A 144,179-nucleotide genomic window follows, 5' to 3' on the forward strand; every position below is an offset into this window, starting at 1 on the left:
TGCGTTGCTGTTAGCTCAGTGTTTCAGACACGTCTCGGTGTCCTCCATTGGAGAAGAGCCCATCAGATCAGCAGGAGAATGCTATTTGTGCAAGAGCTTGTCAGTGGGCAGAAAAAGGCTTGGTGGGGAGTTGTGGAGGGGGGTTAGACATTCTCACTCTTGCCTAGGTTACTGCACATCTCTGAATAGAGCTTTCCAGTTTGCAAGCTGATGGCAGGCTGGATTTAATGAGCCTCAGAACAGAGGGAGGCTAACTCTAATGACATGCCGAGGGCTCGGAATTCCTTTTCCGGAGTGCTGTGACTGGAACTCTAAGCGCTTTATTTGCCTTTGCAGGCTGGAGGCATCAGGGAGATGTATAGGGAAACTTTTAAACAGCTTTCAGGGCTTGTAGCTTACTGGAAATGTCTAGTTTCTTTGCTCTTCTGGGAAATCATTTTATTGTTACACATGCAAATAAAAGACCTTGGTCATGTTAGCCGGGGATCTCCTCACACCCCACACCAAGACTAAATAAAATGATGGGTCTCTTTTACCCTTTGTAACAATCCAGGGCTACAGATGTACCAAGGCCCCAATTTTCTCTATAGACCTTGCACAGAATTCATATCCATGTGCTCCCAAGTCAGATGTGTCTACTGCTTTAGCTAGCAGAGTGGGGGGCCATCGCGACCATATATGAAGTGTGATCCTATCAGGCCTCACAAGCTCAGTATGATTGGATCTGATCAACACTTGCTTAGGAGACCTGCAAGGATGAATGAAGCAGGAAGGGGTGTTGGTGGTTCAGTACCGGCGGGGATAAGCTCTTCTTTGGAGTCCATGCAGACCAATGCCCTATGATGAAGGGGTGGACGGAGGGAGCTGTGAAACAGAGGTTGTGGACATTGAAAACACAGTGGTACTTTTTGGGAGTGCCAGGGGGTCGGTGGGTGGGGAAGCATAATGGGACTGTGGTCTCTTGCCATCAGCTGAATGAACAAAACAATTCACGGAGCAGGGACTTTAATTACCACATTTGACAAAACATTGTGGAATAAAATTTATAAGGACATAAATAAATCAACTATGGACCTGAGGTTAAAATTAATCCAGCCGAAGAGAATCTGCTGGGCTTTGATTCATGTGCTGAGGATTGTATAAGCACACATGCTAGCTGAGGGAATCAATAAGCAGAGCTGAGACCTAGGTTATACCCATATCTGCTGTGACATGCGAACATTCTCTGCCAGCGTAATTAGGAGAGTGCAGCCTTATCTACACAGATCTGGGGGCTGTGTTTAGAGACTGCGTTTAGACACCATTGTGTCTAAGCCAATTTCTAAAGTACCTTTGGAGACAGAAGGCGTCCTCTATGCTCACTGACCAAAGCATGTTAGGACCTGGATGAGCTGAGGCTAAACATGGGACTCTCGCCACTAGCTACATTTTTTTCAGTGTGCAAACCCCAGGGATGCGGAGTCTAAATTCACTTCCTAAACGCTGTAGAAATGCCAAGCTTTCCAAAGGCCACATAGGATACTGAACTTAATTTTCCTCCAGCATCCCAGTATATTTGGATTCTGTTGTGAATATTAACAAGGATCAAGGAAAACTTATTTTAAGGGCAAAGAAATTAATTCTTCAAACTCGGCCATTAGCCAAAGAAATCAGCGCGGTTCTTTGTGTTGCAGGCCTTTCGGATACGTCTACGCTGCAGTCAGAGGTGTGACTACACTGCAGTCAGATGTGCGACTGCAGCAGATGGAGACACCCCCGAGCTGGCTTTAATCTAGCTAGCTCAGGTACCCATAGCAATGATGCCATGACAGCACGAACTACCCTCTTGGGTAATTACCCAGCATCCCAAGCGGGCTTGTATAGCCTGCAATGAAGCCTATAGTGCTGTGGTATCTGAGCTAGGTAGATCAAAACTATGATCTGTATGTGTCTATATGTGCTGCAATCACCTCCCTCCCCGGACTGCAGTGCAGACATACCCTTAGGGATATCGTCTACAGTGCAATTAAATACCTGCATCTGGCCCATGTTGACCTCTAGGGCCTGTATAATTGTGGTGTAGATGTTCTGGCTGGGGCTGCAGCCCGAGCTCTGGGACCCTCCCACCTTGCAGAGCCCGGATATCTACACTGCAGTTAAACAGCCTCATAACCCGACCCTGAGTCAGCTGGAATGGGCCAGCCACGGGTTTTTAATTGCAGTGTATACATACCCTCAGGCCTGGTCTACACTAGGAGTTTATGTCGAATTTAGCAGCGTTACATCGAATTAACTCTGCACCCGTCCACACAACGAAGCTATTTAGTTCGACATAGAGGTCTCATAAATTCGACTTCTCTACTCCTCCCCAACGAGGGGAGTAGCGCTAAATTCAACATGGCCATGTCGAATTAGGCTAGGTGTGGATGGAAATCGACGGTAATAGCTCCGGGAGCTATCCCACAGTGCACCACTCTGTTGACGCTCTGGACAGCAGTCCGAGCTCGGATGCTCTGACCAGCCACACAGGAAAAGCCCCGGGAAAATTTGAATTCCTTTTCCTGTCTGGCCAGTTTGAATCTCATTTCCTGTTTGGACATCGTGGCTAGCTCAGCAGCACTGGCAACGATGCAGAGCTCTCCAGCAGAGATGGCCGTGCAATCTCAGAATAGAAAGAGGGCCCCAGCATGGACTGATCGGGAAGTCTTGGATCTGATCGCTGTGTGGGGCGATGAGTCCGTGCTTTCCGAGCTGCGATCGAAAAGACGGAATGCAAAGATCTACGAGAAGATCTCTAAAGCCATGGCAGAGAGAGGATACAGCCGGGATGCAACGCAGTGCCGCGTGAAAATCAAGGAGCTGAGACAAGGCTACCAGAAGACCAAAGAGGCAAACGGACGCTCCGGATCCCAGCCCCAGACATCCCGTTTCTACGAGGCACTGTATTCCATCCTAGGTGCGGCCGCCACCACTACCCCACCACTGACCGTGGACTCTGAGGATGGGATATTGTCGACGGCCGGTTCCTCGGAGATGTTAGCGGACAGGGAAGATGAGGAAGGAGATGAGGAGGACGAGGCAGTCGACAGCGCTTACAACGCTGATTTCCCCGACAGCCAGGATCTCTTCATCACCCTTACAGAGATCCCCTACCAACCGTCCCCAGGCGTTAACCCGGACCCAGAATCAGGGGAAGGATCAGTCGGAAAGTGTTTTAAACATGTAAACATTTATTTTGAACAGAACAGGAATATTAACAATATTAACAATGGGTTTTGCATGATTAGTTTGCCCTAGGTGCTTAACGTTTCAGTCCTTGGCAGTGCAACTACTGCAAAAAAATCTAACAATGTCCGGATTATCATGATTGGTTTGCCCTAGGCGCTCTACTGTTTAGTCCTTGCCAGTGCAGCTACAGTAAAATCCGGTCTATATGTCCGGGGATAGAGCTGAAATCCTCATGGGACATCTCCATGAAGCTCTCCTGGAGGTAATTGGAAAGCCTTTGCATGAGGTTCCTTGGGAGAGCGGCCTTATTGTGTCCTCCGTAGTACGAAATGTTTCCGCGCCAGGAGATAAGCAAGTACTCGGGGATCATTGCCTTGCAGAGCATGGCAGCATACAGCCCTGGTCTTTGCAGGCTTTCCCGAAGCATCCTTTCTTTCTCGGTCTCTGAAATCCTCATCAGAGTGATGTCGCTCATGGTGACCTGCTTTGAATTAGGTAGGGGAATGTTAGTATTGGGACTGCTTGCCTGTTCCTTTACAGAACTGTAACCGGCAGTTTACAGCCACGCGGTGGAGGCGGGAGAGGGGCGGCATACAGGGATCTTTCCCTGGGACAGCCGCGAGGGGGTGGGACAGGGGCAGAGTTCATGCTTGCCGGATTGCTGGCAGCAGGAACTGGCCAACGCTAGGAGCATTACTTTGAACGTGAAAGGAGGCCAGTGCTATTATTAAAGTTTTAAGCAGCCACAAGTCTACGGCTTACCATGTCAGCCTGCTATCAAAATTCCGCTGTCCTGCCCCGCTTGTGTGATCTGCACTGCAAGACCCCAGGCACTGAAAGCGAAGGCCGAAAATTCGACCTTGTCCTGAGTGCGCATGTGATAGGTGCTGTGCATGGTCTTGTTCAAAGAGAAAGACTATGTTCTTTGTTCCCAACAAAATTTATCTTTCTGAGGAATTCACTCCCTTTTCCCCATCCCACAGCTGCGACTGTCTCCCGACCTACCCTGGCATCACACTCCCAGAGGCTAGCGCAGATTAGGCGTAGAAAGAAGAGGACACGGGACGACATGTTCTCGGAACTTATGGGCTGCTCCCGAGCCCAGGCAGCCCAGCAGACCCAGTGGAGGGAGAACTTGTCCCAAATCCATCGATCACACATTGAACGGGAGGAGAGGTGGCGGCAGGAAGACCAGCAGGCGACTCAAATGCTGCTTGGACTAATGAGGGAGCAAACGGACACGCTCCGGCGCCTTGTGGATGTTCTGCAGGACCGGAGGCAGGAGGACAGAGCCCCGCCGCAGTCTATCTGTAATCGCCCTCCCCCGCCACAAAGTCCCATACCCCCCTCACCCAAAGTCACAAGAAGGAGGGGCGGCAGAGTCCGTAAAAACTCTCACTCCACCCCTGCAGACTGCTCAAGTAGCAGAAGGCTGTCATTCCCCAAAATTTGGTAAGTCCTTTCCTTCCCACCTCACCCAAGCCCCCGTCCCAGTTTCATCCCCCAGTTTCATGTGTAGTTGCTAATAAAAAATACGTTTCTGTTAATTACTGTTTCCATCATGTTCTTTTAGAGGAGAGTCTGTTTGAAGGGGGGGAAGAGGGTTGGTAATTGGACAGGACAGTCACCTTTACCAGGGTACAGACGCGGGGGCAGGTTCAGCAGCAGGGCACACACACATTGCAGTCACTAGTTACCCTGGTCAGTCTTGGAGGTGATTTTCATGTTCTCTGTGGGGGGGGGGGGGGCTATGTGACTTTGTGACGGGGGAGGGCGGTTAGAGATCTTATGCAGCGGTCCTTATCCTGGATCACAGAGCCACGAAGCAGGGGATCTGTAACCGTCCTCCCCCTGGCACAAAGTCACATAGCCCCCACACACAGAGTCCCGAACAGGAGGGGTGGCAGGCTCCGTTGAAACAACCAGTCCACCAGTGCGGACCACTCTAGGAGCAGGAGTTTAGAAGCGTCCTTTGCATCACTACACTACACCCGCTCCCCACCACAGTCTGCATCCCAGTTTCAACACCGCGAAAACAGTAATAAAGAAAATTGTGTTCATTAACAAATTTCCAGTGATTTTATTTTTAAACGTGTGTTGGAAGGGGGGGAACAGGGTGAACGGGGTATGTGACTGGAGAGGATAGTGAACATTCACTGGGTAAAGAAACGGGGGCAGGTTCAGCTTCTCTGTAAACAAACTTCATAGTCACAGGTTACCCTGCTCACTCAGGAACCTAGCTTTCAAAGCCTCCCGGATGCACAGCGCGTCCTGCTGTGCTCTTCTAATCGCACGGCTGTCTGGCTGGGCGTAATCAGCAGCCAGGCTATTTGCCTCAACCTCCTACCCCGCCATAAAAGTCTCCTCCTTGCTCTCACAGAGATTGTGGAGCACACAGCAAGCTGCAATAACAATGGGGATATTGGTTTCGCTGAGATCAGAGCGAGTCAGTAAGCTTCTCCATCTCCCCTTGAGACGTCCAAAAGCACACTCCACCACCATTCTGCACTTGCTCAGCCGGTAGTTGAAGAGTTCTTTTTCCACTGTCCAGGGCGCCTGTATAGGGCTTCATGAGCCAGGGCAGTAGCGGGTAGGCTGGGTCCCCGAGGATCACTATAGGCATCTCCACATCCCCAACAGTTATTTTGTGGTCCGGGAAGTAAATACCTTCCTGCAGCCGTCTAAACAGACCAGAGTTCCTGAAAACACGAGCGTCATGAACCTTGCCCGGCCATCCGACGTTGATGTTTGTAAAACGTCCCCTATGGTCCACCAGTGCTTGCAGCACCATTGAAAAGTAGCCCTTTCAGTTAACGTACTGGCTGGCCTGGTGGTCCGGTCCCAGGATAGGGATGTGAGTTCCATCTATAGCCCCACCGCAGTTTGGGAATCCCATCGCGGTGAAGCCATCTATGATGACCTCCACGTTTCCCAGGGTCACTACCTTTGACAGCAGTACCTCAACGATTGCGTTGGCTACTTGCATCACAACAACCCCACTGGTAGATTTGCCCACGCCAAAGTGGTTCGTGACTGACCGGTGGCTGTCTGGCGCTGCAAGCTTCCAGAGGGCTATGGCTACTCGCTTCTGGACACTCAGGGCTGCTCGCATCTGGGTGTCCTTGCGCTTCAGGGCAGGGGACAGCAACTCACAAAGTTCCAGGAAAGTCCCCTTCCTCATGCGAAAGTTTCGCAGCCACTGTGATTCATCCCAGACCTGCAGCACTATGCAGTCCCACCAGTCCGTGCTTGTTTCCCGGGCCCAGAATCGCCGTTCCATAGCATCAACATGACCCATTGCCACCATGATGTCCTCAGCGCGGGGTCCCGTGCTTTGTGACAAGTCTGTGCCACTCTCAGACTTCAGGTCCTCACCGCGCTGCCGTAGCCTCCTCGCCCGATTTCTCAGCATCTGCCTCTGGCAAAGGTGGATGATAAGGTGCGAGGTGTTGACAACGGCCATAACTGCAGCGATGGTCGCAGCGGGCTCCATGCTCGCAGTGCTGTCACTGTCCGCGCTGTCACTCACCAGAAAAGCGCGCGAAATGAAATGATTGCCCGCCGGCGCTTTCAGGGAGGGAGGGCGGGAGTGACGGTTGGATGACGACAGTTACCCAAAACCACCCTCGACACATTTTTCCCCCCAGCAGGCATTGGGGGCTCGACCCAGAATTCCAATGGGCAGCGGGGACTGCGGGAACTGTGGGATAGCTGCCCACAGTGCACCGCTTCCAATGTCGACGCTTGCCCCGTTAGTGTGGACTCACAAAGTCGAATTACTGTCCTTAGTGTGGATACACACGTTCGACTTTGTAATATCGATTCCACATATTCGATTTAAGTAAAATCGAACTACTCTCGTAGTGTAGACATACCCTCAGTGACCATGTCCAGCTAGTAAAGATAAAAGGCCCGATTCTCCTCTCAGGCTGCCGGAAGTGCAAGATTTCACCTACGTGGTAGAGTAGAAAGAAATCAATAATAATGTCCTTGTTATTTGGGAGTATGAGGCTTTGGCAAAGTAATTGATATTGTGTTCTCTGCTGTGCACCCCTCATGCTGTTTTCCTTTTAGTTGAATGTATGTGTACTTAGCTGTGCCAATATTACGCTAATCATAACAGTCTGACTGTTTCCTTGTGCTCCCCCATCTCTTTGCTGCATCCACTTGTTTTCTCTCGGACATTCTTAGACTGTAAATATTTTGGGGCAAGAATTGTTGTTTCATTAGAGGTTCCTAGCACAAAGGAGCACCGATCTTGGAGCTGATAGATACTACAGTTATAATAAATTGGTGATGCAACTGCTGCTCTCCTCCCTTGTTAAAATAAGGAAACATTTACATTTTATTTTAGAAAATGCTTAGCATTTCTTTTCTTTTTCTTTTTCAGGAGTAGGACTGTTAGATCTAGCATCTGAACCTGTTCCAATCGGGATAGTTACTTTCTGGCTCTGTAAATTCTTCCTGCAGCTTCTTGTGGAGACTGTTTCCTTCTCTTTCTGTCTCAGACTGCTGAGCAGTGTTTGGCTGCTGCTTTCCACCCCAGAACTGGCTGCATTTCTGTGAGGGAAAGGTCTGCGTACAGTTTGTTGGTTGGTCTGATCTAAGACCCTAAGTCAGGAAAGCAGTTAACCAAGTCTCCAACTTTATTAGGACTTCAAGTTAAGGAAATGCTTACGTGCTTTCTTGAACAGGGATGTTTTTCCTGGATGGGGTTATTATTATTATTAGTGTAATTAACACAAATTAATAATATCACAGAGTCTGCATCTTGTTTCAGGCCATTGGCCACTAGATGATGAGGCAATTTTAAGTGGATTAAACCAGCCCTAAATCAGAACCTATTTGAAATCGGAACCTGGATCCAGTTTTGGATAGTGTAAAGGCCTCCATTCTTTATGTTGGGCAGAACCGAAATCCTAGGCTCTACCAGCCCTGAACTTCATGGGTTTGAAATCTGGATTGGGATCTGGATCCTAGCTGTGTGGCTGTGGATCAGGTCTGACATATTTCTCCCAGCAGAGGAGAGCAGCACATACACAAAGGAGCCAGTACATTGCACGCAGTCAGAGTAGATACACTGCATCCCTCCCTCTGTGTGCCTAGTTGGCTCTGACTTAGAGTCAGCTGCTTACCCCACGGTGACAAAAACACTGAGAAAAGCACAATAATTGGAGGGGAATCACTGAGTTTCATCTCATGCGTTTGGAAGAGCTGGTGGCAGAAAACATTGCTGGGACCCATAACAGATGAGCCAGAAATCAGCTGGGTGATGGACTGGAGATGGCCCACTATCTCTGCACATGCTGTCATCCCTCTCTGGCCTCCCTGCACAGCCAGAGGTTGTAGCTAAGCCTGGATTGCCGTGTTACTGATACAGCACGGGACGCTATCTTCCACCTCAGGCTTCTGATGAGTGGGAACAAGACTAGGAGTAGTGAGATCATGGCAATAGGAGAAGGGTTATTATTCCAACTGCTCTGTGCCTTGTATTACACAGTGTTCAGAATCTGCTGTCAACCAGCCAGGCACAGTAACACCAATTCTCCAATATAGATTGGAATCCCAGCTCCATCTGCTCAGTTGCAGGTCTCCTATCTCCTGGCTGGAGCTGGCCAATGCTTTGTGGTTCTATCATTTTTCATCGACATATTTTAGTTTTAGATGAGCATTTAGAAACAAAAAATGTTGAAAATTTCCCCCAAATGTTGAACTGTTTCATTTTGTTTTAGTGGGGAAATCTCACTGTTTCTCCTGGTTTTACGCCTGCCTCTGTTCATTCCTAGTGAGGAAAAGTGGAAAAAAAGAGATTTTCTATTGGGGAAAAAAAGGGAGGTGAAGGGGAGAATAAAAAACTGCAAAAAATGTGTGTGGGCTTACACTTAGTTGTGTGGGATTTTGTTCGTTTTACTAGCTCTTCTTCTGACTGCTCACCTGACCAAGTCTCTTCTCATCCCAAGGTGAGGACCTTTGCCCTTCAGCTGCATGGACAGTATTTGGGGCCAGATTTTCTAAAGAACTCAGTTCCCCTTTAAGCAGTAAAATGAGTGTCCAGAATTTGGCCCAAAGTCTCTATTCCATGCTTACTGCTGTGCTGAGAGCCTGTTTGTGGTATCTCCGACGTTTGATGATATCCCACACCTGGTGTGGTGACTTCACGTGTGGAAGAAAAGAAAGGGAGACCCCACTTCCTTCCCAGGGTCACTAAGAGAGAAAGACATGGGGGTTAGAGAAATCCGTGAGCTCTGTGATATGTGAGCAGGATGATTTCTGAACCAGAAGGGGTATGAAAATTTCTTTAGACCTCTTGGCTGGGCATTTGAATGGCAACTTGGAGAAGTCCCACACTCTGGAAGTTTGCATCTATCTGAGATTCCCTACTCGTCAACGCTGCCTTGGCTAGGACTGTGACTTCAGGAGATGTGCTGACACCTGAGGGACTTGCTCAGTACTGGGCAATGGAGCCTAGGTGCTGGTATTTCAGCCAGGGTACCCTTCTCTGAGTCAGAAAAGAAAAAATGTCTCAGCCTGGTGCTGCGGTGAGCTGTGCTGCTGGAGTTACTGGGCCTGATTTTCAGTTTTTCCAAGACTTATCATGCTGCTTTGGCACCACAAAGGAACCTTAAAGTGAGTAGAAACACAGAGAATACAGAGAGGTGTAGAGTTGTTGCCAGGGCTCTATGCCCATCCTTCTCCCAGCCCATGGTGTAGGGGTTGAATCACTAGCATATCACCGGTATATTGAGGCATGGCTGGAGTGCAATGCGCTGAGATGGTTCTCTGCTTCTCGGAGGTCACGGGGCCATAAGCACCAATTAGAGCAGCCCTGGGGCTTCTCTGCCTAGTAAGTGAGAATTGGGCCCATTGTCTTTTGAATAACACCGGAAACTGAGGTCCTGACCACCCATAGTCATTAAACTTCCCATGTCAATAGAGGTGTTATTCCTGGTGTCCTCACCAAGTTTCAGCTTGGACCATTCTGTCCTATCCATGTTTACTCCCCTGACTATTCCAGACGCATATGACATTTTCTGCGTCCTGACCTGAAGTGCCAGGAAGTGGTGCACAGTTTAACAATTGATGCAGTTCATTCCAGAGGTACTCTGTTTCTGGGGCCAATTGATTATATCCTCTCTACATCCAATTAATTTATCACTTATCTCTCTGTTGATGGAGAGACCGAGAAAGAGAGCTGATGGGCTGGTATCACAGAAATGTTTTACTGGCACAAGTCTGGAATGGCTGCCTGACTTATGAGTGGGTAAGTCTGTATACTATGTGTTTTACAGAATGTTTTAGAGAGTGTTACAAAAAATAGTACCAATAAAATGTTGTATCCATTTCTTTGCAAAGCCAGACTCCCTTAGGGTGGTAAATCCAGCTGTGCAAGGCTCAGAAGGAGAGAGAGAGATCGTAATGAATACATTTTAGAAACTTGTAAAAATGACTCCACATAGCTTTTTCCATTCATAGTGCCATGATTTTAACATCTGATATCTTGGGATCTCTCAGGGCTAGAAGCAAGTACTGTGTGCCATTGGGAGCTCTTCTCTTTCCAGCAGTATAAAGTCCCTGTGCCAAACTCTCTGCTGGTATAAATGAAAGCTAGTAGAAAATTTCTCCTCCTGGTTTGAGATCTCTGGGGTTGTTAGATGTTGAACTTTACACCTGTCACAGATTGATGATTGAGTGTTGTCCACTCTAGATTTCAAGCCATTGAAGTCTAGAGGGAGAAATTGCTTATTTAGGCAGCAAGAAGAAAACATTTATTTGGATTGATTGTATAAAGGGCATCTCTCTGAAGTTATTCAGGGTCTGAAATGTTTGAATAAGTCCTTTAGAGATGGATTAGTGGGCTGAGGTGGTAATAGGCTGGGACAAATGCAATGCTTTGGAAGCAGGGAATATTCAAAGACTATTATAGTGAGATGTGACAGATGCTGTGGACACATGGAATATTCAAATACTATTGCATCAACATATCTTTTTGGGCATTAGTCTGTATTCTTGGCTCAAAGGGTGAGCTAAAAATGTTTCCTCTAGGAACCAAAGTTGCTGGGGGGTAATTAATGCAAATACCTAATGCAGGTAAGTGGTCTGGAAATTTCACCGTGCCTCCCCCAGGGAACGAGGATACAGTGGTTCGACCTGGTTTCAGAGGCCTGACAAAGAAAGAACAGAAAATGGCATGAAGAGACAGCTCTGATCTGGGAGAAGGGTTATTCACCCTCAATCCAAGCATGGGCATGAGACTGGGACCAAGAGAGACAGGTTCTGAGGAGCAGGACCGGCTCCAGGGTTTTTGCCGCCCCAAGCGGCGGGGAAAAAAAAGAAGCCGCGATCGCAATTGCGATCGGCGGCACTTCGGCAGCAGCTCCACCGCGCCACTTTCTTCTTCGGCGGGAATTCGGCGGCAGGTGCTTCCCTCCGAGAGGGACCCGCCGCCGAATTGCCGCCGAACAGCTCGATGTGCCGCCCCTTCCCCTTGGCCGCCCCAAGCACCTGCTTGCTGGGCTGGTGCCTGGAGCCGGCCCTGCTGAGGAGGGCCTGAAGTACACATCTACCCTGATATAACGCAACCCGATATAACACAAATTCGGTGGCTCCCGAGGACAGTGTTATATCGAGGTAGAGTTGTACTTAAAATCCTACCAGGGTCTCCACGTGGAAGATGGGTAGCACCTGGCAAGCCAGTCTGGTGTATAAGCTGTTCATTGTTTTATGATATGTGTTCTCTGTAATGCTTTTGTTCTGAATATACAGTACTTTGCTTTGTGCAGGCTGGCTGGTAGGGTGACCAGACAGCAAATGTGAAAAATTGGGATGGGGGTGGGGGTAATAGGAGCCTATATAAGAAAAAGACCCAAAAATCGGGACTGTCCCTATAAAATCGGGACATCTGGTCACCCTGCTGGCTGGTCACTGGTTAACCCTCTCATTGCCCCTAAGAGAACAGGGCTAGAGGTGCTGAACTGATGTCAGACCACCTGAGATAATCACAGTGGATTGCAGGGCTTTGCAGCCCAAGTCCCCGGACTGCAGGGAGTGGATTGCAGGATCCCACCCTGAGGAAGGGGATGGCTGGATGCCTCAGACCTGAGTGAGTTGCCCTTAAGAGGGCCATAGGTGACATAGGCATGGTATAAAAACCTAAATAGAGTAGAAATAACATGGTAGTGAGGACCTCGTGTTTTGCTATGATTTGTGAGATGCAGAGGCATTCTCCAGGGTGAAAGGTGTCCACCAAACAAATGCAGAACTGAGGAGCAAGCCTCCCTGAACAGAGACCATGAGCATCTGATTTTATATCACATCACGATCCCAGCCCAGTCACTTCAAGGTCACCTGCAGTAGTTCATCTGATGCTTGGGTAAGAAATATCCTTGAAGTGTGGTTCTACTCTGAAAAGTGACTGTAAAAACGTCCCCTTCTTACTCAGCAGGCCTGCCCTCTGTGTGTTTCCAGAGTTATGTGAGCTGGCATTTATTGACTAGGAGTATGTTCCATCCTGTTAGCCTGGCAGAGCCAGCAAAGCGAAGGGAGAATGAGCCGGAGTCTCTTTCAGCTTCTGCATCGTCAACAGACCTGTTAAAACTTATTAGAGCATAAGCTTTCGTGGGCTACAGCCCACTTCTTCATATGCATCCGAAGAAGTGGGCTGTAGCCCACGAAAGCTTATGCTCTAATAAATTTGTTAGTCTCTAAGGTGCCACAAGTACTCCAGACCTGTTAAATAAATTCTGACTGTGGAATCTTCCTTGTTGTTGATGCAGAGAGAACCCAGCTTGACTCTAAGGTCCCAGGCCTGATTTTGCATGGAGTGTATTTAGGAAAGTTGTATTTTCACTGAGCAAATTTGATTGGGAATCATTGTGCGTCAGTCTGGAATCCCACAATGTCATTATTATTAGAGTCACTTGCTTCACTGGAACTGCACTTCAGATGAAAAATAATAACTCCGCCCCCAGCTCTTGAAAGGTTAAAAAAAAAAAAAAAATCCCATTAAAATCCCAACGCCTTTATAGCTCAAACCCTGCTGGCTGCTTTGAAGGCCTACTGGTTTCCATGGTGACGATGAGGGTCCCAGTGCCGTGCTGTTCCAGATCTTGACCATTTGGAAGCAGGCATTTCCTATGGTTGTCCCAGAGGAGACTGAAATCCATGGTGACATTTCAGAAAACCCCCAGCAGCCCGAACACGGGGGAGGGAGAAAGCCAGGGGAAAAAATGACTAAAGAGGGGAAAAAATGAAAGACCGGACAAGCCCTAGTTGATTGCAGCACGTGATCAGAGCAATGCCCCACTTTCTCTTTCCTTGGTCATCCCCTTGACATGCCTTTGTGATGTTTAATAAACAACATCTGGAATGGCAAACCTCAAGCAGCATCACTAATTACAGCAGCATATTTCCCCTCTCTCTACTCCTTTCTCTCCTGCAGTCCGGTGTGAGCAACTGACTTTGGTGCCCCTTGGGTCACTGCCTGGCAGTCTTCTCGCTGGGAACTTTGCCAGCTTTTCCCTAGTCGACCACCAGGCTATCAGCTTCATCCAGGCTGAGCAAGGCCTGTGAGAAAACCCATGCGTGAATATAATGAAAGAGACATGGAGGAAGAGGTTTTCTTTCCACATTCATAGGAGTCTGTTCTGTTTTGGAACACAGGCTGCTATATTATTGAGGCCTAGGATCACACAGCAAAAGCTGCATGTCCACATCTCGTTGGAGACACAGCAGGTCATTTTACACACTGTGACGGCATGAGAACAGTCAACGCAAAGCTGGGTAATGGTGCCACTCTCTGGCTGGTCAGCTGACACTCCCAAGGCTGTGGGCAAAAACATACCCACTAGTCTTACATCAGAGTTTTATCCCTTAGGTTTGGGGTCGACTTAAAATTGGGGCGTTTTTTTCAAACTTTATTTTAACCTTGCCTTTTTTTCTTCTGTGAATCGAAGATCCCCTAGGTAAGAAACACGAAAGATTCTCCTGTATGACAACGATGTGGACTAACTGGCCAATGTGGCCATTTCTAGTGATGCTGTAGTGAAGGTAGGAGACTGGGGTGTTATTTGCAGAGGTGGGAAGTTGGTGCAGAAAGAAAAGTGTGTAAAGGAATGAGGGGCTGATAGTGGATGGGAAAAAGTGTCATACAAGGTACAGGACTGGGAGTCTGGGACGGATGATGAGTGGCTGGGAGACCAAGTGGGAGATTGGAGAATTCCTCTCTTATGAAGTGATGAATTATAAGTACAATTAGTGTTCTGTGCTGTATTCAGTATGCTCAACAGTGGTCAATCTAAATGTAGTGAACAGTGTTTTTTGGGAACGTTCCCGTAGGCTCCTGTTGTTCTAGAAGTTACCAAGCACAGCCCCTGATATGACACTTTTCATACAGCTGTTTGAGAAATGGAATTTTCCTTGTAGGGAAAATTTCAACACGTCAAAGTTGCTTTGCATACTAGATCGGAACAAAACATCAAATGTTCACGAAATGAAAAAATTCTGAGAAGTTGTGACTCGGAATTGTCCACATGGAAGATTTTCATTATTTTTGGTTCAATTTTGAAACAAAAAATGTTGATTTGAAACAATTTTCGCTTTGCTTGGAAAATCAAACAATTTGGTCAAAACTAACATTTTCCCATGGGAAAATTTCAATTCTGAAGACACCACCTTTTTCATGCAAAAATTTCATATGCAAAATGTTGTTCTACTCTAGTGATAAAATTTGGCTTATCCATGTGGTATAAATAGGACAAGATAGCACTCGGATGAAGGGGTTTCATTTGTGCTGTATTCAGATCCCGTTGTTGGCTGAACATTCCCTTCCATCCACAGTAGCAGGACAGAGAACAGCTTTCATGGATGCAGACTGCTATTAATACTGTTTATTATTTACATTTACAGTTAACACCCAAGAGCCCCAACCAAGATCACAGCCCCAGTGTGCTTAGGGTGACCAGATGTCCTGATTTTATAGGGACAGTCCAAATTTTTGGGTCTCTTTCTTATATAGGCTCCTATTACCCTCCACCCCCATCCCGATTTTTCACATTTGCTGTCTGGTCACCCTAAGTGTGCCAGGGGCTGTACAAACACATATAAGAGTCAGTCCCTGCCCTGAAGAGCTTACAGTCTCAAACTGTTCCATTATACAGCATATTTGTGGGGGGAGGTGACAGGAATGGGAGTCAGTGAAGTGACAAATGAGCCTTTTTCAAAGAAAATGTATAGAACATGAATGCTGGTGTCATGGCTTCAGTACAGTCATTAGTCTGGTGTGTTGTTTGGTCAGCATCTCAGCTCACCTTGTATGGACAACATACAAGGACATAAAAAGTCAGCAGCCATCCCATTTTAAAACAAAAACCAGACCACCGTACATTGTTGGTTGTAATATAAACCAAGGAATTCATAATTAAGGCTGCCATTTTTACTTTAATCTGGGAAAGAAAGGGAACTATAGGTAGAGGAGGGTTCTACCCCTAGCTCTGCCACGGACTTGCTTTGTGGCCCAAGGGAAGTCAGTTTTTTAAAAAAAACTCTGTGCCTCAGTTTTCCTGATCTTAAAATGGTAGACTGATCCTTACCCATCCTTGCAAAGTACTTTGAAATTTATGGATAAAAAGTGCTATAGAAATGTAAAATGTTAATTAATGAATACATTTGTTTATTTATTGTAATAATTGGGATGGACACATTTTATCAAAGCCAGAGGAAACTCCTTCTCCTACCCTTAGGAATCTGCTTGATTTTGATCTCTTGTGTTCCAGTCCTTGTAATTCCATTTCCCCCTCTAAACGCTCCATCTTTCCAGGCCAGATTACCCTTTTTTTGCAGTATCTCATCAAATCCAAGTCCTACCCAGCCCAAGTGCTAACCATCTTTTCCCTTCCCTAGACCTCTCCCCTCCTCCTGTGTAATATAATAATCCTCAAGTTGAGTTGGCCCCAAATTGAACGTAGTTCTCCAAGGGCTGGATCCTACCAAGTGCTGAGTGAGCAGCTCTTTTGAGATGTGGAGTAACTCCCATTCTCATTGATCTGAATGGGAATTGAGGGTTCTGGGCACATTGTAGGATCGGCCCCCAGATCAGTATATACCATCATGGACCCAAGTGTAAACAGATAAAATTCCCATGACACCTCTGCCTACTCACTCAGCACTGATTTTGCCCATTGTTATATTAGCAGAGGGGGAGGTGTGTGTGTGTGTGTGTGTGGTGGTGGTGGTCGTGGGCGGGGGAATTCTATCCTCTTTTATAATATACCCAACCATCTATCTTGCTAAGTGCTGCTGCTTACTGGATAATCATGTTTTCCATGACAACCTCCTAAGTCAGTTTCCTTAGAAAAGTGTTCCAAACCCAGGGCTGTATCTGAGGAGTTTTCACTGTCTTTGCTGATGTGCATTACCTTTGTCTTCCATCATGTTTAAACCTGCCTGGAGTTTCTACTGGTGCTAGTGTCACTGGCATATTTCACTATCTGCTGCCCACTTACTCCACTTGATGAATATATTAAGTAATACTTCTTCCAGTACAGACCAGTGGTGCCCCCACACTCACTTCATTCTCCTCTGAGAACAGGCCTTTCCTATGTTTCTGTCACTTAAGCAATTTTTAATCCATGGCAATCTTTATTTTCTGGAATAGCCTCAAAGAGACCCTATTGGGGGATCATAGAAATTAGTGATGGCAGAACACCTATCTAGTTCAGCCATCTGTCAGGACAGAGTTGATTCATACAGTATATTATGTTGCCATGTCCAATCTCGCTTTATTCAGCGGTGTAGTGGTAAAAAAGAGAAGTGAGTGAACTAATCTAACCTAAACTCCATATTCCCCAAATGAAAAGTGGGCAAATGCGGGTTACCCAAGTTTGCCCTTGACTACACTGCTGGTTTTACTATGTCAAGTGAGATTTCACCCCCCTTCGCTCAGGAGACAGTTCCACAGCCCAACAGACTTTGTTGTCAGGAAACTATTTTTATCCTTCTCTTAGACTAGCTTTTTCTACATTAATTTCTTCTAATTAGAACCCCCCTTGTACCACCCTCAATAATTCTGCTCTATCTTGTCAAAAGCCATTGGAAAAATCCGAGTAAATTATGTCTGCTGGGAAACCTTTATCTCCTGATTTATTCAGCATTTCAAAGAACCCTAACTGGTTAGACAGGCATAATTTTCCCTTCCAGAAGCTGTGCAGGTTTGACCCTATTAGGTTATACTTAGCCAAGTGTTGTACTATTGTAGCCTTAATTAGGCTCTCGTTGAGTCCCCCTGGAAGCAAGGTAAGGGTATATTTATGAATTAATTAAACATGACACATCATTATTCAGATCACATTCAACAGTGTCAAAATCCATCTTTAAACCAGATCAAATTTGCTCTCTAAGAATACATATCCCTCGTGGCCCTATTAGGTGTCCGGTAAACCAGCCATTCCCAGCTACACTCCCTGCAGGTGTTGTCTCTTTACTTGGGACAAGCCTTTAAAGTGACAGTTATTTCTAAAACATGCTCTTTATAAAAGATTTCTTTTTAATTTACACAGTAAGTAAATATGAATGGGAAGTCACTTTCAGCAAACAGCATTGTGGGACAGTTGCTCAGCTGGTATAAATGGGGCAGCAACAATTTACTTCAGTGGAGAATCCGTCTCTGTGTTTTTCTGCTACAGATGCAGACTCTTCCTGCTTAGCACTGAATGGCATATTTCCCCAATCCTCACCGAGGAAAGATTGCTTCCCTCCCCAAGTTACATGGCCACACAAGTTCTGTGACAGTATGTGAGCAAGGAAACACCTACCTCCCCATGCTTGACCTGGCTAAGGGCTAGTCAACATAGCAGACCTGGCACTTGCGGATGTTATTGAGTTGCTCCGCCCCGTCCTGGGAGCCACTCACCAGAAAAGGGGTGGGGAGTGTCAGAAAGTAGGCGGAGCCATGGCTTTCTCCTAAATCTTCCAGTTTAAATTTTCTTTCTGAATCCTAAAGATTTAAAAATAGATGTGTTTGAGCTTCCAGGGCCCCCAAAAGGACCTTGCATGTTTGTTATTTTAAATTCTGCAGGGCCTGATTCTGCCACCCTTACTCAGGTTGAGTAATACCTCAGTCCATGAGAAGCCCCATTGGTTTCAATAGGATGATTTGTGGAGTCAGATACTACCCACTGATGGAGGGCAGTAGAACTGGGATCACACTTTGTCCCCTGAAGCAGAACTAAAAGAAGTCAGACCCTGTCTACACTACAAATAAAACAATATTAGGGGTAGGGCTGTCAACTAATCACAGTTAATGCAAGCAATTAACACAAAACAAATTAATTATATTAAAAAAACAGTTGCAATTAATCACAATTTTAATCTCACTGCTGAACAATAACATAATATCAATTTAAATTTATTATAAATATTTTGGATGTTTTTCTACATTTTCAAATATATTGATTTCAGTTACAACACTGAATTCTGTGTTGTAACTGAAAGCAATATACATCTACATGACACAATACAACCAGGATGTAACTGGGCCCTTTATAGGGTTGTATTTGTAGATAGATGGATCCTCACAGACTTATTTAAAACTTTCCAAATGCATAGCTTCATAGACTGACCAGTGTCAGGGAAAGTCCCTACTGCTGTGTCTTGGTACCATCTGCTACAGCAGGGGGCAGCTGTAGGCTACAGTGAGAGTCCCATAGCAACCCTGCAGGTAGAGGCTGCTGGGGGATGCACTGGTCCATCCCAGGTCTATGGCCATTCACCCTTTCTAGAAAGTACCATACACATTTTGAACAACACTGGCTCCTGATAGAGGGGAGGATGTAGCCATTTTCTCCTTCCCCACCTCCAGTCCTTGTGGACTTTTCCATGGCCCTTCACCAGGCTTTATGTCAACAGAAGCTGACTCAGGAGTAGAGTTGGTCGAGAAATTTATTTGATTTCCTGTAAAAATGAAAAAAAATTCACTTTCATCAGCACTTTCCGTGAAATTATTGGGGTTTCACTGGAAATGGAAAAAACATTCAGGTTTGTATTTTTGCAGAAAACCAGAAATTTTCACAAGAAAATTTCCCATGTGTTGACAACCTGGTTTTCATCAAAGAGTTTGGCCATGAATTTTTTCCCCAACTGGTTCTACTCAGAAGGGGAGGAAGGGGTTAAGGTTGGGCAAGTGTCAAAAAAAAATGAATGACTAAAATGAGAAGCGACACTGTTTCCCTTTTTCCTTTTTTGCAAATCTTGTTGGCCTCTGGTTTATTTCAGCACAGATTGGGGAACAGCTAGAGATAGAGATAGGCGATCCAGTACACGATGTTGAAGAGCAGGAAGGCGGTGGGGAAGAAAACCCGGGAGTAGGAGTCCAGGCGGGAGATGTGAATGCGGATGCGGCCCTCCCGCCACGTCCCTGTCTGACAGTCCTCGATGCAGCAAAAAAACCTCTCACATTCCTTCCCTTCTAGGCAAGGGGCACCCGACTCCTCCTCCTCCTCTACCTCAGGAGGCCAGTGCATGAGGTTGTTGATGTTGATGGTGGTGAAGGAGGGCATCACATGGGCATTGGCAGGTGGCTAGAACAAGGAGGAGAATGGGTTAGAGATAAAGTAAAGATGAACCCTCATTCGCCCAGACAATAGACCCTGCAACTGGCAGTCAATCAGTCTCCTGGTATCTCCTGGATGTACTCAGTGTACAGGGATACTAGAGAGCTCTACTTTCCCATCTTCCTGTCTGACTGTAATTCAGTTCCCTGGCATATCCTGGGCACAGGTCTGGGCCGAGAAGACCTGAGAGCGCTAATCCCCCAGTGCTCTCTGACATTCCATGCTCCACACAGCAGATGGTTTTCTCAGCCTGTCACATCCCTACTGAGCCTGGATGCGGTCTAGGAGCGCAGGATGCTGCCCAGACATGTTCTCTGATTGCCATCGCGTTTTCACATTTGCCACGGGAGGAAAGGGTGGGCAGTGCAGTGATTATAACAGCTCACTCTTGGAGAGGAAGTATGTCTTCAGCTCAGCAGCATAGCTCCTCCCCATCAGAGCAGGGCGGGGGCTTGCAGGAGAGATCCAGAATTCAGGTTTTCAGCCTCATGCCACCTAGGAACTTGGGGATAAAGCCCTGTTTAAGGTCAGATATGCAGGACTGGTTGGTGTGTTGACGGCACCCACTGTGATCTTAAGCAAAACCCACTGAAAGGCATGAGTACAATGGCTAGATTTAATACGTCCATACTCAACAACTCTCCTTATGTACTCTGAAGGGCACTGCCACTCCCCTGGGCACCCCTTGCTCCTAGAGTTCTGCCTCTTCAAGCATCCCCCCTCCAGGGGCCCGCCAGCCCCTCTGATGCCTACAGTCTCTAAGCTTGGCCTCTTGCACCATCACACCCCTTTGGGGTGTTACTGCCTGTCCCTCTGCCTTGCCCAGTCTCTGGAGCCCCACTCCCTACCAGTGTATTGCCATGTGTCCCTCCTTTCGGCACTCTCTGGAGCGGCACCCCATAACAATATAGCATGAGAACAGGTTTGCACCATTATGCCTTGTGAATACAACATGCTACTGGCCAGGAGCCAAAGAATACAGCGGTTCTCTGTGCAGACGGGATGCGGTGGCTTCAGGATATAGCAGCGCTAGCTCCCCATCCCTCCCTCCACCTTGTCCCTGCCTACCAGTCTGGGTTTCTTGCTGTTGTGCTCCGGCGGTTTCTTGTTTCCCACCAGGTAGTTGAGTGTGGCGTACTCCATGAGAGCGGCAAAGACGAAGATGAAGCACACCGAGACAAAGAGGTCCATGGCAGTGATGTAGGAGACCCTCGGGAGGTGCTTGCGGGAGATGGTACTCAAGGTGGTCATGGTGAGCACTGTGGTGATACCTACAAGGGCACAGAGCACTGTCAGAAGTAGCAAAGCCAAGGAGAGGAGCCAGTTGCTTACGTATAACATTACCAGTCATCCCCTTCCTCCATACGCCATCAGCGCAGGATTCCCCAGCGGCTCCAGCACGCCACTTTCCCTGACTCTCCAAAGGGAGCCAGGACGTCCTGACTGGCCGGCGAGGAGGTGAGCGAACTGTTCTATTACTGTATAACAGTTCTGTTGTGGGGATAGTGGAGGGGCAGGGCAGGGGAGTGTGTTCACCTGAAGTGTAATTCTATTCTGAAAGGGATGCTGCAAAAATGCTCTTGTAGGGTTCTGTGCCTATTGGGATTCCTGTGCCAAATATCATAGAATCATAGAATATCAGGGTTGGAAGGGACCTCAGGAGGTCATCTAGTCCAACCCCCTGCTCAAAGCAGGACCAATCCCTAACTAAATCATCCCAGCCAGGGCTTTGTCAAGCCTGACTTTAAAAACCTCTAAGGAAGGAGATTCCACCACCTCCCTAGGTAACCCATTCCAGTGCTTCACCACCCTCCTAGTGAAAAAGTTTTTCCTAATATCCAACCTAAACCTCCCACACTGCAACTTGAGACCATTGCTTCTTGTTCTGTCATCTGGTACCACTGAGAACAGTCTAGATCCATCCTGTTTGGAACCCCCTTTCAGCTAGTTGAAAGCAGCTATCAAATCCCCCCTCATTCTTCTCTTCTGCAGACTAAATAATCCCAGTTCCCTCAGCCTCTCCTCATAAATCAATATGCTCAGTTTATACATAAAAGGAAGGCATAAGGGATGGGGCCAACTTGATTCAGGGACTTAACAACATTCTAACTGTCTGTCATTAAAAGCTAGAGCCAAGATTTCCAAGAGGATAGACTGATTTGGGGTGCCTCTGGCTTGAGACACCTAGGGCCAGATTTTCCAAAGTGCTGAGCCTCAAATGGGAGTGACAGTGCTCCACAACTCTCAAGCTCACACTCTAAGTGGCTCACCCAAGACCACCCCACACCAATGGCTCCTTTTCAAAGTTAGGGTTACCATATTCAAACATTTAAAAAAGAGGACACTCCACAGGGCCCCGGTCCCGCCCCTGGCCCCACCCTAACTCCACCCCTTCCCTGTCCCAACCCCGCCCCCTCCCCGCCCCCATTCCAACCCCTTCCCCAAAGTCCCTGCCCCAACTCTGCCCCCTCCTCTGAGCACCCCGCATTCCCCCTCCTCCCTCCCGCTCTGATCTTGGTTGGGGGTTGCTAAGTGCTTCCCTGCTCCCCACTCGCCCTGCAGCCCCTGCAGCCTCTGCACCCCCCGCCTGCCCTGCGCCCGCTGCCCCTGCAGCCTCTATGCCCCTGCCTGCCCTGCTCCTCCTCGCCCTGCAGCCTCTGCACCCCCCCGCCTGCCCTGCCTCTGCGCCCCCCTGCCCCTGCAGCCTCTGTACCCCTGCCTGCCCTGCTCCTCCTCGCCCTGCAGCCCCTGCACCCCCCCGCCCCTGCAGCCTCTATGCCCCTGCCTGCCCTGCTCCTCCTCGCCCTGCAGCCTCTGCACCCCCCTGTAGGGTTACCATATTTCAACAATCAAAAAAGAGGACACGGGGTGCTGCCCTAGCCCTGCCCCAGCCCCGCCCCCCTCAGAACCCCCCTACCTGTCCCCTGACTGCCCCCTCCTGAGACCCCCCACCCTAACTGCCCCCAGGACCCCACCCCCTATCTAAGCCTCCCTGCTCCCTGTCCCCTGACTGCCCCAACCACTCTCTATACCCGCTTCTCCTGACAGCCCCCCCCAGAACCTCCGACCAATTTAACCCCCCGTTCCCTGTCCCTTGCCTGCATCAACCGCTCTCTACACCCGCTTCTCCTGACAGCTCCCCCCGAACCCCCGACCAATCTAACCCCCCCGTTCCCTGTCCCTGGCCTGCCCCAACCGCTCTCTATACCCCCTTCTCCTGACAGCCCCCCCCAGAACTCCCGACCAAGCTAACCCCCCGTTCCCTGTCCCTTGCCTGCCCCAACCGCTCTCTACACCCCCTTCTCCTGACAGCCCCCCCAGAACCCCCGACCAATTTAACCCCCCCATTCCCTGTCCCTTGCATGCCCCAACCGCTCTCTACACCCCCTTCTCCCGACAGCCCCCCAGAACTCCCGACCAATCTAACCCCCCCCGTTCCCTGTCCCTTGCCTGACCCAACCGCTCTCTACACCCCCTTCTCCCGACAGCCCCCCCCAGAACCCCCGACCAATCTAACCCCCCCGTTCCCTGTCCCTTGCCTGCCCCAACCGCTCTCTACACCCCCTTCTCCCGACAGCCCTCCTGAACCCCCAACCAATCTAACCCCCCCGTTCCCTGTCCCTTGCCTGCCCCAACTGCTCTCTATACCCCCTTCTCCTGACAGCCCCCCCCAGAACCCCCGACCAATCTAACCCCCCGTTCCCTGTCGCTTGCCTGCCCCAACCGCTCTCTACACCCCCTTCTCCTGACAGCCCCCCCAGAACCCCCGACCAATTTAACCCCCCCGTTCCCTGTCCCTTGCCTGCCCCAACCGCTCTCTGCACCCCCTTCTCCCGACAGCCCCCCTGAACCCCCAACCAATCTAACCCCCCCGTTCCCTGTCCCTTGCCTGCCCCAACCGCTCTCTACATCCCCTTCTCCTGACAGCCCCCCCCAGAATCCCCGACCAATCTAACCCCCCCCCGTTCCCTGTCCCTTGTCTGCCCCAACCGCTCTTTACATCCCCTTCTCCTGACAGCCCCCCCCAGAACCTCCGACCAATCTAACCCCCCCGTTCCCTGTCCCTTGCCTGCCCCAACTGCTCTCTACACCCCCTTCTCCCGACAGCCCCCCCAGAACCCCCGACCAATCTAACCCCCCGTTCCGTCCCTTGCCTGCCCCAACCGCTCTCTACACCCCCTTCTCCTGACAGCCCCCCCAGAACTCCCGACCAATCTAACCCCCCATTCCCTGTCCCTTGCCTGCCCCAACCGCTCTCTACACCCCCTTCTCCTGACAGCCCCCCAAGAACCTCCGACCAATCTAACCCCCCCATTCCCTGTCCCTTGCCTGCCCCAACCGCTCTCTACACCCCCTTCTCCTGACAGCCCCCCTAGAACCCCAACCGATCTAACCCCCCCGTTCCTTGTCCCTTGCCTGCCCCAACCGCTCTCTACACCCCCTTCTCCCGACAGCCCCCCCAGAACCCCCGACCAATCTAACCGCCCCCCGTTCCCTGTCCCTTGCCTGCCCCAACCGCTCTCTACACCCCCTTCTCCCGACAGCCCCCCCCAAGGACCCCCAACCAATCTAACCCCCCGTTCCCTGTCCCTTGCCTGCCCCAACCACTCTCTACACCCCCTTCTCCTGACAGCCCCCCCCAGAACCCCCGACCACTCTAACCCCCCGTTCCCTGTCCCTTGCCTGCCCCAACCGCTCTCTACACCCCCTTCTCCTGACAGCCCCCCCCAGAACCCCTGACCAATCTAACCCCCCATTCCCTGTCCCTTGTCTGCCCCAACCGCTCTCTACACCCCCTTCTCCTGACAGCCCCCCAGAACCCCGACCAATCTAACCCCCCCGTTCCCTGTCCCTTGCCTGCCCCAACCGCTCTCTACACCCCCTTCTCCCGACAGCCCCCCAGAACCCCCGACCAATCTAACTGCCCCCCGTTCCCTGTCCCTTGCCTGCCCCAACCGCTCTCTACACCCCCTTCTCCCGACAGCCCCCCCAAGAACCCCCAACCAATCTAACCCCCCCGTTCCCTGTCCCTTGCCTGCCCCAACCGCTCTCTACACCCCCTTCTCCTGACAGGTCCCCCCAGAACCCCCGACCAATCTAACCCCCGTTCCCTGTCCGTTGCCTGCCCCAACCGCTCTCTACACCCCCTTCTCCCGACAGCCCCCCCCAAGAACCCCCGACCAATCTAACCCCCCCGTTCCCTTGCCTGACCCAACCGTTCTCTACACCCCCTTCTCCCGACAGCCCCCCCAGAACCCCCGACCAATCTACCCCCCCGTTCCCTGTCCCTTGCCTGCCCCAACCGCTCTCTACACCCACTTCTCCTGACAGGTCCCCCCAGAACCCCCGAATAATCTAACCCCCGTTCCCTGTCCCTTGCCTGCCCCAACCACTCTCTACACCCCCTTCTCCTGACAGCCCCCCCCAGAACCCCCGACCAATCTAACCCCCGTTCCCTGTCCCTTGCCTGCATCAACCGCTCTCTACACCCGCTTCTCCTGACAGCCCCCCCCGAAGCCCCGACCAATCTAACCCCCCCGTTCCCTGTCCCTGGCCTGCCCCAACCGCTCTCTATACCCCCTTCTCCTGACAGCCCCCCCCAGAACTCCCGACCAATCTAACCCCCCGTTCCCCGTCCCTTGCCTGCCCCAACTGCTCTCTACACCCCTTTCTCCCGACAGCCCCCCCAGAACCCCTGACCAATCTAACCCCCCCGTTCCCTGTCCCTTGCCTGCCCCAACCGCTCTCTACACCCCCTTCTCCTGACAGCCCCCCAGAACCCCGACCAATCTAACCCCCCCGTTCCCTGTCCCTTGCCTGCCCCAACCGCTCTCTACACCCCCTTCTCCCGACAGCCCCCCCAGAACCCCCGACCAATCTAACTGCCCCCCGTTCCCTGTCCCTTGCCTGCCCCAACCGCTCTCTACACCCCCTTCTCCTGACAGGTCCCCCCAGAACCCCCAACCAATCTAACCCCCGTTCCCTGTCCCTTGCCTGCCCCAACCGCTCTCTACACCCCCTTCTCCCGACAGCCCCCCCCAAGAACCCCCGACCAATCTAACCCCCCCGTTCCCTGTCCCTTGCCTGACCCAACCGCTCTCTATACCCCCTTCTCCCGACAGCCCCCCCAGAACCCCCGACCAATCTACCCTCCCGTTCCCTGTCCCTTGCCTGCCCCAACCACTCTCTACACCCACTTCTCCTGACAGGTCCCCCCAGAACCCCCGAATAATCTAACCCCCGTTTCCTGTCCCTTGCCTGCCCCAACCACTCTCTACACCCCCTTCTCCTGACAGCCCCCCCAGAACCCCCGACCAATCTAACCCCCGTTCCCTGTCCCTTGCCTGCATCAACCGCTCTCTACACCCGCTTCTCCTGACAGCCCCCCCCGAACCCCCGACCAATCTAACCCCCCCGTTCCCTGTCCCTGGCCTGCCCCAACCGCTCTCTATACCCCCTTCTCCTGACAGCCCCCCCTAGAACTCCCGACCAATCTAACCCCCCGTTCCCCGTCCCTTGCCTGCCCCAACTGCTCTCTACACCCCTTTCTCCCGACAGCCCCCCCAGAACCCCTGACCAATCTAACCCCCCCGTTCCCTGTCCCTTGCCTGCCCCAACCGCTCTCTACGCCCCCTTCTCCTGACAGCCCCCCCACGAACCGCCAACCAATCTAACCCCCCGTTCCCTGTCCCTTGCCTGCCCCCCCCCACCAGGCCGAGGGAGAGCTGCGAGCTCCACGTGGAGCCAAACACTGTTCCATGCTGCTCTGCGGGGGAGGAGGGAGCGGGGGAGGGGGAGGGACTCTGGCTGCTAGAGGCCCCAGTGGCTGCGAGCGGCTTTCAATCAGGCCCAGCTGTCCAATCAGCTGCGCCGCACTCTGCATGAGGGGAAGGGGGAAATCCCGGACATTTCTACTTTATTAGAAATCCCCCCCTGGACGAGCATTTAAAGCTGAAAAAGCCGGACATGTCCGGGGAAACCCGGACGGATGGTAACCCTATCAAAATGCACACACGAGCATGAGCAAGACACACAAGCGACAAAAGCAGCTCTTGTTATCCTTTCCACGATGCCCTACCCCTACCCCTTGCAGAGTTATGCTGCAAAAGCTCCCAAGCCCAGGGTTCTGTCTTGCTGATTTGCCTGTAATGCCGTACAAAGAATAACAACATCTTTGCAAATCGTGTGGCTGCCCAGAACTCATTTCACCAGAGACAAATGGAGCTCAAGGCGCAAAAATATCCAGTTCTATTCTAAATCTAGAACCCACCATTTGGAGAGGGCTCTAACTGTGGGGAAAGGAGCTCTATGGCAGGTTGTGCTCCCTTCCTACGTGCTCCTGGTCTGTGCTAGGAAGAGCTGTAGCAGTTTCCAGCTGTGTGCGCTATAGGTATGCATTTACACGCATTGTCCTGTCTGGGAGTGTCCTGGAAAGTCCCAGGAAGCAGGGGACAGCGTACAAAAGCCATATGGTAATTTTTGTCCTACTCTCTCCCCTCACTGTGACAATGCCCCCCAACCCTCTCCAGTCCCCCACTTGCTCCCCAGGCCTTAACTCATTAGGTTATCTGTACAAATTAGATTATAAATTTCTCTGGGCAATGACCTTGTCTAACTTTTTGTCTGTAAAGTGCCATACCCATCTACAGCATCATGTAAATCATTACAAATAATATCACCGCAGGCACTGTGGAAGGGTTTGTATAAGAAGGTGGACTGAAAACAGCAAATGTTGCAAAGAGACAAGTCAAAGAGTCTGCTTTTAGATTGTGCATGAAAACTGGTAACACACAGGTGACAAGGTAACCCAAGGAGAATCCATCTTTGGGGCTCTTATGCCTTGGCTTTTCATTGTCTGGGATGTTAGCAGAGTCTCCTTATGGAGTCATAGCCTTGGCTTCTATCACTGCGTATCTGTGACTTGAAGGGTACATCTACACTTGGAGCTGGTGGGGGTGGGGGGCGGTTCCCAGCTAGAGGAGACATACCTGCACTAGCTCTCATCAAGCTAGCATGCTAAAAACAGCAGAGTAACTGCGGTAGCATGGGGAGCGGTGGGAAGGGCTAACTACCCTGGGTACAAACCCACCCAGATCCTGTGTGTACATACTCAGGTGGCTAGCCCAAGCTACTGTCTTTGCTACCACAACTACACTACTATTTTAGGGTGCTAGGTGTCATCAAGCTAGTGTGAGTATGTCTCCTTGAGAGGGGAATTACAACCCCCAGCCCCAAGTGGTTATCCTACACTAGCAAGTGGGTCACACAAGTGAACCCTTGTGAGGCTATCTCACTGCCACCTGATTTGTGTGGTATAGTCCAATGTACTTCCCAATGCCAGGGGCTTTGTAATGTTTTCAACAGTTCTAAAGCATTGGCCAGAGAAAACGCCTCTGAGTGTTCCCTGTACAGTCTTGTGTAGTGTGTCTGAGTCCAGCCCTGCGCCTGTTGAGGTCAGTGGCAATACTCAATGGCAGTAGAACTGGTCTATGTGTGTGATACCAAGTCACCAGCACAACTCCACCAAAGTCAGTCTGTAACTGAGTGGAGAATTTGGCTCTGTTTAATTCTATCACGTAGACATGGCTGCACAGCTCCCAAGACCAGAAGCCCAGGGGGAGCTGTGCTAATGAGGGGGGAACAATAGGTAACCAGTAGTCTACCAGCCAGATTAATAAAGAGGTTTTATTAATGAGTTAAAATGACACATCAGCTGGAAAAATTTAATTGCTATCACATGGCAGGCACATATCATGGTTATCACCAGGGTGGATATAGATGCTGGAAGTGGTGCAGTTTTTCTATACCGTGTAATGTTTAAACATTATCGGGCATTCAATCTGAAAAAATCATAAAATCACAAAAAGGGCCATAACTCAAAGTAACACAGTATAATTTTGACCAAAATTGGCAGCAACCTTCTAAATATAATTCCTAATGTAACTATGTGTTTTGGAAAGTTTGGGAAATATTTAACCCCTGGCGATATATTTTATGCGTTTTCCCATATTTTTTTGCCTTTCATCAAAGCAAAAGTCTGTAGTCACACGACAGTCTGAGCTCGTTTATACCATGTAATACATTAAAATATTTGTCATTATCTGTAGAATGGACTGATCTGAGAAAAAGTTTTTTGGTCTGCTACTTTGTTTTATGAGTATTGGTTACTTTCCAATGATTACTGCACTGGCAACTGATGTTAATAGAGCGTATTGCAATCTGAAATATTTTCAGGTCATGTTCCACTCTCTGGGCCAAGACTGGACCTATGTAATGTATGATGAAGCAATCTTCTGCAAAGCACAGTGGATTAAATGGAGGAATCAAAACAAATTTGACACTCATCACCTTGAGATGGGAGTCGTGCATCATGCAATGAATTTCATGGGTGATATATAGGCAGTGTGATGCAGGAAAGTGGGTTTGAAGACATCCTTGGGGAAGCCAACATGATGGTGCTTCCATCATCAGCCATGCTCTAAGAGAGAAAGGATATAACTGTGGTGTTAGAATCCACAAACTTATGAATGAGGCAATGAATTGCTTGAAATGGATGGCACTTGGCGATTCCAGGAACAATGATGGTCTCCCAAATGATGAGAAGAGATGCATCATGGAGAAAGCTCAAACATGCATTGAAGCATTTGAAGATGTGGAGAAGGCACACAAAGAAAACAGAGTGGTAGACTTCCCAATCACCCAATCACTCCAACAGCTCATGGACACTTGTGTTACCCAAGGAAAAATCTGTTCAGAGACATTTCTGTTCTGGGAAAACTATGTAACAGATTTCTCCCAACTAATGATGGATTACATTGCAGCAAAGAGAGATGATAAGTCCATGGGGCTTGAAACGTTTGCAGAAATGATTCCAGTTGACTTCCAGTGTGGTCATGCTAGATGGGACTATGTAAATGTAGCAGAAGCCAGATATATATCATGCTCTAGTTCATAGGGAGCAGTATACTGGACTGCCAGACCCTTCAGGGGTGTATGGCATGACTTGGCCATCAGGCAACCTCTCAACAAAGACTGTGGGAATCATCAGCCTCTTTGCACAAAAGGTAAGGCTCTGACCAAATATTAGCTGACTGCACATTTTAAGGCAGCTGTAACAGCTATGACAAATGTGTGGAATTCAGCCTTCAGCAACAGGATCTCCACGAAGAAGCTATCAAAAAGCACATGACTGCTGATGAAATTGCTGTCCAAGATGTTATTAAAAGTTGTGACTGAAAGAATGACAAATCCTTTTAGCATTGAACCTGGAACAAACCCATACAACAGACAGCTACTTGTGAACATTGCAATATCTCCTGTGACCCCATCTGAAACTGCAGAAAGTTTGCACATGGCAAGAGAGAATGGCACACAAGAAAAGCAGTTTGTGACTAGTAGGCTGTGAAGAGGTGAGGTAGACCTCTTTGATCTCATAAAAAGTCATAATTTCAAATCATTAGATCCTCCGGGAATCTCCCATCGCTTCGACAGATGAGGGTTCAGCTAACGTTGAATTGAGTTCTGGGTTTATTTGTTTTTAGGGTTTCTCGCATGGGAAGTGAGTCCAATCATGAATTTGCAAATGCGGTTGCATGTCTTGCAAATACAGTCATTGTTGCGGGGAGGGTTTGAGGTGTTGGCCTTATGATGTGCGCTCTACTCCTGCAAAGACCTCATGGCACAGACCTCTCCATCTGGGTCTGTCCAGTGCAAGAGTTCCCAGGTTCTAATATCTACCTTGCATGCTCTGAGGTTGGCCTTCAGGGTGTCTTTCTATTTGAGGATGGGTTAAGCTCAGTCGGCTGTTGAGCACTGCTTTCAGTGTAAGGAAAACCTCCATGCAGATCACGTGTCCCACCCAGCAAAGCTGAGCCCTGATGAGAACACTCTTCATTCCAGGGATCTGGCACCTCTCAAGGACTTCAGTGTTGGGGATCCTGTCCTGCCACTTGATATAGCAGCTGGAGCTTAGGGAGCGAAGGTGGAAACTCTCCAGCTGTTTGATGTGGCATTGGTAGAGCATCCATGTCTCACAGCCATAGAGGAGTGAGGTGAGTACAACAGTGTGGTGAATTTTTATCTTGATTCTGAGGTAGACTCCATGCTTCCTCCAGATCCTGTGGATGAGTCTGCCAGATGTCAAGTGTGGCGTTGCTGGAAAGTGTGCTACCCAGGTAGCAGAATTTCATGACCGAGCTGAAGGGTGTGTTGTCAATTGTGTCGTTGGGATCATGGTGCTCACGATGCTGGTGGTCTGGTGCTGGGTCGTACATGACCTCCATCTTTTTCAGGCTCATTGTGAAACCGAAGCATTTCGAGCCATAGGCAAAGCAGTCCACAATAAGCTGAATGTCCTGAGTGCATATACAATGAGGGCACAGTCGTCAGCAAACAGGAGTTCTCTCAATAGCTGTTCAATTACCTTGGTGCGGGCCCTAAGTCACTGTCGATTGACTAGACCCCCATCCAAGCTAAACTGGATGTGTGCACCTCTGTCGAAGACCTGCAGTGCGAACAAGAGCTTGGCTGAGAAGACAATGGCAAACAGGACTGAAGCCATTATGCATCCTTGTTTGGTGCCATTGATAGGGAACACTTCTTATGAATCATCACACTCCCCATCACCCTGGCCATCATGCTATCGTGAACAGAGCGGATGACATCAATCATCTTCTCTGGGCAACCAAATTTATGAAGGAGTTTACATAAGCCCTTGCAATTCACTGTGTCAAAGGGTTTGGCCAGGTCAACAAACACCATGTACAAGTCCTTGTTCTGTTCACCAGCCTTCTCTTGTACTTGTCGGGATGCAAAAGTCATGTCCATGGTTCCATGGCCAGCACAAAAGCCACACTGTGACTCTGGATACACTGAATTCACTAGGTCGGAGACAAACCTGTTGAGGACAACCTGTGCAAGATCTTCCCTGCTATAGACAGCAATGAGATTCCACAATGGTTGTCACAGCTAGATATGATTCTCTTCCTTTTCTATAAATGGAGTATGAAAGCATCCTGATATTCCTGGGCCACAGTGCCTTGTTCCCATACAGTCTTGGAAGGGATGGTGAGTTTCCTGATCAGGTGGGCACCTCCACATTTGTATGCTTCAGGTGGAATATCATGGGGGTTGGAGATTTGCCCATGGACAGCTGCTTGATGGCCTTAGTAACTTCGTCTAAAGAAGGCTCCACAGACAACTCCTCCAGGACCGGATGCTGTGGGAGTGAGTCAATGATTTCATTGAACATAGTGGATTGATGGCTCAGGACACTGTCAAAGTACTCTGCCCAGCGAGAGAGAATATTGTTTTTGTGAGCAGCTGCTTATCATCTGCTATAAGGACAGGGGCTGTGCCACTGGATAGTGGGCCATACACAACATGGAGACTTACGTAGAATCATACTTGTCAGCCACTTCCTGTAGTTCTGCAGCCTTCTGCTCCCACTAGTGATTCTTCAGTAGCCTTAATTGGGTTTGTCATGTATGTTTGGTCTGGTGGTGTACTGGGACATTTTAGCAACCAGCCAGGTGTCCAGACACTGCCAATTATTGGGATGGACTATTAGTGATTCTGCTTGTTGCATTTAGCCATTTATTAGGCCTTTGCAGGAACTTAGCATAACTAAGGCAAGCCCGGGGTGGGGGTGGGGTACAGCTATCACATGAAGTGGGCTTGACTCTACACCTCTCTGATATGCTGGGGTATGCATCTGTGAAAAACAAGAAGTCTGGCTATGTCATAACTATAAAGGGAAGGGTAACAGCTCTCCTGTGTACAGTACTAAAATCCCTCCTGGCCAGAGACTCCAAAATCCTTTTACCTGTAAAGGGTTAAGAAGCTCGGGTAACCTGGCTGACACCTGACCCAAAAGACCAATAAGGGGACAAGATACTTTCAAATCTTGGGGGGGGGGGAAGGCTTTTGTGTGTGCTCTTTGTTTTAAGGGGTTGTTCGCTCTTGGGACTGAGAGGGACCAGACATCAATCCAGGTTCTCCCCATCTTTCTAAACAAGTCTCTCTTATTTCAAACTTCTAAGTAAAAAGCCAGGCAAGGCGTCTTAGTTTTACTTTATTTTCTCAACTTGTAAATGTACCTTTTACTAGAGTGTTTATCTTTGTTTGCTATACTTTGAACCTAAGACAGAGGGGGGTCCTTTGAGCTCTTTAAGTTTGATTACCCTGTAAAGTTATTTTCCATACTGATTTTACAGAGATGATTTTTACCTTTTTCTTTAATTAAAAGCCTTCTTTTTAAGAACCTGATTGATTTCTCCTTGTTTTAAGATCCAAGGGGGTTTGGATCTTTATTCACCAGGAGTTGGTGAAAGGAAGGAGGGGGGAAGGGTCAATTTCTCCTTGTTTTAAGATCCAAGGGGGTTTGGATCTGTATTCACCAGGAGTTGGTGAAAGGAAGGAGGGGGGAAGGGTCAATTTCTCCTTGTTTAAGATCCAAGGAGTTTGGATCTGTATTCACCAGGGAATTGGTGAAAAGTTTCTAAAAGCTTCCCAGGGTAGGGAATGGTGGCAGCGGACCAGAACTAAGCTGGTAGTTAAGCTTAGAAGTCCTCATGCAGGCCCCTACATTTGTACCCTAAAGTTCAAAGTGGGGATACAGCCTTGACATGGTGGCAGAGCGGTGGGATTCGTCTTAAACCCAAAAGCCAGTAAGAGATTTTTTTTTTCCCTTCTAGCTGCTTGGAAAGCAGAGCTGAAGGTAGATGCATATCTTATCTCTCCTTGCCTGAAGGCAGAGGTGTTAAGTTTTTTTTAACAAGGTCCTTTGTTAAGAGAAGTGTTCAAATAAGCAAACAAACTTTGACTGGTAAAGGCAATTTACAAGCTGAATTGTTTTTTTTCTTTTTACATCCTCGGGAGTAGCTTGTTAGAAAGTCTCTGTTAACTCAGCAGCAGCCAGAGCTAAGTACATCCCAGTTTCAGTCAACTGTAGAGGGGTGTGACCCAGCACAAGAAAACAGGAAAATGACTACCAAAGAAGTAGCTAACAAAATAGAACTGGCCAAACTAGAAGCAGAAGAAAATGAAAGAAAACATCAAAGACTGCTTCAAATTAAAAAACTTGAAGAGGAGGCCAAAGAGGAGGCCCATAAAAGAGAAGAAAAAGCCAAAGAGGAGGCCCACAAGAGAGAGATGGAGCTGGAAAAAGCCAAAGAGGAGGCCCATAAAAGAGAAGAGAAAGCCAAAGAGGAGGCCCACTAGAGAGAGATGGAGCTGGAAAAAGCCAAAGAGGAGGCGAAAGAAAAAGAAAGGAAGCACGAACTGGAAGTAGCAAGTGCTAGGCAGGATGCATCAGACCATCCTAGCAACTCCACTCCAGGTGCCACTTCCCATCCCAGGAAATTCCCCACCTACAAGGCAGGCGATGATACTGAGGCCTTCTTAGAAAATTTTGAAAGGGCCTGCCTTGGATACAGCATCACTCCAACCCAGTACATGGTAGAGCTGAGGCCGCAGCTCAGTGGACCCTTAGCAGAGGTGGCGGCTGAAATGCCTAAGGAACACATGAACAGTTATGAACTTTTTAAAAACAAGGCCAGAATCAGAATGGGGCTAACACCTGAGCATGCCCGTCGGCGGTTCAGAGCCCTAAGGTGGAAACCCGATGTGTCATTTACCCGACATGCCTACCACATTGGGAAAAATTGGGATGCCTGGATATCAGGAGCAAATGTTAAATCTACGGAAGAGTTGCCCTTCCTATTGCAAATGGAGCAGTTTTTAGAGGGTGTTCCTGAGGAAATAGAAAGGTACATCCTAGATGGGAAGCCCAAAACTGTAACCGAGGCGGGGGAGATTGGAGCCAAGTGGGTGGAGGTGACAGAAAAGAAAAAAGCTAGTAGCAGTTGGAGCGAATATCAGAAGGGGCAAGCCGAAACAAAACCTTACCACCGGGGACAACCCAAGGCCCCACCCACATCCCAAGGGAAACCCCAGACGCCTTCTCACCCCACCACACCAGTCTCCATCAACCAACATCGCCCCGGTAATACCTTAGCAGGGCGATGTTTTAAATGTAATGAACTGGGGCATATAAAGGCTCACTGCCCCAAGAACCCCAACCGTTTACAGTTCATTACACCCCAATCACACCAAAGATCCCCAGACGCCTCTCTCATACCCTCGGAGCGAAGGGAAACCTTGAGAGTGGGCGGAAAGAAGGTTATCGCTTGGAGGGACACTGGGGCACAAGTGTCAACTATCCACCAATCCCTAGTGGACCCCAAACTCATCAACCCGGAGGCTACAGTGACAATTCAACCCTTTGTGTCACAGTCGGTAACCTTGCCTACAGCCAAGTTGCATGTCCAGTACAAGGGCTGGTCAGGAATGTGGACTTTTGCAGTCTATGACAATTATCCCATTCCCATGCTGCTGGGGGAAGACTTGGCCAACCATGTGAAGCTAGCCAAGAGGGTGGGAATAGTCACCCGCAGCCAGGCTAAGCAAGCTTTCACCCCCATCCCTGTTCCTGAACCGTCCACCAGGGCTCCGTCTGTGTTACCAGAGACCCAAACAAAGGTGGTGGAACTGGATCCCCTGCCAACGACTGCAACAGCCGTAGTGGATCCAATCCCAGAGACCCAGCCAAAGCCAGTCCCAGAACCGGAACTGGCAACGCAGCCAGCACCAGAACCATTGCCAGCACTGAGTCCAGCGCTTGCAAACCCGTCTATAGCTCCAATGCCAGAGGGCACCAGCGAGCCTGAACTGGTGGAAGCAGCAGATAACCCTACCCAAGAGGCTCAGCCAGAGCCTGAAATACCACATAGTGCACCAGCGGACAGTGGTTCACAGTCAATGGAAACAGCCCCAGCACCTGCATCGCTTCCAGAGGGACCAAGCCCCAGTCCACAGTCCAAGGAGGAACTGATGTCTCCAGCATCAAGGGAACAGTTCCAGGCCAAGCAGGAAGCAGATGACAGCCTTCAGAAAGCTTGGGCGGTGGCACGGAGCACCCCACCGCCTCTCAGCTCTTCTAACCGATCCCGGTTTGTTGTAGAAAAAGGACTTTTATACAAGGAGACTCTTTCTGGTGGGCACCAGGAAGACTGGCATCCTCAAAGACAGTTGGTAGTTCCCACTAAGTATCGGGTAAAGCTCTTGAGCTTAGCCCATGATCATCCCAGTGGCCATTCTGGGGTGAACAGAACCAAAGACCGGTTGGGGAAGTCCTTCCACTGGGAGGGAATGGGCAAGGACGTTGATAATTATGTCCGGTCTTGTGAGGTGTGCCAACGAGTGGGAAAGCCCCAAGACCAGGTTAAAGCCCCACTCCAGCCACTACTCATAATTGAGGTCCCATTTCAGCGAGTAGCTGTGGATATTCTGGGTCCTTTCCCAAAGAAGACACCCAGAGGAAAACAAGAATTAAACGTTTGCCAGTTTACAGCCCAGGAAACAGATGACGCGGAGTGGCCTGCAGGTGTCTACTACGAAGGAAAAAGGAATGGTGGCGTGGAAGAGGTGAACCTCTCCACGACCCTGGGACGTCTGCAGCGACAGCAGATCAAGGAGCTGTGCACAAGGTTTGCACCGATTTTCTCAACCATTCCAGGACGGACCGAACGGGCATACCACTCCATTGACACAGGTAATGCTCACCCAATTAGAACCCCACCCTACCGGGAGTCACCTCATGCCCAAGCTGCTATACAAAGGGAGATCCAGGACATGCTACAGATGGGTATAATCCGCCCCTCTACCAGTGCATGGGCATCTCCAGTGGTTCTAGTTCCCAAACCAGATGGGGAAATACGCTTTTGCGTGGACTACCATAAGCTAAATGCTGTAACTCGTCCTGACAACTATCCAATGCCACGCACAGATGAGCTATTGGAAAAATTGGGACATGCCCAATTCATCTCTACTTTAGACTTAACCAAAGGGTACTGGCAAGTACCACTAGATGAACCCGCTAAGGAAAGGTCAGCCTTCGTCACCCAGGCAGGGGTGTATGAATTCAATGTACTTCCTTTCGGGTTGCGAAATGCACCCGCCACCTTCCAAAGACTTGTAGATGGTCTCCTAGCAGGATTGGGAGAATCTGCAGTTGCCTACCTCGATGATGTGGCCATTTTTTCTGATTCATGGACAGAACACCTGGAGCACCTGGAAAAAGTCTTCGAGCGCATCCGGCAGGCAGGACTAACTGTTAAGGCTAAAAAGTGTCAAATAGGCCAAAACAGAGTGACGTACCTGGGGCACCAGGTGGGTCAAGGAACTATAAATCCCCTACAGGCCAAAGTGGATGCTATCCAAAAGTGGCCGGTTCCAAAGTCAAAGAAACAGGTCCAATCCTTCTTAGGCTTGGCCGGATATTATAGGCGATTTGTACCACACTACAGCCAAATCGCCGCCCCGCTGACAGACCTAACCAGAAAGAAACAGCCAAATGCAGTTCAGTGGACTGATGAGTGTCAAAAGGCCTTTAACCAGCTTAAGGCAACACTCATGTCTGACCCTGTGCTAAGGGCCCCAGACTTTGACAAACCGTTCCTAGTAACCACAGATGCGTCTGAGCGAGGCGTGGGAGCAGTTTTAATGCAGAAAGGACCGGATCAAGAATTCCATCCTGTCGTGTTTCTCAGCAAGAAACTGTCTGAGAGGGAAAGCCACTGGTCAATCAGCGAAAAGGAATGCTACGCCATTGTGTACGCGCTGGAAAAGCTACGCCCATATGTTTGGGGACGGCGTTTCCAACTACAAACAGACCATGCTGCGCTACAGTGGCTTCATACCGCCAAGGGAAATAACAAAAAACTTCTTCGGTGGAGTTTAGCTCTCCAAGATTTTGATTTTAAAATACAACACATTTCGGGAGCTTCTAACAAGGTGGCTGATGCACTCTCCCGGGAAAGTTTCCCAGAGTTAACTGGTTAACAATTGTTCTTGGAATGAAACATATTGTTAGTTTTTATATAATCAGTAGTATGTCTAAAGGTACATGTGTCTTGTTAACTCTGTTTTCTCCTAGAACTCCAGGAAGAAATCACAGCCAGTGTGGAACCGAACGTCCAACACTATCTGTGATTTGGGGGGCGTGTCATAACTATAAAGGGAAGGGTAACAGCTCTCCTGTGTACAGTACTAAAATCCCTCCTGGCCAGAGACTCCAAAATCCTTTTACCTGTAAAGGGTTAAGAAGCTCGGGTAACCTGGCTGACACCTGACCCAAAAGACCAATAAGGGGACAAGATACTTTCAAATCTTGGGGGGGGGGGAAAAGGCTTTTGTGTGTGCTCTTTGTTTTAAGGGGTTGTTCGCTCTTGGGACTGAGAGGGACCAGACATCAATCCAGGTATCCCCATCTTTCTAAACAAGTCTCTCTTATTTCAAACTTCTAAGTAAAAAGCCAGGCAAGGCGTCTTAGTTTTACTTTATTTTCTCAACTTGTAAATGTACCTTTTACTAGAGTGTTTATCTTTGTTTGCTATACTTTGAACCTAAGACAGAGGGGGGTCCTTTGAGCTCTTTAAGTTTGATTACCCTGTAAAGTTATTTTCCATACTGATTTTACAGAGATGATTTTTACCTTTTTCTTTAATTAAAAGCCTTCTTTTTAAGAACCTGATTGATTTCTCCTTGTTTTAAGATCCAAGGGGGTTTGGATCTTTATTCACCAGGAGTTGGTGAAAGGAAGGAGGGGGGAAGGGTCAATTTCTCCTTGTTTTAAGATCCAAGGGGGTTTGGATCTGTATTCACCAGGAGTTGGTGAAAGGAAGGAGGGGGGAAGGGTCAATTTCTCCTTGTTTAAGATCCAAGGAGTTTGGATCTGTATTCACCAGGGAATTGGTGAAAAGTTTCTAAAAGCTTCCCAGGGTAGGGAATGGTGGCAGCGGACCAGAACTAAGCTGGTAGTTAAGCTTAGAAGTCCTCATGCAGGCCCCTACATTTGTACCCTAAAGTTCAAAGTGGGGATACAGCCTTGACATGGCTATATTTCAGGACTGTTGTTATGGGGAAATATGGCTGCCAGATTAACTGCTTGGAAATTACTTGATTAACAATAATTTTTTTAGTGACATGTTTTTGTAACACTTGCTTTTGGCCCAGTGACTGATTTTGTTTGGTCAGCAATAGAACTTTTTTTTTTTATTGATATGTCTCGGTAACTTTTTGAGTATAAGAAGGGAATTGTGGGTCTGGGCCAAGTGGATCGCTTCGTGGGCACATTGAGATCTCCAGCCACAGAGGGAAGACCAGCCTCTGGAAATCTGCAGCTGAATCACCTGAATAGTGCTCCAAACTCCTAGGGGATGATTATCAGTTTGGGGTGCTCTATAACCTATTGTGTTTGTATGTGCTTGAGATTAAACAAAGCAGTGACTTCAAGTAAAGGCATTCTAGGCAGAATGCTGGCTTTAAGTGAAAGCACCTGGTTTTGATTTGTTTTTGTCAGCCATATAGCAGGCAGAAGCACTGCATCTTCCTTGGTCTGTCCTGATACCGCCTCGCAGACAGTAAAGTTACCTAGAGCTTTGGGTTTGGGGAGGCTGTCTACTTCCCCAGCTGCCTTGTGTGGAGTTAGGCAGCTTGGAGCATGCCTACCAACCAGATCCAGACCCACAAGGAAGTGAGGCAGGGCAATGCCCATTTGCCCCAGTTGGGGAGTTGTGCTGGTGCTTCAGCATGAGATTAGGCCTCTGGTGCCTGGACTGAGGTAGAGGTACATGTGCTCAGAGGCACCAAGGGAACTTTTAGAGCAAAAACTTAGGTGCCAAGTGAGTTAGGAACCTACAGGGTTGGGTGGCAGCTGAGGGGGGATTTTGTGGCTCACAGAGGTGCCTAAAATGGGATTTAGGTGCCCAGGTCCCTTTGTGGATCTGGCTTTGTGTGCCTATAGTGTGGACTGAACATTCTTAGATTCCTCTGACTTCGGTGTTGTGGGCCTGTGGCATGTACTGAGCACACTCATTCTCAGTTTACTCCCCAGCTCAGCACTGCATGCCTGCTGCATCAGCAAGGTCTGTACTGCCACCTAAAACTCTGCTGGCATGCCCTGGGTAGTTTGCCCCATTGTAAAAACAGGTCAGAGGTAAGGGGAGGCTCTAGACATCCAAGATCCCTAAAATTGTACCCCAGATGTTATTCTGGGTCCTCACCTGACATGCCAGCTCTCAAGCCAGTCTGGCTCTGCATTTGCATTTTAGAACATTTTAAAATTAAACCCAGCTCATTTGCTGGAAAAGGAAGGGCGCTGAATCTCAGGAACCCCATGACCATGACCCCAAATGGTACCCAAGGCCTTCTCCTAGCAAATTTCCATGCCAATGTGACTTGTCTATGAACTTTAGAGCACTTTGAAAGTTTACTTTTGAACAGAAATGCTACCGCAGCCTTCGGGTGTCTCTTGCGCCTGTTGGCATTCCAGGTTTTGCTCACAGCAGCATCACTTTGTAGAACCAAAGTGAAAATGTAATAGAGTTTGTATGATTGGGTTTTGGAGCTGTGTGTTGGTCAGCTCAGGGGAAGGCTAGTGAGATGTGTTCTATGTGAATACTGCTCATTTCCCCCCCAGCTTTGTGCAAAAATCTTTCTTTCCCATCCCAAGAACAAACGTGAAATATCAGCGGTGGTGTGTCAGTAACCTAACTGCATGCTGTCATTTATAAGCCTGCTCCCATTACCTACAGTGTGAGCACTTTTCAGAACAAAGAGCAGAAACACTCAGACATGGTCACACGTGAAAGATGATACATCAATGTAGAAGGTAGCTATGTCTCTGCCTGTTGATGGCTTTACAAAGTAGGACCATGCCTTTGAATTCATGGCATGGACAGCACTGACCTAACCAGGCAGTTAATGAAGAACACAGTAGTCGCTGAATTAAGTAGTCCTTGCTCAGTATCACTAGAGAGATTTGAAGGTAGGTAACTGCAATCCAACCCAACTGCAGCTTTTCCAGAGTCAGCAGCCTATGACTCACTGGTATCTTGCTTGTTTTTTACCAGAGTACATCTCTGGATAATATTTGCTACATGTTGTTTGCTAAGAAGAACAAAACAAGGGAGAAACTGCCTCCAACAAGGGCCTCCTTCAGGCAGCATCTGAAATGTGCAAACTATCAGCCCAACAATATGGAATCATGCAGCAGTTCAGTATCTTCAAACGTCCCTATCAACAACAGATGGGTGATAACATGGGACATCTTGTTCCTAAAATGATGGTGCTGCCACCTGCTCCAGAAGCCATCCTCACCTTTGTGCATTGTAGCTGTGAGAGTATCTGTGCAACAAGGAGATGCAAATGCCACAGGGAAGATACGGTGTTATGCGATGCATGCAGCTGTGACAGTGATGAGTGTAGCAACAGAGTATCAAACATATCAGAAAGGTTCTGAGGGGAGAATAGAAGTGTTTCAACTATCTCCAAATTACTGTGACTATTTTATGAGTAAATATAGCTCAAAGGGGTGTTGATTAGACAGTCAGTAGTTTATAGTTATATGGAGAGGTTACATAAGAGTACATGATTATACTTCGTTATTCACATGATATATTCATACAAGACAGTCTACAGACATTCTTCTAAGAATCATTACTGTTATATAAGTAGTTTACATAGATTGTCATTGTATTCAGTGATGGTAAGAAGATAATTACAGTTGTACTAAGTTGCTTTAGACTTACGTCTCCAGCCAAGCAGATAACATCAAAAATATATGTTTTGTAATTAGGGGGTAGGGGTCTTATTATTTGCATAACTTCATAAAAATAGCAGACAGAAAAACTCTTCTCAACTTAGTCCATTCTACAAATGATGACAAATGTTTTGATGTATTACATGGTACAAACAAGCTCAGACTATCATGTGATTACAGATTTTTGCTTTAACTGAAGGCAAAGTAGTACAGCAAAATGCATAAAATATATCATGTGGGCTAAATATTTCCCCAAACATACTACTTTGAGTATATAATTGTATTTAGAAGGTTTCTGCCAATTTTGGCCAAAATTAGGCTGTTTCTATGAGTTATGGCCCTTTTTGTGAGTTTGATTTCTTTGGATTAGATGCCTGATAACATTTAAACATCTTGTGATACAGAAAAGCTGCACCACTTCCAGCATCTACATCCATGATATGTGCCTAACATGTAGCAATGAAATTTTTCTAGCTGATGGGTTACGCCTTAGTGCTCAAAATGGGTCTGGGCTAGTAGATTGTCCACTCTGGACAGTGGAGGACCAATAGTGAGATTCTTGGCTAAGCCTGTGATGAGTGTAAAATTCCTGGAGAAAACAATGGTGAATTTCTAGTAGGAGCGAGTTAATCTACGGTTCACCAAAGGCCGAACTCCTGTAACTCCATTGACATCAATGAATTGACACCCACGATGAATTTGGCCTGTGCAGTTAGAGCCCAATCCAAAGCCTAGTGAGTCAATGGATGTCTTTCCCTTTACTTTAATGGGGGTTGGATCAAATGCTTAAATATTTCATACGTGGGATCCTGTAGCCTATTCACAGGGAGCAAATGTGGAGGTTGCTGTCTCTGAAGATAGCTCCTGTGGTCAATAGTGTGAACTCAGCCAGAGTGCTGCACAGTACAGAGGGTTCTGGAGCAGGCAGTCTGCATACTCCTGCTTCTCCAGTTATCCTTCCTTCTATCCCTTCCACCCTGCTGAGGTTGCACAAGATATAAGTGGGGGTAGATTTTAACCTAATATATTTTCCTATTGTGTTTGCATTAGCATCTGGGATATGATTTAGCAGATTTTTCAAATACCACTGAAAGTAATGTAGGCTCTCTAATGTAGGCTGACTCTGGCTTTAAATACATTTGGGATTATTTTTATGAAATACAACAGGGCTATAGAGAGAATACATTACTTTTGACATCCTGAGTCTCAGCATCCCACGGGGAGAGCCCCCTCCTGGTAAATCCAGTTGTGGAAACCTGCCTTTGGAACGTATTTTACTGCAACAGTGCTTTTCCCAGCCCTGCTGAATGCCCTGTTTGTTGCCATTTATTCCTTCGGATGCTTAGAACGCAACTGATCTCTACCTCTAACATTAAACTCCCCACCCCGCTCCCTGCTTCTTTTTATGGGGGCGGGGGTTTGGCATTGCAGAGATTGTGAGAGCATCCAACTAGCCCTGTCCAATGATGATGGTCTCTCCAGTGTCAGAGGAGATCTCACAGGCCTGATGCTGTTATTAACAATCCAGGTGAAAGAAAATGAGTGTGGGGAGGGGAAGAAAATACAAGATGCACATCATACTGCAGAATCCAAATAGAGTTAAGAGCCTTGAAATGGGATCAGAAGAGCTAGAGGTGGTGAAGACCTGTTAGATCTCTAAATGCTATCTCCTGCTAGTGGTACCCCCTGCCTCCCCATATATAAGAACATAAGAATGGCCATACTGGGTCAGACCAAAGGTCCATCTAGCCCAGTATCCTGTCTTCTGACAGTGGCCAATGCCAGGTGCCCCAGAGGGAATGAACAGACAGGTTATCATCAAGTGATCCAGCCCCTGTCGCCCATTCTAGCTTTCAGCACACAGAGGCTAGGGACACCATCCCTATATAATGGAGACATCATGGGACAATAAATGGAGATTACTCTTGATCCTAACCAAAGAGTCAAAATATGCTTTATACCCACTTAAAGAGCCATCCAGAGATGGTGAGCAAACCTAGACAATGAGCAGGGTCCTCACCTTTCCGCTTGCCTTGCACTCCTGTGTGCACACACCTGCATGCATCTGAGCCTCAAACCTTTACCAGAGCCCACTGTCAGACTGACACCCCACTGGATAAAAAGTAGTAGCTCTACCAAGTGCACCAAAGAGATCTTCCCCCCGATAGCACTGTGCTCTCGGGAAGTCTCTGTTAGATACACAACTCATCCATGTGGCAGGAGAGCCATGGCTGGCAGAGTGGTGCAACAGGCACAGCCTGCTAAAGTGATCTAACACTTTTGTGTGTGTGTGTCGGTCATTGTCAGCGGCTTGGAGGAGAACAAGTGCCAGGGTTTTTCTCAGGCTAATGTGCAGAGACCCATGATGCACTGCAGATTCTCCACTAGCCAGAACTGCAGTCCCTGCTCTCTCTTGCTCTCGGGCCTGTGTCAAGAACATTACAAATGAGGTGACCTAGCATCTAGGATGCTGGGTAACATTTTCAAAAGTACCTAAGTCCCAGAGCCTCAAAGGCACTTAGGCACCCATTGAAATCTGTGGAATTTAGGTGCCTAAATACCGTTGAGGATCTGCACGCACATGGCCCAGCAGTCTAAGTCCCACGAATTTTCACTAGCCCTGCTGAGTCACTTAGACATTTTGGAAAATGGCCCTTGCCAGCTAGCTGCACACACCTCTGCTGAGACAACAAGCGCCGGAGGTACAGTACAGTCTGCCTTACCCAGAGAAGTCCTGGCCGGTGTGGAGTCTCTCTTGATCCAGAAGGAAACCCAGGACAAAACTACGGTCAGGATGCAGGGGATATAGGTCTGAATGGCAAAATAGCCCATCCGCCTGCTCAGATCAAAGGAAACCGTCATGACCATATAGTCCCCTAGGAAAAGGCCACAAAGAGGCAGACACGTCAGCATAGTAGGAGGTGGAGATGGTTAATCACCCTTTTATTCCTATTATCTATCATACTTAGTCCCCAGGACCATACTATCTGAGCCCCTCACAAGCTTTAATGTATTTAGCTACACAACACCCTGGTGAGGTAGAAAAACACTACCCCACATGGGGCAACTGGAGGCACAAAGTGACTTGCCCAAGGACATGCACAAAGTCTGTAGCAGAGCAGGGAGTAGAACCCAGTTTTTCCTGTGTCACAGGCTAGAACCCTAACCACTGGGCCATGCTTCCTCATTACCCTTTCGGGAACAAACTCCCCTTCATGAAGAACTTCATTGCCTTTTTCTTCCTACATGACATTGAGGGTGGAGGCCCATGAGACCTTTGAATTCCTGTGGCAAGTTTGTGGCTTGCCTCCATGGTTGACCATTTGAACATGAACAAACAGAGGGCCTGAAGGTGCCATTGACTGCTTTGCGAAAGAGCCAGGCTCTCAAAGCCTGATGCTGATTGGTGTCATTTGAGGCACAACTCACTCTCTCACCACCACGGCCAGCTATGAATGTCTATATGCAAAATTTCTACCTTAACACAAAAGAGGCTGAGAGGATCACAGCACTGTCACCTGCACCTCCATTTACTTGCCTCTCCTCCTTTGCTTTGACACTACACCCTTGTGTGCGCGTGTGCATCCAAACACAGTCCTAGGCACTCACCGTAGTGAAGTCTAGGAAGCAAGGAGAAGCTACACCTAGGCAGGGCTGCAGTGACAATGGGAGAGGTGGGATCCATTCAACATCTCTTTGCCATTAAAAGTATGGCTTATAACTCAGTCAGCCTGTCATTTTACTCCTTAGTCAATGTTGCTTACTGACAGATACTAGCCCCTTCTGTCACACGCGATCCTCCATAAAGCAGCAACTAATTTGCAGACATCTTTACATACTGGTCCACCCACCAGTGCACTGATCACCGATTCCTAGCTCTGCTGCTGAAGAGTTTCTTCTCCTTCAAATCTCTCCTGAAAATCCGCTTCTCCCAGGGAGCCTGCCCAGCAGCCAAGTCCATGTCTTCTCCTTCCTGAGCTTTGGCCCCATGTCTCTGTGTGAGGCAGAGGAGGTTTTGGGGGGTGAGGGGAAGAGCCAGCCCCTCCCAATGAGGGAGAGAGGAGGCTGTGGGGGTGAGGGGGGCAAAGCCAGCCCCTTCCAGTAAGGGGCAGGAGGAGCAAGAGGGGCAGAGCGACTCCCTCCCAGCATAGGGCAGAAAGGGGTTCTGGGGATGAGAGGGGCAGAGCCAGCCCCTTCCAGCATAGGGCAGAGAGGGGCTCTGGGGGTGAGAGGGGCAGAGCCAGCCCCTCCCAGCATAGGGCAGAGAGGGGCTCTGGGGGTAAGAGGGGCAGAGCCAGCCCCTCCCAGCATAGGGCAGAGAGGGGCTCTGAGGGTGAGAGGAGTAAGATGGGCATTTGAGCCGAGGAGGAAAGTGGCTAAGAACATAAGAGCTGCCATACTGGGTCAGCCAATGGCCCATCTAGCCCAGTAGCCTGTTTCCGACGGTGTCCAGTACCAGAGCATCAAGGGGCGGGCACAGAGAGCGATCCACCCCATCGTCCCTCCCAGCTTCAGGCAGTGAGCGCATTGCCCCGAGTATGGGGCTGCATCCCTGCCCATCCTGACTAATAGCCACTGATGGTCCTATCCTCCATGGACTTGTCTAGTTGTTTTTTGAACCCAGTTATACCTTTGGCCTTCACAACATCTCCTGGCAAGGGAGTGCAACCCATGTAATTTAGGGCTTGGTTTCCTCTGTCTGATGTGATTTACTAGCTGGCCAGCATCCTTCTTGCTATTTCTGTAGCCAGCAGCCTGTCCACTGCAATTCTCAGATCCATCCCACACGTGTCTATCAGTGCCATTGTGGGATATGCACGGCCCACTGCTGGCAGCTGGCATGGAGCTGGTCCGACTGATCTGTGCATGCAGCACCTGCCTGGGGGCCCCATGCTCTGTTCTCATTGGATGGGCTGCTACAGCCTTTGTCTGTCTGTCTCTACCTCTCAGCCTCTCTCCTGCTTTAATCCCTTTGCCCTCACTGCCAAGCTGCTAACTTTGGCATTTGAGCTTTTTAAACCAAGAGGTGTTGGCATAAATCTGCGCTTTTTGATGGTTTAACATATGTGCATGGTTCCCCGGCCAGCTGCTTTCACCGGGAAAGGAGATGGGAAAAGTGGTTTGTTTTGATGGGTCCGTTTCCCTTGCCATGGTGCAGAGTTATGGTGCCAGGGGGCAGGTTTCACATCTGTAAGGATGAGAGATGTGGCAGTGCCCTGTCCGTATTTCCCTGCAACGGATTCTTCGCTCCTACTTCCCCAAAGGGCTGATCCTGGAGAAACCCTTTGCTCCTGGTGGGAGAAGGCAATTCTCTCTCCATGTGCTGTTCAGTCCTGGCTCCCATGGGTGCTGTTACCATCCTGGAGTTTGAAGTGCTCCATTTCCAGTGCTCCCTCCTAGAGCAAACCGGTGTGTTCGCTCCCCATGCGTATACAGACTTGGGTTTCCTCCATACGGCTGCACCTCAGTTCTTAGGGTCCAAGCCTGAGGGCTTGCTGTCTTGTGTGGATCAACCCCACTCCCACTGCTCCCCTTTGCAGGGCTGTTTTCCTTTCATCAGCAAGGCTCTGCCCTCTTCTGGCGCAAGGGCAGGGGGATTTGATCTCCATGCTGTCCCTCTCCCAGGCCTCCCCTCCCGTCACATCACGCCAGCAATCCTACAGCAACCGTGTGCTACCAACACAGCGCATACTGGGGAGTCAGTGTGATAGGAACTCCCTATCACATCACATCTCCCCTCTTCTTCAGGAGGGCAGGCACTCCTCAGTGGTGATGCTCAACTGGGCTCTCCTGAATGCGAGGCCTCTGCTGCTACCTTCTGCTGCACAGCTGTGGAATTCACATCTCCCTCACTGAAAGCCCCCCTAATTTACAAGTTCACCCTGCTCCCCCTCTGCTGCCTACTCCACAAGTCCCAGTGTGGCAGCATTTTCTTCACACAGCTAATATTTGCCTGTCACAGACGCACCCCTCTCCGCTTGACCTTTTCTATGTGTAGTTGTGTTCTCTGGCCAGGCAGGCGTCTCAACCACTGCCCTGATACCTCCAGGTACAAGCCTTCTCCAGTCCCGGAGAGGAGCCAGCGGTGGTGCTGAAACCTCCTGCTCCTAGGGCAATGGAGAGAAGTGTTGACGATAAAAGAGATCACACTCCAGAAGCCAAATGGTAGAGCTAGAGACTGGGGGTGACAGAGGATTTCAGGTTCCCTGGTGAGCTAAGTGAAGCTGATGATTGGCGGTGGGGCGGGGTTCCCTGATGATATCAGTAAAGCCACTGATGACGGGGAAGGTCTGGGGGCTGAAGATTCTCCATTCCCTGGTGATATTGGCATTGCAAAGCTGGTTTACATTCATGCAGGTTTCTGCAGTGAGAGGCTGCAGCACATGGGAACACGGGCTGTCGTGTATCAGGCCCAGATCTGCTAGCTAAAGGCATGTGTTGCTACTGAGCTTGCCAGTGTGGAATTATAAGTTTTCACTCCCCTCCTGTCATTCTCCACTGTCCTATTGTCCTTCCTGAGACATTAATTTACAAATCTTTGCACTTCAGCAGCATCTTTCAAGGGAGGCTCTCATAGCACAATGCAAATGTTAGTTTATTCACCCTCACACCTATTCTCACCCTCAGTTTACAGAGAGGTATGCAGTGGGCCAGAAGGCTTCAATGACTTGCCCAAAGTCACACAGCAAATTCATAGCAGGGCAAGGAGTAAAACCAAGGCGTCCTGACATCCTTCCACTTACTCCTGCTGTTAGACACCACTGTTGTCTTCACCTCCAAGGGTTTGCTTAGCTCCATTACCATCATACAACACAACTCACTTGCATTCAGGACAACTAGCACGTGGCAGGGTGGCCGTTAGATGGAACCTGAGTTCAGACTGAATATGTCCCCCAGCTGCAGCCGCAGCCACAACTAACAGCAACTTCTGCATAACGTTCCATCAGCTGTCCTGTCCTGGAGATGGGCTAGCAGCATACTACAGCTATGGCTTCAGCCAGGACATTTACACTCAGGAGCTGTCCTGAGACAAGGCCCTACTTCTCATTTACTCCTCCACTTCTCAGCCATTGACTCCCATTCTGCCTGGCCCTCATGCTGTCCCCAACCACACTCTTTATCTCCATTCCCCTTCCTACCTGACCCTTGCTGTCTCTAGCTAGGTCCTTTCTCTGCTCTACTCCAGCCTCAGGCTGTGGGTGGATATCCTGTGCCTCTGTCCTACCCCATACTGTGCCTAGCTACATGCTGGGTCTGCTGCCCTTCTCCATGGGCTTTAGCGAGCATATCTCCCTACAGGTTGCCTGTAGCTGGACCCTTCTTTTAATGACTCTATCTTGGGCTTTACGGCTTCCTGCTGTAACCCTCCCCATCTGGTGCTTCCCACCAATCCCCTAACCACTCTGCCCTCTACTACTCTGTGCACATGCTCTCTGAAACTGGGGAGAGCCCCCTTGTAACAAGCAGTGTTTCTATTAATATAATTAATGGAGATATCCCATCTCCTAGAACTGGAAGGGACCTTGAAAGGTCATTGAGTCCAGCCCCCTGCCTTCACTAGCAGGACCAAGTACTGATTTTGCCCCAGATCCCTAAATGGCCCCCTCAAGGATTGATCTCACAACTCTGGGTTTAGCAGGCCAATGCTCAAACCACTGAGCTATCCCTCCCCCTATTGGGCCAGGATGCCTTACCAGCCCCTGTCCTGAGAACTTCTGATGTGTTCCTCAGGCCTGTGAAGTCAAACTGATAAAGTCTCCAGGTGCGCTGGTCTGAGACTTCAATGGAGTAACGCCTCCAGCGGTAGATAATCTCCTCTCGCGGGTAGCCATCTGGGGACGGGACAAGGACATAAGGACAATGGGTGAATTGCCATGACACCTTGTGCAGAAATAAGAACCTTGCATGTCTCTTTGGTGCCATCTGCTCTGGAGACAATTTGGACTGCAGTGATATATTAATGTTGCTATTTCGTATTTCTAGTGTGGTCGTGCCTAAAGGCCCTGCTCATGAGTGGGACCCTGTTGTTCTAGGCACTTTGCAAACACACAAGAAGATCTGGGCTGGGGTTCTCATTGACTCAAAGGCCATTATGCTTAATGAGTCTGACCTCCTGCATAAGGCAGGGCCTAGTTTCCAAGGGGAGTTGGGCACCTAACTCTTAGGCGCCTTTCAAAACCCAACTATGGTCCCCAAAGAACTTACAGCCTAAAGAGGCAAGACAGGCAAGCAGTAATACACAGATGACAGAGAAGCACTGGCTTGGATCCCGAGCCAGTGTAAATCAGTGTGGCTCCACAGAAGTCAAGAGAGCTAGGTTGCTTTACTGCTCCTGAGGGTCTAAGAGCCCATTAAAATATCCAAAGATCCCTGTCTTTTGTAGTTCCAGCCCTTTAACACTGCCTTCTCCCCATCCCTTGATCCAGGTGTCTGAGCCAACACTCCTCCATCCACCCTGGCCACCCTACAGATCACCTGGTTTTAGCCCTTCCCATGACTATGCTTGTTTCTATTTTAATGCTTGTGCATTGGCTCACTCTTCTCTGCTGTGGTCATTTCAGACCTGCATCAACTCCCAACTGTACATTGCAAGCTTCTACTGAGCCATTATGACTGCTTTGTCCCTCACTCCCCCCCCCCCCCCCCCCGTGTCTGAGAGATCTAGCCCTGTAGACCTACACGGCCCTGCAGGCTGACGTGGCAAGCGACTACCATTCCCTGTAAGAGCAGACTGTGGAGCAGGTAGCTCACTAGAGCAGTGGGTTCCCTCTCTGTGTCGTAAATTGGCTCAGCTTAGTCTGCATCCCAATAGGCCAAAAGGAGTAAAGGTTGAAATCCAACACTAAGGGTGGGATCCAAGCCTTAACTCTAGTGGAGTTACACGGTGTGGGAGCCCACAATTGGGAGAACAGTGGGTTTGCTGGTCAGGATTGTGGTGCACTGGTGCTGCTGCATGGGAGATCATGGCTATGGCATAGCAGAGGGGGCTGCAGGATCTGAATGAAAAATTTAGTGCGGGGAGGCAGTGTGGCCTAGGGGATAGGACACTGAACTACAACTCAGGAGACCTGCATTCAATTCCTAGTGCTGCCACCGCTTTACTGGGTAACTGTAGGTGAGCCAGTTCCCCACTCTGTGCCTCCATTTCCCCATCTGTAAAATGGGGATAATATTACTGCCCTCTTCCGTAAAGCACGTTGCGCTCTGTGGCTGAAAACAGATAAGTACTAGAAGTGGATTAGATGCTATAGGTCAGGGGTGGGGGTGGCCCCTGGATTGGAATAATGGGGTGCTGCAGATCAGGGTCGAGATGCACAGGAAGGACTGAGTGAAACAGCAGGTGTGTCGGGTCTGGACTGAGGTGTTTGAACTGGTGTGAAGGGACAGGCAGGGATTAGCAGGGGCACGGAAGCGCACCAGCAGAGCTAAGCTGGTCTAAGATGGGAAGGAAGGGGGTGGGGCATGCCAGCAATTGGGTGCAATGGCAGCACTGCCTGGGAGACACTCGCTCAGGGCTAGGCCAGAGGAATTATCCATCACTTTCATTCATACCTAAATTCAGCTAAGAAGGTAACTGCCACTCAAACCCTTGGGAGATGTGCTGAGAAGCTGCATACTGGGCTGGAGGGCCTGGGGCTCCCCTTTGCCCTTCTTTCCTGGGCAGCCCAGGGCATGGGCTCAGCCTTCCCATGCCTTGCTGGGAATTAGTGTGTGGTTCCCTGCCCCCGGATCAGCCATTCCTGTGTGATCTGAGGGGGGGCTGCGGCTGCTTTGGGCCAGGCACGGCTGCAGCATCACAGCTGGTAGGCAACAGAATCAGACAGACTCCCCTAATGAGCGGCGCATCAGCAGCCAGTTAGCTGGATCAGAGAGAGAGGTTGGGCTGTAATTAACGGCCAGCGGCTGGCTTAAGGGACTGCTGTCAAAACTCTTCTCTCTCTTGGCTCCATGCCACACTGGAGTTCAGCACTCATCCTGCACAAGTCCCTGGGGCTCATATGCTCGCTCTCTTCCATTGCTTTTCAGCAAACAGTCCCTGGAGAGCCCCTGACAGATGACACCCTTCAGAGGCCGGAGCAGCGGTGCAGGAGAAGCGTTGTATTTACCATAAGACCTATAGGCTGCTGTCTTACTATAGGCTATAGTCCGAGCTGAACTGGAACCAAAGGCTAATCTGACCCCAAAGCGTGAGATGGGTTCCTTTGCTTACATCCGCTACAAGTCTATCCAGAGGGCTGCCTCCTGGGTTCCAGCCTGTATCCAAAGGAGATCACCGGGCCCTACAGCCAGCCCCTTTATTATTGGTGACTCAAAACACCGATAGTGGGGGCAGAGGGGTGACCTCATTCCTCATTGATGACATTTGCAGCCCCCCGCCCCGAGGAGCTTGGGAAATGACCCAGAAGTAATGCTGTGCTATGGCATGGGCTTTCCCATGTGGGATTGGGGAAGCTCAAACCCCACCTGATCAAATCAGGTTGCTTTAAAGGAAAGCTTAGTTGTCCATGCAGAGCCACTCCCAGGGTGTCTGCAGCCAGCTGGAAAATGGGTAATGGTAGAATTTCATCAGAGTCACACCACATGGTGAACAAAACGCCCTAAGGCAATGGTTCCCAAACTAGGGGCACCGCTTGTTCAGGGAAAGCCCCTGGCAGGTTGGGCTGGTTTGTTTACCTGCCGCGTCCGCAGGTTCGGCCAATTGCAGCTCCCAGTGGCTGCGGTTTGCTGCTCCAGCCCAAAGGGGCCTGCGGGAAGCGGTGGCCAGCACGTTCCTCGGCCCGCGCTGCTCCCTGCAGCTCCCATTGGCCGAGAACGGCAAACCATGGCCACTGGGAGCTGCGATTGGCCGAACCTGCGGACGCGGCAGGTAAACAAACCGGCTTGGCCTACCAGGGGCTTTTCCTGAACAAACGGCGCCCCTAGTTTGGGAACCACTGCCCTAAGGCCATGTCTACACTGGGTGAGCCCCAATTTCAGCTATTAGTGGCCAGTGACCGGTACTGCTGCACTGCTGCAATCCCAGCATAGGCAGCCGAAACTGCTGTTAGCACTGATGGTGCTTACCTCCGTGCAAATAGCGGCTTTGCCTGGTTACACGAGGGCTAGTACTGGTGCAGCTACAGCAATGGCTGCAACCAGGCCAAAGCTCTGCTCTGATGCTTCTCCTTGCCTCTCCACCCACCTCCCAGCCTGAGCATATCTCCAGTTCCCCAGCAGCTGCACCTTGCAGCAGTGGTTGCTTCTCGCAGGCCTGGTTTTATTTGTAAAATGAAATGTCAAACTTGTTTTGAAGCAGGGATCTTGATGCCTCTATGATAGCTCCTTGAGGGAGGGGAGACAGGGAGAGCCTGACAGCATAACTAAACTGTGTTTCTAATTAATTGTTGAGCATGCATGGCGTGTACTGTTAATTAGCAAAGAATGAGGGAGGGGCAAGAGGTGGGAGGGGATGAGGGGACTGTATCTCCTCCGCATTTTATTTTCCTCATAAGCAGCTCACAGTCGCATGGTCTGAATCTCGTCAGTGGCAGGGAGATGGGGAGGGAGCTGCTGGAGGTTATGAAGCTCTCATCTGCTTTGCAGTCTCCTGATGCTGATCGAAATCTCTTGTGAAGACATAAAATGGAATGACAGGCTCCAAGCTAAGTTACTGGTGGAGCCCAGTAGATAGCAGGCACCACCGGTGCCGCCCGCTCCAAACTTGGGGTATGTCTACACTGCACGCCGAGCCTGGGCTCTGACTCAGGTTTGAGTGCAAGCCATGCTCCTGTCCACACACAAATCAGTCTGACTCGGGTTAGAAAACACACAGGACCCAGGTCCTCAGGCCCTGATAGGGGGATGGGTCAGAGCCCAAGTCCCGCTGTGACTTGGGTCCAAGCCAAGTATGGATGCAGCTCGCTCAAGCCACAGACTTGCGTCAGAAACTCTGCATAGTGCAGTATGTTAGCACGGCTGTGAGGCCTGGTCCAGCAATTATAAACTCAGTTTTACAATGCAGTGAGGATTCTCAGGCACAGGCTTGGAAATACTGAGTCCACTAGCCCGGGTCCCACAGAGCCAGGCTTAGAGTGAATGTAGACATACCCGTAGGGTACATCTACACAGGGAAAAAAAACCCTGTGGCGGCTAGCCTCAGAGCTTGGGACAAGAGACTCGGGCTTGTGCTACAATGCCGTAAATAGCTGTGCAGACGTTCTTGCTCCAGCTGAAGCCCAGGGAGGGGATGGGTGTCACAGCCCAAGCTCCAGCCTGAGCCAGAATAGCTACATGGCTATTTTTAATGCTGTCGCATGAGCCCAGCAACCCAAGTGTGTAGACCTGTGCTCTGAGACTCATGGAGAATGAGCTCCAGGATCTCTGCCCTGCTATGTCCCCTTGTGCCACTCTGGTGGCCAAAGAGCATGGGCTATATCTTATCACCCTTGGCTTGGGGGAATCCACACTGGGTCATCATAGATGGCCCCTACACCATCCTCCCCACTGCTCCTGGCTGGAGTGCAGTGTGCTCCAGCTACCTTCAATTGATAGATGATCCCATGGGGACCACTGCCAACTGGTGTAAGTTAAAACGACCTCCAGGCTACTCTAACCTGCTCCAAGGCTGGACAGATAATCAGGGAGCATAACCAATATCCCCATTTCCCCAGTCCCCCTCTATTGCACTGAGCAGAAATTTAATGCAGCACAGAATCTTGTCCCAGGAGCAGGAGGATGTCCCAAGACATGGTTGAGGTCTGTTGCTGGTGCTGTCTGGGAGAAGCCCAGCAGTACAGGAACATGGGGTCTGAATGAACACCTACCTAACAGAGTCTGTTCTCCCTGGTAAAGAGTTTGGGCCTGTTGAGTTTCTTCCTTAAACCGTATCTAAGGCACTGATACTCACAACTGGAGAAAACCAGCGGGCAGGAGTGCGTGTCCATTGGAAAATTCTGCAGCTGGAGTAGACATTCCGCCTCTATGGTCAGCCTGGAAGTGAGACAAAAGACTCAGCCTCAATGCAGCTTATTCTGACTTCAGACACAGCTGTGTAATAAACCCACATGGGAATTTTCTGGCAAAACAGTTGTCAAAAAATGCTGAGTTGTCAAAACAGAAATGGTTCATAGGAAAGGGTCAGGTTCACCACATTTTTTACTCAACAATTTTTTGGATTTTTTTTTTAGAAATTGTTGAAATGTTTCATTTTGACATTTTTGAAACAAAACATTCCAGTTTGAAATGACTGTTCATTTAGAAATTTAAGCTAATTAGGGTAAAAATGGTCAAAATTGAAATAAAACATTTCAAAAGAGTCAAACTGATTTTTTTCCCCACGGATTTTCGGTTCACAAAAATGTCCATGATTTTGAATTTTCATCCTGATTTGGGATGGTAACACTTTTTGATATCTCTGTCTAGCTGCGTAACCTCCATAGCACCAGGAACTCCCAGCACTGAGATATCACTGCATCCCTTCTGCTAGATCACAGCACAGCCCCCAGTGATGCCCAGCACTGAGATACCAGTGCATCATCTTGCTATATGGTAGCACAGCACCTGGGAACCTCTTGCACTGTGACCCAACTGCATCATCATCTCTGTGCTCCAGCACAGCAGCACAAAGCTGCAGGGGTTATTTAGTTGCTTTGCGTTTGCGGCTGATGCCCGAGACGTACCGGAGCGTGTAGAGCACCTTGCCATCATTCCAGATCCTGAGCAGCTGGTTGGGTGTGGTTATCCAGTGTGAGTCGGCCCGCTTGGAGTTCCTGAAAAAGGTGTCTGGGATCCAGATGCGGCTCACCATGTTAGTGTTCAGAGTGAGGGCTTTGAGGGTACTGTTAAAGCGAAGGCGCCGGTCATACCAGGTCTGAGCAAAGAAGATATCAATGGTATATTCCTGCCAAAAGAGACAAGAGAGCATATCCTATTATGAGGAATTATCTAGCCTGGAACAGACACACAGCGCTTTGCTCCCAAAGCCCAGAGTGCAGGGTCTTGGGGCCACTGAGTCAGATCCACACCCAGAACTCCTGGGAAACAGAAGATGAAGAAGGCATCCAGCTGGAGTGAGCAGGGGAAGATGGGCGCGTTGCCCATGTTACTGTTATTTATTACACCTAGCACCTACCGGCACCAGTTGAGATGCCATGGAGACAGAATATATGGGTATAGTAGTATAAGCATTGTGCAAACTATTAGTATATAGGTTTGTTTGTCTGCCTGAGATAGAATTTTGGGTTTGACTTTTTGCTACTCTTATATCTTATACTAATATGTGTAAACAAAGGACAAAAAGACTGTATCAGAGGGGTAGCCGTGTTAGTCTGAATCTGTGAAAAGCAACAGAGGGTCCTGTGGCACCTTTAAGACTAACAGAAGTATTGGGAGCATAAGCTTTCGTGGGTAAGAACCTCACTTCTTCAGATGCAAGTAATTTATACCTGCCTCTGGAGATTTCCATCAGTTTGGAGATAACGAGGTTAGTTCAATCAGGGAGGGTGAGGTGCTCTGCTAGCAGTTGAGGTGTGAACACCAAGGGAGGAGAAACTGCTTCTGTAGTTGGATAGCCATTCACAGCCATTCACAGCCATCCACAGACCACCTGATCTGATGGTGTCAAATTTGCAAATGAACTGGAGCTCAGCAGTTTCTCTTTGGAGTCTGGTCCTGAAGTTTTTTTGCTGTAAGATGGCTACCTTTACATCTGCTATTGTGTGGCCAGGGAGGTTGAAGTGTTCTCCTACAGGTTTTTGTATATTGCCATTCCTGATATCTGACTTGTGTCCATTTATCCTCTTGCGTAGTGACTGTCCAGTTTGGCCAATGTACATAGCAGAGGGGCATTGCTGGCACATGATGGCATATATAACATTGGTGGACGTGCAGGTGAATGAGCCGGTAATGTTGTAGCTGATCTGGTTAGGTCCTGTGATGGTGTTGCTGGTGTAGATATGTGGGCAGAGTTGGCATCGAGGTTTGTTGCATGGGTTGGTTCCTGAGTTAGAGTTGTTATGGTGCGGTGCGTGGTTGCTGGTGAGAATATGCTTAAGGTTGGCGGGTTGTCTATGGGCGAGGACTGGCCTGCCTCCCAAGGTCTGTGAAAGTGAGGGATCATTGTCCAGGATGGGTTGTAGATCACTGATGATGCATTGGAGAGGTTTAAGCTGAGGACTGTAGGTGATGGCCAGTGGAGTTCTGTTGGTTTCTTTTTGGGGCCTGTCTTGTAGCAGGAGGCTTCTGGGTACACGTCTGGCTCTGTTGATTTGTTTCTTTATTTCCTTGTGTGGGTATTGTAGTTTTGAGAATGCTTGGTGAAGATCTTGTAGGTGCTGGTCTCTGTCTGAGGGGTTGGAGCAGATGCGGTTGTACCTCAGTGCTTGGCTGTAGACGATGGATCGTGTGGTGTGTCCGGGGTGGAAGCTGGAGGCATGAAGGTAGGCGTAGCGGTCGGTGGGTTTTCAGTATAGGGTGGTGTTAACGTGGCCATCGCTTATTTGTACTGTGGTGTCTAGGAAGTGGAACTCCCGTGTAGATTGGTCCAGGCTGAGGTTGATGGTGGGGTGGAAGCTGTTGAAATCATGGTGGAATTCTTCCAGGGTCTCCTTCCCATGGGTCCAGATGATGAAGATGTCATCAATGTAGGGTAGGTAGAGAAGGGGCGTGAGTGGACGAGAGCTGAGGAACCGTTGTTCCAGGTCAGCCATAAAAATGTTGGCATATTGTGGGGCCATGCGGGTGCCCATAGTGGTGCCACTGGTCTGGAGGTATATATTGTCACCAAATTTGAAATAATTGTGCGTGAGGATAAAGTCACAGAGCTCAGCAATAAGTTGTGCTGTGTCATCATCAGGGATACTGTTCCTGACAGCTTGTATTCCATCTGTGTGTGGAATGTTTGTGTAGAGAGCCTCTACATCCATGGTGGCTAGGATGGTGTTTTCTGGGAGGTCACCAATGCATTGTAGTTTTCTCAGGAAATCAGTGGTGTCACGGAGATAGCTGGGAGTGCAGGTGGCGTAGGGTCTGGCCATCACCTACAGTCCTCAGCTTAAACCTTTCCAATGGTTCTACTGATCGCCATATTTGGGGTCGGGAAGGAATTTTCCTCCAGGGTAGATTGGCAGAGGCCCTGGAGGTTTTTCGCCTTCCTCCGCAGCATAGGGCAGGGGTCGCAGGCTGGAGGATTCTCTGCGACTTAATTTAAAGACTTCAAGGGAAAGTGGGTGGGTCAGCTTTTGTGGCCTGCATCATGCGGGAGGTCAGACTAGATGACCATATTGGTCCCTTCTGACCTTAAAGTCTATGAGTCTATGAGTCTACGTCCACCAATGTTATATATGCCATCATGTGCCAGCAATGCCCCTCTGCTATGTACATTGGCCAAACTGGACAGTCACTACGCAAGATGAGAAATGGACACAAGTCAGATATCAGGAATGGCAATATACAAAAACCTGTAGGAGAACACTTCAACCTCCCTGGCCACACAATAGCAGATGTAAAGGTAGCCATCTTACAGCAAAAAAACTTCAGGACCAGACTCCAAAGAGAAACTGCTGAGCTCCAGTTCATTTGCAAATTTGACACCATCAGATCAGGATTAAACAAAGACTGTGAATGGCTATCCAACTACAGAAGCAGTTTCTCCTCCCTTGGTGTTCACACCTCAACTGCTAGCAGAGCACCTCACCCTCCCTGATTGAACTAACCTCGTTATCTCCAAACTGATTTATACCTGCCTCTGGAGATTTCCATTACTTGCATCTGAAGAAGTGAGGTTCTTACCCACGAAAGCTTATGCTCCCAATACTTCTGTTAGTCTTAAAGGTGCCACAGGACCTTCTGACAAAAAGACTGTGTATGTTGCTGCCTAGTCAGATGGATTTGTTAGTACAATGGGAACAGATAAGAGTGGTTAAAGTGTTACTCAGTAAGATTGCCTCAACCCCTATCTCAAGGCAACGTCAAGCAACCAGTCAGGAGGGGCAAGGGGGGATTGGGGAGAAGGTATAAAATATTAAAAGACCAAAGAAATGCCTCTCTCTGACCATAGCACAACCTCACTCCTTACCCCTCCCATGAGGTACAAAAGGGGTGGGACTGTAGGCGTGCATTGCAGGTATATTTGGGCCTGCTAAGAAGGAGGAGGGGGGAATAGGGAATGAGAATGGGGAATAGGAAATGGGGACAGAGGCAAGGCTCTGCAGCTTCAGAGCTGGAAAGGGGGGCAAGGGGGTAAACACTGTGTGGCGTCAGAGCTGGGAACAGAACACTGGGAAACAGACTCTGCCGGCATGTAGAGCTATGGATATGCTTCCTTGGAACTAACCCCAATAAACATTGCATTGCCTGAACTTCGGACTTCTGGTCCTGTCTGTGTGACAAGAACCAGGGGAGAGGGTAAAGGGAAAGCCCTCTGACACATACGCTTAGTAAGAGACAGCCCCTACCATGGAGTGCTTACATTCTAAATGGACAAGACGGACAAAGAGTGGGAGCAGGGATACATTATTATCCCTGTTTTACAGCTGGGAAACTGAGGCACGGAGCAATTAACTGACTGGCCGAGGGTCACACGAATAGTCTGTGGCAGAACCAGGAAGTGAGCCCAGCTCTTGGAAAAAGCTTTGATGGAACAGTTTTCCATCGGAAAATGCAGTTCTGTCAAAATCAAAAAGGCGTCACATAATCAGGTTGATTCTGCCGAAATTCTGATTTTGAGAACAAAAGGGGAAAAAGTTCCGACATTGGTGACACATCCCCAGTTGACGTTCTCTGGATGAAATGTTTAGAAAGGAATTTCTGTTCTGCGCCCAGCTCTGCTCTGAGTGCCAGGCCAGTGCCTTAGTGACAAGACTATCCGTCCTCCTGAACTTTATCAGCCAGGGTGACTGAGCAGCTTCCCACAGAGGAACCTCTTGAGTGCTTGGGAACTGGAAAGCCTGCTAGAAAGGCAGTTTATTCGGGGTCAGCGCATGACCCGGATTGCTGCCTCACAGTAGTGAAATGAGGGAGTTACTTCATCTTGACCAGCGTAGTGCTTCAATTCACTGGTGTGTGTTATCCTAGCCGCATGGTCCCTCCAGTGGAATAGGAACAGAAACCTCATGGCTCACAGGCAGCTATTCTAGCAGGTGAGCCAAAAGAGAACGCCCCTCAGGCCAAGCCGGCAGGAGCCAGGCTGACCGTTCACACCTGTGAGGTGCTTTGGGTCTAGTCTACATTCCCATTCCACTGAAGTAAACAATGCACGTGAAAGGGTTTGCTAGCCCTGGAGACTAAATGCTGGCTCTTCCTGGAACAAGGGTGGGACATACTTCCCCCATCAGTATACCTGTAGACCTCCGGAGCCCATGGCCCAGTCAAGCCTAGTACCAGCTGGGAATATGCCTGTCTGAGATGGGGACTCATGTCTGCTAGGAACTGGGCTGAGACCACCAAACTCATTTCACACTAGCCATGAGATTGCAATGGCCTTTGACCACTACTGTCCTGTTCCTTCCTGATCTCCTCCACTCCAGTAAAATCCTTAATGCACTCAGGCAGTGTCTGTCTCTCCTCCCTCCTGGATGATGATGAATAGTGTCTGACTCTGCCACCTCTCTCCCTCCTTCTCTTGATTTATCTCAGTGCAAGTTTTCATGACTGCATCATGTCCTCCCCCTGCTGCCCTGGCCACTGGTTTAGAACCGGCATCCGAAAATTGGCTATTAAAATAGAAGCACGGCCTTGAAAAATGTGTCCTCCCCACATGGGGAGGGGAGCGGAGTGCTAGACACTCTGCTTCATCTTCCCTGCTTTGAAATGTTGTCCTTCTGCTGTCAACTGACCAGCGATGAATGTCATTGGTGTTGAATGTGCCCCTTGCATGAGAATGAGATCATGGCAGAAGAGCAATGCCGAGGGATGGTAGATTCATCGTGCGTGCTGGCTCCTGGGAACCTGGTCTCAGTGAGAGATGGGTGGAGGAGGCTGCCGATCCGGATCATGTTTAGCAAGGGTTCAGCATTCACGCCTGGGCTCAAGCTGCACGGGTGGCAAGGTTTTCCGAAGAGTTCAGGGCCAGATTTTCTAAGTACTCAAAATTAGAGCCAGATTTTCAGAAGTGGCCAGCGCCCCACAGCTCCCATTGTGACACTGACAGATTTTTAAAAGAGCGCAGCGTGAAAAATGTTGAGCTTTTCTGAAAATCCGGCCTCCTTTTGTGAGCCCTTCCCTGGGGTCTGTACCTGGACGCAGTGCAATGCTATGCCAGCGCCGGTGGAGTTTTAACTTGGGAGGATTACCCGAGACAGATGCATCAAAGGGTAGGGGCCAGATGAAAAGCAGTCCACTGACCCTCCAAGATGGGGGTTGAGCTACAGCCAAAAATGGATCTTTGTAAAATACTTATGGAAACATAACCATTCCATTTGCCATTCCAGCAAACATCATTACAGACAGGGATGCCTGAAACTCATTTATGCCCTAAACACACTCTGATGGAATGGGAAGAATTCAGATTGTGAGTGCGGAGCCTTCCTGGGAATTCCAGCTTTGCATCTAATTGCAGCTGATATTGTGAGCAATATCAGCTGGGTGAACAGTTTGCAGGGAAAAATTTACTGGCTGAGTTTGTCCCCTTTGTTCCTTGGTGAATGCTCTATGGGTAGACGTTGATATTTATGAATGTGTTTGTTATTCAAAATTAGCCAAGGCATGATTTATGCAAACACATTTTAGCCTGCGGGTGGCACCTGACCCACTGCACTCTGTGACTATTGCTATTCATAACGTCCTATTTGCTCTGTGTGTTTGGTCATCTAAGTCACATGACCTTGTGCTTCCTCAGTGGCTGACTCCCAGTCCCGCAAGGAACTTTCAAGGTGCTAGTGAATGATGTGAATACTCATGTAAAGATCTAGTCACGCAATTATTCATAAAACTTTCCCTTTCCCCATGCACAACTGTTCCTGGAAAGCCTCACAAGTACTAGCAAAGCAAAGGTGTGGATTTTATTTGAAAAATTGCTTGCAAATATTTTTGTTGCAGATTCTGCCTGTGGGATTTTTGCCATCTTGCATGATGGAAAGCTCATGAAATCATCTAGATCGCCTAGATTTCAAGCTCTAGCAGTACAATGTGGTATTGTAGCCATCTTAAATTCAGGTGCTGCCTGACACAGCATAAGTGCGCTCTGAATGCTGGTCGTATACAATTTACTTAAGGGGTCTCTCCTGCCAGGATTCCCAGATTCCTTGTCTGCCACTGGGTCACTCTGTGACTTTGAGCAAGACTTCTCTGCGTCTCAGTTTCCCCACCTGGAGAATGGTTATTGCAAAACATTCCTATGACAATATTGCAGAGGCCATTGTGAGGATTAACTGATGTGTGAAATATGTTTTTGGATCACTTGATGAAAGGTGCTAAAGAAGTGGAACATCTTCTAAGAGCTAAGTATCAATCCAGCCATCTGGGCAATATTTGGTGTACCACACATACACATGCTCCAATATGACACCAGGTGCAAAAGAAACAGCCAGAGACTGTTAAAGAGAACTACCAGCCGCTGAAAAGACTGGCTGCCTGAAGGCCACCAAAACTCCAGCTGTGACAACATGTAGTTATCCAAAGTCCAGATGGGGCGATGTGACATTCTTTATTTGGGAGTCCCGTGGTCTCAGATCTGATTTGGCCATTCAGCACTTCCCCATCAACCTGCCATCTACACTCAATCAATCCCATCACCGGGAGCTGCTTTTATGCCACTCTGCTCCATTTCATCTGCCATTCGTTGTTCTTTTCTTGTGTCAACGTTGTCGATGCTGGCGGAGGCCGGCTCCCAGAAGGCTGCCCATACCTGCTTTACTCGTGTAGCTGAGGCAGGATATTTGGGAAGAGGAGGAGTCGAGAAGGGAAGGGATCAGGGCTGCCTATACAGTGTTAAGTGATGCAATTAACATGTGGGTGGATGGCATTCAATCTACAGTTTCCTTTGTGCCGCACAGAACATGTCTCCTCGTTGCATATGCATGAAATGGTAATTGAGCTCAGTGACCAATTTTATTTCAGGCTGCTAAGCTGCATTTGGAATTATTATCGTGTCATCTGAGATCCATATGGTGTGGTCTGTATCCACTGCTCAAGCAAAACTATACACATTACCCAACACCACGGAGCGTCTCTCTGAAACACATAACAAGCAGGAAATGCAGAGGGGGAGAGAAAAGGTTGTCCTTAAGCAGCCTTGGCGTACATTAGAGACTCAGGCTAGCAGTGTTGTAGTTCTAGTGGAGGTGGCAGTTTCCTTCTAAAATGACTTCTTTTCTCCCAAATTACCCTGCCAGCCAAAATTTCGTATGTACAGTCTCAGCCCAGAAGCAAATGTGTATATGTAGATTAGCTGAATGAATTGCTTTTGGAATTAGCTGTTATCTGAAGGCAAAAATAATACATATTCCATTACTTTGCCATTTCCTGTCCCTGTTCACAACTCCCCACCCGTGCTGTAGGAGAGAGAGCCTTCTCCTCTGTGGAAACCTCCCTCCATCTTTTCTCCTCACTGACTGCCAACCTCTTTTCCCTCTCATCCGCCATCACCCTCACCTTTCCCACTGCTAATCTCTGCAGAGCATTAGGGAATTCATTTCTGAAGGGTACTATATGCAAGGCAGGCAGCAGGGGGTTGAGTGTGGGACTGGGAGCCAGGAATTCTAATCCCAGCTGTGACAATGGGGGCCAAATTCAGAGGAGACTAATGGATTCTAAACTGGTGTAATTCACACCTTCTCCTGGTTCTTTTGTAAATTACTTCTGCTAAGACTCACACCCTACAGTCTCTACTTTATATCTTTTCTTGCAGATCACTTCGGAATCTGACCCCGTGAATGCAGAGGAGTCTAAAATGTTGTAATTTACAGACTGAAGGCCAAGTTCAGACCACCCCCACCCTCCTTCTACTATCTTAACTCACACTGTTAAGTGCCCTTATCTTAGACCTACTTATACCCACTGCCCAGGTGTATGAGGGACTCTATGTTAAGGAGCTAGAAGAAGCTGTAAGTTAAAGTAGGGTGGAAGTTATTTTACTGTAATGTAATCCACTGACACCTTCTCTTAGGGTAGGTCTACACTACTGCTTAAGTCGATGTAACTTATGACACTCAGGGGTGTGAAAAAGACACCCCTATGAGTGGTGCAAGTTACAGCGACCTAAGCGCCGTCCACACCAGCGCTATGTTGCCAGGAGACGTTCTCCTGCCAACATAGTTTCTGCCTCCCAAGGAGATGGAGTAATTATGCTGACCGGAGAGCGCTTCACCAGACACGCTACAGTGGCACAGCTGCATCAGTACAACTGCGCTGATGTAGCACTGTAGTGTAGACTTGCCCTTAGTTGCTTTTCATGCTATGCCTCTCTCTGCTGGCCCTGGATGTGTACATTACACAGGCTCAGACTGCGTTAGACTATGTGGGCTGGATTCAAGGCGATATATAGGTGGGGCATAAATTACATATCAATTAGCAGGTCTGAGCCTACAGGAGTCTAAGAGCAGCTGAGTAGGTGTGATGAGCTGGCCAGAAGAAAGGATGGATTACAGCAGCTTTGACTCTCCTCAACTCATGTAGGCCTTGTCAACATGGGAAAGTTGCACCATCTTAATTTCGGGCTTGTCTACACGGGGACACAAGAAAATTCAACCAAATTAACTATTGAAATTGAAAGTGGATTAGTTAAACTATATTAAACCATTGCGTAGACACTCTCCTTCAGAATTAAAGTGACCTTAATTTGATTTAGCTTAATTCACTTCCAAAGCAAAGACATTAAATCAGTGGTTAAACCCATTTAGTTAAACCAGTGCAAACCTGTGTAGACATTCTTAATTTGATTTAAAATGGGTTATTTCAGATTATTTTAAATAGATTGGGAACATATTTAAGCCAAGTCAAAATAAACTGGAATGAGAGCAGCCACACAGGGATTTATACTGTTTTAACGAAATGGGTTTAAAACCAATTTAAGTTAAACTGCTGCAACTTTCCCATGTAGACAGGGCTTTGGATGCCTCTCTGAATTCAGTCCTGCCTTGCTGTGTAGCCCTAGGAAAGTCAGGAGTCCTCCCTTTGTGTCAAATTCTTTCAGCAGAAGTGCTTCCCCACTCCCCAGAGCTGTGCTGAGGATTAGTTAGTTAATCTTCCAAGAGTGCTTTAAAGCACTATGTTGTTAAGCACTTTTATTAGAACATAAAGTTGCATTGTACAATTCTCTAGACTGTAAGTTCTCCAGGGAAGGACGCTGTCTAGACCCAGCATGAGGGGGCCCTGATCCTGATAGGGGCGCATAAGACAATCATAACCTACTTATTAAGCAGCAATAAGAACTAAAGATGCTTTTTGGACTCAAAATGTATGACCTTGTTTGAGATCTTCAAACCTGATGCATCCCATCCTCACCCCCCTCCAACCATGGGGCACTGGCATGACACTTCAGCAAACACTTTAAAATCAGCAGCACACTTGAGGCCTATTAAATGCATAAGCTGTTGCTCCACTTGTTTTTTCTTCACAACCACATTAGCCATGCTAGGGTTTTTCTGTGCAGAGCTGGAATAAAAGGGGGAAGTAGCAGGCCAGGATGGAGGTGAACTGGCAGAGCTACATACAAAATCCCAGGACTGGAATAGCCAGATGTGCTGCCGGTCGATTCAGAGCTACATTGGCACAGCTGTCTATGGGGGAAGTTTATGCAGCTCCAGTCTGCACTATGTCTGGGTCAAGTCAGTGCGATTCATCTCTGACTTTCAGCAGCCCATAAATTCACTCACACATTAAAAAACAGCACATATCCTTAGTGAGTATCTCAAACAACCTTTAGAATAGGGATAGCTAGCTGTGCACACAGTCCAGTTAAACAAGGGCTAGCATTGCCCTTCTTGCACATGGGGCTCTGAACTGGCATTGGGTCAGGGAACCAATCTAACTCTTGTTCTCCTATTGTGATGACTCTTCAGTGATCATCCCTTTTCTGCTGCGGCTGGCTTTGAATTCAGTGGAGCTATGCTGATTTACACCAGCTGTGCATCTGACCCCCTTATGGTTTTTTTTTCCCCCAAAGCACAATGCATCTGATCCCTTTGAAGAAAAATTGGGTATGTCTACCCAGGGAGTAAAAATGCCCACTGCTGGCCTGGATCAGCGGACTTGGGCTCACAGACTGAAAAATTGCTGTGGAGATGTCTGGGCTTAGGCTGGAGCCTGAGCTCTGGGACCCTGTAAGGATGGCTACACAGCAACTATTAGTCCCTTAGCCTGAGCCCTAGGAACCCGGGCCAGCTGCGTCCATGCTGCAGATCTTTTATCCCTGTGTAGACATACTCATTGAGATCAACGCTGGGAGTTGTGGAAAAATCCCACTCTGTGGGGCACATCCTCCACTGGTGTCAACTGTCATAGCTCTGTTGACTTCAATGGGGCTATGACAATTTACAGTGGCTGAGGATGTGTTCCTACGTCTTCATGGGCCTCAACCAAAATCCGTGGACATCAATGGGAATCTTTCCACTGACCTCAGGGGGCTTTGGAGCAGGTCCTACATGACTGGACTATTCTTTTTCTGTTTACCAGTTAAATACTTAGGATCGGCTCTTTCTTTTTCTTGCTCCGTTGCTTGCTTTTCTTGCTCTAGAAAGGTGGTAAGAATTAATTCAATCTATAAATTGTATTGTTGGGGAAAAGTAAATAGTTTTAATAAAAGTACACCCTTAATGGGACTTGAGCTCAGAGTCAATATAAAGCAGACCCTTGATCTACTTTATTGAATAGTCTTTGGTTAACGTCCTTGGAGATTTGGAATTATTATTGCGGCCATTGGAGAATGCCAGTATTTTCTGCAAATGAAACATACTGAAAATGTTAATGCTGCTATGAATAATCAGACCAAGTTGAATGGAAAGGCTGTGAAGTCCAGACAACACGCATTTCCCACTTTATACTGCGGCAGTGGCCTGGGAGCGAGGTGAGTTGGATTCTAGTCCTAGCTCAGCCACTGACCTACTCTGTGACCTTGGGCCAGCCACTTTACTGCTCTCTGCCACTGTTTCCCCTCCCTCTCTTCATCCATAGTGTGTATTTAGATTATAAGCTCTTTGGGGCGGGGACGATCTAACCCTATGTGTTTGTACAGCACCTGGCACAAGGGGGCCCTATGATGAGGTGTCCACCCCCACTCAAGGCAGACCAGGTCAAGTGAGGTCCATTAACCTGATAGTCTGCCCCTGAGGGAGAACTTGGGACTGAAAGGCTGATTGAGGTTAGAGCCCAGCTATGAAGGAACAGGTGTGGCTGGTATAAAGCCAGGAAATTGGCAGCAGAAAGGGGCTGCAGGGGAAGTAGTTTCCAGTCACTCCCTGGGAGAAGGGAGCGGTGTTAGGGGCTATGGAGTTCAGTAGTCTGCAGTTACTGCCTGGCAGGAAGGAGTTTGGGCTGGACTACCAACACAAAGAAGTGAGGGGGGCGGGGGGCGTGATGAAATAGGTTTGAGAACCACTGACCTAGAGCAAATCATTTAACCTCCCATTTCCCCGATCAGAGATGTAGTCTTACGGGGATGTTTGGGGGATTAACTGGCTAATGACTACGGTGCTTTGATCTCCTGCTGCCTTCTCACCCTTTCCCCTTGGCTTTGTGATGTTTCCCTTTTGGCAAATGCCAACATCTGCTCATCGCAGTCATTGTCCAGTCAGAGTAATGAGACATTTCCACTGCTCTGAGGCTTCCCCATACATCTTTAACAGGGAACCATTCCCTCACGATGCAATTTCCTGCCCTCTAGTGATGTCATTTCCTCTTGGAACCCTAAGGCGGGATGTTGTTACCTTGGTGGGTTGCTATCTCTGCCTGGCAGTGAAGCCTGGTATGCCAATTCATTCACCCTTGACTCCAGAGCACATGACCCAGAAGTGTATATTTCTGATTAGCAGCCATCTCCCAAGGGGAATCAGGAAAATTCTTGAGTTGAGACATGACATCAGCCAGACTCTGGCTAGTAAAAGCACAGTCTGTCCACATGTTCGCTGACGAGGTTATTATTAAAAAGGCACAGGCGTGGACACGGAATGTTAAAAGCAGATGAGATGGCATAATTAACATGGTGGAGTCAGACCATCTCAGTGAAATCTTATGCAAGGCACTGCAGGAGAGAAACAGTCTCCTTTCAGTCTTGTTAGCTGTTTTCTTTCCCCAGTGCAGGGTGTAAAGCCATGTGCAAGCAAACAAGGATGCCTTCCAGCGAGGGTGACCTCCAGAAAGCACTCAAACCATTAGCAAAGCCATGCCAGAGATACCAAAAGTGTTGCATCGTGTGAGATCCTGGGTGGGCTACTTTTTAAATGCTGCTTTGGATGTCGGGGTTAGAGTGACACCTCACATGATCTGGGGGAGGGGGAGTGGTAAGAGGGGAATATCAAAGAGACATGGACAATAATGAGGAGAGAATCATGAGTAGCATAGAGCAGGCCAGGCAGTTGCTCTTGTTTATTTGTCCTTTAATACAAAAAGGGGGCACTCAATGAAATCAGAAGGGATGGAAGGAAATACCTTTTCACGCAGTGTACAATTAACCTGTCAGGACTGCTGCAACAGGACAGCCCGAGGACACTCAAGCAAGGAGCTGCAATTTCTATAAATAAGACTAGCATCTGCAGTGACACTCACCAGGGTAAAAAAAATTCAAGGGCTACCAATTAGCAAGTTTCAGGGTATATGCTGCTCAGCAGGTGAGGTCAGGCAGAAACATCCCCTATATAGTACTTACTATAACACTGGAAGTCTTAGGACTATTTCAGAAGTATCCAGCCCTAGGCACTGTTGGAAACAGGAGACTGGGTTAGACTTCTTGTCCGCTACAGCAGACATAAGGGCCCCTGGCTTTCCATGCACCTGGCCAGTTTATTGCCCTGCTTCTCTGAACCTATCATGCCTCCACCTCAGTTTCTCCATGTCCTTTGTTTCCCTTTGTCCATCCTATTTCTGAGCATCCACCTGGCTTCTTGTTCTGGTCTGAAAACCTCTCCAAGCATCAGTGTTCTTGGTCCTATTCTTAAAAGCAGCACATCTGAACACTCCAGCTCCTACTGCTTGTTCCTTCTCCGGTGCGGGGGCAGGAAGGTTAGGCGTTCCCTATCATGATTACCCTCAATTCACAGGGGAAGGGCCCGATGTCCAATCCCTCAGGTGGAGGAATAAGACTGTTGAGAAAAGAACGCAGCTCAAAATGACACTGAAATCAAAGGCCCTCACTATTCAGATGATGAAAAAAAAATCCAGTGTTGTGACTTTTAGAGCAATTTGCCCATGTTTACCCATCAGGTTTCGCACTACAACTTGTCCTGTTAAAAATTCTGGAGTTTGAGTCTGTGGGGAGCATCTCTGTGCTGTGCTGAGGAGCCAACTGCAGAGATGATAGCTGCAGTATGAACCCTCCGGGTACCTTTCCTCCCCCGACAAACAACTCAGCTTTAGTGCTTCCCTTCTCTTTGATCAATAAATAATAACCAGGAGTGACGGGCCAGTGATGCAAAGTCCAGATCTGGAGCTGAACATCACCAAAGTTTTGGGGGTGTTGGGAGGGGAGGTTCTGGTTTGAGCCATTGTACAAAGAGGAAACAGACCCAAGCTACAGGCGCTGAGCCCTCCTGAAAACTTCTGCCTGGCTCATAGAGATTCTAATCAGATGCTGGAGTCACAACATTACACTCCCAGTCCTGCTTGGCAGCAGCGTTGCCAGCTCTCACCTCAGGGTGGTGCTCAGATGTGACTGCTGCTATAGCAGGCCCCTTGTTCTGAGGGGATGGGGAGGGGGATAGAGTGACTCCACCATGGTGGTAGCCGCCGTAAAAGAGCGAAATGGTAGATTTGGCAGCATGTTCCCAGGTTGGGGAAGTGGCACGCTGAGCCCCCAGGGAAGAGAAGGGAGGGCAGTAACAATTCAACAGGTACAGTAGTCAAGCAAAGGGTGGCACTGATTGGCCACAAAGGGGGGCTATTGAAATACAATGTTCTCACAGCAGGGGGAAGACTGGAGGCATGAGACTCAAGCCGAGCACAGAGGGACAGGGATGCTTGGGATCCCATCTGGAGTGGGGAGGACCCCCATCTGAGACCGGAGGGAGCAGTGTAGACAGCACTGGGACCCATGCCCATACAAACATCCCTCCCCACTCCCTCACCCACAAGATTCAGGCTCATTGAGCTTCAGAGCCACTCTGCTAATGATCATGTTTACAAGCCGCTGTTCATAGTGCTGAGATTCCCAGGCCTGGAGGAACTTCAGTGTCTGTGGTTTATCCCACCCCTTTCCAGCTCTCTGGGAAAAATCAATGCAGAGAAAGTTCACCTCACAAAAGGGAGCATGCTGCAGAAATACACTCCTGACACAGCTATCTCCTGGCCCAGAGAGGTGTGGGGAGCAATCTGCTCCAGTGACTCTCCGCATGAAAGCTGTTTCATTCTCTCACTTCCTCCCCCACCAGCTCCTCTCGCTCATCTCCTCTTTTCTCCCTCTGTTTGTCCTTCCTCTCTCTTCTCATCCCCAATCCCTCACTTCCCCTCTTTTCCTGCCTCTGTTAATTCAGATCTGTCCTCTTAATGGGGCTTCAGGGAGCAGGATAAACCCAGAACAGGCAACTGGGAGAAAGAGACGAGACTACAGAAAAGGAACTGTGGGGATCCCTACCCTTTCACTGCAGCCTCCCTCCACGGACAGGCTCAGGCTTAGCCCTGACCAGCCAGTTTCTTTGCTGAGCTCAAAGCAACCTGTAATGTGATGACAAAATGGAAGCACAAGTCAGATTTATGCTCCTTTCATAGACAAAAGCAATGGAACAGATCTACCTAGGAAGTTATATCCCTATCTCCCCGGACCATTTAGTCCCCAGAATCTCAGCTGTTTGCCCAAGTCTTCCTTTCCTAACTGCTTTGTTGTAAGGGCTGCATAGTATACATGGAGCCATTCCAAGAGTGGAGGCTGGGAGTTTCAAAGGACACGTTGATTTAGGGGCCCAAATTCCACTGAAATTCAATGGTATTCAGGTACCCTTAGGCCCCTTGGAAAGCCCCAGCATTAATATATGCCTTTTGTGAAACCAGCCATTTTATAGTATTTTAATTCCCTGGTTTGCCCACACCATAAGAAATGGGCCTGAGCCAACAGCCAGAATCCAAACAGAGCCAAGTTCCAAAGAGGAAGAAGAGGCTTCCCCAGTTCTCCTCAGCTCCAGGCCTCTACCTTGAGCTCCTTCATCTTCAAGACTGTCCCTGCCAGACTCAGCCTCCCTGCTCCCCACAGACCATCTCCATGGCAGTCAGGAGCTGAGACATACGCCACAGTGGGTCAAGCGCTGCCGTGCTGCAAATCAGTGCACTCAGGGCAGTTAACTATGTTGTCCTACCTCTAGCTCTTTCCCTGGCCAATCTCTGGGCAGGGTCTCTACATGGCCCCATCACACAGAGCAATGGTGCTAGAACTCTGGACTGTGAGAAATAAGCCCCAGTAGCAGCCGCAGGACTGTCAGCTGATTACTGCCAATAAAGTTCCTGTGTTATCATGGGGCTGCTCAGATCGGCTGCCGGTGGTGCATTAATAGGCATAGGCTGCTTGTAGCCCTGCCAACAGTTTGAGTCTCTACTTTGTGTGAAGGATCTGCAGCTTTGCACAAGGTGCACTGAGTGCAAAACCACAGATCCACCACACGGTGCAGGGCTGGAGGCTCTTGGCAGGCTCACCAATCCATCCCTGGCTGCCAGTCCAAGGAAACCAGTGACAACATTCCTCCAAATCCTCTCCTCTCTCCAGGAAGCCAATGGTGATAAGCCCTGGAACCTCTAGGCAGGACAAGGTGAAGAACTTGCAGCACAGAGGTGGCGCCACGTGAATCTCATTCCAGTCCTGGCTCTCTCTAGCAGAGAAGAACAGAGAAGCCTGTCTATTCCTGACTGTCCTTGCAGGTCCTCCCCTCTGTGTTTGGTAGTTGGGATGGCTACCAATAGGTGCAAGCCCAGACAATCACCGCCAGGGAATTACTTTGGGTGTGTAATACCTGACCTGCTAGTTTCCTCATGTACCTAGTGGATCAGGTTTCTGGGGATATATCAGGGCTGCCTAGGTAGCCTGGGCTCACCTGATTTCATGCTGGTATTTGGTGCTACCTGGGCCACTTAATGCATCTCTACAGCTAAATCCCTCAGGTTTAGGCTCCTACTTCTTGTTCCCTCCTCCAACACACACATTTTTGTCTCTATACCACCTTGAAAGCAGGTGGAAGGGAGGGGCTGAATTCAGGCCACAGTGACAGGTAGGCACGCACCTTGCAGGACTGGATCGTGAAATAGCTGAGGTTGTTTCTGGTCAGGATGGAGGAGCACTGGGAGATCTGAGGGGGGCCCAGGTCTGGAATACCAGGGCGAGTAGAGATGTATTGCCAGAGCTGGTGGAGGGTAGCAGTGCAAGAGCATGGGAGTGTTGGACTGAAGCGCACAGCCCTGGCCCATTCTCTGCTGTTAACAGGCAGCACGATCACAGCCACACATTCACAAGCATCAAATTCATTCACAAATATAGCAGGTGTCTTTGCAGGTAAATCTTCATCCTTGCTCTGGCAGCAATTCTCTTATTTGGTGGAACTGGTCAGGCAAACAATTAAAGCACATCCAGCCAATTGCAGGTTGTGATAAATGAGAGGGGATGATAGCTCCCTTTTGTGGACAGCCAGCCAGCCAGTTAGCTACAAAATCCCTCTTGGTGCTGTTCTCTACTTGCTTTACCTGTAAAGGGTTAACAAGCCCACAAGTAAAAGGAAAGGAGTGGGCACCTGACCAAAAGAGCCAATGGGAGGGCTAGAACTTCTTAAAATGGGGTGGGGAAAACTTTCCCTTTGTCTGTTGTTGTTCTCTGGAGAGCGGAGACCCAGAGCAGCAATGCTGTAAGCAGCTTTAAACCAGGTATGAAAAAAGCATCAATTCATACCTTGAACCTACTGATCTGAAACCCAGATATGTAAGTAGATCAGGAATGTCTAGAAAGATGTGGTTAGGTTTATTTCTTTTATTTTGTTAGGCTTCGGGACTCCTCTGTGCTAACCCCAGATGCTTTTGTTTTGCTTGTAATCTTTAAACTGAACCTCAAGAGAGCTCTCTTGATGTTTAATTTTTGTAATTGTTTCTTTTAAGATCTAGCAAAAAGCTTAAGTTCCAAATGTATTCCCTTTCTTTTTGGGTTTAATACAATTTACCTTTTTAAAGAACAGGACTGGATTTCTGTGTCCCTAAGAGGTTTGTGCATATGCAGTTTAATTAGCTGGGGGCAACAGCTAATTTCCTTTGTTTTGTTTCTTGGCTCTTTCCCGGAAGGAGGTGAAAGGGCTTGAGGGTACCCCACAGGAAGGAATTCCCAAGTGCGTCTTCCTGGGTTCCGAGGGGTTTGCATTTGGGTGGTGGCAGCATCTACCCACCCAAGGTCAGAGAGAAGCTGTAACTTGGGAGTTTAATACCAGCTTGGAGTGGCCAGTATTAATTTTTAGAATCCTTGCAGGCCCCCACCTTCTGCACTCAAAGTGCCAGAGTGGGGGAATTGGCCTTGACACAGGTCAAAGAACAATCAAGGAGACATTCACTCACTGCAAAGCCCCCTACTTACTAAGCAAAGCCTTTCTTATCACATAGCATTTATGGGGCACGTAGGAGCAATGCTTACTTGAGAGAGCCACCTGCTGCCTTGATGCCAGCAATCTCCAGAGTCGTGAACAAAACCCAGGCTGGCCACGCTGTGGTGCATGTTGAACATGCCAGCCTCCCATCGGTGCCATCTCTCTGCCCACATTGCAGCACCAATGGGGCATCTGCCAGCAGAAATCTCCTGTACGATTCATTTTCCTTCAGGCAGTCTGTATTGAGGACACAGGACCCAACCAACTATGAAATGTCTGCATGCCCCATGGCACACATCTTCACTACATATTAAATGCACCAGCAGTTTGTTTCACTCTGTAGCTTCCGCACCCAGCATGGTGCCAGGCAAGGGAGAGTATAGACAATATTTATCTAGAAGGTAGAGTGGCCGACCATCTACAGAGCTGGGTTCAGATTGCTTTGGTCAGGCCTGGTTGGGATTTGGATGACACTTGTGCAGAGATTGCAAAGGGTTTTGCAGGGGTGGCGTGAGAGCATCAGCAGAGCTGCTGTGAGGCAGTCGCAGGATGTTCTGCAGACCGATCATGGGTTTCATCATCTGTGTGGTGGCCCAAATAGCTGGGGCTGCTGCAGATCAGAACTGAGGTGCTTTGGCAGAAAGTGCAAGGGAAGTTTGCACAGCCCCTGCCGTAGCCAGGTCTGGAACTAGCAAGTGCAATAAATCTCTCCTGTGAGCACTAATCCAAATGTGTACAAATCAGGAGGGGAGAAAAAGCAATTAACAATGGCTGGGAGATGCAGGGAAGGTGTGCCTGCAGGGGAGAGTTAAGAGTGGCAGATAAAGGAAGGTAGAGAGATTCTTTGATGTGGCCAGCACTGGTGCCTTGCTGGCTCTCAGATTGGCTGTGTCACCAAGCCACTTCTGTTTATGTGTAATTTGTGTCTTTGGTGATTAAATGCCAGACCCTTGTAGGTTCACACAGAAGGCATTCTAGTGTCTGATTAATGCATCGTTCAGCAGGTGGGACTGACACAGTTTTGACAGGATGCAAATTCCATTTCAGATCTCTATTGCTCTGTCCAGTTACTGAACTCTCATGCATGCTAAGTGGGGCAAGAAGAGGATTCTGCCAAAGATGTTTCTCTGCTTCCATTCATTCCTTTCAGGAAGGGGGCTGTCTTTCTTTTAGACTCAGGGTGAATTCACTCTCCATGCATATGCAACCCTGAACATCCTGCACACTGCCCCACCAATGGGACCCCAAGCCAGACCTGCCAGTGACCACCCATAGCCATTGAATTCCAGGTAATGTTCGTCAATTAATAAATAGTTATAAACTTACAAATTATGGCTGATCGATCATGCAATAGTAACCAATAAACTTTAATGGAGATATTAGAGCTGGTCCAAAAATATTAAATGGAACAGTTTGTCAAAAAATGAAGTTTTGTTGAAATCAAAATGTTTTGTGGGAAAGTGATTTAGACAACACTTCCTACGGAAAAAAGTTGAAAAGAATAATTTCAACTTTCGCATTTCATTTCCATAAGACAAAAATGTTTTGATTTGACTCTCATTTTGATTAATTTCATTTTGACATTAATATAAAATACTAAATAACGTAAAGTCTAAATGAAATTATGACATTGAAACCAAACTAATCAATATGGAAACAAAATGTTCTGATTGTCTCAAATTGAAATTTTGGGGAATTTTCATTTCACAGGAAGTTTTGAAATGTCAAGTTTTTTTCTGATTCAGCATGAAAAGAAATTCAAACTGTAATTTTCCAGGGAATGAAATTCTGACCAGCATTAGGAGATACTACACTTGATCTTAGCTCCGAGGAGCTAAGCTCTTAATACACAACTCTCCCCAGAAAAGATCTGAAGCTATTAGCTCAGATAAATCAACCCCACGCTGAAAATATCTCTATTCTTCATGTGGCAACTATTGGTGCATCTCAAAGGCCATTTCTTTCAAAATTGCCACTGTGGTTCTTTTCCCGGTATTTGGACGAATCAAGTCACGGTTGCTCGGGGAAGAATGGACCAGAATCAGGAATCAGACCTGGATTACTTGATGCACCCATACACACTGTACATACCATGGTATTTTGGTAACCAGGTTGAGACTCCCTTATCTGTTCCATTTACAACGAACATGGTTGTGTCCATGCTGTGGGTTTGTTCACAATACAGCTGTGTGTCACCCACGTATGTGAGTCCACATTTACCATGCTCCCAAACATGTCTGTGTCCGTGCGTTAGGGGTAAATTTGAGCAGCTCTCTTTCAATGTCTCAGCAGAGGATAGTGCTCCTGGAGGACATTCAGACAGAGTAGCACCAACAGAGTATGGAGCAATATCCTCCCTTACATAGTGCCGGGAGGAAGGAGGACTGATCAACCTGTTGGCATAGGCATGGTTAGAGAATGCCCCGCTGCCACAGCAAAACAGTGTTATGACTTAATTAAAGATAGACAATCACATGCCATCTTAGGCCTCTGGAAGGAGATAGAGAGAAATGTAGCTGCCATGGTTACAGACAGAGCATTAACCAATGGGTGGACTTTTAAGAGTGCGTCATTAATGTATGTTCTAATGAAAGAAATGGAAAGTTGAAGATGCATGACTGTGTGGTTTTGCCTAATCAGCAGCAGCAGGGAAGGTGTTAAGAATATGGGTGGGTATCCTTGTTGGTTATGTGAAGGATGGAGAATCAAGAGTTATGCAGTCACTTGTAGACCAGGCAGGGAGCTTGTGTGAAATGACAGGAAGAGCCTTCAGTCAATGTCCTTCATGAAGGGTCCCTACTGATTTTAGGGCAAGTGTTAAAAATAGCTTGGCCAGACAGGAAAAAAAAATCAACAGCAAGATCAGCTAAAGGATAGGTGCTTTCTCCCAGTGCTGCCATGAAATGAATTCAGAGTAGAGATGTTCTTGCCAGGAGGAACATCTGGAATTTACCAGAGATGGTTGCTTAATTATGAATGTTGTCTTCTATGTTGCTCAAAGTCCTGAGGCCCTTGTCTTAGTTACTTGTTACACAAGTGAAGTCACCTGCCTCCCTGCATTGAAATTCCAGTGGCGAATTTAAGACTCTTGATTGAGTACAACCAACTTTCCTGTTTCAGCATTTGATTGGGGAGCACAGATGTTAATTAACCTCGGGGCTTTGTTCTCCAGAAATACATCCCAAAGCAAGCATTTTCCCCAGGAGGCACCAGATCAGATTTTCATTTTTTATTGAGCTCTCTTCTTAAAGTGACAAAAACCCAACTTTCATTCCATTGCTAACTGACTCCATACATTTTCTACACAATAAACTGCTTATAAATAAATTACTGACATGATGTCACTGAGAGGAGATAGCTGGAGGGGGATTAGTGTATGTTCTACTAATAAATGGAGCGGGCTGAATTATTCATTGTGAATAAACCAGCCCTTTTCCTCTTGGGGAGCTGATCCTGATTTCTGTGAATGTGTTTTATGTGCCGTGGTCAGTAACTGTTCAACTGGACATTTGTTTGTCATGGTATGTGATTGGTCACCTCAGTCACATGATATTGTTACTGGCCCCTGATTGATCAAGAGTTGTGGTTTTGTTGTTTTGTTTTTTTGAGAACAACTGTATCCCGGGCACTCTTCTCTGTGTACGGAGATACTAGGACTGGTATGAAGAACAGCCATTCCCCAAACACTTGTGTGAACAAGAACAGGTTCACGTGAACATTCAGTAATAAGAGGTTGAAGCAAAGTGCTGTTTGAAAACCTGAACGAATAGCTGCAAACACTTTTGAAAGATTCAAGCAGCTCTAACAATGAACCAGGATAGAATGATGAGCCATGCTTAGAAGCCAAGGACTTAATCCAAAGCTCTCTGAAGTGAATGGAGCTCCAAATAAGCAGTACACATTTTCAGACTGGATAGTACTCAGTACATCTACTTCAAATGCAGACCGCATTCTTCTTCATTTTCCATCAGATACTGACCCAGTTACACTGGCATGAATCCAGAGCAATGGCTCTGAAATCAATGGAGTTACATTGGTGTGGCCGGGATGAGAATCTGGACCTTTCTGCCCTATGCAGTTCTGTAATGTTGCTGTGTGCTGTTACACAGACATCATTTTCCACCCCAGAGGTGGAATATTTGAACAGATGAGTGCGGAGTTAAGTGATTCCTGTCTAGATTGTTTGTTTGTGAAGCACTTTGAGATCTTTCAGGAAGAGAAGCATAATGTAAATGTAGGATTTTAATATTATTGGGAAAAAACCATCACCATCTATAGAGTTATATTGTGCTCAGCACCACAGTATCTGAGCACCTTTAAAAAAAAAAAAAAAAAAAAAAAAAGGGTATATTACACCCATTTCAGGACTGCAGTCTAGTTTCCTCCCTACTTACTCCAGGGAAGTCAAGCTAGTATAGTCAAGATGTAAATATTCCTTTGAGCCTGGCAGTTTTTATTGCTCGTTTTTAACAGATGAGGAAAAAGAGTCATAAAGCAACTGACCTGTGACTTGCACACATTGATTTAATGGCAAAGCCCTGGCTAGAACCCAGGAGGAAGCCTGAGTCCCATTTCATGCTTCTAACCCAGGGGTGGGCAAACTACGGCCCGCAGGCCGGATCTGGCCAGCGGGCAGCTTTAAGCCAGCCTGCGAGCTCCCGCTGGGAAGTGCGCCACACAGCTCCCGGAAGCTGTGGCATGGCCCTGCTCTGGCTTCTACATGCTCCAATAGCCCCCTCCGGCACTCCAATGGGAGCTGCAGGGGCGGTGACTGCAGATGGGGCAGCGTGCAGAGTCGCTTGGCCGTGCCTCTGCGTAGGAGCCAGAGAAGGGACATGCCGCCACTGCCAGGAGCCGCTTGAGGTAAGCACTGCTGGGACCCTGCACCCCTGAGCCTCTCCCCATGCCCCAACCCCATGCCCCAGCCCTGATCCCCCTCCTGCCCTCCAAACCCCTTGATCCCAGCCCAGAGCACCCTCATGTACCCCAAACTTCTCATCCCCACCCCCACCCCAGAACCTGCACCCCCAGCTGGAGCCCTCACCCTCACCCCCTCCCGCACCCAACCCCAATTTTGTGAGCATTTATGGCCTGCCATACAATTTCTATTCCCAGATCTGGCCCTTGGGCCAAAAAGTTTGCCCACCCCTGCTCTAACCACTACACTCACTGTCTTCAAAGCGAGCTATTGCTCTGATACAGAAATGACAGACTAAATAACCCAAGAGTTTGTTTCCATCTCTTTTCACCAGGAGATCAGAACAAGGGACCTTTCTCAAGTCAGCTTTGTGGAACCAGACCTTCCTTCGTAGCAGTCACGTTTGTCAGCTTTCCCTCTGAAACCCTCTTTCCCTGACTACTTGAGAGGAACATGAAAGCAGTCGGTGGGGAGTTTTCTTCACTCAAGCTGCGCTTATACTTTAAACGATAAAGTGTGGCCAATGAGGATATAACTTATATTTTACAAGACAACGTTTGTAAGTTAATTACGCATCAGCTGATCATGAACAAACATGGGCTCCCTCCCCCCCAGTGTTTTAACAAGTGCGCCATAGATGCAGATCTATTCCGCAGCAGTTCAAATCTTGGAAAATATGTTCTTCATAGCCAATTTAGTTTGCATGCTGCATAGTAACTACTGCAACTAGGTGCAGCATTATAGATGTAATAGAGGCACTACTATTTGCTAAAGAAATATGGAAGGATTATCAAAAAGCACATGTTCGGAGATTTAACTGCTATGGGGGTCTATCCAACCACTTATGCAGAGAGCTGAGCGAATGATCTGCTATGAATAATGTATGAAGAAGCAGTCCAACTTCCATTGAAGCCACAGGCACTTTAGTGAGCCGGATTTGGCCCTAGATGAATTTCAGTGGCCTGCTTCTCCCTGATGTGTATGACGAAGTGGGTATTCACCCACGAAAGCTTATGCTCCAATACATCTGTTAGTCTTTAAGGTGCCACAGGACTCTTTGTTGCTTTTTACAGATCCAGACTAACACGGCTACCCCTCTGATACCTGCTTCTCCCTTGTGCATCTTGTGTGGTCATTTGCACCAGGGCAAAGTGGGTACAAGAAGCTACCTACTCAGAATGGCAACGTTTCCAGCATTTCAACCAGCTCTGGTGTAGAGCATTGCGCCTACCCCACCATGCCCAGCACAGCTCTCCAGGGCATATGGTCTATTGCCACATGTTCGTGTCTTTGGCTTGTTCCATTCCCTTTTTCCATGGTCCTTGCAAATATCATGGCAAAGAGTCACCAGCCTCCAATGAGTCACTGCTGTGTTGACTCATGTCCTGGGGCTTACAAGTAGCACCATCACTTTTGCACACTCAGGGACGCACTGTGCTTAAGTTTATTATTGCCGTGTTTATTCAGTAATTGTGTGGTTGTCCCTGTGCTTGTGTGGTTGAGTTTTGTGCTTTGCAGGGGAATGAAATGTATCTCGAGGATGCAGAGAGGGGAGAGGTCTGAGCCACAGTCTGCTGTGAGGACACAGCACTCCATGGCCCAGGAAGTTCTCACTATCTCTGCTCCCCCTCCCATTCACACCAACTCTCACGTTATTTAGTGAACTCTTATTTTTACTGAGTTATTTTTTTTAGCTTTAAACACCCCGGAAGGAAGGCTCTAAGTGCCCTTGACACCAGTTAACACTGTAATCTATAGTGATAAACCCATCACACAACAAAAGAGCTGTAAATCCCTCTAGCAAACAGCCACCATCAGCAAAAATTAATTAAAAAGCAGAGCTTCCTAGTCCCTCAGGTCTCCAACAGAAAGCCTCCCCCCTCCCCCCATTACTACAGCCTCCCCACCCTCAAATGCCTATTCTCATGAGCACCATCGAAGAGAACCACTATAGTTTTGCAAATGATTCACAATGAGACCAAAGAGCGAATACTGAGATTTGCAAAGCTGCTGCCAAGGGGATTCAGGCACCCAAATGCCATCAAGATTAATGGGAAGCTAACTGGGCATCCAAATCCCCTAGGCGGCTTTGAAAATAGTAGCATTGTTTGTGACAGCTCATTTGGCCAGCCGTGTTCCTGGCCCCCACCCAAGCATCTCAGCACACAGCCTCTGTAAGTGTCTGTGGCAGAGCTGTGTCCTTGAATAATGAATCAGGATGTTTTTACACTTGCCTCATCAGATGCAGTTGGAGGCTGGGATTTCTGAGGTGAGTCGGGGTCCCAAATCCCACTGAGAGATGATAGGAGCTAGGTGTACGACTTCCTTTGGGCCCTTTAGAAACTCTGGCCTAGCTGTGTGGTTAGCTCGGAGACTCAGCTTTGTCAATGTTACTTGAACTCCTAACAGTAGCTTCAGCCTCTCCACTCTCTCCTCCAGGCCTGTCCTAGGGTGTCCTCTGGATGTACCCCTGGTGGCAAGGGTGGCCTCATCCTCTGCCAGTCCTCCCTTCTGGATGGGAGGGGTCTTGGATTCCCACATCTGGGGCCAAACGTTACAGAGTGACCCTGACATGAGTGCCCTCCTGCAGCCGACCTTGGCAGCACAGGCATGACCTGCCTCAGTTTCCCCCTCCAGCCACCCATGCAAAGATCTATTGTCAACAGCAAATTCAACCTTTTTATTCATATAAAAACCCACAGTCCACAGATCCCTCATGGTAAAAAGAAGTTCTCCCATATCCCCAAAGGAGAACAAGGTGACAAGGCAGCAGCTCTTCAATCCCATTCCCAGGTCACCCACCCGAAAGTCATTAAGCATGTAGTCCCAGTTCCTTTAGCCCCACTCCCCTGGCCCTTTGCCTGAGAGGGCCCAGGCCTGCTTCTCTCCCAGGAACCTTCTCCCATAGCCCCACATCAGGTCTCCTGCAAGAGGCTCCCCACAGTGTTTCACTGCCCAGGCCTCCTCATCTGAGTCTCACCCCTGCTCCTGGGGACCTCTCTTCAGAGTCAACACCTTGCTTCTGGGCTCAGCTTACACTGACCACACTGGTTCTTCCCTACATTCCTAGGGGCCTCTGCACAAGCCTCCCCTGCCACTCAGCAGGGCTCCCCAGCTCTAACCAGTCCTCCCAACAGCTTTTCCCCAAACTCATCACCAGCAGCTCACTGTGACAGCTCACCTTCAGTCTTCCAACAGCTCCTTCCCTTGGCAACTCCCTACTGCTCCTTCTGCCTTTCACCTGTTCCCAGGCACCTCTCCCTGGTTCCTTCCTGTCTTCTAGGGCCCAGCTGGGAGACAGCTGACCAGGCACAGCTGCACTTGCCTCCTTCCTCTTAAAGGGGCCAGTCACATTGTGACAAGGCCCTTCTCTTCCTTCAAGCCTCTTTCCTCGAACCTCTCCTTACCAGCTTACCTCCAGCTCCCAGGTCAGACCCCTCCTTTATCTCCAAGTTCTCTGACTGCCTCTCCTTGATTGGCTTCTCCTCCATCCTCATCCTCACTGGGGGCTTCATTGTCTTTGCTGATGTGCCCCTTACCCCTTTCCCTCTGCCCTTTCCTCCCTAGGGCCCACACACTGGGTCCATAGAAGTCAATGGGAGTCCATCTGATTGGGATTTGATGCATATTCTTATTCAGTCTGCCATGTTCACCCCGGCCATTCCCTTGGGGAGCTCACTATCAGCCATTCCCGTTCTGTCTTCAGCCTGCCTGTGATCTCACCTGCACTGATGGCTCCCTGGTCATGTTCAAACACTCTCCAGATCCAAAAATGACCCTATGGGGTGTCTTGCCCTGCTGTGAGGCTGTATTTCATTGCACTGGTTAGTCAGTGCACCCAGGGGCTTTGAGTGCAGGTCAGATCAAATCAACAGCGTGCCCCTGAGAAGGGACATACCAAACAACACAGGTTAAAACAATAGCTCATTTCTGCTGGGCAAGTACATTGCAGACTCTCCCCCACGCTCCGGAGCGGGTGCGAGACTCCTCATTCCCTCCCTGTGCAATCAGTGTCTGTCCTAGGAAGGGAGTTTAATCTCACGCACATGGTGGATTGTGGGGAAGACCCAGAATTAAATCAATCAAGTCAGCAACCCCACTGAGTCCCAGGCCCTGAAGCCGCCCCTTGCAAAGAAATGCGCCTTGCAAAGAAATGCGTCGTAATAATGACTCCTAAAGACACTTAACAAAGCCCTTTGCTAAAGGAGAGTTAAGGATGAAGCTGTTTTCAGTGGAGTCCAGCTAACACTCAAGCCACAAGATGACCCATCTGGAAATAAACAGGGAAGTGATCTACTGGTGCCCCACCGCCATACTCTCCTGCCTCATTCATCATCACCCCACCTGATTTACACTGCCCACCCAACCCTGACCGTGCCCCCTAGCTCCCACAAAACTCTTCCCCACTCAGCGCCTGAGCCAAACCCAGCTCAGCCAGACTCCAGAATGGGGTGTCTGGGGTTTGGAAACTTGATGAGCCAAGGAAAGGGCGAGGGCCATTTTCAGAACACACCCATGGGCATGCTTCTCCACTGCCTTCCCCCTGGGTCATGCCTGTGCAAAGTGATGCAACATGCTACCAGTGCTTATTGATGCTTCAGTAGTGGCTAGAGTCCCCAGTTGAGGTCAAGACCACGTTGTGCTAGTCCTGCACAGACACCGGAAGAGACAGTGCTGGCCATGAGGAGCTTACAATCAGCAAACAACAAGACATACAGAAGGCGGGGAAGTGATTTGCCACGGTCACCCGGCAGGTCAGTGGCAGAGCTAGATCCCAGGCCTCCTGATTCTCACTTCAGCACGCCGTGTGCTACACCATGCTGTTCCATGCTGACTTGAGACTGTTTTACATCTGCTTTACACTGGGAAAAGTGACTCTACCAGCTGAAAGGCAGTGTGTGTGGGGGGGGAAATCAGCCCCCAAATCTTTACCATACCTTTTCTGATTTTTACCAGCTCAGCAGAAAAGCTCTCCCCTGGGTTGATGTGTCATGTGTGAAATTTCAGGGAGATCCTTCTTTCTTTTGTGCAGGGATTGAGAGGTTTGTCCATTGTTAATAAATAACTCTAAGTATGAGCCAATAATCAACACACACAGATGAGATAGATGGTCCTTTCAGTCTGTACAGGATACTGTAAAGCTTGTTTGCATTTTTTCAGCCTGTCTGCCTTCAGCTAGCTCCTGATTAATAACACTGTTCACACGGGATGATTGATGAGAAGGATCCTAAATTCACACCTAAAGCAGGGCCTTTCAAATCCCCTTTTAATTTTTAAGGAACAAAATAAGTTTTCTGCCCTGATGTGATTTATCATTTGAAGGTTGAACCAGAGATGAATAAGACGACAGCTCCTACCACTGATAAAATAGTGCCACATTGATGGATGAAGGGGGTATTATAATTAATTTGCATTTCCATAGCACCTAGGTGCCCTACTCATGGATCAGGATCCCATTGGGCTAGGTAGTTAACTATTACAGTACGGTATTGAAAGGAAACCATGGTGTGTCCATACTCAAACTTGGTTGCCTGCATAAGGGCCTTTAATTCCACCTGCATGTAATCATCCCCACCACAGGGCATCAGAGAGACTGAACCTGTAAGCTACAGCACCAAAAGCACAGACCACTACTACTGAAGCTAAAGGAATAGCTCCATCAGCCAGTAGCAGTAGTAGGCTCTTATCTTCCATGTGGACCAGCCACTAGAAGGGGTACTGACACACTTTAGCCAAGGTGCTATAAGTAGTGATGTAACTGAAAGACATTAGCATTTTGTTCCCTGTGTACTGCATCTTTATGTTTAGAGGAGTGTCTGCTGCTCGCAGAGCTGTTTTTTCAGCTCAAATGCAGAAGGTCACAAAGCGAGTCTCACACATTATGCTCTTGCAGGCACACTCTTGTTCTTTGTCTAGTTGTTGATTTCCTTACTTTGAAATGCAGGTCATCTAGACTGAAAGTACATGGTTTGCTCTTTGCATATGGGAAAAAATTCAGAGAGAGATCAGGCAACCAGAAAGAGCTCAGAGTTTGGGGTAGAAGTGGTGAAGAGGTTCCTTGGTTAAAAAGCAGCAGCACAGAAAAGGTAAAAGATCAGATGTGAGCGGTTTCTATTAAAACCAGAAGGCAGAAGAATTTGGATCATATGTTCAGAGGCTTGGATAGTGTATTTCTGCCAATGCTACTGAAGACAGTACCAACAGAAAGTCCTAGTTTCTAGCATTGATGTGAAAAACAGTCTGCATCTGCTGGAGTCTGGAGAGCTAGGAACTGTACAGAGCCAAAGCAGTCTCCTTAGGCCAGGACAAGTTCGGTCTCACTTCTTTTCATCACTCCTAAGAAGGAGCTACTGCTCCTCTGACACACACAGGCAGAATTGCAATGGCACAAGTGGCACTTTGGCACCTGACTCCTATTGGAGGTCAGTGAGAGTTAGGCACCTAGCTGCCACATGTGCCTTTGCAAACCTACCCTGCAATCTCGGAGCTTTTCAAAAGTGATTTGAGTTCTTGGGGGCCACAGTTGTGGGGGTTCCAGCCTGAGATGTCATGAAGTGGGAGCGTTCTCAGCCAATAATATTAGGCTCATTTTTTAAACTCTTGGCTTCTGGTCACAGGGAAGGAGGAGGAGCTGGGAATCCAACTCAGATCTGCCATGTTAGCAGCATGTGCACGTACTATAAAAAAACCAATGGGGCCAGCTGTGACTCTGATACACAGCTGTCTCGCGAGGCCGAGAGCCGGCGGCATCACGCTTCCCAGGCCCCACTGCTTTGCCCCGAATGGTTCATCGGAATGGAAGTCCTGGCTACAGTGATTATTTAGTGCACAAAAAGTTCTGCTTGTCAGAGGCTGCAGCTGTGTGAATCGGCCCAGCAAAAGCAACTTCCCTGCTGGAGCCCTGCAGATGTGGGTCATTTCCCAGAGCCAGCCATGCCTTAATGCTCCTTATGCACAGTGAGTGCACAGTGCCTGCACCAGAGACTCTGCACATTCCTGGATCCCAACTTAGAAAAGGATTAAAAACTTGCACTAATACTTAAAAACACCTTCCCTCTCAGCTCATGCTGTAAACTCCCAGTTGCATCTCCCGTCTTCTGATTTACATTTCCTTGCTTGGGGAAAGGGTAGAGCTTTCGGGGAGAAGGGGATTTTTGTAAGTGGAGGTCAGAGAGAAATGGATCACTCTCACATGTCAATGCTATAGGTGCATATAGTGATCAGCTCTGTGAATCACAGACCAGGTCCTCAAATGATGTAAATAAACAATGACCTCAATGGAGGCATGCTCCTTTACACTACCTGAGCATCTGGCACCATGTCTACACGGCATGAACTCCCCAAGTTCCCTCAGCATTTGCTGGGCTGAGTGTAAGATATGGGATGGGAACAATTTCCTTGGATTGTTTCCAAAGCTGGTCCAGGAATCTAGTGGGATATTCCCTGAGCATTACTCATAGACTTTAAGGCTACTAGAGCTGATCCTGATCATCTAGTCTGACCTCCTGCACATTGCAGGCCACAGACCCTCACCCACCCACTCCTATAATAGACCCCTAATCTCTGGCTGAGTTACTGAAGTCCTGAAATCACGATTTAAAGACCTCAAGTTGCAGAGAATCCTCCAGCAAGTGACCCGTGCCCCATGCTGCAGAGGAAGGCGAAAAACCTCCAGGGCCTCTGCCAATCTGCCCTGGAGGAAAATTCCTTCCCGACCCCAAATATGGCGATCAGTTAAACCCTGAGCATATGGGCAAGACTCACCAGCCAGCACCCAGGAAAGAATTCTCTGTAGTAACTCAGTTCCTACCCCATCTTACATCCCATCACAGACCATTGGGCATATTTACCTGCTGATAATCAAAGATCAATTAATTGCCAAAATTAGGCTATCCCATCATACCATCCCCTCCATAAACGTATCAAGCTTAGTCTTGAAGCCAGATATGTCTTTTGCCCCCACTACTCCCCTTGGAAGGCTGTTCCAGAACTTCACTCCTCTAATGGTTAGAAACCTTCGTCTAATTTCAAATCTAAACTTCCTAATGTCCAGTTTATATCCATTTGTTCTTGTGTCCACATTGGTACTAAGCTTAAATAATTCCTCTATAAGACAGGTTTTCCATTCCTCGGATCATCCTAGTAGCCCTAGTTACAGAGAATCCACGATTTACACTAGTTTAAACCTGCAAGTGACCCGTGCCCCATGCTGCAGAGGAAGGCGAAAACCCCCCAGGGTCTCTGCCGATCGGACCTGAGGGAAAATTCCTTCCTGACCCCAAATATGGCGATGAGTTAGATCCTGAGCACGTGGGCAAGACCCACCAGGCAGATACCTGGGAAAGAATTCTCTGTAGTAACTCAGAGCCCTCCCCTTCTAGGGTCCCATCTCCGGGCATTGGGGATATTTGTACTAGCAGCCACCAATGGGCCACATGCCATTGTAGGCAGTCTCCTCATACCATACCATACATAAACTTATCAAGCTCAGTCTTGAAGCCAGTTAGGTTTTTTTTTGCCCCCACTGCTCCCCTTGGAAGCCTGTTCCAGAACTTCACTCCTCTGAGGGTTAGAAACCTTCCTCTAATTTCAAGCCTAAACTTGTTGATGGCCAGTTTATATCCATTTATTCTGGGGTCTATATTGGTACTTAACTTAAATAACTCCTCTCCCTCCCTGGTATTTATTCCTCTGATGTATTTATAGAGAGCAATCGTATCTCCCCTAAGCCTTTGCTTGGCTAGGCTAAACAAGCCAAGCTGCTTGTGTCTCCTCTTGTAAGGTAGATTCTCCATTCCTTTGATCATCCTAGTAGCCCTTCTCTGCACCTGTTCCAGTTTGCATTCATCCTTCTTACACATGGGTGACCAGAACTGCACAAAATACGCTCAGTCCAGGATCTGAACATTGTGATCACAGCAGAAAGTGGTGTGCAGACAGCAAATTAATCTGTAGCTTTTGTGAACAAAGACACAGCTCTAGACCTCCACATCTACCTCTCCCTCACTTCAGACAAGGCGCTGAGGGTGGAAGGAGGCCACATCAGCTATAGTACACCTTCACAACAAACCATGCTCTGGCGTAAAGGGGCTGCCCAGGAGCTCCAAGGAACTTTCTGATACAGTCTCCCACAGTATTCTTGCCAGCAAGTTAAAGAAGTATGGGCTGGATGAATGGACTATAAGGTGGATAGAAAGCTGGCTAGATTGTTGGGCTCAACGGGTAGTGATCAATGTGTCCATGTCTAGTTGGCAGCCAGTATCAAGCAGAGTGCCCCAAGGGTCGGTCCTGGGGCTGGTTTTGTTCAATATCTTCATTAATGGTCTGGAGGATGGCGTGGATTGCACCCTCAGCAAGTTTGCAGATGATACTAAACTGGGAGGAGTGGTAGATATGCTGGAAGGTAGGGATAGGATACAGAGGGACCTAGACAAATTAGAGGATTGGGCCAAAAGAAATCTGATGAGGTTCAACAAGGACAAGTGCAGAGTCCTGCACTTAGGAAGGAAGAATCCAATGCACTGCTACAGACTAGGGACCGAGTGGCTAGGCAGCAGTTCTGCAGAAAAGGGGTTACAGTGGACGAGAAGTTGGATATGAGTCAACAGTGTGCCCTTGTTGCCAAGAAGGCTAACGGCATTTTGGGCTGTATAAGTAGGGGCATTGCCAGCAGATTGAGGGACGTGATCATTGCCCTCTCTTCGGCATTGGTGAAGCCTCATCTGGAGTACTGTGTCCAGTTTTGGGCCCCAGGCTACAAGAAGGATGTGGAAAAATTGGAAAGAGTCCAGCGGAGGGCAACAAAAATGATTAGGGGGATGGAGCACATGACTTATGAGGAGAGGCTGAGGGAACTGGGATTGTTTAGTCTGCAGAAGAAAAGAATGATGGGGGATTTGATAGCTACTTTCAACTACCTGAAAGGGGGTTCCAAAGAGGATAGATCTAGACTGTTCTCAGTGGTAACAGACGATAGAACAAGGAGTAATGGTCTCAAGTTGCAGTGGGGGAGGTTTAGGTTGGATATTAGGAAAAACTTTTTCACTAGGAGGGTGGTGAAGCACTGGAATGGGTTACTAGGGAGGTGGTGAAATCTCCTTCCTTAGAGGTTTTTAAAGTCATGCTTGAAAAAGCCCTGGCTGGGATGATTTAGTTGGGGATTAGGTCCTGCTTTGAGCAGGGGGTTGGACTAGATGACCTCCTGAGGTCCCTTCCAACCCTGATATTCTATGATTCTATGCCTTAAAGGAGCTAGAAGATGAAACAGAGGAAGAGTTGTTGGGACACAGTGAGATGGAGGAGGTGGAGGTGACACATGGAAATAGAGCTGTAGCAGCCACACTGAGGCCTTTTGTTTTAGGTGTCCTGCACCTTTACATTTCTGAGGACTCATTTTGTTCCCCGAGTCGCTGCTGCCTACAGAGGAGATGCACACACTATGCTCTCCCATGGAGACTTTACTCTGGGTCTGTCTTGTTGTTGTTTTCTCCTTGGTAAAATGAAAGCCATTTAGACAGACAGCATGTAGTCTGCTTTGTTAAGGGAAATATAAGGGAACTCATGGAAACACTGAGGAGTGGATTTGTTAGGAGGGAGTGGGCGGCCTTAAGAGCTCACAAACCCCACTGCTCACAGCATGTTAAGAACTGATGTAAAGCGCTGCACTGACAAAGCCATCTGCAGTGCACAAAGGATGTTATTAGTCCACAAACTCTACCTATTCTTGAGTGTCATCTACTGGCACTTATCTATTAACTAACTATTACATGTATATACAGACATAGAGCTTTCCTGTAACAGGTGGGATACATGGAACCAGAGAGGGAACAGATAGGAGGAATGGACAGGGAGCAGGAATGGGCAGAATACAGAGAATCAGAGTGACCGGTCCTGGTAATTTTTAAGATCAGGGATTTTTATTTGCTGATTTTCTCAGACCTTACCATATCCCCACACTGGCTCTGAACAGTACATTAAGATCTGATGGCTGTATACGGTGAGCAGTGGACTCTATCTCACACCTGAGATAGTGGCAGCAATATGGAGCAATCATATGATCTCATCCCACCTCATATCCCTTGCATCCCTCTAAGTCCCTCTCAATTGATGCCAACGTTCCAGCACGTATAGTACAGCTAGCAGCGCTGGACAGTGCTGGCTTGGTTGTCTGCCTTACCCACGGGGCTACCTGAAATGCAGCTAAGAAATTCAACATGGCAGCCATCCTGCTGCACCCCTCCCCTTCTCCTTCTTGGGGAGGGGGTGTTCTCATCACCCAGGTGTGTAACTTTCACCTGCCTTGAGCCACCTCCCTGAAAAGCACTGGGCAAGGGGAAGCAATGGAAGAGGCCCTCTGAATATAAGATGAGGGAGTCACTCCCTAAGCCTCCTGATAATATCTTCATTATTCAAACAGTGCACAGCCAGGTCCCCATCTGGCTAGCTTGCCTGCTGCCATCTGCAGTATACACTTCCCAGGGGCAAACGCTGCTACACCTTATGGCTTAAATTTAGAGACAGTCCAAATGTTTTAATCAAAACTTAAAAACAACAACCCCCCCCCCACACACACACAAAATGGTGGCTCAACCAAAATGAACCCATTTGTAGAACATCTTTGTCTTCGTTGAAATTATCCATTTTTTCAATGAAAAAGAATGGAAACTGAAAAATTTCCAGGGTCTGGTACAAACTTTCAGCTTTAATTTGTTTTTTGGTAAAATAAAATAAAATCGAGTTCCTGGAAACCAAAAACTCCCTCAATCCCCCGGCCCAAATTTTACTGATAACTATCTTCAAAACCTTTCAGTTAGTTTCTTTACTGAACGCATGAATGGATTTCATGAAAAGTTTTTTGGGGAAAAGGAACTTTTAAAAAATTTCTCCCCCTAAAAATTGGCATTTTCCAATCACCTAGAGTTAGCTTGTACGCCCGTTGGGGCAGAGACCTTCTTTCTGTTGTGTGTTTTTACAGGGTCTAGCGCAATGGGGTCCTGGTTCTTGTGTGGGGCCTGTATATACTACTGCAATTAAAATATGAACATTAATTATGGCTGCTCAGTCTGACCCATCCAGATTTCATACATGGCAACCTACAAGCTCATGCACCCATATTTCACACTATGATTCCATTACCATAGCAACTATCCCCAGGGTGTATATTCCTATCTCCCGGTGAATTACACTGCTCTCTCTCACACAGCCTAACATCTCATCGTGACACACTGTCATCCCAGCAGCATCAGTGCAGTTCACTAGTATGAAGGGTGCCTGAGAATGAGAACAATCTCCTTCCTTCCCACCAGGCTGGGGGAAGCTGTCACACAAAGATGCCTGTTCATGCATCAAAGATCGGGAAGGCAACAGCATCCATCACTGTCAGAACATCCTCTGTCACTTGGTGGTGCAGGATCATTTATCCAAAGCGCAGGCACCTGGGGCATTTGGAGAAGGAGGACCTGGTGTAATGGGGTTCACTCACCACTGCTTCTGGGGATCAGCTCTTGTTCAGTCTAGACCCCCCTTCTGTCACTCACTCGCTCCATGGTCCCTCCGACTCTCCAGGACTTGGGGTGCTCTCTCTTCTTGACACAGCCCTCCTGCCAGGTCACTATATTATTTTCCCCTTCCAGGATTGCCAGACAATCCTGCCAGACAATCTGCCCATGCACCATCTCAGGCAGTCCTCCATGCCAATTCCCAGTCTGTGCCACTTCCCCAGTGGCTGGTACGGGAACCTGGGCCCACTTGCTACTCCAGGTTCCAGCCCAGGGACTCTATCAGTGGCAGCCAAGGTCTGCACAATCTCAACCCTCACTGCTCTTTCTTTGGCTTCTTCCTTGCATAGGCTTTCTTCCCCACAACTCCTTTGGGTAAACCACTTCCATCAGGGACAGGATTCCAGGGCTTGTGCTCCCAGCTGCATCTCCTTCTACCCACCACTCTGTGCCCAGAGAGTGACCACCAGCACTTTCCCTGCAGCCCCCTTCTGCTCTCAGCTTCCTGGCATTATACAAGCCCAGCCTGCTCCTGCCCAGCTGGGCTTCATCATCCCTTAGACCAGGGGTAGGCAACCTTTCAGAAGTGGTGTGCCGAGTCTTCATTTATTCACTTTAATTTAAGGTTTTGCGTGCCGGTAAAACATTTTAACGTTTTTTAGAAGGTTTCTCTCTATAAGTCTATATTATATAACTAAACTATTGTATGTAAAGTAAACAAGGTTTTCAAAATGTTTAAGAAGCTTCATTTAAAATTAAATTAAAATGCTGATCTTACACCGCCAGCCTGCTCAGCCCGCTGCCAGCCTGGGGTTCTGTTCACCTAGGCCGGCAGCGGGCTGAGCGGGGCCTGCGGCCGGGACGCCGGCTGGCAAGGGGCCGGCAGCCAGGACCCCAGACCTGGGGGGGGGGGCTCAGGGGTCAGGGCAGAGGGCTGGGGGCATGTGGGGGGGTTCAGGGGTCAGGGCAGAGGGCTGGGTGTGTGTGGGGGGGTGCAGGGCAGAAGGCTGGGTGTGTGGGGGGGTCAGGGGTCAGGGCAGAGGGATGGGGGTGTGTGGGGGGTGCAGGGCAGAAGGCTGGGTGTGTGTGGGGGGTTCAGGGGTCAGGGCAGAGGGGTGGGGGGGTGCAGGGCAGAAATCTGGGTGTGTGTGGGGGGGTTCAGGGGTCAGGACAGAGGGCAGTGGGGGTGGGGGGGTTCAGGGGTCAGGGAAGAGGGCTGGGGGTGTGTGGGGGTACAGGGCAGAAGGCTGGGTGTAGGGGGGAGTTCAGGGGTCAGGGCAGAGGGCTGGGGTGTGTGTGGAGGTGCAGGGCAGAAGGCTGGGTGTGTGTGGGGGGGTTCAGGGGTCAGGGCAGAGGGCTGGGTGTGTGTGGGGGTACAGGGCAGAAGGCTGGGTGTAGGGGGGTTCAGGGGTCAGGGCAGAGGGCTGGGGTGTGTGTGGAGGTGCAGGGCAGAAGGCTGGGTGTGTGTGGGGGGGTTCAGGGGTCAGGGCAGAGGGCTGGAAGGGATATGCCCTCTTCCACCCCCTTCCCCAAGGTCCCGTCCCTACTTCTTCTCTGCCTCCTCTACGGAGCAGCGAGCATGCTGCCACTCGTCCCCCTCCCCCTCGCAAGGGCCATCAGCTGATCAGCGGCAGGGAGAGGGAGGGGGAGGAGGAGGGGCAGGAAAGCACCACGCTGGGGGAAGAAGTGCGGGAGGGGGAAAGCTTGGCTGCCGCAGGACCAAGCTTCTGCCTCCTGCCCCCGCAGGGGAGAGTGGTGGGTGGGGGGGCTGAGTGGGGCTGGGGGCTGGGACCACAGCAGGCAGCAGCGTGCCAGTCAAAATCGGCTTGCGTGCCGTGTTTGGCACGCGTGCCGTAGGTTGCCGACCCCTGCCTTAGACCTTAGCAGCCCTGCCTGTCCTCCAGGTACAGTTTATAAGGTTAATTGGGCCTCATCTGAGCCACCTTAATCCGTTCAGGGTTGGTGTGTATGTGTGTGTGTGTGTGTGTGTGTGTGGTGGGGGGGCCTTCTTTTTGGCCTGCAAAACCAGAACCCGGCAGGCAAACATTTCCAAGCCCCAGACTTGCCTGTCTCCAGCAGCAATCAGCTGTGCTCCTGGCATCTCTTTCCCAGGGAAGGAGAAGGAATCTGGATCCCTCTGTAAAAGTGCCACCTAGGCCATGACACATGACACAGGGATGGTAATGATTTGGAGGCATTTCGGGGGTGGGGGGCTCAGTTGAGATCCCAAATTCCCTGTTCTCACTCCCTACAATCTTCCTTGGCCCTAGTAGCCTTTAACACTCACCATCTGGATGACGGAGACCGGCCCAATGCTGTTCACATAGATATCCACATCGATGAATGTGGGCTTGACTGGAAAGAGAGTGAAAAGGACGTGGATGAGCCAGGGGCAGGTGCGTACAGGGAGGAACATGGGAGTAAGGGTGGAATAGGCAGGCACAAGCTGAAAGCCCCTGAATTGAGGGCTGGGAGACCGCAAGAGAACTATCAGCTCTAGACCTGGAATGTGGGTGCATAGATCTGGGGGGTTTAGAATAGCTTGAGGCTATTTCTGTTACAGGATGGGGACTGCAGGGAAGAACTCACATTGCTGGAGTCCCCTTTGCTGGTACTGGTGGACACTGCTGGGAAGAAGTTCACAGCACTGGATTCCCCCCTAGCTGGTTCTGACAGGGCACCACTGGGAGGAAGCTCACAGCACTGGATTCCCCCCTAGCTGGTGCTGACAGGGCACCGCTGGGAGGAAGCTCACAGCACTGGATTCCCCCTAGCTGGTGCTGACAGGGCACCGCTGGGAAGAAGCTCACAAGGTCTGAAACAAACCGAGCATTTCCTGAAAGCAACCATTAAGAACTTACTCCCTCCCCACACACCAATGGGCCTGGAGACCCAGGAAAGGCTGAGGCTCGGAGGGGGGCACTTACTGCCGATGTCAGGCCTCAGTTTGTTGTCGTAGTTCTTCAGCAGTGAGTTGAGGATTTGTGTGGCGTCCGTCTCCTGCGCCTTGGGGGTCAGGACCCAGGTTTTATTGACACTGAGGTAATCGTAGTCATACTCCTCCATGCTTTCTGTCCTGGAGTAAACAGGCAAAGAATGAGCGAGCCGCCCCCATGGTCCCAAGGCTACCCACCATCACAGGGATAAAGCAGGACTGCGCCTCAGAGGAATACACCCGCCCTTGGGAGTTTCTAAGGTTCTCCAGGGTCTACCTCAGACACTTGCCCAGCATTGTCACTATGTCCTAGGGCAATGGGTAGAGCAAACTGGAGTAGGAAGGGGAATTGGATTTCTTACCATTGCCCTTTTTCTTTCCCCCACTCCAAGGTCAGCTTGAGGCATTTATAAGGTGCTCAAGGAGAGAGGGCCAGGAGCTTTCCTTGCTACTAGGGTCAGGAGGGCTCCATTCCTTCCTTTGAACTACTCAGGGAAGCTGGCTATCCATGGAGGGGAAGCTCCCTGCACCCTCCTGGAGCTCCCTCAGGAGCCATGTTGCACATTTGTTCCCCTACAACCGGTCTGTGCCTAGCAAAGCACAGTCCTGCCCTCAATGAGAATATGGTGTCCTAGTCACAAAGAGAACTGCACCTCAGACCCCTCCTGTCTCATCAAGTCCCTCCACTACCATATCTTGGGCCTCAAGCCATCCCCTGGCCCCAAGTGGAACCACATGATTCATCCACTCTCAGAGCAGGCCCTGGGTGGCAGCTCCCTAGTACTAACCGAGATTACCTACGTGATATAGGCTCTATTCCCCACAACAGTCCTGACAGTGGTTATTACACTGACCAAACAGCCTTCTCAAAGCCAAGCCTTATTTACTTAGAACAAAAGCATTTAAGAGACAACAGGTCTTAAGGGAATAAAGCAGACTGTATGCATGTCTAGGGTACCAGGTGTCTAATCATCTTTCATGCGGGGATCCTGGCAGGTCTCAGATTCCCAGAGATCCCCCCATAATCTCCAAGACTAGTGTCATAGTCTGGTCCCTTAACTCACCAACCATTTCTCCCTGTTTCAGGGAGAGTCCCCTTGAAAAGCTGTTCACTTCCAGGCTTGGCAAGACAAGTTTGCCTCTTTCTTGAAGCTAACAGTTTGCCCCACTCTCTTTCAAGTGGGTACTAGGCTGCCTTTACCTAGAGCTCCTGGGTTGCTTTCCTGTTTGCTTTTCCCACAGCTCCCTACTAAGTCAGATCACTACAGTCATCCAGGAAGTTCCAATAACCCCCAGTAGTTATATTGATCACACTATTCATTCCATCAGTACATCGCAGTACCGATCGATTACTACAGAGCAATTCCACATCTACATTTGCTATGACTTTTAAGAATGTCTCCTAGCTGTACATGTCAGTTGTCATTCTCTCCAGTGCTGGAGAGGGCTTCTCCGCAGGAGCTGCCATTGTGCTGATACAGCCCAGCGGCAGCCCTGCAATGCTGACACGGAAGCAGGCCCTGGGAATGCAGACCTCCTTTTAATACGCAAGGAGGCAAAGACTGGCAGAAGTCTTGAATTGAAACACTATTCCCTTCCAAAGTTGTAGTTAATTAATCAGGGGTTCCTAATGTTAAAACCCATATAAAACTTGTTCCATGACCTGTCTGAAGTTCTCTGCCTTTCCTGTGTGTTCAGAGGTAGAGGAGTTTCTGTTATCAGAGGATCGGACCTATTTAGCTGTCTGCCTGCCTCTGTGTTTTAGATATTTACACATCGTGTCATCACTTCCTGTCTGATTGCTCATTATCCCTTTTGATTATGGGAAAGGAGTCGTGTGCAAGTTTGCTAGGATTCCTTTTCCTATCCAAGAGGAGGCAGTGATTGGACTAGGTTGTATATTACGCTGCTGTTTGCCTTTTTAACATGCCCAATCGGAAGAAGCAAAAAGTGGAGATTGTTGCAGTAGGAAAGAAGGGATCACCGGCTGGCAATGAGCCACCTACCTATTTAGCTGGGACTAAAGGTCTTGGGCCGGAGGCAGCCCCGCTGGTGCAGGCTGGAGTAAATTACCCACTCGCCTGGCCCAGCTCAGGGTGGAATAACTCAATGGCGAGCAGGCAACCCTGGCATTATGCCTCTCCATCTACTGCCACCTATGCTTTGTGTGGTGGTGGTTCACAGCAAGCCCTTCAATAGAGGAATTATACCAGCAGAAACCAGAGTAACCCTGGGTTACATCTAGCTCTTATCTTAATGTTCTTTAGACCCTCTTGTAAGGGAGCCCTGAACAGGTCACATGCAGGGATTGACCCCAGGACCTAGGACTTGAAAAACAACACACTGCTACACCTGATCTAAAGCCCAAGTCCCACAACAGCAAGGCAGTAGCAGACCCATCAAACTCAATACCAGATGCCACCACCAGAGCCCTTATATGCTATATCAGGGTGGGTTACTCTACTTTCAGGCTGGCACAGTAATGTCTATTAGGAGAGTGGGGCTTCTTGTGTGATTTGGAGAGTTTTTTGTGTGGCATCTCCATATTGGCAAAAGCCCTAGAGCAGGCCCAGTTATACCAGTGTAAAAGAGCTTTTGCCAGTACACTTATTTTGCTCCCTGGACTGCTATAAGCTACAGCAGAGAAAGCACATTTTTGCCGGTATAAACTGCATCTACACTAAGGTTTTCCAGCATAGCTATTCCAGCAACCCTTTTCTAGTACAGACCTGGCCTTATCCCCTGTTAAGGGCTAAAGCATCTTGTTATTAGATCCATGGGGAGGATTTAGTTCAGTTCCAGGTGAAATGGTCCTTTTCTGTTGCTACACACCATTGCCAGGTTGTGACAAAAATATCTGGAAAGAGGGCGTGTGTGTACATGTTTGGGTTAGGAAAGGGTGTGGCTCTAATGACACCCCTTCCCGACTCCCTGTTTCCCAGCCCCCACCCCCCCAAGTCAGGCTGGGAAGATGTACTAACTGATGCCCAAAAGCTACTGCAAAGACAGAGCAAACACGGAGATAGAAGGCCGTGATTGTGCACTGAGACACACGCACAGCTGCCAATGGAAATGTCACATAGCAAATATTTAGCAATCAAGCACATGCAGTGGCTGTTCCCGGGACTGGAGGATATGTCTCCTTGTGCCCAAGCAATTCTGACTGGCAACTTGTGACAGGTACAATCCAGCCCCCATATGTCTCCTGCAGACGCAGGGGGAAGCTGGATCCCCGCTCCTCACATCAGCTCGTCGAAATGTCAAACCACTCACCTCTCAGCATGGCAACGCAGCTGAGAAGTGGGTGAGCAGAGTGAAGCAGTCAGAGCTCAGCGAGGAGCTGGGTGGGCAGCGGGGCTGTCAGACACCTGGCGAGGAACCCCCCTGGTATGGCAAACACTGTGAATGACACAATCGCTCCCTGCCCTGCGACCAGGCCGTGCGGCATGTGTGACAGCGATCAGATGCACTCTTGTTTATGGATGGAGTCAGACATCCCCTCCTTGGGCAACGCGTGACATTATTGCACAAGAACGCAGTATTTGCTTTGTGTCTGTAATTCCGAGTGTTGCTTTTCTCAAGCAGCCTCTTGCTGTGTTGAGGACGACGGGCACAGGAAAGGGGACTGATAGCTGCTGAACAATCAGAGCCTCTATTTCAGCCTGCGGGGCCAGCTAATCCAAAGAGCTCAGGGCCAGATTTTCAAGGGCTCAGCCCCCAATGAACTGCTCTCTTCTTCAAATCTGGCCTCAATTAGAAGCTGCACCTCTCCAAAAATTCTAGCCCTAGCAGTTATCCCGTCTGGTGCAGTCCAGCAAAGAGGTGACTGGGAGTCAGGAGACCTCCATTCTGTTCCTATCACTGCCACAGTCATTTAACCAACCCCCTGTGCCTCAGTTTCCCCACTCACAAAAGATGGATGATGTTACTTCCACATCTTTATGAAGTGTCTTGAGAGCACTGTATATGTGCTCTGTATATGTGCTCTGTATTATTTTTATCACGGGACGTGACAGAGCAAGCTTCCCCGCACCCTGACAGCCAGTGTGCCCCAACTCTGGGATAATTCTATACTCATTGGCCAAACAGTGCTGCTACAATTAGAATTTAGCATCAGATACAAATGAGGATATTTTTGTGATGTGGACACGTGCCCTCCGGGAAGCAGCCTGGTGCTGTAGATACATGGTACTGAACAACTGTCACTGGATTTAAGCTGTCAACGGGAAGGTATAAGACTCAGCAGCACATTCTCAGTCCCCAGAGCTGGCCAGTTCCTTTCGTGTGCTTTTATGGCTAGTACTTTTTACTTTCAAACCTAAACTCCCGGTGCACAGCTGGGCAAACTTTTTCAGACAAATTGTTTATTCGCCACAAAATGCAGTTTTGGGTTGTGAATTTGTGTCAAATTCAGCAAATAGTTTTGGCCAAAAAAACAAAGATTTTTCCTACCCAAAAGTCAAAATGTTTTGTTTCTACTTTTCATTTAGAAAATTAGTTAGTCATTTAAACGAGTGAGCAAGCAAGCAAACAAATGGGTTAAAAAAAACCCATCCACAAATGAAACAAAATGAAAACACAAAAACAAAAAATAATAATTCTTTTCAGGTTGCATTAAGTGTTTTGTTTGCTCCAAAATCAAATGAAATAAATGGAAAAAGCTGTTATTCACTCAGTTCTCTCTAAGTGTAAGCCCAGGGTTAGTAGAAGTCAAGTAGCAGACCCTGGGTTTGTTATCCTGGGGCTTGAGCATCTGCACTTATTTGTAACCCCAGGTTAGGAACTGTTGAACCCTGGGTCTACACTGCATCATGTGGGCCTGATTCCAACCACCCATATCCCAGACTTCCTAGCGCCCTCCCAAAATGTGGCCACTCTAGCCCTTTCTTCATGGTGCAGTGTGGGAAAACTGGACTTTCCAGAGGAGAAAGGAAGTCAGCCCATGGGATTGTGGGATACTTTTGGCAGGCTCTCAGAGCACAAGTCCAGTGGGGCTGCATCTACACTGGAAAGCAATAGGGCTTGCACCAGGGTTCCTGGCTTGACTTAGGCTTGGACCCTTCATCCCTGTAGGGTGCTAGGTCAGAGTTCCGGGTTAGTGCGATTTGGGTGTAGACAAAAGGGGGTGAGGCTTGAGCCTGAGTTCATACCCTGGGCTTACACTGCAGTGTGGACATACCCTAGGTGTCCATGGGTGATCATTATCCCACACTTGCATCTTTACCTCTTGAGGGATCCAGCTGCGGGGGCCTTCCCATGTAATGAAAATATCATGCACCGAGTTCTCTTTCCTGCCACATGTAACAGTGCCACTGAGTATCTGTGCTAGGTAGGATAAAAGTCTCTGTACATTCAGATATGGGCAGAGAGGAGGAAATAAGCAGTCTGGCCAGTGTGAGCCCAACCCAGAGGGGACACTTTGAATCAGGACCCTGTGCACAATGTTACCCCAGGGGTGGGCAGCCCTTTGGCGAGGATGTAGAAACCCCTGCCACAGCTACATGCCTCACCCCCAAATTAAAGGGGCAGGCAGAGCAGGGTCTTGAATGTATCTGGGTGACCTCTTGGTGGGCTCTGACATGCTGGCAGTGGGGAATCCCTCAGAGAAGGGGAGCTCACCCAGGAGCACATTCTCTGAGGTGGCATCATGGGTGGGCATGTCAGATACCACGCAACCTAACCAGCCCTTCAGGAGAAGCAGAAGCTCCTGAACTGCTACCAACATGGATCTCCTCTAAAGATGGGCCCAGCACAGCCCCCTGGATTCACACAGCTCAGCACTTTGGGTAAGTTCAGGTCCTGATCTGGCTTGGGATGGGCTCCAACCTGCAGCATCCCAAAGGGGAATCCGTGACTCAGCCCACTGCACATTTATTGCCACCAGTGCCTAAGGGCCCAACTGCAGGGGTCTCATTGTCCCAGAAGTCAATGCTCCGCTGTACTAAACTAAACAGGTCCTAAGCTGGTGTCATGTGGCGTAGTTGTGTTGCCTTCAGTGGCGGGAGCTGTGCCCATTCACACTGCTGGGGATCTGCCCTAGGAAATGATGACACGTAAGACGCCTCGGCCCCTTTGCTGGGTGGGTGGTCTGGGGAGTGCGGAGTTAGCTGAACACAAAGGATCCAGCTGGTGCCAGGGGACTCGTCGTTGCAGCTCATGCTGGGCGAAGAGATGGCATGAATCAGTTTGAGCTCTATCAACTGGTCACATCCAGGCTCAGCCCCTCTTGGATTGAGCCCCGGGCGCTAAGTGTGACAGAGTCACACATCACAAGCCGTAGGCGTGAAAATCCAGCGAATATGGGCTGGGAAGCTGGTGGACCTCACTCTCCTCCCACCCCCCAGCAGCCATCCGCTCCCACCCCACAAGCTCCAGGCTTAGCTTAGAGCTGTTCAGGAGTGGGACAGGGCTCGCTGGAGAACCCCAAGTCTCTAGAAGTGGGTTGTAGCCCACGAAAGCTTATGCTCTAATAAATTTGTTAGTCTCTAAGGTGCCACAAGTACTCCTGTTATTTTTCCAAGTCTCTTTGGGGGATGGGAGAGGCACTCTTGTGGAGACATAGCTGGCTGGGGGAGGGAGAGACGGGACAGTTGATCGGGTGGGGCTTCCCCCTTAGAGATGTGAGTACGTGGAATTAAAACCTCCAAATAACCCTGCAACCTTCCAACCTCCAACTGTAGTGCTCAGTGAGCGAATCTGTCACTGGAGATGCCCGGGTCATAAAGCAGAGCACTTCTGCCAGAATCCACATTCTCAGCCTCAGAGTATAGGAAGATCCACAAACTAATACACTAGTGCAAGGAATTTTACCCTCAGCCTTTGCACTCAGATACTATGGTGATGTGCACATTAGACAGCGCAGCAGGACACACTAGCAGTGCCAGAGTTCATGTCCCCAGCCTCATAAACCAGAAGGATCCATGTAATAGTGCAATAGCACCAGCATTCATGCCCCCAGCCTCAGAGTTCACTAGGACCTGCACATTAGTGCAATTGCACTGGGGTTCATGAAGATCCACACACTAGTGCAAATGCACTGGGGTTCATGTTCCCGGCCTTGGCATTCCAGAGGATCGACACACCAGCATACTGGTATCAGGATTCATGCTCTCCGCCCCAGACTGCATTTGTAATGGGATTTGATCGGCTTTACGTCGGCTTATTCTGCCAATTAGCTTCAGCCAGTAAAATCCCTCTTCCCCCGAGCCCGGGGGGTAATGATCTGCTGACAACATGTTCTTTTCCCGATCTGGCCGTTAAGCTCACCAGCAGGGTTAGGAATAGTAAAAACGTGAATACCCTTGCTTGGGGCTTTCAGCGCTGTTTACAGAAAAGCTTTACAAGCTGCTGGCTTTGGGACAGAGTCCTAATCGCCCCACACAATGCCACTGGAGCATCCCATTGAAACGGGCATCAAGGGCCCGGGAAACAACAGGGACCTGCCAACCTGCAGAGTTTGTCAGAGCTGAATGCTCCCTCCCTCCTTCCTGGCTCTGTTCTTCAACCATGGGGTGCCCATCCTGGGATGCCCTGGGTGCTTTCTGATCATGGTTGGCCACCTTGCATGCCGGATACATGTGCTCCCTCCTGCCACACTGGCAAACTGTGCCCTCCTGGAAGTGGACCCTGATCCACTGAAAAGGGGCAGGCAGAAATGCACAGCCTCCTTGACCCATGTGCATTAGTGGCTGAGTCCTACGAGGGACTGAGCATTCCCCCCCTTCCCATTGCAGTCAGTGGGAACGGCTGGCACTCACAGCCGAGATGAGACACATCTGCAGGAGATTTGAGTTACAAGGGTGCAAAAAGAATCTAAGGCAAACGTTTTTCTCTCTCTGCATGGAAAGAGTCCTTTGAAGTCAAAGGGATTTACACCAGCTGAGGAGCCTGGCCAGTAGCTAGAAGCATCAGTTGGATTCCAAAACAAACCAGAAGAGAGAGAAAGAGGAAATTAAGACAAAAAGGAAAATGTAACAATACTGACAGCGCTGGGAAATCTGTGTCTGCTCTGTGCTTGTGCACTGCAGTGTCGTTTGTCTAAGGCTCTCAAGGTGCTGTACCATGGGGTGAAAGTATCATTATTATCCCCATTTCACAGGTGTGGAAACTGATGCACAAAGAGAAGTGACTTGTCCAAGGTCACATAGTGAGTCAGTCGAGCTGGGAACGGAACATAAGAACGGTCACACTGGGTCAGACCCATGGTCTATGTAGCTCAGCACCCTGTCTTCTGACAGAACATAGGCCAGTGCCAGATGCTTCAGAGGAAAGGAACAGATCAGGGCAATTTACAGAGTGATCCATCCCCTGTCACCCAGCTTCTGGCAGTCAGAGATTTAGGGACACCCAGATTATGGGGTTGTGTCCCTGACCATCTTGGCTAATAGCCATTGATAGGCTTATCCTCCATGAATTTATACTTCTGGCTTTCACAGCATCCTCTGGCAACAAGTTCCACAGGTTGACTGCGTTGGGTGAAGAAGTTCTTCCCTTTGTGTGTTTTAAACCTGCTGCCCATTAAATTTCATTGGGTGACCCCTGGTTCTTGTATTGTGTGAAGGGATAAACAACACTTTCTTATTCACTTTCTCTGCACCATTCATGGTTTTATAGACCTCTATCAGATCCCCCTCAGTTGTCACTTTTCTAAGCTGAACAGTCCCAATCTTTTAAATCTCTCCTTGTACGGAAGCTGTTCCAGACTCCTAAGAATTTTTGTTGCCCTTTTCTGTAACTTTTCCAATTCTAATATATCTTTCTGGAGATGGGGTGACTAGAACTGGAGGCAGTATTCAATGTGTGGGCGTTCCATGGATTTATATAAAGGCATTATGATATTTTCTGTCTTATTTTCTATCCCTTTCCTCATGGTTCCTAATATTCTGTTAGCTTTTTCAATTGGTGCGGCACTGAGCGGATGTTTTCAGAGAACTATCCACCCTGAATCCAAGATCTCTTTCTTAAGTGGTAACTGCTAATTTAGACCCTATCGTTTTGTATGTATAGTTGGGATTATGTTTTCCGATGTGCATTGCTTTGCATTCATCAGCATTGAATTTCATCTGCCATTTTGTTACCCTAGCCCAGATCTCCTGACTCCCAGTCCTCTGCACTGAATACGGGACCAAGGCAATGGCCTTTTCTTCAGAAATCATCCCTCTCCGCAGCGTACTAGCTGCAGGGGATTGAGGGAAGGTTGATGGAGCCAGGGTGGGAGTTCTCTGCTTGCCTGGGGTTCAGAGCAGTGGCAGGTTCATGCAGGCACACATGGCATGGTGCTGAGGGAATGGTAATGGCAGATGGGCAGAGCAGGCACAGCATGTGGGTTTGGGGGTGGACGGGGGAGCCTGAAATGTCACATCTGGCCAGAGAGGCAATTTCCACCCCGGCTGGAAGCCAATGCCAGAAAACAGTGAGAAAGCCCACCATGTGGAGATTAGTGCTAACCCTTGTCTGACAGAGCCACCTCCGGGACCATCTCCTCCCTCCCCACTGCACTTCCGGGCCCTCTCATCTGACTCTTGAACCGAGCAAGAGAGACGCGCTATTCCACCTGCAAAACAATACTTGGCGCCTTTCACCTGAGCCTCCCAAAGTGGAGAACAGCTGTTAACAAAGACAGGCAGCGTCTCTGCGAGCTGTCATGCCCCATTCTACAGTGGAGAGCGGTGAGGTGCCGAGAGGAGAAGGGACTTGTCCAAGGTCACCCAGCAGGTGACAGGGCACAAAGAGAATGCAGGGGGTCCTGACTCCTGTGCCAGATGTATAGGGACAGGGAGCATCCCTGGTTAATTGCTCATCACTCCAAGCACCTATCTGCCTCTTCGTACTATGTTTAGTCCCTTCCCTCCAGGGAGCAGAACTAGTGGCTCAGCCCCAAAGGTCCCATAAGGCTTCTTTCCTTTCCACGACTCCAACCCTGCCTGGCATGCGAAATGAAGGCAGAAGGGTTCGAGCTTGGACCAGACAAGCAACACAGCCTACAAAATACAGCCGGGCTCATTAGGAGCAGGCAGGCGAGTGGATGCCAGGGAGAGGGTGAGGGGGTTGTTATCAATCCCAGCATCTCTTTGGGGTTGGGGTAGGTATATTAGGAGAAAGCAGGGTTCTCACCTTATCTGTAGGGCGGGATAGATTGTCAGGTACATCAGGAAAACTTTCCCAGCCATCTTAAACGCACGAGCCATGCGATCCAAGGGAAGCGCAGTGTCCACATAAAGAGAGGCAGCTTGGGCTGGCGTGACTGCAGTTTGACAGATTCCTTCCTATCCAGTTTGCAGGGGGGCCCAGGGGCTCCCCTCTCTCCTTCCCCAGTCTGCCCCAAAGGATGGCCAGCTCGGTCCAGGTGTGCTGCAGCTGGAGTCTCTGGGGACCAGGAAATAAAACACTTGTAGCAACCAAACAAAAAACTAAAGGTGCTGGTGGCGGGGGAAACCCACCCAGGAGAATCCAAGTTCAGAAGGAGGAGGAAAGCCAAGCCTGGTGCCTTTGTGTCTCCTTGCCCTCCAGCAAGTTTAGGGGCTTTTCTTCCATTCCTGCCTGCTTGGGCACGGCCTCTGTGGCTTTACTGTTGAATTCCCAATGTCCAATCTCTTTACGGAAGGGTTTCCCCTCTTCTCTTTTCTCCCAGCTCACCAGCTGTGCCTGTGCCCAGCAGACAGGTGCAGTGAGAGCTGTGTGTGTGCGCACAGCACAAGCCCCACCGGTTGCTATTGCAGCCTAGAATACTGAAATCCTCTTCTCTCTGTCCCCCTCCTTTTCTCTGCCTCTCTCTCTCTCTATTTCTTCCTTCTGTGCTTCTCTCCCCACCCCTCCCAAACTCGCCCACCCTCCCTCCGGCTTTTAATCCTTCCTTTCTGATCCTTTTGGAAAGAAGGGTCAAAGTTGGGCATTTCTTATCCTACTCCTTGGCAGGAGAGGAGCAGAGCGAGTGAGAGGGAGACTGGCAGCGAAGAGGAAGAGAGATACTCAGAGGTCTCACGCAGGGTCCTAGCTCCCCCCCTGTTTAGTGCAAGGGGTGGAGGAGGCCTCCTCCTTCCCAGCAGGGCAAGGGTTAACAGCTTCTTCTTGCTCCTTTCTTAAAGGGAAAAAAAAGCAAAAAAAGTTCAGTTGCTGTGCTGACAAAGGCTGTATCCAGAAATCAAAGGAAAATGCCTATTTGTGTGTCACCGAGTTACCAAACGGAAGCTTTTGGGAAGGCGAAAACCGGAATTCATTAACTTGTGTAAAGCTCTCGCTCTCCTCCTTCACCTAACGAGACATGACAAGGTCGTCGCTCGTTAGTCACATTGTAGCGTAAAACCTCGCGCAATGTTTTGTTAAAAGCTGGGGAGCGAGGCTGTTGCTAGCAAAAATGTGCCAGAAGCAAATGCCAGCAATGCTGAGCGAGGCTCAGCTCGGCCAATAGAAGGCGGCCTCGCACCCAGTGCATTGTGGGTGCTAATGCACTAGAAAGCATAACCACTCACTGCCGCCTCCATGGGGTGAACCTCTCTGTGCACAGCCTTGCTCCTGGGTTACATCCAGGTCTAGTTTCGGCCCATCATAAAATAGCCAGGGCCCCAACTCGCAAGTGCTCATGCATGGGATTCCCATTGAGTGCAGTGGGCGTCTCTTGAAGAGTTGGGATCCTTCACTCTAAGGACATTCTGAAACCCAGCTTTTGTCCTGTGCCTCCCAGAGCAGCCTAGGCAACTGGGTATCTTATTGCATCCCTCCTTAAAACTCTCCTTTTCCAGGATGCCAACAAAAACTTGACCAAGCACAGTGGGGTCCTGTCCAGGGCTGGGGGTCCTAGGCACTAGGATAATAATAATAAATAATAACTGACTTGTGCGCTATTGCCAATGCCGTTCTGTTGGGGGATTTGCCGTACAGGGAGATAGTGCTGCTTCGTGCAGCCATCAGGAGACCTGTGGGCTAATCCCAGCTTTGCCACTGATTCACCGTGAGACCTTGGGCAAGACATTTCACTCTGTGCTCAGTGGCCCCATCTCTTAAACGGGGATAATATGTGTTCACCTTTTCAAAGCGCCTTGAGCTCTTTGACTGAGAGACACTGAGAGGATTATTGAAGAACAATAATCACATCCCGCATCTTGTCTCTGGGAGCAGTTCGTTCTGCTGAGCCAGAGGTGAAAAGGCTGTAACACAGCTTGTAAGGAGAAAGGAAAGTTGGTCTTGTGGCTATGACACTGGTGTAGGCCTCAGGAGTTCTGGGTTTAATTCCTGGCTCTGCCACCGATTCACTGGGTGACCCTGGCCACATCACTTCATTTCTCAGTGCCTCACTCCCCCCTCTGTTAAGTGCTGGTAACGCTTCCTTTGTTTAGCTTGAAAGGATGAGAGTCTTACATCTCAGTGCAGCCCCTGGCCCAATGGGGCCCTAATCTCAGATGGGACTTCGGGATGCTACCATAAGACAAACAGTAAATAATAGTAACACACCTTGCCAATTTTGCAAGGCTGGTCAGTAGCAAGGCAGCCATCGCTGACTCTTGCTGCAATCACCTTAAGCAGTGAAGCGTGAGATTTGACTACCCATCATAAACCACAAGAGCACAGCTGGTCTCACGGGAGCTCCAAGATGGAATGTCCTTTTATTAAGTGGCTGTGTATTATGGTTGTTATATTCACATCAGCTTGCAATGAGCTGGTGGGGCCTCTAGGAAGGTAATGTCAGAAAGAGTAAATAATGCAAATCAAGGCTGCAGGGAGTGGGGGGTAAAAAGGGCTCTTCATACTCCAGAGACGGTCTGGGGGCTGAAACATGCTGGGAACATTGGCTCCTTCATTAAATCTGGCCCCCATTTCGATTTGTACTGTGCCTCCTGCTTGACCAAAACAGCACTGGAATAATCCCAGCAAGCAGGAAGGCTTGTTTTCGGTGTGTGTCGGAACCACTGAACCCTGGGGATCCAGCTGACAACAGGAGATCTGGACTTTAGTCGTACAGAGCTTGCTCAGATACAGACCCGCATTGCCTGCCTGGGGAATTTTGCTGGAGTAAGAGTGCAGGGATCTGGCCCTTGGGTACTATTCCTGGCTAGGCCCCAGGAACCCCTGAGCCTGACTCCCATCCCAGCCCAGGGTCTGATGGCATGGGCAAGTCTCTGCTCCACTTTCCCCCTTCACAGGGCTGTTCACAGTTGCATTCATGAATGTCTGCAAAGTGCTTTGACATCCCTGGCTGGAAGGGACTAGGGAAGGACAAAGCATTATTAGTGTATTGCTCCACCAGGTCTCCTGGGAGAAGTTTCCTAGCCAGCCTCTTGTTCTTTACTTTACATATGGAGATATACCTATCTCATAGAACTGGAAGGGACCCCGAAAGGTCATCGAGTCCAGCCCCCTGCCTTTACTAGCAGGACCAAGTACTGATTTTTGCCCCAGATCCCTAAGTGGCCCCCCTCAAGGATTGAACTCACAACCCTGGGTTTAGCAGGCCAATGAGCTATCCCTCCCCCCCTTACATTAGACCAGAAGGTACCTCTTGCTTCACCTTCCATGCTGTTCAGTTCTCATCCAGGTCAATAACAGGCAATGTCACTAGGCATGGGTCCTAGGGCCCTCCAGACAGAACAAGGTTATCCAGTGATAGGCTTACAGCTTCCCATCCACGTGCACAGCCATTTTAAATGCACCGTGCTGGTTCTTACACTTGGCTGAGGTGATGGTGCATGATGACCCCTCTTCCACATTTATAATAGCAGGCTAGTGCAGAAGGTGAAGGCTGAGTTTAATACATCTTCGACTCCTATCTGCCTGTCACTTGCACTAAGAGGTGGTGGAGAGCTGGCGCCCTGGTCACTCGTGCAGTGGCTTCCCTCTCTAGCTCACCAGTAAAACTCAGTTGATTGTTCTCTTGCCTGCAAAGGGTTTGAATGGAGTCTGAGCTTATGCTAATATTAATCAGAAGTAACTCTGCTAATTCAATGGGGGGAAAGCTGGTGTGAGAGAGGGCCCAGGCCTTAGGTGCCTACTCTCCAGGAGAGACCAGGCCCCTGGCATTGGCAGATTTGTGAGGTGTGGAAGCCCACAGGTGGAATATGAGCGGATGTTGCAAGCCAGGGTTGAAGTGCACTGGCAGAGCTGTATGGAGGCTGCCAGGCCCAGAAGAGCAGGGTGGGATGGGGGTGCATCACAGAGTGGAATGGGGACTCTGGGACTAGAATGACTGGGGATGTCTGCAGGTCAGGATGGTGGGGCAGCGGCAGAGTGGGGTTGTGTCCCAGAAGTGGAATGGCAGAGGGTGCCGACGCTCTGGATTGAGGTGAATTTGCAGTGCTGCTTGGGGAAAGCTGGCATCGAGCCTGCCCACCCTCTCTCTGGCGCTGCTCTGTGTTATCAGTCTGGCAGCACGGGTAGGGGTGCTGTCCTTTCTGTGGGGCCCCTCCTCTCTGGCTTTGGTTGGCAGCCCAGGAAGCTAAGTGTCCGTTGGCACATTTGGCAAAGAACAGGGGATAGTTCTGGCATCCTGGCCAACACTCCCTGTTGGAGCAAACCAAGTTCTAACGGCCTAGGTCTGTATGCTGCAAAGCTGCAGTGGTTCCTAGGGTAACCGCTGCACTTTCAGCCCCCGAGCCTCCTCTCACACCAGTGCAAATTGAGGCCAAGCCCATTCAAGTGACTGGGGTAAAGATGCTCACAGTGTCTCCTTGTAAAGCCCTCTGGAAGACACTGAGTAGGGTATCCTCCTCAAGCACCAACCTCTTTTCTACAGTACAAAATGGCCTGTTCTGTTCACCCCGTCAGGACATTTGTTCGCCATCACAGGGCATTTGTACCTCTTACGCTCACTAGAAAGCCCCTGCATGGCGGCAGATGCTGCATCCTAGCTTACACATCATCAATAACCCCTCCAGCTGGGCTCCGACTCCACACTCATTATGGCTGGCGATGGTGTATGAAGCAAAGAGGACACAGCTTGATTTTCAGGTGCCAGGTTGAGCTCGCTGTGCTGACAGGTAGAAAGATTTTGTTTTGACTTGTAAGCTGAACAAACATGACAGGGGAAAGTCATGGCAGGAGAATGAAGAGGGACAGGACAGCAAGGCACCGTTGTTTGCAGATTTGCTTTTCTGGCTCCTCCCCTGCTCAGATTTTAAAAGGTTAAACCACTGATGGGGTTAATGTGTTAAAGGAAGGGACCCGTGATGGACACAAAAACATCAGACACGAGACACTTGAAAGAAAAAACATTGTAGGGCTTATGTAGGGATGGGTGAAGTCAGGGCAGTTTGAAGGCCTGAATATCTCCTTGAGATGCTAATTTATTTTGAACTGGGAGTCATATAGATATAGATATAGATAGGATTGCAGATATAATATCTTATCTGGAAACTATTGTAAATATACACACTACAGAAAAACACATGCATCCATACCCACACATGCAATGTGTTTTTCCAACTAAGGGGAAACCTGTGCTCTGTATTAAGGATAGAAGGACCCACCAAAATCTGGACTGACATAAGTGTGGGCCAGTTGTGGTAGTGATTTTATGCTGTGGACATTTGCGCACTAGCTGGTCTAAGACTACTAACTCGTTTCTCTGTCTCTCTCTTATTATATCATACAGGCCATTGAACAGCCATTAGATGCTGAAACTATATTAATAATTCTACAGAACATTCATGCGATAGCTTTTGCCCCTGAAGAATTCCAAAGCACTGCTCTGGATATACAAACTGCAGCGAAGAGAGCGAACTCTTCAGCTGTCACTGAAATGCAGCGCTCTCTGGGGTGAAACACTTCCACTTCGTAGCTGCATACAGCCTATGTCAAACTGAACCTTCAGGGGGAATTGAGGAAGATGGAATGTAAGCTTAAAAGCTTGTCTCTCTCACCAACAGAAGTGGGTCCAATAAAAGATATTACCTCACCCGCCTTGTCTCAGTTGAAAAACCTGGCATTCGGCTAGGATGTGGGGTCACCACGGCACTTCTTATGAGGGTTCTTTAATGACTGTGATTTCAGGATCTAGATCTTTCAGACGAAGGCACCTGCAACCAGGGGCACTGGAACAGGGGGGCCCAGGAGGCCATAGCCCCATCACTTTTAAAAGCAGGAGGACTATGGCATGCCACTTTTTACTGTCCGTAAGGGCGAGCAACGGGGTGTGTGTGTGTGTGTTAAGGGGAGAGAGAGGAGTGAACAGGGGGCGGGGTCATGGGGGGGAAGAGGCAGCATAGGAATGGTGTCTCGGGGAAGAGGCGGCGTGGGGGCAGGGCCACAGTTCCGGGGCTGGTGGCCCCCCAACTTTTAGGGAGCTTCCATTGTCCCTGCCTGCAGCAGAATAAGCTCCCTGTCCCCATATTGGTGCAGTAGTTCAGCACTGACTCAGAGAGACCAGTGCCGCTTACCGACTCACCAACACAACTTCCTTGCGTGTCTCCTATCTAAGTGCTAACCCAGCCGGAGCCTGTTTAGCTTGTGAGATCTAACAGGCTCTGGGCTCCAGGCATTCTATTGCTACTGACCTGGGCAGGATTCAACATAGCGAGCTAGTGAGGCATTGCTTCTCTTGCATTATTAATCCCCCGAGGCATCTCTGTCCCGAGACGTGGGGATTTCAACAACTTCTTTATATACGTGCTCTGTAATGTTTATTCAGTAGTAAGCAACTTTACTGCTCATGTGTGTCTGACTTTAGCTTAGGGTGACCAGAAAGCAAGCGTGAAAAATCAGGACGGGGGGTGGGGGATATACCAGTTGCCTATACAAGACAAAGCCCCTAATATCGGGACGGCTGGTCACCCTAGGTTAGCTCGTGCCTTTCACAGTGCAATTACCAGCTACCTGCTCTGGCGTTCATATTTGGGTACTGAGCACTGCACTCTGTCCTGGACTGGGTCTTTGGCCATAGCATATTCGCAAGCCTCAAGAGCTATGAGTTTTTAACACAGCAATCAAAGGTTTAACTCAAGGAGCTCTGTGTAAGGAGAAACAAAAAGGTAGGGTAATTCTGCTTACCTTAGTGCAGGCGGGACACACTTCCTGTTCCAGCTACAGAGATCTGGAGGAACCTGGGAAATCCAATAGTCCCAAATTCTAATCCTGGCTCTAGCACAGTGAGGCCAAATCACTTTGCCTTTCCAGCTCAACTTCCCATCTGTAAAATGGGGATAATATGACTTACCCACCTGCTTCACAGGGGTGTGGTGTGGGTTAATTAGTTGGCCTTAGACCCTCAGGTGGTGTCAATCAGTGTCATCCCAGCGACTATAGAAACGTCCTGCTTTCCTAGCCACCAGAAAGCCTTTCGTTTGGGTTGCCAGTGTCCTACTATGACACAAAAGCAGGGGCTGAAAATACAGCTGTGACCGGGGATCTGTTTTTTCCCAGCTTGAGCTTCTCTCAGTAGAGCCTCTCTGCACAGCCCCCCAAAGTGAGCCACCCCGAATCGTGCCACTGTTCAAAACCAAGAGATGCCCCTCTGCACATGGTGAGGGATTGACTCTGATTTTCATTTAACCTTTTGGGCCAAATTCTTCCCAGTATTCCATGAAGCCTTTTCCCCCCAGGGTATTATTTCTTTGAATATTTGCTATGTCTTTTCAGCACCTCTTCATTTTAGTTTGCTCCCTCCAGAGAGCCCCTGGCTTGCTTTGGTTCACAGAAGGGGATTTTTCTTCTCTTAGAAGAAGTGACAGAAGCCCAAGAAATGTGGGGGCCTTAATTCTTCAACATGATTGGTAGGACTTGTGGTGGCCCTAGGAGCAGTCACGGAGCAGGACCCATTGTGCTAGGTGCTGGACAAACACAGAACAAAAAGACAGTCCCTGCCCCCCCGAGCTTACCTTGGGAGTAGCCCCTCATTGCCTGGGACATCTCTCAGGGTGTGCCAGAGCTGTGCCATGAATCTGAACTCCTCCTGCCAAAGTGGGGGCCTGTGAGAACTGACTCTGAAGCCCCCCCCCCTCGCTTTGTAGTGGGGTTTTGCAAAAGCAAGTGGCCCAGCTTTGCCCAGCCTTAGGTGGAGAGATGCATTCTATCCCCACCTGCTGCAACCCAGCCCTTAGGGTGCTCAGCACAATGCTTTTGGGCAGGGAGTACAGAGCATCCCACTCAGCTGAGCCTGCAGTGGGAGTGAATGAAACGAGCCACGCTCAGGGGTTAAGTAAGGGGGAGAGAATCACAGCTCCCCCCTCCACTCACAAACCTGGGGGAGCAGGGCTTCCACACAGCCCTCCTTGGCTAGTGTGATGAGAGCTCTGTTTTACCCATAGCCCAGGCTGGGATTTGGCAGGATGCTTTAAAGATCCCAGGTAGTCTCCCAATACCATGCCGCACCATAGATTTAGGGGAGGAAACACCAACCCTGTTTCCTGCCACAGCTTAGAGGTCTCCCATGAAATACTGACCTAGATCGACCCTGCTTAGAGCATGAGCTCCCAGGCCAAGCTAGTCTAGCTGCATGGCACTGTAAACTGCCATGCTCTGATGTGCCTGTCTTTGTCCCCAGGTGGGTCTCCGGAGCTCAACAGGTTGAGATCATTGCTCCAAACCAGCCCATTTCATAGGTGGCAGGAGTGTACACATCTGTACACAGCAGCCTCCTTCCTACACAGCTGGCCCCGTGGCCCTTCACTCTCACTTTTCTTCCGCCCCCCCCCAGCCCCACCTTCACCAGCAGTTGCTCAAATCTGCCAGCCTGTGTTTGAAGTGCAAAGGAGCTGATGTTGTGAGCTGCGTTTCTTCCACACTCAGTACCCTCTAGCTTTTACACTCAGAAAACAAGAGGCGCCCAAGTGCCCCTCCCTCCGTCACCCTCCTCTAATGAAACAGAGATGGCGTTGCTGGGATCTGGTAATTGCCATCGCCAGGAAGGAGAGATCGTCCCATAATACTCACTAAGCTCCAATCTTAATCTTGTTCGTCGCTATTAAGTCTGGGGGAAATCAGGCTGAGACGTTTAAAGAAGGCAAAATGAAAAAGCTTCAAGAGGAGGCTGAAGTCTCTTCAGGAAACTGAAGGGGAATAATCTTCAAAGGCTCCACAAACCAGCCTGCCTGAGCCCAGCAGAACTGAATGAGTAACAAGGAGCTTGGCGGTTAGATCCTCACGTTATTTGCCTCTTTCAATCACTGGCAGGGAGCAGGAAGAAGATAGAAAGATTTTCAAAGGCACCTCAGGGAATTAGGCACCCAGGGCACCTAACTCTGTTAGGCTCTTCTGAAAATCCCAGAGATTGGCAGGTTGTTCTAAGGAAAGCCTAATGCAGATCCCAAGAGTGGTCCCTTGTCCCTGGACCAGCAGAGGCTGGGAGAGCTGTGGACAGGGTTCTTGGTCCCTGGAAAGGAGAAGGAACCCCTCATATCACACTCTGGTGGCTCTGCCCAAGCGACTTGTGCCCAGCCCTTCCTGGCGAGAAGGATGTTTGGACTGAATGAGGGGGTGTGGGTAAATGGGGTGGAGGGGAGAGCCCCTTTGAGGAAGGAAGGGATTCCCAGGGTATTGTGGTGTAAGGTTCCAGCAAGGGTGGGATTAGACACTGGCTTTGGCCCAGCTGTGTGGGTGTGGGGGCTTCTGGCCCCAGCACTCTGTCTGACAAGCCATGGGGGAGGATACAGAGGGGAATCTAGGAATCCTTGAAAGCAACCGAATTCCATGCAGTTCCCACACCCACAGGCTTGTCCTACGCCCGATAAGGGTCTCATCCCGCCCACAATATAGGAGTAAATCCCCCATGACTTCAGCAGGAGTATCCCCAGGCAGGAGAGCAGGCCCCTGCAGGGCAAGAGTGACACAGAGAGACACAAGGGACCAGGAGAGGTAGAGAACAAATAGGGTGACCAGATGTCCCGATTTTATAGGGACAGTCCCGATTTTTGGGTCTTTTTCTTATATAGGCTCCTATTACCCCCTACCCCTGTCCCGATTTTTCACATTTGCTGTCTGGTCACCCTAAGAACAAATGAGAGATCAGAAGCCTGAAACAGAAAAAGGATATGTGCGTGTGTGAGGGAGAACAGGAGCGTTCACCTACTGTGAACAGGAAAGGACACGCATTGCAAATCAGAGGAGGGTCTCCTCCCCCTCCCAGCTGCCATGTCATCCCCAGAAGGGAGTGCTGAAGGGCTGCTGGCCAAGCTGAGGCGCTGGCACATAGAAAGCACACAGGCCGAAGATCTGTGGAGTTTGCAGCCCCGGAGGATGTCAGATTACCTGCCCTCATGGCTCCATGCCCCAACTGCCCCTCCCCAGTCCTGGCAGCATGGACCACTCAGCTAGACCCTGGCTGCTGCACTCTCATGCCCTGTCCTTGGTGGAGAAAGGCTGTGGAAGGGGACTTGTGCCTTCTCAGGAGTATACAAGTATCACATTGCTGGCTACTCAGCCCTGATAGAACATGCCATGTAGAATGGCTGTTCAATGATGCCTGCCCCTGGCTGGCCAGAGCACAGTGCATGGAGCTGCATTTGTGCAGAAAGGAAGGAGGTGGATGCACTATTAGCTACCTTTCCCCTCTGCATGCCCCTCCCCCCATTCCGTCTCCCCTCCCCCCCATGCCCTGCAACGGAGCCCACCTGGCCCAGTGAAAGCACCAATGCAGAGCTGTAGGTACAAGCCGACAGACGGATGGCTGGATGCAAGGATCTGGCTCAGGTTTATGCTGAACCCTGCTTTGGATTTAGGGTCTGATTAGTAGAGACATGCAGAGACTTCAAGGAAAAGTTGGGTCCCAGCTCTCCTCCGGCGCCTAGTTCCCTTTCGCCAATGGCAGCATTAGGACAGCGACACCAATACGGTTAATGGGCTCTGACAATGAGTAGGTTTTGGAGCACAGCTGAGCGGACCTGCCTGCCGGTATTACACATTTGCTCTGATTCGTTGTGCCGTTCTTTGGTGACAGCTGCCACTTGGAGGAAGCCGAGGCTGCTGGGTACCCCCATCCGCCCGCTGGATGCATCGATTCTGACAGAGGCTGTCCGCCCCCGTGGGCGAGTGCGCAGTGGGGGTGGCAGCTGACATCAGCAGGTTTGTGCTTCCCTCCTCTCTGCGTTTCTGGGCTGACATGCCTCGAGATAGACATGTGGGCTGTCAATCAACCAATCTGGCCTGTTCACGCACTGTGCGCGCTCCACAGCCACTCTCGGTGCCTTCCATTCTGCCAACAGGGTACACCCACCCCCACGCCAGGCACGGACCAGTTTCCCCACCACACCACATCTCCTAAGATGTTGCGTTGCACTTACATAACGCCTGTACGCTCATGACCAGACACCCCGCTAGCCCAAGGGAACACCCCAACCCCAGAGGGATCAGGAGAAATCAGTAGCAGAATAGAGAGGCTTCTGTTTCAAACCTGTCCCAGGCTAACAGTGAACCACAGTGGTTGTCTTCTGATGGCTGCTAGTAGCCTCTGAGAAATAAGTGGACAGTGTGAGCCCAGTTCCTAGCGGTCTGGGGTCTGCATGTCCATTGACACTCTTTGGCCCTCTTGTCGGCTGTCCCAGCGGAGAGGCAGGAATGGAGCTGCTTGGGAACTGTTGATGACACCAACACTTTCCAAGGTACTGTATGGCTACCACCGAGAGCTTCCTCAACTCCAGGATGGAATTTCTTATCAAAACCAGGGACCCCCATCCCACAATAGCCTGGGGGGTGGGGCACTCTGCTAGGATTCAAGGCCCTGCTCTGAATCAGGCAGAGCAGAGACCTGATGCCGGGGTCTTGACATCCCAGGTAAGTAACCTGGAAATTGGGCTATTGGCCATGCTAGTAGCTCGCTTTTGTTTTTCATGAAAAAGGTTTGTCCCGGTGCAGAATGGGAAGATTTTTGTGGTTCAGGAACATCATCTCCTGCCCGGTTCTAGTCAGAAAGTCTGAATCCCTCTGGAACTCCTAGGGGTCGGGCTTCCGGATGTAGGGTTGAGGCACAGCAGCAGAGAATTGTGGGGACTCTTGTCCTGCCATTGCTGATCTTGTAACAGTTCTGGGGACAGAGGACTTCACTCTCCAGGGCTGTCAGGCCAGTGCCATCCAACAGCAGTAAAAGTCACTTTTAAAAACCCCAAACCAAGCAACTAAACAAGTCATAATTACACCCATGCAACTCTCCACAGTCCGCATGGCTCTCCATCCCCATCTCTCAAATACCTACACAGATAAAGCCAAAAACAAAACAAGTACAGATCAAGAGAACTCTGCCTTTCCCCTCCAGGCAACGGTGAGGTGCCTTTTCATTAGGGACAAAGAGATGCAAATATCCTGAGTCATCACATGCAACTAGCAAGGTAGCACCCACCAGAACAGGGATCTAAGTTCCCTTGTGAACAGCCCTACAGAGGGCAGAGGCCTTGTATCAGAAAAATCCCACTGAGAGGGTGAAAACCATAATAATCAGGATGGGGGGGAACCCCAATCAATCAACAGATAAGAAAATAAACAAGTATGGTTCACTGGTGGTGTTGGATGAGATGGCGGGGAGCATACTGACCTAGACTCCAATTTTCACCCAGAACTCAAACTGAACTAGAACAGAACAATCTCAGAAGTTCAAAAAACTCAGATAAACTTTGCTAAGGTTTCCACTGTTCCAGCTGGAGCCAAGACTGGAGCAGAAGTGCCACAATCCCTCCAGAAAGACCTTTCTCCAGGTACAGTCAGGAGCAGCAAGCACTGGAAATCTCACAAGAAAACTCTTTTTGAAGCCCACCAAAGGTTTGCATTGTTCAGATGGGCACCGAGGGCTGAGGCCTCAGTACATCCTGGTGCTAAGTAATCCCCTTTATCCAGCAAAGCACTTAAGCACATGCCTAATGGCAAGCACATGAATAATCCCATTGAAATCAATGGAACTACTTAAAATATGCTTAATTGCTTTGCTAAATTGGGGCCAGAGCAATCAGCAGCATGTGGGATCAAGCCCTTGGGTTCTTCTCCAAGCCAAACCCCTAAACTTTCTAAGGTTTCTACATGCCTAATAAAAGGTGATTTAAGTCTTCCCTGGTAATTAAAAAACTCACAAATGCATTTCATTGGCATGTGGGATCCTTACAGATCTTACCTGCCTCACCGTGTGTTTGTTTGCAAAGTACTTTGAGAGCCTGGATGGTAGCTCCCATGTAAATCGAAAGCATTTATTATTAATGTCTATTATTACAGTTTAATCTGGTTCAAATGATACCATGCACACCATACCCAGAGTGCACATGGAGAGGAGAAAGCCACAGAGGGCACAGCAGAGGATTTGGGCTGATGAGGGGCAGGAGAGGGTTGGGGAGAGATCTTGGGGACAGGTACTGACTTGGACTTTCAGAGAACAGAATGAGAGAACCGGGCTGCTGTACTTCCCATAACCAAAAAGCCAAACACCTATTTTTTTAATCTAAACAGTCTTCATTTAAGATTCAGGAAAACTAGCAAAGAAAGAACAGAATGTAATGTATCCATGAGAGAGCATAGTGCGTGTGACTCGCTCTGCAACATTCTGCATCTGAATTGAAACACAAACTGACTGTTGTTTCCCAGCTTCACCCCTACAAGAGGCAGGAAAATCCTCCACATTTAAAGGTGCGGTACACAGACAATACAGAGCCAACATCTCCTTCCCGGAAAGCACACGGTCGGTCCAATGAGACAGCCAGCAACACGTGATAGATAAAGCAAAAGCTTCCTTAGTTTGCCCCCAACCCTCTCCCCCCAAAAAGTAATTCCAAGCATTGGGGAAGGAGGAACTGGGACAAACGAAATGAACGGAACAAGTATGAGGAAGTATGGTGAGAGACAACTTCATACAAAGAAGACAGAGGGACGTGGCTGCAAATGGAAGGCAGAGCGTAAGGAAAGTGACTGGAATAATAAGTGACGGATGGATGCCTTTGAAGGGGACTCAAGTATCTTAGGTCTCCAGTCTGACCTACTTAAATCTGTCATAATCTGATGCAGAAACATCCTTCAGATTCTAAATATAAACTGCATTCTTTTTTATTTAAATTGCTTCCCTCTGCCACCATGAAATAAAACTCTAATCAATAGCCAGTGCTAACGTACTGCAGGTACCCACTGGGCTTTTGGGCACCGCTGAGGGACCCACCATCTAAGAGGGGGAATGCCAGTGACCCAGGTCCCTATAATCCCACAAAACAAGCAATGCCCAGAACTGGAAACATCGGGTATATCTACACTGCAAGCAGCAGTGGTGCTGCAGCATCTGGAAACATACCTGTGTTCACTTTGATCCAGCTAGCTCCAATAACAAACAGAGAAGCTGCAGCAGCACAGGCTGCACAAACCCACCCAGGACCTTTTATACATACTTTATGGGTAGCCCGTGCTACCACAGCTTCACTGCGATTGTTACTGGAGCTAGCTAGATCAATGTCACCCCTCTGATTGCAGTGTAGGCACACTCTTAATACAAGATGTGATAAAACCCTGTCACAACAGTGTAACTTGTTTGTAAAATACTGCACTAGCGTCCCCTTTCACAGGTGGATTCTTGGCAGCACATAGCTACCGGGGGTAGGGGGGCAGAGGGGCAGAGGGGAGCTACTTTGTGCACTGCCCTGGGGCTGTGTAGTGTTTACTAGCTTTGTGTTTGTGAGTGAGGCCAGGGGACGTTGCCCTGCAGTGGCCAGTTCACAGAGAGATTATGGGACCTACTACTGGTTATGAAAAGTTATGAATGGGATTATATGACAGGGCTGCCTGTAACAGCAGGGGATTGGACTAGATGACTCAGAAGGTCCCTTCCTGTCCTGTGTCCTGTCAGCTAAGGTCTTCTCATTCTTGCTGATTACAATGGGAGACAGACTGCGCCTCTCCAGATCAGGCCCTATGTAACCTTCCTCTAGAACAAGAACCCTGCTCTGTGTGACGCCAGCTGTCCCCTATATTGGTTAATCTACTGCCTCTTCTTCCCTGCTGGTTGAGCTCGCTGTGCTGACAGGTAGAAAGATTTTGGCTGCCTACTTCCTTTGCCCCAACAAAAACACCCCTCCATCTGCCCTGCCCCAAGGAGATACCCCTGTGGCCTGGAAACATCATGCAGCACACAGTTCCATAGCGTTTCATCCTGTGTATGGGGCTCCTTTAGCCTGTCCCATGTGACGTTCATTGGAAGCTAAGCCTCCTAGCTGGTGCCCTGCTGCATGGCAGTTACAGTCTTTGCCCAGGAGCACTGAGCTAACCAGGATGTTAGTCTACATGGGCCGGCTAGCCTCATGGGTGAGGTATTTGCCCGGTGTATAAGTCAAACTGTAACCAGGGATACTATAGTTCCAGGGCTTCTTGCCATCCTCCTCCTTTTGCAGCCACTGTAGCACTCACATCTATTCTTTGTGGCCAGTGACTTCGAGGACCTCCAGATCATCCCAGACTATGAAGTAGTAAAGCAATCCATTGGCACATTGGAGATGAATCCTGCACCAAGGGGAGTTTTGCCACAGTCTTCAGTGGGAGCTGGATGGGGACTCAAGTTGGCATTCTTAAAGGGACACTCTCAGGGTAAATATACTATATAGAAACAAAACAAAACAAAAGGGTCAAGTTTTCAAAAGCAACTAAGCAATTTAGGAGCCGATCCTTTATCCAAGCTTCCTTACCTACATTAGAAATAAAAATATGGCTGATTAGAATGGAAAGAAATGTCAAAATCTAATGGAGTTTTCACTAATTATATGCACTTTTTACATTTATCTCAGCGATGACAATGAAATTAGATGAATTAGTTTCCCTTTTGTTGATAGTCCACTCCCACTCAGTTTCCTTGGCAGGTTTTCATCCACTAGCACAATGCTGCAACTGTTTGAATTGATAAGTATTTTTAAACTTGTGGAATCTTGGAGGGAAAAAAAATCAAAGAAACTTTTCATGGGTTTAAATTTTGGGCCAAATTTAAACTGACAAATTTCCTGCAAGCAACAGGAGGGGCAGAAATTCTTATGTAGCAGAGAAAAAGAAAGACCTGATAGGGAAAATGCATTTAAGCTTTTAGGAAGGCATTAAGCATAATAATCAAACAAAAAGAAAAACCCTATCAAAACAAAGACACTTTAAGGTCTGAGCTTTTTGAAAGTGTTTTTGAGTACTTGTAAAAAATGTTGCCTCAATAGATTTCAAGCTGAAATCCTCTCTTTATCTTTAATTTTCCATTTGTGGTACTATTTGGTTGGTCACCTAAGCCACAGGGTCTTGTTTCTGTTCCCTGATTGGATAACTAAAGCTTTTATTAAAAGGAAGAGGAAAATCAGAGAGATTTGAAGATGGCCGAGTGAACACTTCTGGTGTGAAGCTTTGCACAGATACAAATTTGTACAACTGTTAGTGAGTTCTTCGCTTTCTGTGAATGTTCTTGTGAACAACAACAACAAAATCACATGAACAAAAGAAACAGGGTTCCATATGACCATATGTTTATTTGCACCCATGCTGGTGAATATGTCTGTGCAGCATTCACCCTGCTACAAGGAGAGAGTAGAACAGTTCATTTTGGGGGCTCATCCACCTTTTGGTCTCTCTGTTGCGACTGCCAGAAAAGGGGCCCAACAGTGCTAGCTGCAGTGGTTATTGTGCAATATTCACACCTTGTCTGTCATCTAGGAACTTGATTGGGACCCACTCTGACCAGCTGTCCACTCCTGACCTAGGCTGGATTTGCACTGCTAGAACGAGAAGGCAGCTACTAATTCCCTATGCCTTTCAGTGCCTGCAGTGGTAAGATCTTTCTATTGATGATAGAACAGGAGTACTTGTGGCACCTTAGAGACTAACAAATTTATTAGAGCATAAGCTTTCGTGGGGTTGTAGCCCAAGAAAGCTTATGCTCTAATAAATTTGTTAGTCTCTAAGGTGCCACAAGTACTCCTGTTCTTTTTGCGGATACAGACTAACACGGCTGCTACTCTGAAATCTATTGATGATGATGATGATGATGATGAATTAATTATTAGTAATACAATAGTGTCCAGAGCCACGATTAAGATCACAGCACTATTATGCCCCGTGCAGGACAAACACCTAAAACAGTCCCTACCCCCAAAGACTTTATAATCTACATAGACAAGACAGGCAAAAGTGGGAGAAACGAAGGATTGTTAGAACACCTAACACACTAAGCTTCCCATGCTCTCCCCAGGTAAGGATTAGCTCTTGCTGGCTCCTGCCTTGCTATCATGGTGGAATGCCTTTTCCTAGGTAATAATGTTTACTCTCACACTGATGCCTTTAGTTAACGGAAGCATTCTGAAGCCCCTTGTGCCCTGCTGGCCCTTTAAATGCCACCCCAGCTTGGCAGCAAGCCGGCATCCCATTGTCTTGCAATTTGCAGAGCGGCTGTGTCACACTGAGGTGATCAATTTGTGCCTCAGCAGTGCCAGGTCTCCCATGTATGAGTGCAAGTCATTTCATTAAGGCCCGGTCTGCATGGCCAGCACTGGCCCTCTCTCATCAATTTCGTTCTGGTAATGGATCTCTCACCGACCCCTGCTCCTGGCCGAGCAGTGCAAAATCTGCTAATTTGATTGCAGTTCAGCATGTTGCCTCTTCCAACAACAGAATTTTATGGGTGAGGGTAAGGGGCTTACTTGAAATTATTCCCTTTAGATCCATTAAAGGGATGCTAAGTGCTTTTCATAGTTACTCTCCATTAAAGTTAATATCTCTGAACCTAGAAATCAACATTTCTTTCTCTACCATTTTTCCCTTTTCATTTGGCAAGTAGTTAGATTTTTCAGCCACTCCCTCACCTAACCCCCCATCCTTGTGCTTTTTGCAGAGTGTACGGGTCCTGTTCTCCCCCCACAAAATAGAAGTAACTTCCATTGACTTCAATGGCTTGGTTCTACTATCTTTCCATCCATCCCCTCCCTCTGACCATGTTAGTGCTGTCTCTTTCACCCAAGCGGTTAGCCAATATTGGGGGCCTTATCAGGTTGTTTCCATCAGGTGAAGAAATGATGATATGAGTGCGATATGATCTTTGATGCAATCCTGTTTATTTACAAAAAATGTGCACAGAGCCCTGTTTTCCTGAACACAGTAGGAACAAACAGCAGGGAGCTTCCTTACTCACAATTTCCCAGCCTGTCTTTCCATAGTCCTGCACACCAAGTAGTGCTGTCCTTCTGCAACCTCTCAGGGCTGCACTCAGCCCTGCTTCTTTCACTATCAACCTCTCTCACACACAGCTTGACAAGCAATCCGCTAGCACGTACATTTTCAACCAGTCCTAGAGAAATGCCTCAGGCCACGTAGCTTAGCCCTGCTTCACTGTTGGGTTGACTGCCTTGGGCAGTAGCTTCTACAGTCTCTGGCTATCTTAAGGGCGATTAGACTGCACAGCAGCTTCAATGAGGCATGTGATTGTCTATAAATCAAAGACTCACCTGATGACCTCCATTACCATCTTCCAAAAGAACAATATCTATCTGTCTTAGAGCTAATGTAGATTTTTTTACAGAAAGTTTTTTGTCAAAAGACCTTTTTTCAAAAATGAAATTTTGTAAAAATTGTCAATATTATCAACATTTTCCATGATATTTAACCAAATTTTTTGTTGAAATTGTTTTTTAATTCATTGCAGAAATTTGTCATTGACAGAAAACTTCATTTTCTTACTGAAAGCTTGGGTTTGATAAACAAAATATTCAAAAGTGAAAAAAAAAATCAAAGTTTTTTCTCAGTGAAATTGTTTTCCCATTTCCCAACCAACTCTACTGTTATCTAGTCACCTGTTTCAAATGTGTGGCCTTGATATTCATGTGTTTAAACATCTTTCTTTTGACCATTTTACTCTACTCTTCCGATAAATACCTATCCACTACTACTAACAACATCTCTTTACTACTCCTGAGTAACACACTTCTCAATAAAACCTTTGTCCTGCTCCATATCATCCTGTGTATATAGTGTTAGTTTCTAGGAAGATGTGCACTGTTCTGAATGAGGTTTCGACTACGGCTTGGAGGAATCAGGACTAGCTTCTGAGTTCAGATATGACAGCATCAAACTGTTCATTAGATTTTAGTCCAAAGTGGTGGTGATTATTATACATTATTTGCTAAGCACTGAAGACATGCTCTTGCGCTATACAAGACACAAACAGTCCTTGCCCTGAGTAGCTTACAGTCTAACAGACAAGTACAAAGAAGAGAAGAGAAGAGAAGAGAAGAGAAGAGAAGAGAAGCAAAGCAATAGAGGGGGGACGGATAGCTCAGTAGTTTGAGCATTGGCCTACTAACCCCAGAGTTGTGAGTTTAATCCTTGAGGAAGCCATTTAGGGATCTGGGGCAAAAATCTGTCTGGAGATTGGTCCTGCTGTGAGCAGGGAGTTGGACTAGATGATCTCCTGAAGTCCCTTCCAGCCCTGATATTCTATGCTATGAGGCATCATGATCTTCTTTCCAGGGATGCTGGAACAATTTTTATAGTGGGGGTGCTGAGAGCCATTGAACCAAACTGTAAACCCTGTATATAATGGAAACCATTTCAAGTCAGGGGGTGTGGTAGCACCCCCTGCACCCCTAGTTCCAGCACCTATGCTCCTTTCTGGTGCTGTTGTTGCTGGAGAAGCAGTAAATCATGGATTAGGGGGTGTGGGGCTCTTGGAAGCATGCCTGGGGAAAGGACAGGTATCCTGAAGCATTCTGAAGCCCCTTGTGTCCTGCTTCCCCTTTAAATGCTATCCCAGCCTGGCAGCAAGCTGGCATCCCATTGTCTTGCAATTTGCAGAGTAGCTGGGTCACACTGAGGAGATCAATTTCAGAACCAGAAGTAGAAAACAGGTCCCTTCTGGTGTGGTTTTAGTGTCAGGGATTCAAACATGAGCTCCACTCCCTGGAAATTCAGGCTGCTGTTCCAGGGATTGATCTGAAGTTCTGGTTCAATCCCACCCCTACTGTCAGTTTTTCAGGACAGATTCAGCTCCCTGTTACACCATCCAAAGCCAGAGTTAATGGATTTACTCTAGATTTACTCCAGCATAGCTGAGGTCAGATTCTTGCCCATCATGTGTACATAATATGGGCCAGATCCCTAGCTTGTGGGAATCATCCTAGTTCTATTGGCTTGAAAGGAGCTACGCCACTTTCCAACAGATAAGCAGCTGGCTGTGTCTGTTTACAAATATAAACAAACAGGCAGATCCTCCCTGAGTTAAACTGGCTCAGCTCCATGAATTTCATGGAACCACACCGACTGGCACTAGCGGAGGAGGTAGCCAGCCCAAATACGATATTTCTGCCAGTTACTGGCAGTGATGGGTGAATGGAACATGGAACATATCAACTATATACATAGTGGGCCCGATCCTCTGCTGGTAGAAATCCCTGAAGTCAGTAGTTATACTAATTTTCAACAGCTGATTTGGCCCCTGTCTGGATAAAGGGTAGCTACCCACATAACAACAGGAATTATGGTGTGTGTGGGCGGGGAGGGGTTAAAATTTCCATTACATTTGAAGCACATGGTAATTTTTTCTTAGGGTCCTAGTTGTCAGGCGTGATTGCAGAGCAGTTTGTTTATCAACATTCAAAACAACCAGCGACAGGTCAGGGGAATAATTGAAAATGTCACACAGTGCCAGATACCCGGAACAATTAGATCAACAAACTGCACGTTGGTGTCTTTGCATGTGAGGCCAAGATTCTATCTAGGTATTTCTTTTTCCTCCCCCTCACCCCCAAAACCTCTGAGTGTGTTCAGGTCTCAAAATAACGGACTTTCTTTTTTTATCCTCCACTTTGCTCACAGTTTTGCTGGGGAGTGAATTACAATCTCTGCTCCTTCTGCCACAAAGTCTGATTTCAGGGGAATAAATCTCTCCTCCAAGCCCCAGTCAAGGCATCAAGGGCTGCGCTCTGGGAAGAATATAGGAGAGGGAGCTAGATATGTGGTTCTGTCTCCTACTGTGTCCAATTCAGGCGAAGATAAAGGTAATGCAATTACGTCAGTCACTTTTTAGCTCCCTTTGCAGACTCTAGGATCCCTTTTATCAGGCACGGTGGCCATTTTCCTGGGTTTTCCCCCATTTCCAGGAATGCCGGTATCTTTCAGCTGTTTATTTTTCTTAATTATTTATATAATGCCTATTACTACAGTATGGAAGTACTGAACAAATTAAGCTAGATCTTCCTACTGTTAAAAAAAAGCAGTGTGGCAGGCTGGAATTGAGGAGACGTGTTTTTGGGCCTTGACCTGGGAGATCTTGGGCAAGTCACTTCCCTTCTCTGTGCCTCAATTTCTCCATCTGTAAAATGAGGGTAGTAATACCAGTCTACTTTAAAAAGTGATGTATGGATGAAGAAACACTGCACAATGCTGGCTATTATTATTGTTCATGGAGAGGTTGCTCTTTGCCCTGGTCGGGTTAGAGATTTTCTTTCTAGATATTGTGTGCAGGGACTCCCTCTCAGTTTAAAGGATTCTGGGGATCAAATCTTCCTTAATCCTTGGGGATCTGTTACTGCCTTATTTTCCAGACCCCCTAACCTCTTTCCACTTTTCCAGTGCTTGATACCACCTGTCAGCCTGAGGGGTTAAAAAGCGATGTATGGATGAAGAAACACTGCACAATGCTGGCTATTATTATTGTTCATGGAGAGGTTGCTCTTTGCCCTGGTCGGGTTAGAGATTTTCTTTCTAGATATTGTGTGCAGGGACTCCCTCTCAGTTTAAAGGATTCTGGGGATCAAATCTTCCTTAATCCTTGGGGATCTGTTATTGCCTTATTTTCCAGACCCCCTAACCTCTTTCCACTTTTCCAGTGCTTGATACCACCTGTCAGCCTGAGGGTTGTTTTCCACAAGCTATTGCAGCCTAGAGATTGCAATGCTCAATAAAAAGAAATGGGCCATCCTGCCTCCAGGAATAGCCAATGCTACTGGGCAAGGCAATACACACACTCACACCCCATAATGAGACTAGCTACCTGGGCAGTGATCTCATCTGTGGGTCTCATTCATCAGAGCTAGCGCACACATGTTTACTCAAGGTGGAAATTTCACCTCCAGATCAAGAGCAAGTTTTGAGGTCTGGCTGCTCAGAGCTGGGTTAGGCCGATTCAAATGCCAATCACCTGGGTTAATTCTGCAGTAAAGACAAACCTTCATAGGTTAAATTTGCTCCTGCCACATGAATTTGGCCTGTTGCACGTCTAATATATTTTATAGGGAAAAAAAACCACATGAAAACTTATATTTAACAGAGCAGCTCAGACTTCATTCTCAAGGCCTCTTTGATTAGCAACTTGCTCATTAACTGTTCTGATTTCTACAACTGTCCATGCTATTTTCAACTCTTTGCCAAATAGTTTTGCATATTTGCTGTTCATGATCATGAAGTGTTTGTAAGTCACTATTCATGCGATGTGATTTAGCTGACCAATCTCAAGTTATCCTTTCCATGCCCTGCCTGGGCGACAAGTGATTTTAAACAGGTGAATAATGGCCGAGACATTAATGTAATAGTAAGTTTCAGACTAACATGTATTTGTGCTTATGTGACAGTTTGAGGAAGGCAATATGCTAATGGCAGGTACAGGGTATTTTTCCTTCTCCTGTACCTCAGTTTACTGTGGTTTAGGCTTCTCATGACTTTGATATATAGATTCATAGATTACAAAGCCAGAAGGGAACAATGTGATTGTCAAATCTGACCACCTGCTTTGGAACATAAGAATGGCCATACTGGGTCAGACCAATGGTCCATCTAGCCCAGTACCTTGTCTTCCCGCAGTGCCCAATGCCAGGTGCCCAGAGGGAATGAACAGAACAGGGCAATTTATTGAGTGATCCATCCCCTGTTGTCCAGTCTCAGCTTCTGGCAGCTGGAAGTTTAGGGACACCCAGAGCAGAGGTTGCGTTCCTGACCATCTTGGCTGATAGCCATTGATTGAACCCAGTTATACTTTTGGCCTTCACAACATCCCCTGGCAATGAATTCCACAGGTTGACTGTGCATTGTGTGAAGAAGTACTTCCTTATGTTTATTTTAAACCTGCTGACTGTTAATTTTATTGGGTGAACCCTGGTTCTTGTGTTATGTGAAGGGGTAAATAACACTTCCTTAATCACTCTCTCCACACCAGTCATGATTTTATAGACCTTCATCACATCCCCCCTTAGTCGTCGCTTTTCTAAGCTTCTATTTACATGCTAAATAGAATGGGTAGAATCGTGTACAACTGGAATTCCATCTCTCCCTGTCCTGCTTCAAACACGAGGCGAGTAGGCTGCATTGCCATTCATTCCCCATGTCTTTTTCTTTAGTATCCCAAGGCTACGTTTCCTCAGGCGCCACACTAATTGCTCTCTGCTGGGTGCCCCAATTTCACAGTGCTGTCTGATTACAGGGTTCAATAAATCGCCACCTGGTCAGTTTATTTTTACTGGCTCAGCTGGGTTTCCCTTTGTTATTCCCCACCCCAATGCTAGTTGCAGCTGAACTGAAATAGGCTTCCTTTTGTAAGTGCCTTTAAGAAAATAAAAGGAGTACTTGTGGCACCTTAGAGACTAACAAATTTATTAGAGCATAAGCTTTCGTGGGCTACAACCCACTTCTTCGGATGCATATAGAGTGAACCATATATTGAGGAGATATATATACACACACATATATATATCTCCTCAATATATGGTTCACTCTATATGCATCCGAAGAAGTGGGTTGTAGCCCACGAAAGCTTATGCTCTAATAAATTTGTTAGTCTCTAAGGTGCCACAAGTACTCCTGTTATTTTTGCGGATACAGACTAACACGGCTGCTACTCTGAAACCTAAGAAAATAAAGTTTCCTTTATATGAGAAAGTGATAGGTGCCTCCTTGACTATGGTAAGTGCTTCCAAAAACTAGTCCCCCAACTGAGCCTAAAGGAAGAGCCAGGATATTTTAGGAAGGCATCAGCCCAAAAGGTTGAGCACTAGAATCTTGCTCCTACAGTGACTTAAATGTATGCTTAACTTTATGCACAATGAATAATAATCATACCTAGCTCTTATATAGCACTTTACATCCGTAAATCAACCTGTGGAACTCTTTGCCAGAGGATGTTGTGAAGGCCAAGACTATAACAGGGTTCAAAAAAGAACTAGATAAATTCATGGAGGATAGATCCATCAATGGCTATTAGCCAGGATGGGCAGGGATGGTGTCCCTAGCCTCTGTTTGCCAGAAGCTGGGAATGAGTGACAGGGAATGGATCACTTGATGGTTACCCGTTCTGTTCATTCCCTCTGGAGCACCTGGCATTGGCCACTGTTGGAAGACAGGATACCGGCCTAGATGGACCTTTGGTCTGACCCACTATGGCTGTTCTTATGTTCTTATGTTATGTTCTTAGACCTCAAAGCACTTTACAAAGGAGTTCAGTATCATCCTCATTTTACAGATCGCCAAACTGAGGCACAGAAAACTGAAATCACTTGCCCAGGGTCATCCGGCTCTGCGTTCCAGTTCAGTTCTCTATCCACAAGGCAACACTGCCTCCCATTGATTTAATTAGTCCCATTGACTAAAGTATTTGCAGCATCCGATTCTTGGGATTGTGTGGAACTCTGCATTTCATTCTGCAGGAGTTTGTGGGAACTTTTTCTTGGGGCTGGGGCTGAATTTTATTTTGGGGTCTGGGTTCAAACTGAAAAGTAATTGAAGCTGTAGAGGTTCATCTGGTTTTTGCATCCAAACTGGGAATCTCAGTTCTGCACCCCAGTGATTTTTCATTTTAGGGTGGGGAATGCTCACTTGTGAATCCGTAAGGCATGGATCTGTCCTTATGATTCCAAGTCAGACTCCAATTCAGAAGGGCCGTAAATTCCTCATTCTGGACCGGAGGACAACTAGTCCGGATTCTCACAGGAGCTGTGTATGTTCAGCATCAGGCCACTTAGTTGCCTGAATTTGGATTTAGGTGCCTAACTTTAAAAGTCCACAGCAATAAAGATGGGCCCAAGGTGCAAAAGTGTGGGTCTAGATCCCAATTTGTGCACGGTCTGGTGTGTTTTGAAGGCAACATTTGGATGGAATCACAGATGGTGACTGTGATACCATCAGGTCCTACTACCCTTGATATGCTGAAGCCAATCAGAAAAATGCACATTCACATGCAAGTACAGTTCTTAGGCTCTTTAGTTGACTTGCTGAATGTTGACTGGCCTTTTTAAAAATGCCTTTTCTCCTTGCTATTTTATGATTCATTAATTGATACCTGGGGGGGGTGGGGGGGGGGGGGAGAGAAGGCTTTTTGGTCAACTTGCTACCAAGCTGACAGAAATTCTCTTTGGTGTGACAGGGGATAATGCTGGTGGAATGACCAATATCCTCAGTCGGGAAACCCAATTCTAATCTAAAAGGCAGTGTGTGTGTGTTTAACTCAGTTTGCCTTGTAAGTGTTTTAGGATACCTTGACTATGAAAAGCACTCTCTCCACCCAAATTTCATTCCATCTCCTTCAGGCAAGAAAGCAATTTAGTGTATAAAGTATTTCAGTGGGACATTTGAAATTTCATTTGCTGAAATTGTCCTTAGACTTTGAAACCATGCTGAAATGTGTCAAGTGAAGGCAATTTCAAAACACTTACCTGTCCTCTTTGTGTGAGCCTCAATACCAAGAAGGTTACCATGACAACAAAGCCCACTCTCCAACCGGTCGAATTAATTATTTGTTTTCAAATGATGTCACTATTAGCTGTACTTCAACCAAATTGCGCAAACCATCTCCATAGACAACAGAACTACAAAAAGGCCAGTGATGCAGGCCAACAATTATGCTCTAAAATTAGCAAAGGAAGTAAAATGTCATAAAACAATGATCTTTAACCTATAAAAATATATAAAAGGCCATTAAATAAAAAACAAACTCTAAACGTCTTCATATGTATAAAAAGAGAATAGGTCTGACTTTGATAAAATTTGGGCTCACCTAATTAATACAATTACAGGCAAAAATTAGTCCACTTACCCAATTTGTGTGCACAATCCGAGTGCAAATTAAGCGTGCAATTGTTCTCACGTTAATGGATCCAAAGTTTGTAAACATGACTCTCAACATGATCTGGTAGCACTTTTTTTGGCATATCTCAGAATCTCCCTTTACAGCTCTGCTCTTTGTGGATTCTGTGTTGGATCAAAGAGCATTAGGGCAGATGTTCTGTATTGCAACCCACATCATGACATAGTCCCTGCACAGACAGATCAAACATACAGGATGGGCCAGATCCTCAGACGCTGGTGTATCTTCAGTGAATGGCAGAGCTGGTTGGACACTGGAAAATGCCGATTCATCACATTCAAAATGTTTTGCAGGAATTTGCCAAATTAGATCTGATGGAAGATGGGTGGATTTTGAAACCTGTCTGCCAGTTCATCCACCCAGCTCCTTGGCAATCTGCCTGGCAGATTGCCTCATTATCGGGGCTCTAGGGTCTTCCAGGGACCACAGCTCCAGGATGGCCCAGCCATGCAGACTGCCCCAGCATCAAGGACCCCAGGACTTCCAGGATCCTTGCCATAGAGCTGGAAGCCCTGGCAGCAACAGCTGAGCCTAAAGCCTTAGAACTTGGGCTCCCTGGTGAAATTTTGTTTCAAACTCTTGGATCTGATCCAAACTATCTGAGGTTTGCACAAGAATAGTGGGAAGCTGTTGTGGAGAGGAGGGCACTGGGGAACCTTTTGCAAAGCCAGGAGCTTATACCAAAAGGATTGTCTTCCCCTTAACCAAAAGGGTACCAGGTTGTTGCCAATTGCAATATGCTTAATGCAGTACCAGCTTTCAGATCAGACCAGTGATAGGAACAGAGGGTTTGTGATACCGGTTCAGATGATTGGCCCATCAAGGCCAGTATCTGCCTCTAGCAGTGACCAACTCTGGCAGTGAATTCATAATGCTATATGTGATTAGAGAGATGTCACAATGACACTTATAATGATCTATATAGTGCTCCTTTGCTACCTATCCCCAAAACATTAATAAATAAACAGCTTCATCTGGTTGGGAGAATTCTAGTCATGAAAAAAGGGGTTTGTTCACGGATCCACTTATTCCTCAGCAGTAGGGATGCCAGGCATCTGTTTTTTGACCAGAACACGTGGTCGAAAAGGGACCCTGGCAGCTCCGGTTGGCACTGCCAACTGGGCCATTAAAAGTCCAGTCGGTGGCACAGCGGGGGCCCACAGCTAAGGCAGGCTCCCTGCCTGCCCTAGCTCTGTGTGGCTCCTGGAAGTGACTGGCATGCCCTGAGACCCCTAGGCGCGTGGGCAGCCAGGGTGGCTCCACACACTGCCCCTGCCCTGAGTGCCAGCTCCGCAGCTCCCATTGGCTGGGAACCACGACCAAAGGGAGCTGCGAGGCGGGGGGCACTTGCAAGCGGAGGACAGAGTGTGGAGCCTCCCTGGCCTAGGGGTTGCAGGGACCTGGTGGCTACTTTCTCTGAGCCATGGTAAGCGCCACCGGAATCCCGCACCCCAACCCCTGGCTCCAGCCTGGAGTCTCCTCCCGCACCCAAACTTCCTCCAGGAGCCTGCAGCCCAGACACTCCTTCCAACAGTCCAACTCCCTGCCCCAGCCTGGAGCCCTGTCCTGCATCCCAAACACCTCATCCCTGGCCCCACCCCAGAGCCCTCACCCCCAGCCGGAGCCCTCGCCACCCCCTGCACCAGCATGGAGCCCCCTCCTCTACCTCAAACCCCTCATCCCCAGCTCCACCCCAGAGCCCCCACCCCCACCCGGAGCCCTCACCCTCTTCCCACAGCCGAACCTCCTGCCCATCCCGGAGCCCTCTCCTGAACCCTGAAACCCTCATTTTTGGCCCCACCTGGAGCCTGCACCCCCAGCCCAGAGCCCATATTCCCCACAACCCAACTCCCTTCCCCAGCCTGGTGAAAGTGAGTGAAGGTGGAGGAGAGCGAGCGACAGAGGGAGGGGGTATGGAGTGAGCGGGGGTGGGGCCTCAGAGAAGGGGCAGGACAGGGGTGTTTGGTTTCATGTGATTAGAAAGTTGGCAACCCTACTCAAAAGAAGGAATTCTTCATTTTCCCATGAAACATCAGGTATTGACAATGCCGGAAGCCATACTGGATGGAGGGGTGATCTTATTATGCCCAGCAAATCCTGTGAATGTGTATCTGCTTATGAGCAAATTCTCTCTCTCTCTTTCTTTCTTTCATGCTGGCTAGACCCCCCTGAGGATGTCAGATCTCCATCCACATAACAGGTGCGGCATGATTGAGGACAACTTCCAACACTGCCCCATCAATCTGACTCCTGATCTGCAGCGAGCAGTTAAGGCTGAGAGGAGAATTCAGACTCTAAGGTCTTGGCTACACTTGCGAGTTGCAGCACTGTAAAGCTGCCCCCAGCGCTGTAACTCACTCCCCGTCCACACTGGCAAGGCATTTGCAGCGCTGTATCTCCGTGGTTGCAGCGCTGCATGTACTCCACATCCCCGAGAGGAATAGCGTGTATTGCGCTGCCGCTGCAGCACTGCGGCGCCAGTGTGGCTGCCCAATGCGCAGTGACTGGCCTCCAGAAGTATTCGGCAGTATCCCACAATGCCTGTTATAGCCACTCTGGTCATCAGTTCAAACTCTACTGCCCTGGCCTCAGATAACCAACCATGTTACCCACCCTTTACATTCCCCGGGAATTTTAAAAATCCCCTTCCTGTTTGCTCAGCCCGGCGTGGTGTGGAGTGCTATCAGCGAATCTTTCCAGGTGACCATGCCTCCACACTCCAAGCGAGCCCCAGCATGGAGCAATGGCGAGTTGCTGGACCTCATCAGTGTTTGGGGGGAGGAAGCTGTACAGTCCCAGCTGCACTCCAGCCGTAGGAATTACGATACCTTCGGGAAGGTATCAAAGGACATGATGGAAAGGGGCCATGACCGGGATGCCCTGCAGTGCAGGATTAAAGCGAAGGAGCTGCGGAGTGCCTACCGCAAAGCCCGCGATGCAAACGGCTGCTCGGGTGCTCCCCCCGTGACCTGCCGATTCTACAAAGAGCTGGATGCGATACTTGGGGTTAACCCCACCTCCACTCCGTGCACCACCATGGACACTTCAGAGCCGGTGTGGGGGGGGGGGAGGAGGAAGAGGAGGAGGAGGAGGAAAACGGGAGTGATGGTGGTGGGCCGGATGGAGACACCCCGGAATCCCTGGAGCCATGCAGCCAGGAGCTCTTCTTGAGCCAGGAGGAAGGTAGCCAGTCACAGCGGCCGGTACTTGGTGGAGGACAAACAGAAGAGCAGGTTCCCGGTAAGCGGTTTTTTTTTCGGGAAGGAATTTTTTCGGTGCGGGCTCTTTGGGAGAGGAGGGTTAGGCATGCATGCCTAGATGCGGAATAGTGCATTGATGTGGTTTATCACATCGCGGTAATCGGCCTCGGTAATCTCCTTGAATGTCTCATCCAGAACGTGTGCAATGTGCTTGCGCAGGTTTATCAGGAGAGCCACCGTGGTCCTTGTCCCAGCCAGGCTAACGTGTCTGCGCCACTGTGCCGCGAGGGGCGGGGGGACCATTGCTGCACACAGGCAAGCTGCATATGGGCCAGGGCGGAAGCCGCATTGCAGTAGAAGACCCTCCCTTGCTTCTCAGGTCACCCTCAGCAGTGAGATATCGTCCAGGACGAACTCCTGTGGAAAATGTTGGGACAGTGTTCAGTGTAGGTGCCCCCTGAAGCTGTTGGCGCTCCCCAAGGCACAGAAACCCAGAGGACAGTGCAGCCCTGAAACAATCAGTCCCCCTTACTCACCATTTTGAGACTCCCGTGGGATATGTGTGCTCTGTTTCGGACGGGAAAATTATGCTATTGTGTAGACCCTGTGTGTTTTCTACTCCTTAAGTGCGGGGGGAATCATTACTCTGTCTGGTATAAACAATGCTGCCTCTGTTAAATGTTGCATTTTGCCTGTACAGCTGCATCAACCTTGAGACCTCAGCCGTCCCTCTTATCGCCTGCTCAGAGACTGCAAAGACTCAGGAAGAGACCGCGAAAAAGCAAAGAAGACACGCTGCAAGAAGTGATGCGGCAATCTATTAAAGAGAATGAGAAAGCACAGAACTGGAGGGAGAGAGAAAGCAGGATCCGCCAGGAAAACGCAGCACACCGGCGGCAAAGCACCGCGCACCGGCAGCAAAGCACTGATAGGCTCATAAGCATCCTGGAGCGCCAAGCAGATGCTATCCAGGAGCTCGTAGTCATGCAGAAGGAGCAGTACCGCAAGCGCAAACGCCACCCCCCCACAGCCCTTGTCCCAAAACTCTTTCTGTTGTGCCCCACTGTCACCTCCAACCCACTTTCCCCAACTTCCGTGTTCTTCACATCACCAGCTGCCTCCAACACCAGTATCTTCACCACCCAGCCCTGAAAACCACGACCCTTACCCTCTGCACTGAACCCCCATCACCATGCAGTATAGCTGTCCTGAAGTGCAGCACTCATTGCACAGCACACCAGACAGGACATACACGAATCTGTGATTGTACCCGTTCCCCATTCCACCCCCTTGTTTCTTTTCAATAAATAATTTTTTTTTCTTTTCAATAAATGGATTTTTTGGCTTTGAAAACATTCTTTATTATTGCATAATGTAAAAGACTGCTTAGCCCAGGAAATAAACAGGCACTGCAAGTCTGCTTGTCTGCTTAGCAAACACTGATTCCTAAAGATTGGAACTACTGCACTTCACTCCCGTGCAGGGCACCAGATATCACTGCTGGTTTTCAGCCTCAAGTTGCTCCCTTAAGGCATCCCTAATCCTTGCAGCCCCGGGCTGGGCCCCTGTAATAGCCCTGCTCTCTGGCTGTGCAAATTCAGCCTCCAGGTGTTCAATCTCGGAGGTCCATGCCTGAGTGAAGCTTTCACCCTTCCCTTCAGAAATATTATGGAGGGCACAGCACGCGGATATAACCGCGGGGATGCTGTTTTCGGCCAAGTCCAGCTTCCCATACAGAGATCGCCAGCGGCCCTTTAAACGGCCAAAGGCACACTCCACAGTCATTCGGCACCGGCTCAGCCTGTAGTTGAACCGTTCCTTGCTGCTGTCAAGGCTCCCTGTGTAGGGTTTCATGAGCCACGGCATTAACGGGTAAGCGGGTTCTCCAAGGATCACAATGGGCATTTTGACTTCCCCTACCGTGATCTTCCGCTCTGGGAAAAAAGTCCCGGCCTGCATCTTCCTGAACAGCCAAGTGTTCCGAAAGATGCGTGCGTCATGCACCTTTCCGGGCCAGCCTGTGTTAATGTCAATGAAACGCCCACGGTGATCCACAAGCGCTTGGAGAACCATAGAGAAATACCCCTTCCTATTAACGTACTCGGATCCTAGATGGGGTGGTGCCAGAATAGGAATGTGCGTCCCATCTATCGCCCCTCCACAGTTAGGGAACCCCATTTGTGCAAAGCCATCCACTATTTCCTGCACGTTACCCAGAGTCACGGTTCTTCTGAGTAGGATGCGATTAATGGCCCTGCAAACTTGCATCAACTCGATTCCAACGGTCGACTTTCCCACTCCAAACTGGTTTGCGACCGACCGGTAGCTGTCTGGAGTTGCCAGCTTCCAGATTGCAATAGCCACCTGCTTCTCCACTGGCAGGGCAGCACTCAATCTCGTGTCCTTGCGCCGCAGGGTGGGGGCGAGCTCCTCACACAGTCCCATGAAAGTGGCTTTTCTCATCCGAAAGTTCTGCAGCCACTGCTTGTGATCCCAGACTTCCATGACGATGTGATCCCACCACTCGGTGCTTGTTTCCCGAGCCCAAAAGCGGCATTCCACGGTGCTGAGCATGTCCGTGAATATCACAAGCAATTTCGTGTCGTACGCCTTACGCGGCTCGATAGCATCGTCGGACTCCTCACTCTCACTGTCACTTTGGATCTTAAGGAATAGTTCGACAGCCAAACGTGACGTGCTGGCGAGATAAGTCAGCATACGCCTCAGCAGTTCGGGCTCCATTTCCCACAGACAACAGATCGCGCTGCACAGAAACCGTTGAAAGATGGCGTCAAAGGTGGACGGAAACAAAGGGATTTCTGGGATGCGAAGCGATGCATCACGGGGCGTTGGGACAGGACCCAGAATCCCCCGCACCCACGCCCCCTTCCCACAACCCACGGCGCCAGAATGGGAAGAGGTGCTCTATGGGATAGCTGCCCATAATGCACCGCTCCCAATGGCGCAGCAAATGCTGCAAATGTGGCCACGACAGTGCGCTGGGCAGCTGTCAGTGTGGACAGACTGCAGCGCTTTCCCTACTCAGCTGTACGCCGTCAGGTTTAACTCACAGCGCTGTACATCTGCAAGTGTAGCCAAGGCCTAAACCTATTCAATCCTCTGTGTGGAAACTGCTAGGAAAGGGACTGAGACAGCTGCTTGTGTCAGGCATGGGCCATCACACACCATCAGATGAGAAAAGAATTCTGGGCATGACCAAAACAGACCTGGATTGACCTGGACCACACTGGGAGGAGAGTGGTCTATGCCTTTAACTCCCACAGCCCGTTCTGTACTAAACTGGGCAGACACTGAGGCTGAGTCTTGCTTACTCCATTCCTGTTCTTGTGGTAGGTACCAGGGTGTGTGTGTAGAAAATAAAGGTGGCTTTAAGTCTTTGCATTCCCCGTATCCTAGGGCCATGTAGTGGTCTAACCAAGCTCCAGTGTGAGTTTCCTATGAGCCCTGGAAAGCAGAGAATAGCCATAGTGCAGTGAAATCCAACAACATATTTGGCATACCTGTGATCCACTCCCTATCCTGAGGCCTGGGAGTAGGTCCTTCTGCCTATTCTACACTTAGCAGGTAGGTTCTCTGCACAGGAGTGTTTCTTAGGGAACCATTTCTGCCTACAGTCAGGCCATATCACACTGCCTGAGTGGTGTCAAGGGGACTAACCATAGCTGGGAAGCCAGCCTATTGTCTCACATTGCTAAATTCCTGGAGCCCCTATATTCTACCACTTGTCTCCCCACCCCCCCAAGCCTTCCATGGAGAATGGAGAGGATAACATGTTTCTCTACATGGACATGTAAAACACTGAGAACCAGGGGCAGTCTAGAGAAACTATGCTTTATAGGAGGAGAATCTGCCCTGCTTCCTATTCTTCTCAGGATTTACAAGGGGGGAATTTACCTCCTTAATTTGTGTGAAAAGGGGGGAGGGGGAGGAGCGTCATATAAGTTTTTTTTGACACCTCCAGTTTAAATGAACAATATTTGTTTCTTGTTCAAAAGCATGAAATTCCCCACTGGGTTTCAATAAAGACTACAACTTGCCATCCATGAAATTATGAAGAATTAATAAAAAATAAGTCCCATAACAATTAATTTAAGTGGGTTTCATGAGACACACTAGCAAATTAAAATAAAAAAATCCAGCTGCCACGTTCCTTTAAAAGCAGAGATGGAAACAGAGAGGTTGACTTACCTGCCCAGTCAGTGACACACACCGGGTCACTTTTGCAACATGGCTATCAGCCACAGCAGGCTCAGCAATGCTGATTATAATCAGGGTCTTATTTTCGAACACAATTGACAATTCATAGAGTCTGTGATTGGAAATGCTGGTCCCGATGGGAGCATTGAGAGTGCGGCACTGATCAGTCCAGATGCAATCTTCTTTTACATTCTAGCAAACAATATCCCAGAGCCCAGCGCATTCTTGTGGCTACTATCTGTGATGAGCTGAGTGCATTTTTTGGTACTTATGAAAGCAAAGGGGTTGATACTGATTAGAATCAAGCATAGTGCAGGCAATGCTCTATACCTCCTGAGAGTTGCTCAGCATCTTCCAAAATGTGCCAGGCTAGCTTTTCCGCTTAGCTCTGCCAGCACGACTTAGTCTCAAATCGCCAATACTTCAGGATCTTCTCATAACATTAATTGCATCCAGTACCTTTTCTGCTACTCCCTCTGCCATTTCAATTAATACATCAGGCCAAAATAAGTAAGATTTAAATTGCAACATACCCGCCATTCAAATTTAAGGTTCTTCCCACATCTCTCTCTGTGTTCCTTTCTCCTACCCTTTGTCTGGCTTGTGTAGCTGGACTGTAAACTCTTTGGCACTAAGTCAGCTCACTGCACAATGGGGTCTTGTCGTAGGCTGTAGCCCTTTAGCTGCTCCCAGCAGGCCCCTTTAAATTGCCCTCACCTGGTTCCACCCAGACTGGCAGCAAAGGCTTGTGAAACAAACAGAACACCAAACAAAACCTACATAACAAAAGTACTTTCCTCCCAGGCATCTCTGCTAGGGCACAGTCTTCCAGCCTTCCTCCACCACTTAGGGGTCAAGTTAAACCACTTCAGTCCTTTCTCCCCTGGGCAGGGGGAAGTCATCAAGCAAGCAGTCCTTCTCCTGCTAATGGCTCTCTCCTATGAGGGAAGAGGCAGATTTATAGGCTGCCCTCTTTTCCAGAGCTTGTCCTGATTGGCTGGGAGAGATGGGAGCCTTGTCCCACTCTACACTACAAGGCTCCTCATCCTGAACCCTTAAAGAAACAGTAGCCTGGGGTTTATCCTCAGACACTAACTATTATCCTGGAACCACTTCCAGTCTCCAGCATCTGTCCCTGCCATTCAGTAGGTAGTCATCTGCTCCGGAATTCCTGATTTGGCCCTCTGGCCTTAAAGGACCAATGTATCCTATTACAGGCCTCAGTCTTGACTGGAGTCTCTTGTCATTCCTATAATACAAATAAGTAATAACATTATCTGTTGTTTCTAATAAGCCTGTATCTAAGCACCTGCTCTACCAGTGCAATTAACACTCTCTCCTGCTATGCCTTCTCCTACTGAATTCTCCTGGCTTTATTTACTTTCATTAGTACTTCACTTCTTTGGACAATATCATCTGTCCCTCTTTATTCCTTCTTCCCCAAATTCAAATAAATAAGCAACACTATAGTGAACCTCTTTTCATCAGTGTATTTTTGCTTTCAGAATCAGAAAGATCTTTCCACACTAAGCTCAACCCTGTGGAGTTTTGACTAAGTAAAAGCGGAGTAACAAATGAGTAAGGACTTCAGGTTCCAACAGCCTAATTTTTCTCTTTCTTTCTTTCTCTCTTTCACACTCCTTCTTCAGGAATAAACATATGAGCCCCCAAGTCCAAAGCCCATGGTCACCATCCATCTGCCACAGCAGCTGTGAGCCTGACCGTCCCTTATTCTCCTATGTCATCTGAATCTTGGAGCAAGAGGGTGGATTGAGCTGAATACTGCAAATTCCAATGCATAACTTTTTGTTCAAGGTTGCAATATGTTTGGAGATATTGTCCCGCCAGCAAGCCCCCGGTGCAGCATCCAGATGGCATGCAAGGAAATCTAGGGAGGGAGAATGGTGTTTCACTCCTCTCTCCACAGAGCCTCTACAGTAGAGCTGGTTAAAATGATTTTGCACACTACTTTTTTTCCTAAAAAATATTGGCTCTGCCCCCACCCTAAAACAAAACGTTTTTGAGAACAATTGCCAGCATTATTGTCATTTCCATGCTGTGTTTTATTGCAATCTTTCACGTACTGAAAACAGTATTTTCTTAGTAAAAACCCATGTGCCATTTCTCACTAGCTGCATGCTGAGGGAAAAGTACATGTCGTGAGGGCCAGACTCTCTGGGGTGGGTGATTTTATCTAACCTAATCTATCTAGCTAAAGACTTTTAAATATTTCAACCATAATAATGTTATTTGTGCCCTAAAGAATTTAGTCCGGTAGAAATCATGCTTTGTTATTAAAGATTTATAGGTTGCCACACTAAAAAAATTGTTTTATGCAGACTAAAGATATCATCACATTTAGCTTGTAAAGCAGTCAATAGCATGTTCCCAGTTACCGTGCCAGCTAATATTCTCCAGTGTAGTCAGCCTTCTATGCAGTGCTGGGTTTGGTGCAATACAATTCTGCCCCCTCTTTCTTCTGTTCTGGCACTGCCTAGCAAGAAATAGGTTGGATTTTATACATTTTTTGAGGCAGAAAGGACCATTATGAATATCTAGTCTGACCTTTGCATAGCATGGCCCATTGAATTTCACCTGGGGATTTCTGCATCGAGCACGTAGCTTGTAGTTGAACAAAGGCATTTACTGTAGTCATACCTGTGATTTTTACATCATAACACTACAGTGCCTGTTAAAAAAATCCTGCAGTGGTTTCAAGATATTTTATTTTCCATGGAATGTTTCTTTTTAAATGGGTAATATATTTACTACGCTCTGTCAATGGGACTACTTCTTGCATACGGTGGATGCATCATCCAGGCTTCGAGCATCACCTCCCTGCTCACCATTCCCTAACACATCAACTCCCCTTTGGAACTCAGCACATTCTGCTTGAAGAAAATAAGTGCTCAGAATTTGTTAAAATATGAATTTTTATTTATTTATTTCAGTTTGAGTTTGAGAGAGTATGTAGAGTGGATGGCGGGATGATCTAATTCAGTGAAGAGACTGTACAGTCCCGTCCGGTGTAGCAGGAGATTAATACTTGGGTTGGAAGAATCTTCCTCATCCACTCAGATCACTGGTCTCTGTCATCCAGTTTCTGTTTCAAATCTCTCTTCAGAAGTTTGTTCTGTTTTATTTACTTGCTTAACATTTTCCCTTGCTTTAACTTATCAAAAAAGCTAAAAGCTGCAAAAAATCGCAGGACTCTGAGCCCCGCCAATTAAAACCGGGCGAATTAGATTTCCAGCAAAGGTTGAAAATTACACTTCAGAAATACAAACAGCATTAAACATTGCACCAAAAAGCATTCGAAACACACATCTTAGAGACCGAGAGAGAGAGAGATCACAGTTTCCGTAAGAAATCCTTTAAGAAGGTCGCTAATAGCCAGTCAAGAAAGAAAATAAAGTCAACAATTTTTTTTTAAAAAAAATCTCTATTTCTCAAGTCGTTAATTATTTACAGCTGCGCTCTTAGGAGTAATAAGAGGATTGTCATGCATTAAACTGCTGCTCACTAAGTTCTTTCCCATAGTGGAGTAAAGACAGTCTTACAAGATGGGAAACAAAACAGAAGAGGCAACATGGGAGCAGATTCAACCTGAGGCAGCAGAACGAGGCTGTCTCTGGTGTTTTGTTGCAGGGTGTTTTTCACTGCGATGGACTGCCTTGGCATTTTGCTCATGAAACGTTACTAACATCTATGATCAGACACCAATGCTGCAGCTAAAGAAATGGCTGGTGCTGCCATCTTGAAGTCAGATATTGGTCTATGGCACTCAAAGGGCCAATGGGCAGCGAGAATCTAAATGATTTGTTGTCACATGACAGGATAATAGGGCGATTTGAAAATACTACCTCATCTGTTTAATTAAAGGGACACCTTCAACTTGAAATCTAGTCCATTAAAAGAAATGTGATGAAAATTACCCCTGTTCCACAATCCTACTCCCAGGTTTTGGGTTGTTACAATCAAATTGTTATTATTTTTAATGTCCCCCGCCCGCTTCCTTGTTGCTGCATGAAAAGCAACGGGGAAAACTGGCTGACTATAGAGGGGAATGCAGAAAGTCGCAGATCCTACAGTATTTAGGCACCTAACTCCTATTGAAATCAAAGGGAGTTTGGTGCCTAAATACCTTGGAGGATTTGGGCCAAAGGGCCAAATGTACAAAATAAGCCAATATTCAGACAGAAATGGGGTTTTCAAGTTCACGGTCCCTTTAAACAGCATTGAGTAAAGGCTGTATCCAATACCCTTTGAAGTCAGTAGGAGGCTTTCTGGTGATGTCAATGCATATTGGATTGAGCACTGTGCTAGCTCACTCTACTAGGTAGAAGGGATCCTTAGAGCTAGGTACAAAAGTTTCTCCACATTGGTAGGTAACGAGTGCTAAGTGGTACTTAAAAAGTTGTTTGACAGAGAACATCTCTTTCCTTAGGTTTGTGTGAAAGTCCCACTTCACCAATATTGGCTTTCATGGTATTTCTGGTGATGAAACATCAGCACCAGTGTAGGATCCAGCCCTTATTCATTAAGGCTTTAGACTTTCTATATCAGGACATGCACCATTACTATTGACTTCAAGGGACATTGCAAATGTGTCTGAAGACAGAACTGAACCTGATTTGTTTGTGACTGGTGATGTTCTTGGCTTTCTAAATATATCATACAGTAACTCCCCTCAATAACTAGTTGTAGTGTAAAACGTTCTGCTGTCCTGCGATAGAACATGAGAGACTGGCAGCTGACGATGCAGCTGGAGCGTGGAGAGAGAAGCCAGAGAAAAGAAGTAAGGGAGTTAAACCAGGCCACCACTGCAAGAGGATCCACTGTGGTTAACGCACACTGGAACAGCTATGTGATGTCCATCTTATACGTTCGGGTGGGTATCACCACAACCTGTCTTTGGCTTATACTGTATGATACTGTATACTGTATGAGATGGTCGAGTTCAGGATCCTGACACAAGGAAGAAAGGAGAGCAGCAGAATACGGACCCTGGACTTCAGAAAAGCAGACTTTGACTCCCTCAGGGAACAGATGGGCAGGATCTCCTGGGAGAATAACATGAAGGGCAAAGGGGTCCAGGAGAGCTGGCTGTATTTTAAAGAATCCTTATTGTGGTTGCAGGAACAAACCATCCCGACGTGTAGAAAGAATAGTAAATATGGCAGGCGACCAGCTTGGCTTAACAGTGAAATCCTTGCTGACCTTAAACGCAAAAAAGAAGCTTACAAGAAGTGGAAGATTGGACAAATGACCAGGGAGGAGTATAAAAATATCGCTCAGGCATGCAAGAGTGAAATCAGGAAGGCCAAATCGCACTTGGAGTTGCAGCTAGCAAGAGATGTTAAGAGTAACAAGAAGGGTTTCTTCAGGTATGTTAGCAACAAGAAGAAAGTCAAGGAAAGTGTGGGCCCCTTACTGAATGAGGGAGGCAACCTAGTGACAGAGGATGTGGAAAAAGCTAATGTACTCAATGCTTTTTTTGCCTCTGTCTTCACAAACAAGGTCAGCTCCCAGACTGCTGCACTGGGCAGCACAGTATCGGGAGGAGGTGACCAGCCCTCCGTGGAGAAAGAAGTGGTTCGGGACTATTTAGAAAAACTGGATGAGCACAAATCCATGGGGCCGGATGCGCTGCATCCGAGGGTGCTAAAGGAGTTGGCAGATGTGATTGCGGAGTCATTGGCCATCATCTTTGAAAACTCATGGCGATCGGGGGAGGTCCCGGATGACTGGAAAAAGGCTAATGTAGTGCCCATCTTTAAAAAAGGGAAGAAGGAGGATCCGGGGAACTACAGGCCAGTCAGCCTCACCTCAGTCCCTGGAAAAATCATGGAGCAGGTCCTCAAGGAATAAATTATGAAAAACTTAGAGGAGAGGAAAGTGATCAGGAACAGTCAGCATGGATTCACCAAGGGGAAGTCGTGCCTGACTAACCTAATTGCCTTCTATGAGGAGATAACTGGCTCTGTGGATGAGGGGAAAGCAGTGGATGTGTTATTCCTTGACTTTAGCAAAGCTTTTGATACGGTCTTCCACAGTATTCTTGCCGCCAAGTTAAAGAAGTATGGGCTGGATGAATGGACTGTAAGATGGATAGAAAGCTGGCTAGATCGTCGGGCTCAACGGGTAGTGATCAATGGCTCCATGTCTAGTTGGCAGCCGGTTTCAAGCGGAGTGCCCCAAGGGTCAGTCCTGGGGCTGGTTTTGTTTAATATCTTTATTAATGATCTGGAGGATGGTGTGGACTGCACACTCAGCAAGTTTGCAGATGACACTAAACTGGGAGGCGTGGTAGATACGCTGGAGGGTAGGGATCAGATACAGAGGGACCTAGACAAATTAGAGGATTGGGCCAAAAGAAACCTGATGAGGTTCAACAAGGACAAGTGCAGAGTCCTGCACTTAGGACGGAAGAATCCTATGCACTGCTACAGACTAGGGACCGAATGGCTAGGTAGCAGTTCTGCAGAAAAGGACCTAGGGGTCACAGTGGACGAGAAGCTGGATATGAGTCAACAGTGTGCTCTTGTTGCCAAGAAGGCTAATGGCATTTTGGGCTGTATAAGTAGGGGCATTGCCAGCAGATCGAGGGATGTGATCGTTCCCCTTTATGCGACATTGGTGAGGCCTCATCTGGAGTACTGTGTCCACTTTTGGGTCCCACACTACAAGAAGGATGTGGAAATTTTGGAAAGAGTCCAGCGGAGGGCAACAAAAATGATTAGGGGTCTGGAGCACATGACTTATGAGGAGAGGCTGAGGGAACTGGGATTGTTTAGTCTCCAGAAGAGAAGAATGAGGGGGGATTTGATAGCTGCTTTCAACTACCTGAGGGGGGGTTCCAAAGAGGATGGAGCTCGGCTGTTCTCAGTGGTGGCAGATGACAGAACAAGGAGCAATGGTCTCAAGTTGTAGTGGGGGAGGTCTAGGTTGGATATTAGGAAACACTATTTCACTAGGAGGGTGGTGAAGCACTGGAATGCTTTACTTAGGGAGGTGGTGGAATCTCCTTCCTTGGAGGTTTTTAAGGCCCGGCTTGACAAAGCCCTGGCTGGGATGATTTAGTTGGGAATTGGTCCTGCTTTGAGCAGGGGGTTGGACTAGATGACCTCCTGAGGTCCCTTCCAACCCTGATATTCTATGATTCTATGATTCCATGATAGTCTTGCCCCACAAGAGCCAGACCCCAAATGCTTAACCTGCAATGGCCCCAGTTATAATTAGTATGCAGGTTCAGTTTGGAGAACCACACAAATAGGCATCAGCCCACTTGGCCAGCAGCTGTCTGGTGAAAGGACTAGTGT

General features: G+C 48.5%; 1 protein-coding gene across 1 annotated transcript; it reads right to left on the reverse strand.

The window, feature by feature from the left end:
• Positions 1 to 19,490: 19,490 nt before the first annotated feature.
• GABRE (gamma-aminobutyric acid type A receptor subunit epsilon) lies at positions 19,491 to 103,655 on the reverse strand. The gene is made up of 9 exons (XM_065411007.1): positions 103,600 to 103,655; positions 93,479 to 93,627; positions 92,839 to 92,906; positions 55,131 to 55,351; positions 54,359 to 54,441; positions 49,167 to 49,304; positions 44,196 to 44,348; positions 20,880 to 21,082; positions 19,491 to 19,778 (listed from the first exon to the last, which is right to left on the reverse strand). The coding sequence occupies exons 1-9, from the start codon at positions 103,653 to 103,655 to the stop codon at positions 19,491 to 19,493; spliced, it is 1,359 nt and encodes a 452-aa protein (XP_065267079.1).
• Positions 103,656 to 144,179: the final 40,524 nt, after the last annotated feature.

This window comes from Emys orbicularis, chromosome 9 (assembly GCF_028017835.1).
Source record: "Emys orbicularis isolate rEmyOrb1 chromosome 9, rEmyOrb1.hap1, whole genome shotgun sequence".
Classification (NCBI taxonomy): Eukaryota; Metazoa; Chordata; order Testudines; family Emydidae; genus Emys; species Emys orbicularis.

Coding starts and splice junctions, on each gene's coding strand:
- GABRE (XM_065411007.1), bottom strand. CDS start 103,655: ATGGCTGGGAAAGTTTTCCTGATGTACCTGACAATCTATCCCGCCCTA. Junction 55,352..92,838: donor CGGTCTCCGTCATCCAGATG/GTGAGTGTTAAA, acceptor CTCTTTTGGCAG/GAATATACCATTGATATCTT. Junction 44,349..49,166: donor AGTTCTCAGGACAGGGGCTG/GTAAGGCATCCT, acceptor GCCTTTTCCTAG/GGGACTATATGGTCATGACG.